The sequence below is a fragment of the Pseudophryne corroboree genome, chromosome 7 (genome assembly GCF_028390025.1).
Source record: "Pseudophryne corroboree isolate aPseCor3 chromosome 7, aPseCor3.hap2, whole genome shotgun sequence".
Classification (NCBI taxonomy): Eukaryota; Metazoa; Chordata; class Amphibia; order Anura; family Myobatrachidae; genus Pseudophryne; species Pseudophryne corroboree.
The window spans coordinates 42,240,143-42,368,859 of NC_086450.1; the positions used below are offsets into that span (position 1 = coordinate 42,240,143).

At 48.4% G+C, this 128,717-nt stretch overlaps 3 protein-coding genes across 5 annotated transcripts in view; 1 reads left to right on the top strand and 2 right to left on the bottom strand.

The window, feature by feature from the left end:
* The window catches only part of UBE2G2 (ubiquitin conjugating enzyme E2 G2), a 123,296-nt gene extending 95,702 nt beyond the window's left edge, over positions 1-27,594 (bottom strand). The window contains exon 1 of one of the 2 annotated variants that reach the window (XM_063933079.1): positions 27,449-27,594. In XM_063933079.1, coding sequence (XP_063789149.1) covers positions 27,449-27,491 — 43 coding nt within the window. In that variant the 5' untranslated portion in view covers positions 27,492-27,594. The remainder of the gene's footprint in view (positions 1-27,448) is intronic. The other variant, XM_063933078.1, reaches the window with a different exon arrangement.
* A 788-nt stretch (positions 27,595-28,382) lies between these two features.
* Positions 28,383-43,458, top strand: SUMO3 (small ubiquitin like modifier 3). 2 transcript variants are annotated; one of them, XM_063933080.1, is made up of 5 exons: positions 28,383-28,591; positions 34,459-34,531; positions 39,500-39,628; positions 40,532-40,603; positions 41,880-43,458. In XM_063933080.1, the coding sequence occupies exons 2-5, from the start codon at positions 34,484-34,486 to the stop codon at positions 41,940-41,942; spliced, it is 312 nt and encodes a 103-aa protein (XP_063789150.1). In that variant the 5' UTR covers positions 28,383-28,591; positions 34,459-34,483; the 3' UTR covers positions 41,943-43,458. The 2 variants fall into 2 exon arrangements, with proteins under 2 accessions (XP_063789150.1, XP_063789151.1); XM_063933081.1 differs by lacking the exon at positions 34,459-34,531 and having other exon boundaries at positions 28,398-28,591.
* Positions 43,459-57,927: 14,469 nt separating this feature from the next.
* PTTG1IP (PTTG1 interacting protein) lies at positions 57,928-121,340 on the bottom strand. Its single transcript, XM_063933082.1, has 7 exons — positions 121,051-121,340; positions 110,332-110,384; positions 71,771-71,879; positions 66,367-66,472; positions 64,664-64,729; positions 64,520-64,566; positions 57,928-59,699 (listed from the first exon to the last, which is right to left on the bottom strand). Exons 1-7 carry the CDS (start codon positions 121,124-121,126, stop codon positions 59,656-59,658), a joined length of 501 nt encoding a protein of 166 aa, XP_063789152.1. The 5' UTR covers positions 121,127-121,340; the 3' UTR covers positions 57,928-59,655.
* Between the last annotated feature and the right edge of the window lie 7,377 nt (positions 121,341-128,717).

Here is a 128,717-nt window from a genome sequence, read left to right on the forward strand (position 1 = left end):
GGCCCTGCTTGTGAAAGCTTACATTCTAAAGGGGAGGGGCACACAGACAAGAGAGACACAGATGGGGTTGAAAGTGAGTGTGGGACAGAGGGCTTAAGATGAGGGACAGCTGGGTTTAATGAAGAAGTGGGTTCTGAAAGCCCGTTTGAAGGGTAGGGAGGGAGTGCAGTATAATGCGAATGGGGTTGAGGTGAAGTGACAGAGAAAAGAGGGAGTGAGATGGGCTGAGTGGTGGGGTAGTAGGACCATGGTGGGGCAGGAGTGACTGAAAGTGGGGTGGCAGGAAGGGGAGAGGCGAAGGGAAGCAGAGGGGTGGACAGGATACAGATGAGGGGAGAGAGTAGGAGATGTAGGAGACTAGCGGGGAACAATAGACGTGATAGGAAGGGGATGCAGTTAATTTGCCGGCAGTCTGGATCCCAGCAGTCAGGAATCCAATGTCGGAATCCCGACCGCTGATCATTCCGACAGCCGGAATACCGGCGCACATATTATATTCCCACTCACGGGTGTCCAAGACACCCATAGAGTGAGAATAGAACCTGTGGTGAGCGCAGCCAGCCACCGAGCCCGTAGCGTGACTCTTTGCCCTCGCCACCCTAAACCTGTCTCCTTTGAGGGACTAGTTTGTAATCAAAATAACAATAGTAAAAAAGTTCAAAATGTATTTTAGGTCTCAAAATTCCATAAAAAAAATAAATAAATAAAAAATAAATGTGTTCTTCTGGGTGTTATAAACCTTAAATAGAGTATTAGGTGCTAGATTTATCATAGCTCGGAGAGAGATAAAGTGGAAAGAGATAATGCCCCGACCAATCAGCTGAGATTTAAAAATTACAGGCCCTCATTCCGACCTGATCGCTAGCAGGCTACTTTTAACACTGCTGCGATCAGGTAGTCGCCGCCTACAGGGGAGGGGAATCGCTGTGCAGGGCTGCGCTCGCTTGTCAGAGAGCTGCACAAACAAAAGTTTGTGCAGTTTCTGCACAGGTCAGGACTTACTCACCCGCTGCGATCATCCAGGACGGAACGGACGTCAGGATCCCTCCCTGGAAACGGCTGGTTATGCCTGCGTTCAGACGGACTGTTCTGTCGGTCCCTGGCGACTAAACGGCGCGCCTGCGCACTGTGACCCATGCGCAGGCGCTCTACAGACCTGATCGCACCACTGCAAAAAACGGCAGCGTGCGATCAGGTCGGAATGACCCCCACAGTTAGGTGCTCGAATGGAGCAACAATTGAATTGCTCCGTCGGGCACTTACTAGTGGCAGCCACCAGGGGAAACGGAACGCATGAAAAACATGGGCCGTACTGCGATTTGTGACATTAAATTTTAAGGGGAAAGAATTCAATTCAGTGCAGTGTTTCTGCAAATTGCATCCACTCACAAGTTTTGCCTCATGCCTCAGAGGTGGCACAGGAAAACTTGTCCGGTGTACTGCAGATGGCTTATGTGTGCGCAGCTGACAATGGTAACGCTCAGCAACACACTGGCAGCAACTGAACTCCCCCTCCCCCTAGAAATCTAGATTTTATCTTCCATGTTTCAAACGGGTGTGGTATGCGTGACCGGCGGTCAGCATACCTCCATCGGGATCCTAACAACGGAATGCCGGCGGGGGCGAGCGCAAGAAGCCCCTGGCGGATCGGTGGCGACCTGCGGTTGCCACGGGTTCTATTCCCACTCCTGACCGCCGGTCACATAACTACATCCTGTTTCAAACATGTCAAAACCTTTAATATTGATTCTTGGCTGAGAGTTTCGGTTGGGTTCCCATGACTAGCACAGCTTTACATGTACTGTTAAGATCCCAAAACTATTCATTCTAAGTGTTACAAGTCATTTTAATGCAATGAATTGGGTGACGCCGACAACGGTGATTAACCAAATAAGGTGTCAGTGACCAGCATTGGGCTTAAACCAAAGACTGTAGGGTAAATTTCCATCTTTTGTGGTTTTGGCTACTGGACTTAGGGGGTCATTCCGACCTGATCGCACACTAGGTTTTTTCGCAGTGATCAGGTCACTACTACGCATGCACCGCAATGCGCAGGCGCGTCACACGGGTACAAAGCGGATTGTTGCTGGGCGATGGATTTAACCAAAAATCCATTCGCACAGCCGATCGCAAGACGATTGACAGGAAGATGGCGTTTGAGGGTGTCAACTGACCGTTTTCAGGGAGTGGTTGGAAAAACGTAGGCGTGTCCAAGCGTTTGCAGGGTGAGTGTCTGACGTCAATTCCGGGACCGGACAGGCTGAAGTGATCGCAGCGGCTGAGCAAGTTCAGAGCTACTCAGAAACTGCACAAACTGTTTTTGTACCGCTCGGCTGCACAGGCGTTCGCACTCTTGCAAAGCTAAAATACACTCCCCAGTGGGCGGCGACTATGCGTTTGCACGGCTGCAAAAAGTAGCTAGTGAGCGATCAATTCGGAATGACCCTCTTAATGAGGCCTTAATATTAAATATAAAACACATCTGGTTTCGGATTTAATATCATTGCCCCTTTAAATCCAGCGGCCGAATACACAGAAAATGTGTTGGCCTTGGCAAGTGCCGCTTAGTAAATTTACCTCTGTGATGTCCGATTATGAAATGAGATGTGCTACAACCAACAAGCAAAGCACGTCAGGCGGGATGCGGTCAAGATCCCGCCGGACGGAATCCCGGCGGTCGAAATACCGACGCCGGAATCCCGACCGGCACAATCCCGACATATTCTCCCTCCGTGGGTGTCCACGACACCCATAGAGGGAGAATATAATAGTGTGCCCACAAGGGGCTGCGTTCCGCTCGTCACCCCTGTCGGGATTGTGTGGTCGGGATTCCGGCGTCGGTATTTCGACAGCCGGGATCCCGTCAAGCGGGATTTAGTACTGATCCCCGTCAGGCAATGCAGTAACAGAAGGGAAGAGAAAATGGATTCAGTATGATTTGCCAGCGGCCAGGATGCCGGCTGTCTATATACCGACAGTGGCATCTCGGCCGCCAATATGCCGGTAGCGGGGCGAGCGCAAAGAGTCCTCTTGCTGGCTAAGCTGCACTCGTCACGCTGCGGGCTTGGCCACCCACGAGTGTGAATAGTCCCGTATCGCCGGTATTCCGGCTGGCGTCATTGCCGGCTGTTGGGATTCCATCGTCAGCATCCTGACCGGCGAGATCGCACAGCCGTCAAGTTAAACAGATCCCGAGAAAACACCATAGTACAGTAGTAGGACTGCACTACATGCACCATTATCTAAAGCCGTATACACACAATGCGATATGAACTACCGATACGGACTATATAGTCCATATCGGTAGAAAACATAGTGCATATTGCACCGTGTATACAGCTTGCGATGCCAATGCGCGCTCCTGCGGGGTCAGTATCGCAAGAAGAAATAGACTTTTTTGACTAAAAAGTGTACAATCTAGTTTCTAGTACAGTCAAAATTGTATACAGGTTGAGTCTCCCTTATCCAAAATGCTTGGGACCAGAGGTATTTTGGATATCGGATTTTTCCGTAGTTTGGAATAATTGCATACTATAATGAGATATCATGGTGATGGGACCTAAGTCTAAGTACAGAATGCATTTATGTTTCATATACACCTTATACACACAGCCTGAGGTCATTTTAGCCAATATTTTTTATAAATTTGTGCATTAAACAAAGTGTGTCTACAGTCACACAATTCATTTATGTTTCATATACACCTTATACACACAGCCTGAAAGTCATTTAATACAATATTTTTAATAACTTTGTGCATTAAACAAAGCCTGTGTACACTGAGCCATCAAAAACAAAGGTTTCACTATCTCACTCTCACTCAAAAAAGTCCGCATTTCGGAATATTCCGTATTTCGGAATATTTGGATATGGGATACTCAACCTGTATAGTGAAAATTGCACTGTTTCTATAGTCAATATCGGTAGTTCTGGGCTCCGGGGTATTCAAGTGAAATTGCAAAGTCTAAATCGCACCGTATGTAGGCCCTTATCACAGATACATACCCAAGGCTAGACACTTAGGGGTAAATTTACTAAGATGGGAGTTCTATTTAAGATGTGATGTTGCCCATAGCAACCAATCAGATTCTACTTCTCATTTATCTAGCACCTTCTAGAAGATAATTCCTGGAATCTGATTGGTTGCTATGGGCAACATCCCACAACTCGCATCTTAGTAAATTTACCTGATACAAACGTAATGGGGTCGATTCAATTCACAGACAGTTGAATAGTGCCGGGAGTTAGCTCCCGTCGCTATTCAATTCAGCTCAAGTTAAGTCGGCGAAGGCCCGTTCTCGCGGACTTAACAGGTTGAATTGTCGGGAGAACGGGCATTCTCCGACTTAACTCCCCGCCGCGATGGTGATTCCCGACAGAATCAGCCTTGCGGCAGCACTTTTGTTAGATTTCCTCTCATCCCCCGGGGGTGAGAGAAGAATTCCCGACAATTGGTGTTACTTGTCGCTGTATTGAATAGCGCCGGGAGTTCTATTCAACTGTCGCTGAATTGAATCGACCCCAACGTATTCTTCCCTATATAATGAGAACCAGCATTCTCCGTCTAAACATCCTGTTTAGTCTGCAAGAGCCGGCCTTCTCCGACATGACAGCGCAATGAATTGAATAGCACATGGAGCTAATTCCCGGCGCTATTCAACCCGCACAGATATGAATCGAGCCCTATGATAGATAAAACTGACAAGCGTTATGAAAAAAAAATAAGAATTTACTTACCGATAATTCTATTTCTCATAGTCCGTAGTGGATGCTGGGAACTCCGTAAGGACCATGGGGAATAGCGGCTCCGCAGGAGACTGGGCACAAAAAGTAAAAGCTTTAGACTAGCTGGTGTGCACTGGCTCCTCCCCCTATGACCCTCCTCCAAGCCTCAGTTAAGATACTGTGCCCGGACGAGCGTACATAATAAGGAAGGATCTTGAATCCCGGGTAAGACTCATACCAGCCACACCAATCACACCGTACAACTCGTGATCTGAACCCAGTTAACAGTATGATAACCGTAGGAGCCTCTGAAAAGATGGCTTCCAACAATAAACAACCCGATTTGTTTGTAACAATAACTATATACAAGTATTGCAGACAATCCGCACTTGGGATGGGCGCCCAGCATCCACTACGGACTATGAGAAATAGAATTATCGGTAAGTAAATTCTTATTTTCTCTGACGTCCTAGTGGATGCTGGGAACTCCGTAAGGACCATGGGGATTATACCAAAGCTCCCAAACGGGCGGGAGAGTGCGGATGACTCTGCAGCACCGAATGAGAGAACTCCAGGTCCTCCTCAGCCAGGGTATCAAATTTGTAGAATTTAGCAAACGTGTTTGCCCCTGACCAAGTAGCTGCTCGGCAAAGTTGTAAAGCCGAGACCCCTCGGGCAGCCGCCCAAGATGAGCCCACCTTCCGTGTGGAATGGGCTTTTACAGATTTTGGCTGTGGCAGGCCTGCCACAGAATGTGCAAGTTGAATTGTACTACAAATCCAACGAGCAATCGTCTGCTTAGAAGCAGGAGCACCCAGCTTGTTGGGTGCATACAGTATAAACAGCGAGTCAGATTTTCTGACTCCAGCCGTCCTGGAAACATATTTTTAGGGCCCTGACTACGTCCAGCAACTTGGAGTCCTCCAAGTCCCTAGTAGCCACAGGTACCACAATAGGTTGATTCATGTGAAACGCTGAAACCACCTTAGGGAGAAATTGAGGACGAGTCCTCAATTCCGCCCTATCCGAATGAAATATCAGGTAAGGGCTTTTATAGGATAAAGCCGCCAATTCTGATACGCGCCTGGCTGAAGCCAGGGCCAACAGCATTACCACTTTCCATGTGAGATATTTCAAATCCACTGTGGCAAGTGGTTCAAACCAATGTGATTTTAGGAACCCTAAAACTACATTGAGATCCCAAGGTGCCACTGGAGGCACAAAAGGAGGCTGTATATGCAGTACCCCTTTGACAAACGTCTGAACTTCAGGCACTGAAGCCAGTTCTTTCTGGAAGAAGATCGACAGGGCCGAAATTTGAACCTTAATGGATCCTAATTTTAGGCCCATAGACAATCCTGCTTGCAGGAAATGTAGGAAACGACCCAGTTGAAATTCCTCCGTAGGGGCCTGCTTGGCCTCACACCACGCAACATATTTTCGCCAAATGCGATGATAATGTTTTGCAGTTACATCCTTCCTGGCCATGATCAGGGTAAGGATGACTTCATCTGGAATGCCTTTTTCCTTCAGGATCCGGCGTTCAACCGCCATGCCGTCAAACGCAGCCGCGGTAAGTCTTGGAACAGACAAGGTCCCTGCTGGAGCAGGTCCTTCCTTAGAGGTAGAGGCCACGGGTCCTCCGTGAGCATCTCTTGCAGCTCCGGGTACCAAGTTCTTCTTGGCCAATCCGGAGCCACGAGTATCGTTCTTACTCCTCTCCTTCTTATGATTCTCAGTACTTTTGGTATGAGAGGAAGAGGAGGGAACACATATACCGACTGGAACACCCACGGAGTTACCAGAGCGTCCACCGCTATTGCCTGAGGGTCCCTTGACCTGGTGCAATATCTGTCCAGTTTCTTGTTGAGACGGGACGCCATCATGTCCACCTTTGGTTTTTCCCAACGGTTTACAATCACTTGGAAGACTTCTGGATGAAGTCCCCACTCCCCCGGGTGGAGGTCGTGTCTGCTGAGGAAGTCTGCTTCCCAGTTGTCCACTCCCGGAATGAACACTGCTGACAGTGCTATCACATGATTTTCCGCCCAGCGGAGAATCCTTGCAGCTTCTGCCATTGCCCTCCTGCTTCTTGTGCCGCCCTGTCTGTTTACGTGGGCGACAGCCGTGATGTTGTCCGACTGGATCAATACCGGTTGACCCTGAAGCAGAGGCCTTGCTTGACTTAGGGCATTGTAATTCCTGAATGCCGAATCTGCGGCCCTCTAGAAGATGAGCCTTCTGTAACCACCACAGGAGAGATACCCTTGTCCTTGGAGATAGGGTTATCCGCTGAGGCATCTGAAGATGCGATCCGGACCATTTGTCCCACTGAAAAGTTCTTGCATGGAATCTTCCGAATGGAATCGCTTCGTAAGAAGCCACCATTTTTCCCAGGACTCTCGTGCACTGATGCACTGACACTTGTCCTGGTTTTAGGAGGTTCCTGACTAGCTCGGATAACTCCCTGGCCTTCTCCTCCGGGAGAAATACCTTTTTCTGGACTGTGTCCAGAATCATCCCTAGGAACAGTAGACGTGTTGTTGGAATCAGCTGTGATTTTGGGATATTTAGAATCCACCCGTGCTGACGTAGCACTACCTGAGATAGTGCTACTCCGACCTCTAACTGTTCCCTGGACCTTGCCCTTATCAGGAGATCGTCCAAGTAAGGGATAATTAATACGCCTTTTCTTCGAAGAAGAATCATCATTTCGGCCATTACCTTGGTAAAGACCCGTGGTGCCGTGGACAATCCAAACGGCAGCGTCTGAAACTGATAATGACAGTTTTGTATCACAAACCTGAGGTACCCTTGGTGAGAAGGGTAGATTGGGACATGGAGATAAGCATCCTTGATGTCTAGAGATACCATATAGTCCCCTTCTTCCAGGTTCGCTATCACTGCTCTGAGTGACTCCATCTTGAATTTGAACCTTTTTATGTAAGTGTCCAAAGATTTTAGATTTAAAATTGGTCTCACCGAGCCGTCCGGCTTCGGTACCACAAACAGCGTGGAATAATACCCCTTTCCCTGTTGTAGGAGGGGTACCTTGATTATCACCTGCTGGGAATACAGCTTGTGAATAGCTTCCAATACTGCCTCCCTGTCGGAGGGAGACGTTGGTAGAGCAGACTTCAGGAACCGGCGAGGGGGAGACGTCTCGAATTCCAATTTGTACCCCTGTGATACTACCTACAGGATCCAGGGGTCCACTTGCGAGTGAGCCCACTGTGCGCTGAAATTCTTGAGACGGCCCCCCACCGTGCCCGAGTCTGCTTGCAGAGCCCCAGCGTCATGCTGAGGACTTGGCAGAAGCGGGGGAGGGCTTCTGCTCCTGGGAAGAGGCTGTATGGTGCAGTCTTTTTCCCCTTCCTCTGCCCCGGGGCAGGAACGAGCGGCCCTTTTCCCTCTTGCCCTTATAGGGACGAAAGGACTGGGTTTGAAAAGACGGTGTCTTTTTCTGCTGAGAGGTGACCTGGGGTAAAAAGGTGGATTTTCCAGCCGTTGCTGTGGCCACCAGGTCCGATGGACCGACCCCAAATAACTCCTCCCCTTTATACGGCAATACTTCCATATGTCGTTTGGAATCCGCATCACCTGACCACTGTCGTGTCCATAACGTTCTTCTGGCAGAAATGGACATCGCACTTACTCTAGATGCCAGGGTGCAAATATCCCTCTGTGCATCTCGCATATATAGTAATGCATCCTTTAAATTAGAGATGAGCGGGTTCGGTTTCTTTGAATCCGAACCCGCACGAACTTCACTTTTTTTTTCACGGGTCCGAGCGACTCGGATCTTCCCGCCTTGCTCGGTTAACCCGAGCGCGCCCGAACGTCATCATGACGCTGTCGGATTCTCGCGAGACTCGGATTCTATATAAGGAGCCGCGCGTCGCCGCCATTTTCACACGTGCATTGAGATTGATAGGGAGAGGACGTGGCTGGCGTCCTCTCCATTAGAATAGATTAGAAGAGAGAGAGATTGTGCAGACAGAGTTTACCACAGTGACCAGTGCAGTTGTTGTTAAGTTAACTTTTATTTAATATATCCGTTCTCTGCTATATCCGTTCTCTGCCTGAAAAAAACGATACACAGCAGTCACACAGTGTGACTCAGTCTGTGTGCACTCAGCTCAGCCCAGTGTGCTGCACATCAATGTATAAAAGCTTATAATAATTGTGGGTGAGACTGGGGAGCACTGCAGGTTGTTATAGCAGGAGCCAGGAGTACATAATATTATATTAATTTAAAATTAAACAGTGCACACTTTTGCTGCAGGAGTGCCACTGCCAGTGTGACTAGTGGTGACCAGTGCCTGACCACCAGTATAGTAGTATATTGTTGTATACTATCTCTTTATCAACCAGTCTATATTAGCAGCAGACACAGTACAGTGCGGTAGTTCACGGCTGTGGCTACCTCTGTGTCGGCAGTCGGCACTCGGCAGGCAGTCCGTCCATCCATAATTGTATAATTATATACCACCTAACCGTGGTATTTTTTTTTCTTTCTTTATACCGTCGTCATAGTCATACTAGTTGTTACGAGTATACTACTATCTCTTTATCAACCAGTGTACAGTGCGGTAGTTCACGGCTGTGGCTACCTCTGTGTCGGCAGTCGGCAGGCAGTCCGTCCATCCATAATTGTATTATTATAATATATACCACCTAACCGTGGTTTTTTTTTCATTCTTTATACCGTCATAGTGTCATACTAGTTGTTACGAGTATACTACTATCTCTTTATCAACCAGTGTACAGTGCGGTAGTTCACGGCTGTGGCTACCTCTGTGTCGGCAGTCGGCAGGCAGTCCGTCCATCCATAATTGTATTATAATATATACCACCTAACCGTGGTTTTTTTTTCATTCTTTATACCGTCATAGTGTCATACTAGTTGTTACGAGTATACTACTATCTCTTTATCAACCAGTGTACAGTGCGGTAGTTCACGGCTGTGGCTACCTCTGTGTCGGCAGTCGGCAGGCAGTCCGTCCATCCATAATTGTATTATAATATATACCACCTAACCGTGGTTTTTTTTTCATTCTTTATACCGTCATAGTCAGTCATACTAGTTGTTACGAGTATACTACTATCTCTTTATCAACCAGTGTACAGTGCGGTAGTTCACGGCTGTGGCTACCTCTGTGTCGGCACTCGGCAGGCAGTCCGTCCATCCATAATTGTATTATAATATATACCACCTAACCGTGGTTTTTTTTTCATTCTTTATACCGTCATAGTGTCATACTAGTTGTTACGAGTATACTACTATCTCTTTATCAACTAGTGTACAGTGCGGTAGTTCACGGCTGTGGCTACCTCTGTGTCGGCAGTCGGCAGGCAGTCCGTCCATCCATAATTGTATTATAATATATACCACCTAACCGTGGTTTTTTTTTCATTCTTTATACCGTCATAGTGTCATACTAGTTGTTACGAGTATACTACTATCTCTTTATCAACCAGTGTACAGTGCGGTAGTTCACGGCTGTGGCTACCTCTGTGTCGGCAGTCGGCAGGCAGTCCGTCCATCCATAATTGTATTATAATATATACCACCTAACCGTGGTTTTTTTTTCATTCTTTATACCGTCATAGTCAGTCATACTAGTTGTTACGAGTATACTACTATCTCTTTATCAACCAGTGTACAGTGCGGTAGTTCACGGCTGTGGCTACCTCTGTGTCGGAACTCGGCAGGCAGTCCGTCCATCCATAATTGTATTACAATATATACCACCTAACCGTGGTTTTTTTTTCATTCTTTATACCGTCATAGTCAGTCATACTAGTTGTTACGAGTATACTACTATCTCTTTATCAACCAGTGTACAGTGCGGTAGTTCACGGCTGTGGCTACCTCTGTGTCGGAACTCGGCAGGCAGTCCGTCCATCCATAATTGTATTATTATAATATATACCACCTAACCGTGGTTTTTTTTTCATTCTTTATACCGTCATAGTGTCATACTAGTTGTTACGAGTATACTACTATCTCTTTATCAACCAGTGTACAGTGCGGTAGTTCACGGCTGTGGCTACCTCTGTGTCGGCAGTCGGCAGGCAGTCCGTCCATCCATAATTGTATTATAATATATACCACCTAACCGTGTTTTTTTTTTCATTCTTTATACCGTCATAGTCAGTCATACTAGTTGTTACGAGTATACTACTATCTCTTTATCAACCAGTGTACAGTGCGGTAGTTCACGGCTGTGGCTACCTCTGTGTCGGAACTCGGCAGGCAGTCCGTCCATCCATAATTGTATTACAATATATACCACCTAACCGTGGTTTTTTTTTCATTCTTTATACCGTCATAGTCAGTCATACTAGTTGTTACGAGTATACTACTATCTCTTTATCAACCAGTGTACAGTGCGGTAGTTCACGGCTGTGGCTACCTCTGTGTCGGCACTCGGCAGGCAGTCCGTCCATCCATAATTGTATTACAATATATACCACCTAACCGTGGTTTTTTTATACCACCTAACCGTGGCAGTCCGTCCATAATTGTATACTAGTATCCAATCCATCCATCTCCATTGTTTACCTGAGGTGCCTTTTAGTTCTGCCTATAAAATATGGAGAACAAAAAAGTTGAGGTTCCAAAATTAGGGAAAGATCAAGATCCACTTCCACCTCGTGCTGAAGCTGCTGCCACTAGTCATGGCCGAGACGATGAAATGCCAGCAACGTCGTCTGCCAAGGCCGATGCCCAATGTCATAGTACAGAGCATGTCAAATCCAAAACACCAAATATCAGAAAAAAAAGGACTCCAAAACCTAAAATAAAATTGTCGGAGGAGAAGCGTAAACTTGCCAATATGCCATTTACCACACGGAGTGGCAAGGAACGGCTGAGGCCCTGGCCTATGTTCATGGCTAGTGGTTCAGCTTCACATGAGGATGGAAGCACTCAGCCTCTCGCTAGTAAACTGAAAAGACTCAAGCTGGCAAAAGCACCGCAAAGAACTGTGCGTTCTTTGAAATCCCAAATCCACAAGGAGAGTCCAATTGTGTCGGTTGCGATGCCTGACCTTCCCAACACTGGACGTGAAGAGCATGCGCCTTCCACTATTTGCATGCCCCCTGCAAGTGCTGGAAGGAGCACCCGCAGTCCAGTTCCTGATAGTCAGATTGAAGATGTCAGTGTTGAAGTACACCAGGATGAGGAGGATATGGGTGTTGCTGGCGCTGGGGAGGAAATTGACCAGAAGGATTCTGATGGTGAGGTGGTTTGTTTAAGTCAGGCACCCGGGGAGACACCTGTTGTCCGTGGGAGGAATATGGCCGTTGACATGCCAGGTGAAAATACCAAAAAAATCAGCTCTTCGGTGTGGAGGTATTTCACCAGAAATGCGGACAACAGGTGTCAAGCCGTGTGTTCCCTTTGTCAAGCTGTAATAAGTAGGGGTAAGGACGTTAACCACCTCGGAACATCCTCCCTTATACGTCACCTGCAGCGCATTCATAATAAGTCAGTGACAAGTTCAAAAACTTTGGGTGACAGCGGAAGCAGTCCACTGACCAGTAAATCCCTTCCTCTTGTAACCAAGCTCACGCAAACCACCCCACCAACTCCCTCAGTGTCAATTTCCTCCTTCCCCAGGAATGCCAATAGTCCTGCAGGCCATGTCACTGGCAAGTCTGACGAGTCCTCTCCTGCCTGGGATTACTCCGATGCATCCTTGCGTGTAACGCCTACTGCTGCTGGCGCTGCTGTTGTTGCCGCTGGGAGTCGATGGTCATCCCAGAGGGGAAGTCGTAAGCCCACTTGTACTACTTCCAGTAAGCAATTGACTGTTCAACAGTCCTTTGCGAGGAAGATGAAATATCACAGCAGTCATCCTACTGCAAAGCGGATAACTGAGTCCTTGACAACTATGTTGGTGTTAGACGTGCGTCCGGTATCCGCCGTTAGTTCACAGGGAACTAGACAATTTATTGAGGCAGTGTGCCCCCGTTACCAAATACCATCTAGGTTCCACTTCTCTAGGCAGGCGATACCGAGAATGTACACGGACGTCAGAAAAAGACTCACCAGTGTCCTAAAAAATGCAGTTGTACCCAATGTCCACTTAACCACGGACATGTGGACAAGTGGAGCAGGGCAGGGTCAGGACTATATGACTGTGACAGCCCACTGGGTAGATGTATGGACTCCCGCCGCAAGAACAGCAGCGGCGGCACCAGTAGCAGCATCTCGCAAACGCCAACTCTTTCCTAGGCAGGCTACGCTTTGTATCACCGCTTTCCAGAATACGCACACAGCTGAAAACCTCTTACGGCAACTGAGGAAGATCATCGCGGAATGGCTTACCCCAATTGGACTCTCCTGTGGATTTGTGGCATCGGACAACGCCAGCAATATTGTGTGTGCATTAAATATGGGCAAATTCCAGCACGTCCCATGTTTTGCACATACCTTGAATTTGGTGGTGCAGAATTTTTTAAAAAACGACAGGGGCGTGCAAGAGATGCTGTCGGTGGCCAGAAAAATTGCGGGACACTTTCGGCGTACAGGCACCACGTACAGAAGACTGGAGCACCACCAAAAACTACTGAACCTGCCCTGCCATCATCTGAAGCAAGAAGTGGTAACGAGGTGGAATTCAACCCTCTATATGCTTCAGAGGTTGGAGGAGCAGCAAAAGGCCATTCAAGCCTATACAATTGAGCACGATATAGGAGATGGAATGCACCTGTCTCAAGTGCAGTGGAGAATGATTTCAACGTTGTGCAAGGTTCTGATGCCCTTTGAACTTGCCACACGTGAAGTCAGTTCAGACACTGCCAGCCTGAGTCAGGTCATTCCCCTCATCAGGCTTTTGCAGAAGAAGCTGGAGGCATTGAAGAAGGAGCTAACACGGAGCGATTCCGCTAGGCATGTGGGACTTGTGGATGCAGCCCTTAATTCGCTTAACAAGGATTCACGGGTGGTCAATCTGTTGAAATCAGAGCACTACATTTTGGCCACCGTGCTCGATCCTAGATTTAAAGCCTACCTTGGATCTCTCTTTCCGGCAGACACAGGTCTGCTGGGGTTGAAAGACCTGCTGGTGACAAAATTGTCAAGTCAAGCGGAACGCGACCTGTCAACATCTCCTCCTTCACATTCTCCCGCAACTGGGGGTGCGAGGAAAAGGCTCAGAATTCCGAGCCCACCCGCTGGCGGTGATGCAGGGCAGTCTGGAGCGACTGCTGATGCTGACATCTGGTCCGGACTGAAGGACCTGACAACGATTACGGACATGTCGTCTACTGTCACTGCATATGATTCTCTCAACATTGATAGAATGGTGGAGGATTATATGAGTGACCGCATCCAAGTAGGCACGTCACACAGTCCGTACTTATACTGGCAGGAAAAAGAGGCAATTTGGAGGCCCTTGCACAAACTGGCTTTATTCTACCTAAGTTGCCCTCCCACAAGTGTGTACTCCGAAAGAGTGTTTAGTGCCGCCGCTCACCTTGTCAGCAATCGGCGTACGAGGTTACATCCAGAAAATGTGGAGAAGATGATGTTCATTAAAATGAATTATAATCAATTCCTCCGCGGAGACATTGACCAGCAGCAATTGCCTCCACAAAGTACACAGGGAGCTGAGATGGTGGATTCCAGTGGGGACGAATTGATAATCTGTGAGGAGGGGGATGTACACGGTGATATATCGGAGGGTGAAGATGAGGTGGACATCTTGCCTCTGTAGAGCCAGTTTGTGCAAGGAGAGATTAATTGCTTCTTTTTTGGGGGGGGTCCAAACCAACCCGTCATATCAGTCACAGTCGTGTGGCAGACCCTGTCACTGAAATGATGGGTTGGTTAAAGTGTGCATGTCCTGTTTTGTTTATACAACATAAGGGTGGGTGGGAGGGCCCAAGGATAATTCCATCTTGCACCTCTTTTTTCTTTTCTTTTTCTTTGCATCATGTGCTGATTGGGGAGGGTTTTTTGGAAGGGACATCCTGCGTGACACTGCAGTGCCACTCCTAGATGGGCCCGGTGTTTGTGTCGGCCACTAGGGTCGCTAATCTTACTCACACAGCTACCTCATTGCGCCTCTTTTTTTCTTTGCGTCATGTGCTGTTTGGGGAGGGTTTTTTGGAAGGGACATCCTGCGTGACACTGCAGTGCCACTCCTAGATGGGCCCGGTGTTTGTGTCGGCCACTAGGGTCGCTAATCTTACTCACACAGTCAGCTACCTCATTGCGCCTATTTTTTTCTTTGCGTCATGTGCTGTTTGGGGAGGGTTTTTTGGAAGGGCCATCCTGCGTGACACTGCAGTGCCACTCCTAGATGGGCCCGGTGTTTGTGTCGGCCACTAGGGTCGCTAATCTTACTCACACAGCTACCTCATTGCGCCTCTTTTTTTCTTTGCGTCATGTGCTGTTTGGGGAGGGTTTTTTGGAAGGGCCATCCTGCGTGACACTGCAGTGCCACTCCTAGATGGGCCCGGTGTTTGTGTCGGCCACTAGGGTCGCTAATCTTACTCACACAGCTACCTCATTGCGCCTCTTTTTTTCTTTGCGTCATGTGCTGTTTGGGGAGGGTTTTTTGGAAGGGCCATCCTGCGTGACACTGCAGTGCCACTCCTAGATGGGCCCGGTGTTTGTGTCGGCCACTAGGGTCGCTTATCTTACTCACACAGCGACCTCGGTGCAAATTTTAGGACTAAAAATAATATTGTGAGGTGTGAGGTATTCAGAATAGACTGAAAATGAGTGTAAATTATGGTTTTTGAGGTTAATAATACTTTGGGATCAAAATGACCCCCAAATTCTATGATTTAAGCTGTTTTTTAGTGTTTTTGGAAAAAAACACCCGAATCCAAAACACACCCGAATCCGACAAAAATAATTCGGTGAGGTTTTGCCAAAACGCGTTCGAACCCAAAACACGGCCGCGGAACCGAACCCAAAACCAAAACCCGAAAAATTTCAGGCGCTCATCTCTACTTTAAATGCTCTATAGTTAACAATATACTGTCCATATCCAGGGTATCAATATTTTCAGTCAGGGAATCCGACCAAGCCACTATAGCGCTGCACATCCAGGCTGAGGCGATCGCTGGTCGCAGTATAACACCGGTATGTGTGTATATACCTTTTAAGATATTTTCCAGCCTTCTATCAGCTGGTTCCTTGAGAGCGGCCGTATCAGGAGACGGTAACGCCACTTGTTTTGATAAGCGTGTGAGCGCCTTATCTACCCTAGGGGGTGTTTCCCAACGTGCCCTAACCTCTGGCGGGAAAGGGTATAGTGCCAATAATTTATTAGAAATCAGCAGTTTTTTATCGGGGGAAACCCACGCTTTATCACACACCTCATTTAATTCATCTGACTCAGGAAAAACCACTGGTAGTTTTTTCACACCCCACATAATACCCTTTTTTGTGGTACTTGTAGTGTCAGAAATGTGCAATGCCTCCTTCATTGCCGTGATCATGTAACGTCTGGCCCTACTGGACATTACGTTCGTCTCGTCACCGTCGACACTGGATTCGGTATCCGTGTCAGGGTCTGTGTGGACCATCTGAGGTAACGGGCGTTTTAGCGCCCCTGACGGTGTCTGAGACGCCTGAACAGGCACTAATTGATTTGTCGGCTGTCTCATGTCGTCAACAGTTTTTTGCAAAGTGCTGACATTGTCACGTAATTCTTTAATTACTACCATCCAGTCAGGTGTCGACTCCCTAGGGGGTGACTTCACTAACACAGGCAATTGCTCTGCTTCCACATCATTTTCCTCCTCATACATGTCGACACAATCGTACCGACACCCAGCACACACACAGGGAATGCTCTGATAGAGGACAGGACCCCACTAGCCCTTTGGGGAGACAGAGGGAGAGTTTGCCAGCACACACCAGAGCGCTATATATATATACAGGGATAACCTTATATAAGTGTTACTCCCTGTTATAGCTGCTGTATTTTTATATTAGCTGCCAATAGTGCCCCCCTCTCTGTTTTACCCTGTTTCTGTAGTGTAGTCTGCAGGGGAGAGTCAGGGAGCCGTCCTTCCAGCGGAGCTGAGAAAGAAAATGGCGCTTGTGTGCCGAGGAGAAAGGCTCCGCCCCCTTCACGGCGGCCTTTTCTCCCGCTTTTTTCAGGAAACTGGCAGGGGATAAATGCATCCATATAGCCCAGGAGCTATATGTGATGCATTTTATTTAGCCATATAAGGTTTTTATATCATTTTTATTGCGTCTCAGGGCGCTCCCCCCCAGCGCCCTGCACCCTCAGTGACCGGAGTGTGAAGTGTGCTGAGAGCAATGGCGCACAGCTGCAGTGCTGTGCGCTACCTTATTTGAAGACAGGAACGTCTTCTGCCGCCGCTTTCTCCGGACCTCTTCGCTCTTCTGGCTCTGTAAGGGGGCCGGCGGCGCGGCTCCGGGACCCATCCAGGCTGAACCTGTGATCGTCCCTCTGGAGCTAATGTCCAGTAGCCAAGAAGCCCAATCCACTCTGCAGTCAGGTGAGTTCGCTTCTTCTCCCCTTAGTCCCACGATGCAGTGAGCCTGTTGCCAGCAGGACTCACTGAAAATAAAAATAAGATTTTACTTACCGATAAATCTATTTCTCGTAGTCCGTAGTGGATGCTGGGACTCCGTAAGGACCATGGGGATATAGCGGCTCCGCAGGAGACAGGGCACAAAATAAAAGCTTAAGGATCAGGTGGTGTGCACTGGCTCCTCCCCCTATGACCCTCCTCCAAGCCTCAGTTAGGATACTGTGCCCGGACGAGCGTACATAATAAGGAAGGATATTGAATCCCGGGTAAGACTCATACCAGCCACACCAATCACACCGTACAACTTGTGATCTGAACCCAGTTAACAGTATGATAAACGCAAAGGAGCCTCTGAAAAGATGGCTCACAACAATAATAACCCGAATTTTTGTAACAATAACTATATACAAGTATTGCAGACAATCCGCACTAGGGATGGGCGCCCAGCATCCACTACGGACTACGAGAAATAGATTTATCGGTAAGTAAAATCTTATTTTCTCTGACGTCCTAGTGGATGCTGGGACTCCGTAAGGACCATGGGGATTATACCAAAGCTCCCAAACGGGCGGGAGAGTGCGGATGACTCTGCAGCACCGAATGAGAGAACTCCAGGTCCTCCTCAGCCAGGGTATCAAATTTGTAGAATTTAGCAAACGTGTTTGCCCCTGACCAAGTAGCTGCTCGGTAAAGTTGTAAAGCCGAGACCCCTCGGGCAGCCGCCCAAGATGAGCCCACCTTCCTTGTGGAATGGGCTTTTACTGATTTTGGCTGTGGCAATCCTGCCACAGAATGTGCAAGCTGAATTGTACTACAAATCCAACGAGCAATCGTCTGCTTAGAAGCAGGAGCACCCAGCTTGTTGGGTGCATACAGGATAAACAGCGAGTCAGATTTTCTGACTCCAGCCGTCCTGGAAACATATATTTTCAAGGCCCTGACAACGTCAAGCAACTTAGAGTCCTCTAAGTCCCTGGTAGCCGCAGGTACCACAATAGGTTGGTTCATGTGAAATGCAGAAACCACCTTAGGTAGAAATTGAGGACGAGTCCTCAATTCCGCCCTGTCAGAATGAAATACCAAGTAAGGGCTTTTATATGATAAAGCCACCAATTCTGACACACGCCTGGCTGAAGCCAAGGCTAACAGCATCGACACCTTCCATGTGAGATATTTTAAGTCCACAGTGGAAAGTGGTTCAAACCAATGTGACTTTAGAAAACTCAACACCACATTGAGATCCCAAGGTGCCACTGGAGGCACAAAAGGAGGCTGTATGTGCAGCACCCCTTTTACAAATGTCTGAACTTCAGGTACTGAAGCCAGTTCTTTCTGGAAGAAAATCGACAGGGCCGAAATTTGAACCTTAATGGACCCTAATTTTAGGCCCATAGACAGTCCTGTTTGCAGGAAATGAAGGAAACGACCCAGTTGAAATTCCTCTGTAGGGGCCTTCTTGGCCTCACACCACGCAACATATTTACGCCAAATGCGGTGATAATGTTTTGCGGTTACGTCCTTCCTGGCATTGACCAGAGTAGGGATGACTTCTTCTGGAATGCCTTTTTCCCTCAGGATCCGGCGTTCAACCGCCATGCCGTCAAACGCAGCCGCGGTAAGTCTTGGAACAGACAAGGCCCCTGCAGTAGCAGGTCCTTTCTTAGAGGTAGAGGCCACGGTTCGTCCGTGAGCATCTCTTGAAGTTCCGGGTACCAAGTCCGTCTTGGCCAATCCGGAACCACGAGTATAGTTCTTACTCCTCTCCTTCTTATGATTCTCAGTACTTTTGGTATGAGAGGCAGAGGAGGGAACACATACACTGACTGGTACACCCACGGCGTTACCAGAGCGTCCACTGCTATTGCCTGAGGGTCCCTTGACCTGGCGCAATATCTGTCCAGTTTTTTGTTTAGACGTGACGCCATCATGTCCACCTTTGGTTTTTCCCAACGGTTTACAATCAGGTGGAAGACTTCTGGGTGAAGTCCCCACTCTCCCGGGTGAAGGTCGTGTCTGCTGAGGAAGTCTGCTTCCCAGTTGTCCACTCCCGGAATGAATACTGCTGACAGTGCTATCACATGATTTTCCGCCCAGCGAAGAATCCTTGCAGCTTCTGCCATTGCCCTCCTGCTTCTCGTGCCGCCCTGTCTGTTTACGTGGGCGACTGACGTGATGTTGTCCGATTGGATCAACACCGCCTGACCCTGAAGCAGAGGTTTTGCTTGACTTAGGGCATTGTAAATGGCCCTTAGTTCCAGAATGTTTATATGAAGAGACGTTTCCAAGCTTGACCACAGGCCCTGGAAATTCCTTCCCTGTGTGACTGCTCCCCAGCCTCTCAGGCTGGCATCCGTGGTTACCAGGATCCAATCCTGAATGCCAAATCTGCGGCCCTCTAGTAGATGAGCACTCTGCAGCCACCACAGGAGAGACACCCTTGTCCTTGGCGACAGGGTTATCCGCTGATGCATCTGCAGATGCGATCCGGACCATTTGTCCAGTAGATCCCACTGAAATGTTCTTGCATGGAATCTTCCGAATGGAATCGCTTCGTAAGAAGCCACCATTTTCCCCAGGACCCTCGTGCACTGATGCACTGAGACCTGTCCTGGTTTTAGGAGGTTCCTGACTAGCTCGGATAACTCCCTGGCCTTCTCCTCCGGGAGAAACACCTTCTTCTGGACTGTGTCCAGAATCATTCCTAGGAACAGTAGACGTGTCGTTGGAATCAGCTGCGATTTTGGAATATTTAGAATCCACCCGTGCTGACGTAACACTACCTGAGATAGTGCTACTCCGACTTCTAACTGTTCCCTGGGTCTTGCCCTTATCAGGAGATCGTCCAAGTAAGGGATAATTGAAATGCCTTTTCTTCGTAGAAGAATCATCATTTCGGCCATTACCTTGGTAAAGACCCGAGGTGCCGTGGACAATCCAAACGGCAGCGTCTGAAACTGATAATGACAGTTTTGTACTACAAACCTGAGGTACCCTTGGTGAGAAGGGTATATCGGGACGTGGAGATAAGCATCTTTGATGTCCAGAGACACCATATAGTCCCCTTCTTCCAGGTTCGCTATCACTGCTCTGAGTGACTCCATCTTGAATTTGAACCTTTTTATGTAAGTGTTCAAGGATTTCAGATTTAAAATTGGTCTCACCGAGCCGTCCGGCTTCGGTACGACAAACAGCGTGGAATAATACCCCTTTCCTTGTTGCAGGAGGGGTACCTTGATTATCACCTGCTGGGAATACAGCTTGTGAATGGCTTCTAGAACTGCCTCCCTGTCGGAGGGAGACTTTGGTAAAGCAGACTTCAGGAAACGATGAGGGGGAAACGCCTCGAATTCCAGTTTGTACCCCTGCGATACTACCTGTAGAATCCAGGGATCCACTTGCGAGTGAGCCCACTGCGCGTTGAAATTTTTGAGACGGGCCCCCACCATATCTGAGTCTGCTTGTAAAGCCCCAGCGTCATGCTGAAGACTTGGCAGAAGCAGGGGAGGGCTTCTGCTCTTGGGAAGCGGCTGCATGGTGCAGTCTATTTCCTCTTCCTCTGCCCCGGGGCAGAAAGGAATGGCCTTTTGCTCGCTTGTACTTATGGGAACGAAAGGACTGAGATTGAAAAGACGGTGTCTTTTTCTGCTGATGTGGAGTGACCTGGGGTAAAAAGGTGGATTTTCCAGCCGTTGCCGTGGCCACCAGGTCCGATAGACCAGCCCCAAATAACTCCTCCCCTTTATACGGCAATACTTCCATGTGCCGTTTGGAATCCGCATCCCCTGACCACTGTCGCGTCCACAACGCTCTTCTGGCAGAGATGGACATAGCACTTACTCTTGATGCCAGGGTGCAAATATCCCTCTGTGCATCACGCATATATAATAATGCATCCTTTAAATGTTCTATAGTTAACAAAATATTGTCCCTATCCAGGGTATCAATATTCTCAGTCAGGGAATCCGACCATGCGACTCCAGCACTGCACATCCAGGCTGAGGCGATTGCTGGTCGCAGTATAACACCAGTATGTGTGTATATACTTTTTAGGATATTTTCCAGCCTTCTATCAGCTGGTTCTTTGAGGGTAGCCGTATCAGGAGACGGTAACGCTACTTGTTTAGATAAACGTGTGAGCGCCTTATCTACTCTAGGGGGTGTTTCCCAACGCGCCCTAACCTCTGGCGGGAAAGGATATAATGCTAATAATTTTTTAGAAATTAGCTGTTTTTTATCGGGAGAAACCCACGCTTTTTCACACACCTCATTTATTTCCTCTGACTCAGGAAAAAATATTGGTAGTTTTTTCTCACCCCACATAATACCCTTCTTTGTGGTACTTGTAGTGTCAGAAAGGTTCAATGCCTCTTTCATTGCCGTGATCATGTAACGTGTGGCCCTACTGGACATTACGTTTGTCTCGTCACCGTCGACACTAGACTCAGTATCTGTGTCAGGGTCTGTGTCGACCCACTGAGGTAACGGGCGTTTTAGCGCCCCTGACGGTGTCTGAGACGCCTGGACAGGCACTAACTGATTTGCCGGCTGTCTCATGTCGTCAACAGTTTTTTGCAAATTGCTGACATTATCACTTAATTGTTTAAATACAATCATCCAGTCAGGTGTCGACTCCCTAGGGGGTGACATCACCAACGCAGGCAACTGCTCCGCCTCCACATAATTTTCCTCCTCATACATGTCGACACACGCGTACCGACACACAGCACACACACACCGGGAATGCTCTGATAGAGGACAGGACCCCACTTAGCCCTTTGGAGAGACAGAGGGAGAGTCTGCCAGCACACACCCAGCGCTATATATATATACAGGGATAACCTTATATAAGTGTTATTCCCTTATAGCTGCTGTTAATTATTGTTATTTGCTGCCAACAATGCCCCCCCTTCTCTTTTTTACCCTGATTCTGAAGCAGGACTGCAGGGGAGAGTCAGGGAGCCGTCCTTCCAGCGGAGCTGTGAGGGAAAATGGCGCTTGTGTGCTGAGGAGATAGGCTCCGCCCCTTCACGACGTCCTTATCTCCCGCTTTTTTGTGTAAAATGGCAGGGGATTAAAATACATCCATATAGCCCAGGAGCTATATGTGATGTATTCTGTTTTGCCACCTAAGGTATTCTGTTATATTGCGTCTCAGGGCGCTCCCCCACCAGCGCCCTGCACCCTCAGTGACCGGAGTGTGAAGTGTGCTGAGAGCAATGGCGCACAGCTGCGGTGCTGTGCGCTACCTTAGTCTGAAGACAGGATGTCTTCTGCCGCCGATTTCACCGGACCTCTTCGTCTCTTCTGGCTCTGTAAGGGGGACGGCGGCGCGGCTCCGGTGACCCATCCAGGCTGAACCTGTGATCGTCCCTCTGGAGCTAGTGTCCAGTAGCCTAGGAAACCCGATCCACTCTGCACTCAGGTGAGTCCGTTTCTTCTCCCCTTAGTCCCACGATGCAGTGAGCCTGTTGCCAGCAGGACTCACTGAAAATAAAAAAACCTAACTAAACTTTTATTCTAAGCAGCTCAGGAGATCCACCTAGATTGCACCCTTCTCGGCCGGGCACAAAAATCTAACTGAGGCTTGGAGGAGGGTCATAGGGGGAGGAGCCAGTGCAAACCACCTGATCCTTAAGCTTTTATTTTGTGCCCTGTCTCCTGCGGAGCCGCTATATCCCCATGGTCCTTACGGAGTCCCAGCATCCACTAGGACGTCAGAGAAAAACCTATTTAAACTTTTACTTCTAAGCAGCTCAGGAGAGCCACCTAGCTTGCACCCTTCTCGGCCGGGCACAAAAATCTAACTGAGGCTTGGAGGAGGGTCATAGGGGGAGGAGCCAGTGCACACCAGCTAGTCTAAAGCTTTTACTTTTTGTGCCCAGTCTCCTGCGGAGCCGCTATTCCCCATGGTCCTTACGGAGTTCCCAGCATCCACTAGGACGTCAGAGAAATTAATTTAACTGACATGCAGACGTGAAGTACAGTATGGGCTGAAAAACACTACCCGGCTTTTGCCGGCTGGGAAAAAGCCGGACGGCTTTTTTCCGTGCCGGCATTGTAGTTAACAGTGTGAGGGCTAGGGTCCCTTCACACTGCACGGCCCTAAGCCCTAAGGGCTGTAACACACTGGCCGGTTTCTCCCGGATGGCAAAAAGCCGGACAAACTTTGTCCGGCTTTTTGCCATCCGGGAGAAACCGGCAGAGTCTGTCACACAGGACGGCTTTAAGCCGTGTGTGATGCTGTGCGCATGTGCAGCATCAGACACGGCTTCAGAAAAAAACGTTGTGTGTGAAAGCTCCCCTTCACACACACGGTTCACTGGCTGCAAAGACGGCCCGGCGGCCGCCCGGCCGCCGGACCTTCCAGTGGTGAGACCCGGCTGCAACCCGGCAGCCGGGCCGGGGCCGTGCAGTGTGAAGGGACCCTAGCCCTCACACTGTTAACTACAATGCCGGCACGGGAAAAAGCCGTCCGGCTTTTTCCCGGCCGGCAAAAGCCGGGTAGTGTGTTTTAGCCCTAACAAGCTGCCTGTACACATAATATAGTAACCGTACCCAATTCACAGATAAGATACCGCCCTTTGCCCCTCTCACATAAATGCACACACATTGTGAAATGCTGCAAATAGCAAATCCATGTGTCATAATCTGTCCCGGGCAATGTAACTGCCAGCAAACGCCTACCTCAACTGCCGCAATGTATCATGGCAAGCAGGATTTGTCCATTCTGAGACTAGGGGACATGTACTAAGCAGTGAGAACAGTGGAGAAGTGAGCCAGTGGAGAAGTTGCCCATGGCAACCAATCAGCTGCTCTGTATACTTTTATAGTATGCAAATTATAAATGTTACGTTAATGTTGATTGGGCAACTTCTCCACTGGCTGAGTACACACCTAACAGATAAGTCAGTGGACCCATACTGATTGGCCCCTCGATATGTTGTACCCTGTTATGCAGCTGGGCGGGCATTTGAATTTGCCCATCCAGCTGTGACTTCGGCCCGTACAGTAAATGTACAGGAGGAAGGGGGGGGGGGTCAGCAGGTCACCCGTACACAGCACGATACACTGATCTCTGCAGATGTATCCAGTTTCGACTGTGCTGCATGGCCGATGCGATATATCTAAACGACGTTGTTTACAGACATATCACTGGTACACACCCGCCAATACGCTCACGATATATCGTCCGTTCACTTGAGTGCCCGATATATATATTGGTCAGTGTGTACCCAGCTTAACACACGTTGGGGGGAATTTGGGCACGAATAGCTGCCAGTACTGGCATTTCAGCTCACAGCCCCCCGGAGGTGGCGAGCTGAAATGTGTGTCAAGTCAGTTGTTTGGGTGCCCAAACAGCGCTTTCCACGTTGCGCCCAGAACTTTAGCTGGGTTTAGCTATTTGACGCGTTTACACCCAGCACTGTAGGTCACAATCAGCGCGATAAAAGCAAAAAAAAAAACAAAAAAACATTTTGGGCACCCATCACCCTAGCGCAGGTTCACCTGTTGTACCTACTACTTTTGGTAGGTACTAACCACTGCATACCGGGAACACCCCACAAGAATTGCCGTTTTGAAGATTCTCTGATCCGGGTGTCTGGCCATCACAATCTGGCCCTTATCAAAGACGCTCAGATCCTTAACCATTATTTCCTGCTGTCAAAGCATCAACTTCAAGAACCGACTGCTCACTTGCAGCCTGATAGATTCCACCTCTTGACAGGTGCCATTGTAACAAGATAATCAATGTTGTTTACTTCACCGGTCAGTGGGTTTAATGTTATGGCTGATCGGTTCATATTCGGAGAGTTAAAAGAAACGTCAGTAAAATTAAGCACAAGTTGTTGATATTCGAAAGTTTGTTTCACAGAAGCGCAATGTTCCATCTGCAAGATCTTTGTTTCCTTTTGCTTTGCTATTACACTTTATAAATTGGCACGTTACAGAGTAAACAGATGAAGCAATGATAATTAATTCAACTTACTGTTCAGTGTGGTTGGGGTGGGACTGGGAATAACAACACTGGCAAAACAAACAAAATCTAATAGTTAAATGGGGAAGGTTTTGATGCTATAAACTGGGGGAGCGGGGGGGGGGGGTTGTTTTGTTGTTCCCCACTCAGTGGGTGTACAGATGCATCTCAGGGAGTACTACGCATGCCCCCACAGTGCTGGAAATGGGGGCGTGTCATGGGTCCATACACCTTTTCACCATACTTGCCTACCTGACCCTCTCCATGGGGGAGAAAATGCTCTGTTCCTGGACTTTCCTGGTAATGTATGATTGCCATCACCTGTGGTGAAACACCTTCCTTATCAATTAACTAGCTCACCACAGGTGATGGCAATCATACATTACCAGGAAAGTCCAGGAACAGAGCATTTTCTCCCTCATGGAGAGGGTCAGGTAGGCAAGTATGCTTTTCACTGCATCTGTTCATGGCGCAGGGAGAGGTGAGCTTGCCCCCCATAGTGATAGAAACAAGTGTGTACCGCCTCCACGCAAGATCATGCTGCTTTTTAGGTGCAGGTAAAATAAATGTGCCCTTCACAATGAAGAAAATGCCCTCCTAGGGGGGGCAATTCAATAAAACACACTATTTAATAGCGCTGGTAATGAGTGGCCTGAGCTATTCAATTAGCTGCAGATTTCTGCCCGCAGACTCCTGAGGTGCGAGCAGAAAGACTACATAACTAGAGCTGTGATGTGAGTTGTGGCTTACTGCCTACGCTGACAGCATCGCACCTGGCACTTAGGCCAAAGAATGTCATTTACCACAATAAACGGCATTCCTGTGGTGCGGTAACCTGCATCTCCCGACATAAGTGTGGGGTACGATGCCGCTAATTCAGTAACTTCGAGCACTCAGTCCTGGCACTATTCAATAGCATGTTTCATTGCCCCCTAAATCAGTTTCCTATCATATGTACTTTATTACTCTCCCCTGTTCTGGACCATCTGAACTCATTAGAGACCATTTATCCCGTATTACCACATGTCATGTTCTATTTTCATTTAATGAACTATTGGTTATACAACCCCTGCACTCCGTTAAATTTTACCTGCTCCCCTTCATGTCAATGAATAGATGAAACTGAATGGGCTGGGGAGGGGTTATAGGCGAGGAGAGCCCAGTGCATTCTGGGACCTGAAAGCTTTAACTGTTTGGTGCCAAGTTCGTTCCAAACCACCTAAACCACATGGTAAATCCTGTGGAGCCTATGGACCCTGAAGAAGAACATTAAGAACATGGGGTGCAATAACCTTTTACCATAGATGGATATCTATCTATCTATATTAAAAGTTTATGTCTGATTATATTCCGAGTTTACATATGTTATCTTAGTGTAACCCATTTTCTGAACTTTTATCTAACAAGAGATTTCATTAGTTTCACAACCACACATACGCATGAAACAAAAAAAACGGGCAGGCAATGTAGACTTTTGCGTGCTTCGATTAGGAGTGATGTTGGCAATTTAGGGATGCCCATAGGGTAGACCGTAAGGGGGTGATTCGATTGTTTTGGTGCCCGTTGGCAGCAATTCAATTGTTCTGCCGTATAGCTGCACATTCTGCCAGTGCCAAACGTTTCTGCTCGCAGTCTACAAAGGTGGCAAGCAGAAATGAGCGAAACACCACTTCCCACGGCCCGGCCAGGACTTTAGTCGGGTTTAGCCGCTTTGCGCGGCTAAACTCAATGCTTTTGGGCACATCAACAGTAATGGACGCCCTGCTCTGATGGGTACCCAAAAAACTGTTAAATCACCCCCTTTATCTCTATATTTTAATATGTACCCATACATGGCTGTAAACATTTCGTGGGCAAACGAGGAGTAATTTAGAGGGTCACTGGCGGTGTTCCAACGCCACATCACCTGCAACCCACCCCACACTGCACTTGTGTGCCCGCGAGAGAGAGCCCAGCACCTCCCTGTGTGCAGGGTCCCCAAGCATTCCACCTGGGTTTAATGAACTATGGGGGAGATGTATCAAGCCTTGGCGAGAGATCACGTGGAGGGAAATAATGTACCAGCCAATCAACTTCTGTCATTTCCAGACACAGCATGTAAAGTTAGTTAGGAGCTGACTGGTTGGTGCTTAATATGTCTCTCCCTGAGTGACAAACACAGAACGCGGCACAACTCTCCCTGAGACCTCAGCCCGGTCCCAGGCGAGAACTCACGTTTGTACTCGGCCATCAGCCGCTTTAGCGCCGTCCCCGCCATCCCTGTTCGCTTCGGCTGTTTATTTACGGAAGTAACGCGGGCTCCGCTTTCCCGGGACACGTCACACAGACGTCAGCTCACTCCGGCCAGCGCGCATGCGCCTCGGGTTACGTCACTCCCATCGGCGCGCATGCGCAGCCTCACGGCCCGCCGTCATTAGCGCGCATGCGCTTCGGGAGACGTCACCCTCATCGCACGCATGCGCCTGGGCGTCGCTCACCGAGCGGCTTCTCAGGCATCATCAGCGCGCATGCGCCGGGGGTCCGCACGCTGAGGCGCTCTCAGACAGCGATGCATCAGCGCGCATGCGCCATAGAGGAGCTCAATGCCAGGCAGCGGCGAGAAAGCCCTAAGCCGCAGTTCTGCCGTCAGCCGCCGTCCCTGCAGGGAATGGGCGCGATGGTTATGTTATGTGATAATGTAAACAGATATGGGAGTCTGGGGGGAGGGGCTTTCTCTATATGACACATTGGACATGTTACATACGAGCCCAGGGCGTCAAAATTTACTCAGTGCTCCAAGTGTCACCCGGAGGGGGGAGGGTAGGAGGAAATAATAACAGTTCCGTACATTCCCCACCCTCCCCGTGGGACTACAGAGCTCAACATTCTGCAGCTGAAAGACAGCGTTTTTAGGAAGGATCCTGTTTGCCCTCATCAAAGATGGCTGCGCCGCCGCGTGACGTCATTCTGACGCTAAGAGGGCATTTATTGTATATCTTTTGGCGCCCGACAGGCCCCTCCGCCATTGTCCCGGCTCCCCATCCCCCATACTCCGCGTGTTACATCACACCAGCGGCTTCTCCGCCCACTCTCACCCATCCCCCCACCATTTTATGTGTCCCGTGCGCGCCCCCGCGATGTGGGCGGGCGTTTATGTGTACCTGAGAGGGGGGAGAAGGGACGCCGGCGCGCGCCCTCGTCGCGGAGGCGCGCCCGGAGACGCCACGTGACCCCGCGGGACGAATGGCGTGGCGCGGCTGTAGACGGTGCGCGCGCACGAGGTGAGTGTGAGGGAGAGGAGCCCCAGCGGCGAGAGGAAAAAGAGCGGGAGAGAGAGAGAGAGACGCAGCCGCCGCCATGTCTGAGGAGAAGCCCAAGGTAAGCGCGCCGCCCCGATCCCAGCGGAGGGAGGGTTTCTGCCTGTGAGCCGGGCCAGCGGTGGGGGTCTCCCGGCCTGTGAGCCGCGGTAGAGGCGGGATAGCTGGGGGGGCTTCCGGCCTATGAGCCGGGATAGCGGCGTGGGGCTTCGGCCTGTGAGCGGGGATAGCGGTGTGGGGCTCTGGCCTGTGAGCGGGGATAGCGGTGTGGGGCTCCGGCCTGTGAGCGGGGATAGCGGTGTGGGGCTCCGGCCTGTGAGCGGGGATAGCGGTGTGGGGCTCCGGCCTGTGAGCGGGGATAGCGGTGTGGGGCTCCGGCCTGTGAGCGGGGATAGCGGTGTGGGGCTCCGGCCTGTGAGCGGGGATAGCGGTGTGGGGCTCCGGCCTGTGAGCCGGGATAGCGGCGTGGGGCTCCGGCCTGTGAGCGGGGATAGCGGCGTGGGGCTCCGGCCTGTGAGCGGGGATAGCGGCGTGGGGCTTCCGGCCTGTGAGCGGGGATAGCGGCGTGGGGCTCCGGCCTGTGAGCGGGGATAGCGGCGTGGGGCTTCCGGCCTGTGAGCGGGGATAGCGGCGGGTGTTCCTGGCCCGCTCTGTGAGCATGGGCGCGGTGGCAGCCAGTGGCTGTGCCGCCTATAGTGATACAATAGCTGGCAGAGCCGATGCCCGGCTGACCTTGTCCTGGAGAGTATTGCAGTGTGTGGGGGTAATATGGCTCTACAGCCACATACACATGGCCTGCTGTACCATCCCTTATGTATATAATGTATGGGGTCGTTGTACCATTATATATACACACACACTGACTGAAGTCCTATCCCTTATGTATATAATTCACATGCCACGATGTATAGGGCAGCTGTAGCATCCCCAGTATATAACTTGTACGTGACCTGATGTATAGGGCAGCTGTAGCATCCCCAGTATATAACATGTACGTGACCTGATGTATAGGGCAGCTGTAGCATCCCCAGTATATAACATGTACGTGGCCTGATGTATAGGGCAGCTGTAGCATCCCCAGTATATAACATGTACGTGGCCTGACGTATAGGGCAGCTGTAGCATCCCCAGTATATAACATGTACGTGACCTGATGTATAGGGCAGCTGTAACATCCCCAGTATATAATATGTACGTGGCCTGATGTATAGGGCAGCTGTAGCATCTCTACTATATAACATGTACGTGGCCTGATGTATAGGGCAGCTGTAGCATCCCCAGTATATAATATGTACGTGGCCTGATGTATAGGGCAGCTGTAACATCCCCAGTATATAACATGTACGTGGTCTGATGTATAGGGCAGCTGTAACATCCCCAGTATATAACATGTACGTGGTCTGATGTATAGGGCAGCTGTAACATCCCCAGTATATAACATGTACGTGGTCTGATGTATAGGGCAGCTGTAACATCCCCAGTATATAATATGTACGTGACCTGATGTATAGGGCAGCTGTAGCATCCCCAGTATATAACATGTACGTGGCCTGATGTATAGGGCAGCTGTAGCATCCCCAGTATATAACATGTACGTGGCCTGACGTATAGGGCAGCTGTAGCATCCCCAGTATATAACATGTACGTGACCTGATGTATAGGGCAGCTGTAACATCCCCAGTATATAATATGTACGTGGCCTGATGTATAGGGCAGCTGTAGCATCTCTACTATATAACATGTACGTGGCCTGATGTATAGGGCAGCTGTAGCATCCCCAGTATATAATATGTACGTGGCCTGATGTATAGGGCAGCTGTAACATCCCCAGTATATAACATGTACGTGGTCTGATGTATAGGGCAGCTGTAACATCCCCAGTATATAACATGTACGTGGTCTGATGTATAGGGCAGCTGTAACATCCCCAGTATATAATATGTACGTGGCCTGATGTATAGGGCAGCTGTAGCATCCCCAGTATATAATATGTACGTGGCCTGATGTATAGGGCAGCTGTAACATCCCCAGTATATAATATGTACGTGGCCTGATGTATAGGGCAGCTGTAGCATCCCCAGTATATAACATGTATGTGGTCTGATGTATAGGGCAGCTGTAGCATCCCCAGTATATAACATGTATGTGGTCTGATGTATAGGGCAGCTGTAACATCCCCAGTATATAACATGTATGTGGTCTGATGTATAGGGCAGCTGTAGCATCCCCAGTATATAACATGTAGGTGGCCTGATGTATAGGGCAGCTGTAGCATCCCCAGTATATAACATGTATGTGGCCTGATGTATAGGGCAGCTGTAGCATCCCCAGTATATAACATGTAGGTGGCCTGATGTATAGGGCAGCTGTAGCATCCCCAGTATATAACATGTAGGTGGTCTGATGTTACAGCTGCCCTATACATCCCCAGTATATAACATGTAGGTGGCCTGATGTATAGGGCAGCTGTAACATCCCCAGTATATAATATGTACGTGGTCTGATGTATAGGGCAGCTGTAGCATCCCTACTATATAACATGTACGTGGTCTGATGTATAGGGCAGCTGTAACATACCCAGTATATAATATGTACGTGGCCTGATGTATAGGGCAGCTGTAGCATCCCCAGCATATAACATGTACGTGGCCTGATGTATAGGGCAGCTGTAGCATCCCCAGCATATAACATGTATGTGGTCTGATGTATAGGGCAGCTGTAGCATCCCCAGTATATAACATGTATGTGACCTGATGTATAGGGCAGCTGTAGCATCCCCAGTATATAACATGTACGTGGTCTGATGTATAGGGCAGCTGTAGCATCCCTACTATATAACATGTACGTGGTCTGATGTATAGGGCAGCTGTAACATACCCAGTATATAATATGTGCGTGGCCTGATGTATAGGGCAGCTGTAGCATCCCCAGCATATAACATGTATGTGGTCTGATGTATAGGGCAGCTGTAGCATCCCCAGTATATAACATGTATGTGACCTGATGTATAGGGCAGCTGTAGCATCCCCAGTATATAACATGTACGTGGCCTGATGTATAGGGCAGCTGTAGCATCCCCAGTATATAACATGTACGTGGCCTGATGTATAGGGCAGCTGTAGCATCCCCAGTATATAACATGTACGTGGTCTGATGTATAGGGCAGCTGTAGCATCCCTACTATATAACATGTACGTGGTCTGATGTATAGGGCAGCTGTAACATACCCAGTATATAATATGTGCGTGGCCTGATGTATAGGGCAGCTGTAGCATCCCCAGCATATAACATGTATGTGGTCTGATGTATAGGGCAGCTGTAGCATCCCCAGTATATAACATGTATGTGACCTGATGTATAGGGCAGCTGTAGCATCCCCAGTATATAACATGTACGTGGTCTGATGTATAGGGCAGCTGTAGCATCCCCAGTATATAACATGTACGTGGCCTGATGTATAGGGCAGCTGTAGCATCCCCAGTATATAACATGTACGTGGCCTGATGTATAGGGCAGCTGTAGCATCCCTACTATATAACATGTACGTGGCCTGATGTATAGGGCAGCTGTAGCACCCCCAGTATATAACATGTACGTGGCCTGATGTATAGGGCAGCTGTAGCATCCCTACTATATAACATGTACGTGGCCTGATGTATAGGGCAGCTGTAGCATCCCCAGTATATAATATGTACGTGGCCTGATGTATAGGGCAGCTGTAACATCCCCAGTATATAACATGTACGTGGTCTGATGTATAGGGCAGCTGTAACATCCCCAGTATATAATATGTACGTGGCCTGATGTATAGGGCAGCTGTAGCATCCCCAGTATATAATATGTACGTGGCCTGATGTATAGGGCAGCTGTAGCATCCCCAGTATATAATATGTACGTGGCCTGATGTATAGGGCAGCTGTAACATCCCCAGTATATAATATGTACGTGGCCTGATGTATAGGGCAGCTGTAGCATCCCCAGTATATAACATGTATGTGGTCTGATGTATAGGGCAGCTGTAGCATCCCCAGTATATAACATGTATGTGGTCTGATGTATAGGGCAGCTGTAACATCCCCAGTATATAACATGTATGTGGTCTGATGTATAGGGCAGCTGTAGCATCCCCAGTATATAACATGTAGGTGGCCTGATGTATAGGGCAGCTGTAGCATCCCCAGTATATAACATGTATGTGGCCTGATGTATAGGGCAGCTGTAGCATCCCCAGTATATAACATGTAGGTGGCCTGATGTATAGGGCAGCTGTAGCATCCCCAGTATATAACATGTAGGTGGTCTGATGTTACAGCTGCCCTATACATCCCCAGTATATAACATGTACGTGGCCTGATGTATAGGGCAGCTGTAGCATCCCTACTATATAACATGTACGTGGCCTGATGTATAGGGCAGCTGTAGCACCCCCAGTATATAACATGTACGTGGCCTGATGTATAGGGCAGCTGTAGCATCCCTACTATATAACATGTACGTGGCCTGATGTATAGGGCAGCTGTAGCATCCCCAGTATATAATATGTACGTGGCCTGATGTATAGGGCAGCTGTAGCATCCCTACTATATAACATGTACGTGGCCTGATGTATAGGGCAGCCTTAGCATCCCCAGTATATAACATGTATGTGGTCTGATGTATAGGGCAGCTGTAGCATCCCCAGTATATAACATGTAGGTGGTCTGATGTATAGGGCAGCTGTAACATCCCCAGTATATAACATGTAGGTGGCCTGATGTATAGGGCAGCTGTAACATCCCTACTATATAACATGTATGTGGTCTGATGTATAGGGCAGCTGTAGCATCCCCAGTATATAACATGTAGGTGGCCTGATGTATAGGGCCGCTTTGGCATCACTTATGTATATAATGCATGTGGTCTGATGTATAGGGCAGCTGTAACATCCCCAGTATATAACATGTAGGTGGCCTGATGTATAGGGCAGCTGTAGCATCCCTACTATATAACATGTACGTGGCCTGATGTATATGTTTAGCATGATGTCTTTTATATAGAACCGTATAATTACATGTATGGTTGCATAGATCCCCTATAATTACATGTATAGGGTTCCTATAATATTCCTTATAAAATGAGTTGTCCATGGCCTGATGTATAGGTATGCTATGGAAAAAGCACAAAGACCAGCACTCATGTTTAGCAGGATGTTTATTCCAAAAACATTAGTTCACATTTCAAACAGTATCCATGTAGCAGCGCCCGGCAGCCATTTCAACCAACTTCTAGTAGTTTTCCTCAGGAGCTAGGATGTACAATGACGTGCATGGCCTGATTGCACGTCAATTGAATAGCTCCGGTATCTCCTTCCTGGTGCTGTTCAATTTTGCGTTTAATTGAATCGACCCCTGTAATTTCTACCCCTTTCACACCGCCAATGCTGGATCCCACTTGGGAATTGGAAACTGGTCCTTCCTGGGTGGGATCCAGCATTGGTCGCTGCTGCTGGTTTTCCCTGACCCAGCAATATATCTGGTCAATACCGGGTTATTTGTGCGGTGTGAAAGGGGTATTAATAATGACATGTACATGGCCTGATGTGTAGGATTGTTATACTATCGCTTTAATAAGGGACACGTGAATTAAACCAGTTCTGGGGCTGATTTCAAACCAAGTGAAATGCAGACATGAGGTCACCCAGACACTAAACTTGTGCTATTCATGTGAAAAAAGCAAATACTCAAAGGCGCTCAGTATGGTTTCACATGAAATATATACTTAATGTCCATATATATGATAGAGGAATCCAAATTCAATTGGCGCCTCCTGTTGGAATGTGGAAGACTCTTCTAATCGGCACAATGTCTCACGATGATATGCAATGAAAAATGAAATAAACCATCATAGTGTAGTAAGTCTTTAAACGTCAGTAATTAATTATTCTCTCAGACAATGATGAATCAGCTAAGCCTGGATGGCGTACCCCACTCACAATGGACAAGATAGAACTCCGCACATAAAGGTATCTTTTATCCTGACTGCATGGATATATCGTGATAATGGATGGGTACTGTTACTCACTCTGAATCAGGCGCTGATCCTCACGTAGCGGTTTCTTTTTAGACTGCTCCAAAGATGAACATGGGAGTAATGATGTAGATAAAATACTAATTTATTAAAACAAAATAAAAACAATGACAGGGGGATCGGTCAAACAACTCAGGGGTGGAAAAAGTGACATTGGTTTTGGCCGCCGGCCGAAAACGGCACAGACCAGCAAGATGTGAAGCACAATTCCAACCACAAGAGAAAAAGTATGTGATCCACCCGCCTGCACCCTTCCAACGCGTTTCTCCCCGTTATAGGGCTTTGTCAAGGAACAAGAGTGCTTGTGAAATGAAACTATTTAAATGTTTCATTTCACAAGCACTCTTGCAACTACGAGATCCTGTCAGAGCCCATCTCCTTGAAGGATTTTTCAAATTGCATTACCCTGATAACACCACAATAAGAAATTATACCCAGTGGGGCTTTTTCAGAAATATGCCCCCTTGTGCTGTTCTACATTGGATCTATGGTACTTGTGAGCATGCTTATAATGCAAGAGGAAAGTACAAGGCTTACTCTGTTTTGTTTTAGCAGAGATTTAGTGACTGTGTGGAAAGCCTGAAAGCTTCACTATGTATATAAAGGAAGTAATGGTGCATGGTCCACATAGCCAGAGCCGCAGGGGTCCCTCCACGGCTTTGTTTTCCTAAGGCTCCCCTGTTCCCCTCAAGCTGCTTTTTGCCACACCTCTGACTTTTACCATGTGGAAGCACAGCTTTAAGTGGCTGAAACCTAGCGATATAAAGTGGTATTCAGTTGTTGGCATTGTCTGCAAAGTGCCGTTACTTTGTGGTAGGCCATCTTCCCTCTTTGTTTATTGCATCCTAACGTGATGTGCGCACCTGTACATTGGGGAGAATTAAATAACCCCTCCCCTATCCCATGAGTTCATTATGCAGATATCTGTAGAGGGGGGAAAATATGCACGTGGCTCTCTCTAATTGACCACGGTTCACAAGGTAAACACAATAAAATGCTAAGGATATCAATTTAGAAAGAAGTCTGTAATACCGGGATTGTGAGTAAAAAAAAAAAAAAAATTTATGTGGGTGATTCAATTGTTTTAGCACACCCTATCATGCAATATTGCCTTTTCTTTAGATGGCGCGATATGCAATTGGTTTTCCGGCGTCCAAATAGACAGGGTTTAGCTGCAATAAAGAGGTTTATTCCATGTAAATTATTATGCACGACAGAAAAAAAAAATTGCAAAATGCCAGACTTTTTGGACATTTCTGGTAGCTCTCTGAGGGAGCGGCGAGCATAAACAATGTGTGCCCACTGTATTTGTTTTCCGAATTGAGAAACAATTGCATTGCTCTGTAGAATGCCCCAAAACATTTAATTCCCCCCCATTTATTCATACCAAAAGTAATGCAGTTTTATTTTTTAGTGGCTTTTTTCCCCCAGTGCTAAATTATTTGCCGACCTGCTATTCCTATCATCTGCCTTCCTTACTACCTGTCCCCCCCCCCCCTTCACTGAAATTGATCACTGTGGGAGTGGTCAGAAGAGTCCTTCCTGATGCTTCTCTTTGGTGGGCCTCTCCCAGGCCCAGCTCTGTTACTGATGGGCTCGGAGTGTGCAACAGTTATTAGGTCAACACACAGCGGGCTCCCAGCCTATCTATACCTGAGAGCTGCTGCTTCACATGGATTGCTACAAGCAGAGGCCTAATAACACGCCTGCTGAGGAGAACCTAAATCCCTCTCCAGCTGTACCCATTGCCACTGACCCAGTCCCTAATGCCGTTTATAGTCCAGAGTATTTCAGGACCCAAAATATGTCCGTGTTTCTGTTATTAGAAAACCTATTTAACACCAATGAAAGGGAGTGAGTACTAATAGTGTATCAGGCCTCCAGTGTACTTAAGAAAAACAATTGGCATTATATTGGCTTTAGCCGTCAGTCAACCTGTACTGCTTGTATTGCGCGAGTGCTTAGCATCTCCTTAGGTTATTAGTAATGCAGCTTACTAACACCATGACTCCCTTTTATCTATAAATAGTACATAACTATGTTTCCATGACAATCCCAAATTACAATAGAGGTAACTGCTCGATTCCTGCTCTGTAAAGAGCCCAGCGTGGCCGAGGTTTTTGGCTGATATCCTGCTAATCGTGTTATTGGCGGGGTATCAAGTCCTTCAGGTTGGGTACAGCCATGTTTGCTTTGGAGAGCCCAACCAGCTCACATCTTGCTCTGTAATTGTAGATCTGATAGGTGACCTTTTGGTAGCTGAATTACCATTGAGCATTAGATTGCAGTTCAGTTGATCTTTTGCTGCATATATGAATGAAATGGATCAAACCTTTTCAATCTTTAAAAAAAAAAAAAATTTCATGTCACATAGCACAGTGTGGATGCCCACACTAAAACGCTAACGGCATTACGGTTTTCCTCCTCCCTGATGAAGTTGTATTTCAGCATAGTCACTAATTCCAGGCTTACTTATTAACATTTATAAAGCGTACTATGTATTACTGGATGTTGCAATGGTCCTCTAGAATATTCAGTACTTTGATGGCAGGATTTTTTTATTTATTTATTTTTAATTTCGTTTTTTCACTTTGAAATACAGTATAAGCTACTTTCAGGAGCAAGAGAGCTGGTAGAAAGAACTTAATGGTTATTACATGCAAAGGAGAAAAAGCCCAATCTTTGTAATATTGTATTATCCTTTTATATGGTGTCACAGGGCTCCGCAGCACCCAATCACATAGTACATTAATAAGTAAAACCGGAAAACAGTGACTTGCAGTTGAAGACAATATAGAACAAGTGCAGAGTACATAAACAAAGCTGCATTAGCAGACTGCACTGAGAGAGTTATCGGGGTGGCAGAAAACCGTGGGATTTGGTGCTGTCGAAGATGGTTTAAGTAAGAGAAGGAAACGTACATGATGGAAGAGGGCCCTGCTTGTGAGAGCTTACATTCTAAAGGGGAGGGGCAGACAGACTGGTAATGGTGCCCCCACACGGTGCGATCATCGCATGCATTTTGAACGTTTTAGTTCATATCGCATTGTGTCTAGTTCAAATCGCGGCGTGTTTACGTTCCCTTGCAATGCGCGCTCCCTCATAGTCCATATTGCAAGGTAAAATAATATGTGCAGTCAGGTATTTTTGTACTACATCACATACATTGCATATTGTAGTGTAGCCAAAATCATGTGTAGATCAAATCGCATGTAGTTAAATAGCATACCCACTTAGTCCAAATTGCATAGCACACATTGTATAGGCCCAAACTGCACTTAGCACAGATGTCATCGTGTGTGGCACCATTACACAGATCGGAGAGACAGTGACATACCTCCCAACTGTCCCGATTTTTCGCGGGACAGTCCCGTTTTTGGGGGCTGTCCCACCCGTGGGCAGCAGTGTCCCACGGTGGGGGTCGGGGCGGCAGTTGGGAGGCTCTGTCTCTCGCTGCCCTGCTTAGCAGAGCAGCGGTGAATAGATGCTGTGCGCATGCGCACAGCATCTATTCTCTGGAGTCAGAGGGAGGGGGGGCATGCCCAGCGCTCTGTGAGCGAAAATGGGGGTGTCTCGCAGTCGCTGTCTTCGCGAAGCCATGCCCCTTTTCTTAGGTCACTCCCTTTTTTGGGAACGCGCACGTGTGTCCCTCTTTAAAAAAAAAGGGGGGGGGGGGGAGTTGGGAGGTAAGCAGTGAGTGTGGGACAGAGGGTTAGGATGAGATTTGGCTGGCTTTGGTGAAGAAGTGGGTCTTGAGAGCCTGTTTGAAGTTTTGTGGAGAGTGAGGGGGAGAAGATGAGACGGGCTGCAGCATTGAGGAGAGATTTGAGTGGAGAGGCATTTGTTAGGGATGCTAGATAGGAGATTACAGTTGTAGTCCAGTCTGGATATGACTAGGTAGTGGACAAGCATCTTAGAAGCATCCTGGGTGTGAGAGGGTCTAATCCTAGAGATATTGAGATGAAAGCAGCAGGTTGCCTGAGGTACTGATTGTGTGGTTTATAGGAGAGGGAGGAGTCAAGGATTACTCCAAGACAGCGCACTTGGGGGCTAGAGGAGATTGTAGTGCCATCAATAGATAATGAAATTGTGGGAGGTGAGGTGCTTCTTGTAATATTTTCCATTTGATCATTGTTTGAAATAATTGACGTGTTTGTGTTAACTATTATTAGCTCATTGCGTAAGAGTATATTCTTTAAGAAATAACACATTATTTTATGTTGGCTAGGTTATGCACCTTTGATGGCTTTACATAGAAATTAAATTCACCGATACATATACACAAGTACTGTTCACAATTTTTTCTTTTTCCAAGAGGACTCTGTCCTTCAACACTCACTGGGGGAGATTCAAATAATTTCCCCCGCTGCTGTCACTAAAGGACACAAAACGGAGCAATTCGATTGATACTACGTTCGGGTGCCCATTAGCCACGGGCGATTAGTTACTTCTCACAGCCAGCTTAGCTGGTGAGAAGAAATGTGCAGAAAGTCTGGTTTTGGTAACCCAAACCAGGACTTTAGACGGGTTTAGCCGTGATGAACGCCTGATCAGAGCAAATTTGAATCGCCTTCTCTGACCTATAACCTAGATTCCTGCTAAATTGAGAAAATAGGCCGATACTTGGCAAAATCGCTCATAGTATATGTTTAGGCAGAGGTTCTCAAACGCAGTCCTCAAGACACCCCAACAGTCCAGGTTTTAAGTATATCCTTACTTGGCCACAGGTGACTTAATTAGTACCCCAGTCAATTTGATTTAACCATCTGTGCTGAGCCATGGATATACTTAAAACCTGGACCGTTGGAGTGCCTTGAGGACCGTGTCAAGGTGTGCCAGTTAACAGAGTTGGACACTGTGTACTATTTTACTGTTTGCATCTGAACCGGTTTTTGTCTTCCAGGAAGGTGTCAAGACAGAGAATGACCACATCAACCTTAAAGTGGCGGGACAGGATGGCTCTGTGGTCCAGTTCAAAATCAAGCGACACACTCCTCTCAGCAAGCTAATGAAAGCATACTGCGACAGACAGGTACGGCGCCATAAACTGGCTCTATATCCTCTTGTTATTGAGGTCACCTCTACACGGCAGTTGTTTGTTCTGCTTTGCCTCGGTTGCTACTGGCTGCACATTTCACCTGATTGCACTTGATTGTGTGACAAAATGGATCCATTAACTTGTGGCAGTTGCAGCTTTTTGGCGGTCATAGGCATCACAGCAAAAAAGGGTTTGTTTTTTTTGTTTTTAAAGCGTCTGATTGCACAGAAAATGTGGCTGCATCTGGAATTATTGGTGTATGTCTGACCCTACACTAATAATTCCAACACTGAAGTTTCTCAATAAATTTCAGGTGTGTTCTGCGTGGTACCGATGCCATAATTGGAGGTAATTTACTTACAGTTGCGCAGTCAAGAAAATCCTCAGACTTATGTTTTCTGCAGATAATCTTCCATGCCAACCAATCAGATGACTGTTTTATCTGAACCTTTTCCCCATTGGTGTATAAAATGCCTGGGTGCTATGTGCAAAATCGCCTCTATTCCGTTACATGTGGAGCATTTTACGTAAACTGTGCTCAGTCTGTTCACGGTACTTGAATAATGGCGTTTAAAGGGGGGTGATAAACAGTTGTAATAAAGTTTGGCTGTAGAGACATGTATCTGACTACAGGGGGCATTACAGGGCACTGAGCTGCTCCTTGTGGTGTGAATCTAGGTGGAAGATCCCAGTAGCAGTGCAGTAAATGTGCTTTAGAAATAGTCTCACCATTGTAGAATATGTGCTGTGATAAAGTTAAATAAGGGGCCAAATAGAACAAAACTTGCAATCTATGTAAACATCAACTCTGTATAAAGAAGCAGTTTATGCATCCAGCTAGTGGCTTTAGATACACATTTTGTGAATTGTAATGTATTTTTTTTTGTTTATTTTAAGGGCTTGGCAATGAGACAGATACGGTTCAGGTTTGATGGTCAGCCTATTAATGAAACAGACACCCCTGCACAGGTATGGTCATTATTCCACCCACATCCTTTATAACGCATCCCTTTTCTGTTTTAGAAATATGCAAATCTCAACAAACATGTATCGATTGGAACTTTTAGTATTTGCAGCCCTTTATGGGATAATGAACTGTTGGGAGTCCATCAGTGGTTAAAACCTCTTCTTTTTTTTCTTTTTTTTATATATTGCATTCTGCATCTTGTGCCAATGTTTCCGTGTAGTCTTGTGAGTGCTTGAACACTTTGTACTGCGGCAAGTTTGTCTGCTTCTCGAGTTCATATAAAAGTACACTTACCATACTGTGCCTTTAAACCGGGACACTATTGAATTACACAGGTTCTGTGGCTGGCTGGCTGACTTCAAGTCTGAATTTCAGCTGGTTTTAATCAGCCACAGAACCTGTGATCGATGGGCGTCCCACTTTAAAGGGATAGTATTGTAGGCCTATAGAAAAGTAATGGTGTGTAAATGAAACTTCCCCTTCAAAATATGCAGGCTTGGGGATTGAATCAAAAAGTACTATTTATGTAGGCACTACCATAATGGGCAAATATGTCTGCAGGTGTGCATCATATACAACTGCACATCGTCCCTGATTGAATTGACACTGCTTCCAAATGCTGCATTTCTTTGTAGCCAATGGGGCAGATGTAATAACCTGGAGAAGGCATAAGGAAGTGATAAACCAGTGATATGTGCAAGGTGATAAAGGCACCAGCCAATCAGATCCTAACTGTTAATTTACATATTGGAGCTGATAGGCTGGTGTCTTTATCACCTTGTACATATCACTGGTTTATCACTTCCTTATGCCTTCTCCAGGTTAATACATCTGCCCCACTGTTAGAAATGGAGACAGATAGCATCCTTTTAACATCTGGTCCATTTCCTTATGTAACACATTGCAGTTACTGTAAAGCTGAAACCGTGCTTGCTGGCTTTCACTATTCATGCCAGCGGGCTTATCAGTGTGCTCTAAGTAGTTACTTTGAGTTTAAATAGTTCCTTGCAATTTCATGGTCCTTCAGTATGATTTACACTTCAATACCTTTCATTTAATCTGGAGAAAACATTGCTCCATGAACTAGAAATCCCAACAGTCTTGGGGTTTTTTTTTCTGGAATTGTCTGTCCGTTAGTGTACAGAATTGGAGGTTAAAACCTCTGTCCAGATTCTGCTACTACAATATGGTCCTGGAAGTAGGTCTTGGAAATGTAATGGAAAGAAACGTGAATCCTTAGCTTTGTTATAATCTGTCTATCTGGATTTTATCACACAGTTGGAGATGGAAGATGAAGATACTATCGATGTGTTTCAACAACAGACAGGCGGCATGTGCTAAGCAAGTTCTCCCACTAATATGGAAGGAGCCCCAAAGCCTTCACGCACCCAACTTCCCACCTCTGCCCTCCGTTCAATGACATGCTAATTACTCATTTTTGGAAGCGTTAGTGGACTCTTCAGAATTTTTTTATTCTGATTTAATTACTTTGTGTTTTTGTTTTTTTTTGCCCTACCTACAAGCGTTGGAAGTTCTGTTGCTTAGAGGGCTAATATCAAGAATCATCTCCTACATAAAGTGGCTTTGTTTCTTGTATTTTATTATATTGTGTGGCACTGTTTCTTTGTTTTTGTTTTTTTCTGCAGTCTTTCTTACCAAGTTTTCAGATGTGTCCCATGTGTAAATAGTTGCGTGATAGAGTGACTTTCTGTACCTGTGCACTCTTCAGTCATAGAACAGATTAGTCTGCCCACAAAGACACCTTGAAAGGACGTTAGTTTGGGACGAGGGTTATGGAACCGTGGGGAGAGAAAAAATGCGCTTTTATTTACTTAAATCGATGGGTGTCAAATGAGTTATTGAAGATAACACTTCATAGGCTGTATGAGACCTTCATATTGACGCAGTTTTAGGAACAATTGATGTTTCAGTTAACGTTCTTTATCTGACCTGTTGATTGAAGCGCCCAGCCTGCTCTCTTCTTGATCAGTTAGCGGCGCAAATGTTATACTGCCAATGATTATGACGGATGTTTAAAACCATGTCTCTCCATTGTTGATGTAATTAAATTGGCCCTACCTTATCCAGATTGTTTCTGGTCTTTTAATGCAGCACTCAAGTTGTTTGTTAAAATAACCTGTCTTTTTCAAGTGGACCTGCTGCTATACAAAACCAGTATGCTATTTAAGTTCCTTTTGTCTTAAATATACAAGCCAGGGTGAAGAATGGTAGCAGCTGGAGCTTTTGTGTCCTAAGAGAGATGTAGTTAACATTGTACCCCCATCTGTATAGTAGTAGTAGTATGCAATTTTTTTATTTTTATTTTTGAATGCTCTGTTTTAAAATATCCTGATCAAACCTGTTCCTGATGCATAACCATTTGTGTGCTTGAAACTATTTCCCCTATCTAAGTGGCATTTAGTAATACAGAACTGCAAAGCTGTTGTCGTATTCCAATGTGTTAATGATCTCCAAGGGCCAAATATTAGTCGGTGAGTTTCTAGAAGTCCAGAGATTTCGGCAAGTTATGTCTGATTTTTAAAACAAACTATTGTTTTTTTTACTAAGGCCTAAACCAAGCTGCTTTTGCCTTTTTAATATACATTTCTGTGTTAAAACGGACTTCTAACTTCCCGAAAATCCCAGCACTTCCAAAAATACGCTGCCATTTCTATTTGATCCCATGTATGTTTTCAGTTGCAGTACTTCTTCCTTTCAGTACCAAGAGTGACATGCCAGCTGATTAATTATAACTGTTCCTTCCTGATAGGATTCTAGTTGGTAATGTTCATTATTTTTTTTCTTCATCTGCTGGATACATTTTATTTCGGCTACAAAATAAAGATACATAAATGTATTTTTCTTTGTAACAATTGTATTGTGCATGAGTGAATAATTTAAACGGTAATGAAACTCCCCATTAGTTTTTCTTTTAGAACGACTGTCACTCAAACCGTATTCTCTTGACCTTCCACTAAAGTACAGTAAAGTTACTTATAGTAACCTTCACAAATACAGATGTAGCCATGTTGATACGTTTGTGGGCTGGAGGATACTTGATGTGGTTGTTGGGCACCAAAGGAGCCATTCACAGGTTTTGGCTACTTGACGTGCCCCTGTGTGTGTGTTTATTTTTTTTTTGTTTATTTTTTTGCTTATTTTTATTGAATATCAACAGAAAATACAATTAACCTAGCATCACAAAAAGAGTGAATCAGAATATAACTTGTATTGCAAATCAGAAAGGGAAATAAGACATAACCTGAATCCTAGAAATGCTAGGCTGTTTGGTTGGCACGGTTTTTTGTTTGTTTTATAAACCCATAAAGAGAAAATAAAAAAAAAATTGAGTAGACCTAAGGGGAATTTTGAGAAACTGAGAATGGATAAGTGAGGAGAGGCCTCTTTTCCAGGGAGTAGGACAAAACTGGCAGATAGTAAAGTAAAATAAAAATGATAAAACTAGAACTACCTGCCACAGCAATGTAAGGAAGCGATTGAGCTGATAAGGTTTCTCTATTGCCTTCAACCCAAACCCCTACATAATGACTTGGTGTTCAGAATCTTTATAATTTAGCCATGGGTACCATATAGTTGTGAAATCCTGGCGAGTATTCGACAAAGGCTATAAAAGGTCCATAGACATTTAATGATCTAAATGAGCACACCTTTAAGTCATAGTGAGTATAGAAATTTATTAACTGTGAACTGGAATAACTCTATGACCTAGCAGGGGATGGAAAACTAAAGGGAAAAACAGAGCCAAGGCAACCCCGGACTAGGCGCAGATAGGGAAGCGGGCTTTGTCGACCCATTTGTTTCTTGTTTGATAATTGGCCCCATTCCAAAATTATAGTAATCAGAACTGCATGATAGTATGAGGAAGTTGGAGGCAACCTCGGTGCTTCCTTCTATATAATATTTTGTGCTTTAAAACGAGGCCTACAACCCATCCAAATAAAACCTCTAACTATATGATGGAGTGTCGTGAATCAGGAATGTGGGATTGCAATTGGGAGGGTTTGCAGAAGATCTAGCACCCTAGTGGGTTTTTTTATTTTTTCAGATGCTGATCAGTACAGACTAAATCTTTGGTTATACTGGTAATGTAAACTGTAATATCCACCAACATTATTAGTAAAGCATTATTAACTTTCTATGACGTCCTAGTGGATGCTGGGAACTCCGTAAGGACCATGGGGAATAGCGGCTCCGCAGGAGACTGGGCACAAAAGTAAAAGCTTTAGGACTACCTGGTGTGTACTGGCTCCTCCCCCTATGACCCTCCTCCAAGCCTCAGTTAGATTTTTGTGCCCGGCCGAGAAGGGTGCACACTAGGGGCTCTCCTGAGCTTCTTAGTGAAAAGTTTAGTTTTAGGTTTTTTTATTTTCAGTGAGACCTGCTGGCAACAGGCTCACTGCATCGAGGGACTAAGGGGAGAAGAAGCGAACTCACCTGCGTGCAGAGTGGATTGGGCTTCTTAGGCTACTGGACACCATTAGCTCCAGAGGGACCGAACACAGGCCCCGCCTCGGAGCTCGGTCCCGGGGCCGCGCCGCCGGCCCCCTTACAGAGCCAGAAGCAAGAAAAGGTCCGGAAAAATCGGCAGCAGAAGACAGCAGTCTTCAACAAGGTAGCGCACAGCACTGCAGCTGTGCGCCATTGTTACTCAGGCACACTTCACACTCCGGTCACTGAGGGTGCAGGGCGCTAGGGGGGGGGCGCCCTGAGCAGCAATGTAAAACACCTTGGCTGGCATAAATACACCACATATAACCCCCAGGGCTATATGGGTGTATTTTAACCCCTGCCAGATTCCACAGAAAAACGGGAGAAAAGGCCGCCGAGAAGGGGGCGGAGCCTATCTCCTCAGCACACTGGCGCCATTTTCTCTCTCAGCTCCGTTGGAGGGAAGCTCCCTGGCTCTCCCCTGCAGTTACTACACTACAGAAAGGGGTTAAAAAAGAGAGGGGGGCACTAATTAGGCGCAGTATAACAATACAGCAGCTATAAGGGGAAAAACACTTATATAAGGTTATCCCTGGATATATATATAGCGCTCTGGTGTGTGCTGGCATACTCTCCCTCTGTCTCCCCAAAGGGCTAGTGGGGTCCTGTCCTCTATCAGAGCATTCCCTGTGTGTGTCGGTACGTTGTGTCGACATGTATGAGGAGGAAAATGAGGTGGAGGCGGAGCAATTGCCTGTAACAGAGATGTCACCCCCTAGGGAGTCGACACCTGAGTGGATGAGCTTATGGAAGGAATTATGTGACAGTGTCGGCTCTTTACAAAAGATTGATGACATGAGACGGCCGGCGACTCAGTCTGTGCCTGTTCAGGTGTCTCAAAAGCCATCTGGGGCTCTAAAACGCCCGTTACCGCAGATGGCAGATACAGACGCCGACACGGATACTGACTCCAGTGTCGACGATTAAGAGACGAATGTGACTTCCAGTAGGGCCACACGTTACATGATTGAGGCTATGGAAAATGTTTTTACACATTTCTGATAATACCAGTACCACTAAAAAGGGTATTATGTTGGGTGAGAAAAAACTGCCTGTAGTTTCTCTGACGTCCTAAGTGGATGCTGGGGACTCCGTCAGGACCATGGGGATTAGCGGCTCCGCAGGAGACAGGGCACAAAACTAAAGCTTTAGGATCAGGTGGTGTGTACTGGCTCCTCCCCCCATGACCCTCCTCCAAGCCTCAGTTAGGTTTTTGTGCCCGTCCGAGCAGGGTGCAATCTAGGTGGCTCTCTTAAGGAGCTGCTTAGAAAAAGTTTTTGGGTTTATTATTTTCAGTGAGTCCTGCTGGCAACAGGCTCACTGCATCGAGGGACTTAGGGGAGAGAAGTTCAACTCACCTGCGTGCAGGAAGGATTGGCTTCTTAGGCTACTGGACACCATTAGCTCCAGAGGGAGTTGGAACACAGGTCTCACCCTGGGGTTCGTCCCGGAGCCGCGCCGCCGACCCCCCTTGCAGATGCTGAAGATTGAAGGTCCAGAAACCGGCGGCAGAAGGCTTTTCAGTCTTCATGAAGGTAGCGCACAGCACTGCAGCTGTGCGCCATTGTTGTCACACACTTCACACCAACGGTCACGGAGGGTGCAGGGCGTTGCTGGGGGCGCCCTGGGCAGCAATGTATAATACCTTATTCTGGCTAAAAATACATCACATATAGCCCCTGGAGGCTATATGGATGTATTTAACCCCTGCCAGGTCTCAGAAAAACGGGAGAAGAAGCCCGCCGAAAAGGGGGCGGGGCCTATTCTCCTCAGCACACAGCGCCATTTTCCCTCACAGAAATGCTGGTGGGAAGGCTCCCAGGCTCTCCCCTGCACTGCACTACAGAAACAGGGTTAAAACAGAGAGGGGGGGCACTTATTTGGCGATATGTATATATATATATATATTAAAATGCTATAAGGGAAAAACACTTATATAAAGGTTGTCCCTGTATAATATAGCGTTTTTGGTGTGTGCTGGCAAACTCTCCCTCTGTCTCCCCAAAGGGCTAGTGGGGTCCTGTCCTCTCCTCTATCAGAGCATTCCCTGTGTGTGTGCTGTGTGTCGGTACTTGTGTGTCGACATGTATGAGGACGATGTTGGTGAGGAGGCGGAGCAATTGCCGGTAATGGTGATGTCACTCTCTAGGGAGTCGACACCGGAATGGATGGCTTATTTAAGGAATTACGTGATAATGTCAACACGCTGCAAGGTCGGTTGACGACATGAGACGGCCGGCAAACCAATTAGTACCTGTCCAGGCGTCTAAAACACCGTCAGGGGCGTTAAAACGTCCTTTTTACCTCAGTCGGTCGACACGGACACTGACTCCAGTGTCGACGGTGAAGAAACAAACGTATTTTCCTTTAGGGCCACACGTTACTTGTTAAGGGCAATGAAGGAGATGTTACATATTTCTGATACTACAAGTACCACAAAAAAGGGTATTATGTGGAGTGTGAAAAAACTACATGTGGTTTTTCCTGAATCAGATAAATTAAATGAAGTGTGTGATGATGCGTGGGTTTCCCCCGATAGAAAATTATTGGCGGTATACCCTTTCCCGCCAGAAGTTATGGCACGTTGGGAAACACACCTTAGGGTGGATAAGGCGCTCACACGCTTATAAAAACAAGTGGCGTTACCGTCTCCAGATACGGACGCCCTCAAGGAGCCAACTGATAGGAGGTTGGAAAATATCCTAAAAAGTATATACACACATACTGGTGTTATACTGCGACCAGCGATCGCCTCAGCCTGCATGGGCAGCGCTGGGGTGGCTTGGTCGGATTCCCTGACTGGAAATATTGATACCCTTGACAGGGACAGTATTTTATTGACTATAGAGCATTTAAAAGATGCATTTCTATATATGCGAAACTCTGGCATCAAGAGTAAGTGCGATGTCCATATCTGCCAGACGATGTTTATGGACACGACAGTGGTCAGGTGATGCAGATTCCAAACGGCACACGGAAGTATTGCCGTATAAAGGGGAGGAGTTATTTGGGGTCGGTCCATCGGACCTGGTGGCCACGGCAACAGCTAGAAAATCCACCTTTTTTACCCCAAGTCACATCTCAGCAGAAAAAGACAGTCTTTTCAGCCTCAGTCCTTTCGTCCCCATAATATCTGCCCAGGGATAGAGGTAAGGGAAGAAGACTGCAGCAGGCAGCCCATTCCCAGGAACAGAAGCCTTCCACCGCTTCTGCCAAGTCCTCAGCATGACGCTGGGGCCGTACAAACAGGTGCGGTGGGGGGTCGTCTCAAGAGTTTCAGCACGCAGTGGGCTCACTCGCAAGTGGACCCCTGGATCCTACAAGTAGAATCCCAGGGGTACAGATTGGAAATTCGAGACGTCTCCCCCTCGCAGGTTCCTGAAGTTTGCTTTACCAACGTCTACCTCCGACAGGGAGGCAGTATTGGAAACAATTCACAAGCTGTATTCCCAGCAGGTGATAATCAAAGTACCCCTCCTACAACAAGTAAAGGGGTATTATTCCACACTATATTGTGGTACTGAAGCCAGACGGCTCGGTGAGACCTATTCTAAATGGAGTCACTCAGAGCAGTGATAGCGAACCAGGAAGAAGGGGACTATATGGTGTCCCTGGACATCAAGGATGCTTACCTCCGTGTCCAAAATTGCCCTTCTCACAAAGGGTACCTCAGGTTCGTGGTACAAAACTGTCACTATCAGTTTCAGACGCTGCCGTTTGGATTGTCCACGGCACCCCGGGTCTTTACCAAGGTAATGGCCGAAATGATGATTCTTCTTCAAAGAAAAGGCGTCTTAATTATCCCTTACTTGGACGATCTCCTGATAAGGGCAAGGTCCAGAGAACAGTTGGAGGTCTGAGTAGCACTATCTCAAGTAGTTCTACGACAGCACGGGTGGATTCTAAATATTCCAAAATCGCAGCTGTCTCCGACGACACGTCTGCTGTCCCTAGGGATGATTCTGGACACAGTCCAGAAAAAGGTGTTTCTCCCGGAGGAGAAAGCCAGGGAGTTATCCGAGCTAGTCAGGAACCTCCAAAAACCAGGAAAAGTGTCAGTGCATCATTGCACAAGGGTCCTGGGAAAAATGGTGGCTTCTTACGAAGCGATTCCATTCGGCAGATTTCACGCAAGAACTTTTCAGTGGAATCTGCTGGACAAATGGTCCGGATCGCATCTTCAGATGCATCAGCGGATAACCCTGTCTCCAAGGACAAGGGTGTCTCTTCTGTGGTGGCTGCAGAGTGCTCATCTACTAAAGGGCCACAGTTATGCATTCAGGACTGGGTCCTGGTGACCACGGATTCCAGCTTGAAAGGCTGGGGAGCAGTCCCACAGGGAAAAAATTTCCAGGGAGTGTGATCAAGTCTGGGGACTTCTCTCCGCATAAATATACTGGAGCTAAGAGCAATTTACAATGCTCTAAGCTTAGCAAGACCTCTGCTTCAAGGTCAGCCGGTATTGATCCAGTGGGACAACATCACGGCAGTCGCCCACGTAAACAGACAGGGCGGCACAAGAAGCAGGAGGACAATGGCAGAAACTGCAAGGATTCTTCGCTGGGCGGAAAATCATGTGATAGCACTGTCAGCAGTTTTCATTCCGGGAGTGGACAACTGGGAAGCAGACTTCCTCTGCACGACCTCCACCCGGGAGAGTGGGGACTTCATCGAGAAGTTTTTTCCACATGATTGTGCACCGTTGGGAAAGACCAAAGGTGGACATGATGGCGTCCCGCCTGAACAAAAAACTGGATAGGTATTGCGCCAGGTCAAGAGACCCTCCGGAAATAGCTGTGGACGTTCTGGTAACACCAGGGGTGTACCAGTCGGTGTATGTGTTCCCTCCTCTGCTTCTCATACCAAAGGTACTGAGAATTATAAGACGTAGAGGAGTAAGAACTATACTCGTGGCTCCGGATGGGCCAAGAAGGATTTGGTACCCGGAACTTCAAGAGATGCTCACAGAGGACTCAGGGCCTCTGCCGATAAGAAGGGACTTGTTTCAGCAAGTACCATGTCTGTTCCAAGACTTACCGCGGCTGCGTTTGACGGCATGGCGGTTGAACGCCGGATCCTAAGGGAAAAAGGCATTCCGGAAGAGGTCATTCCTACCCTGGTCAAAGCCAGGAAGGAGGTGACCGCACAACATTATCACCACATGTGGCGAAAATATGTTGCGTGGTGTGAGGCCAGGAAGGCCCCACGAAGAAATTTCAACTCGGTCGATTCCTGCATTTCCTGCAAACAGGAGTGTCTATGGGCCTCAAATTGGGGTCCATTAAGGTTCAAAGTTCGGCCCTGTCGATTTTCTTCCAGAAAGAATTGGCTTCAGTTCCTGAAGTCCAGAAATTTGACAAGGGAGTACTGCATATACAACCCCCTTTTGTGCCTCCAGTGGCACTGTGGGATCTCAACGTAGTCCTGGGATTCCTCAAATCACGTTGGTTTAAACCGCTCAAATCTGTGGATTTGAAATATCTCACATGGAAAGTGACCATGATGTTGGCCCTGGCCTCGGCCAGGCGAGTGTCAGAATTGGCGGCTTTGTCTCACAAAAGCCCATATCTGATTGTCCATTCGGACAGGGCAGAGCTGTGGACTCGTCCCCAGTTTCTCCCTAAGTTGGTGTCAGCGTTTCATCTGAACCAGCTTATTGTGGTACCTGCGGCTACTAGAGACTTGGAGGACTCCAAGTTGCTAGATGTTGTCAGGGCCCTGAAAATAGATTTCCAGGACGGCTGGAGTCAGGAAAACTGACTTGCTGTTATCCTGTATGCACCCAAAAAACTGGGTGCTCTTGCTTCTAAGCAGACGATTGCTAGTTGAATGTGTAGTACAATTCAACTTGCACATTCTGTGGCAGGACTGCCACAGCCAAAATATATAAATGCCCATTCCACAAGGAAGGTGGGCTCATCTTGGGCGACTGCCCGAGGGGTCTCGGCTTTACAACTTTGCCGAGCTGCTACTTGGTCAGGAGCAAATACGTTTGTAAAATTCTACAAATTTGATACCCTGGCTGAGGAGGACCTGGAGTTCTCTCACTCGGTGCTGCAGAGTCATCCGCACTCTCCCGCCCGTTTGGGAGCTTTGGTATAATCCCCATGGTCCTGACGGAGTCCCCAGCATCCACTTAGGACGTCAGAGAAAATAAGATTTTACTTACCGATAAATCTATTTCTCGTAGTCCGTAGTGGATGCTGGGCGCCCATCCCAAGTGCGGATTGTCTGCAATACTTGTACATAGTTGTTGTTACAAAAAAATCGGGTTGTTATTGTTGTGAGCCGTCTGTTCAGAGGCTCCTACGTTTGTCATACTGTTAACTGGGTTCAGATCACAAGTTATACGGTGTGATTGGTGTGGCTGGTATGAGTCTTACCCGGGATTCAATATCCTTCCTTATTGTGTACGCTCGTCCGGGCACAGTATCCTAACTGAGGCTTGGAGGAGGCTCATGGGGGGAGGAGCCAGTACACACCACCTGATCCTAAAGCTTTAGTTTTGTGCCCTGTCTCCTGCGGAGCCGCTAATCCCCATGGTCCTGACGGAGTCCCCAGCATCCACTACGGACTACGAGAAATAATTTATCGGTAAGTAAAATCTTATTTTTTCCTGCATCTGAGGAATTAAATGAAGTGTGATGATGATGCGTGGGTTTCCCCCGATAAAAAAGTTATTGGCATCATACCCCTTCCCGCCAGAGGATAGGGCACGTTGGGAAACACCCTTTAGGGTGAATAAAGCGCTCACACGCTTGTCTAAACAGGTAGCACTACCGTCCCCGGATACGGCCGCCCTTAAGGAACCTACTGACAGAAAGAAGTAAAATATCCTAAAATGTATATACACTCACACGGGTGTGATACTGCGACCAGCAATTGCCTCAGCCTGGATGTGCAGTGCTGGGGTGGCTTGGTCGGATTCCCTGACTGACAATATTGATACCCTAGATAGGGACAGTATATTACTAACTATAGAGCATATAAAAGATGCATTTCTATATATGCGTGATGCACAGAGGGATATTTGCCGACTGGCATCAAGAGTAAGTGCGCTGTCCATTTCTGCCAGAAGATTATGGACAAGACAGTGGTCAGGTGATGCTGATCCCAAAAGGCATATGGAAGTATCGCCTTATAAAAGGGAAGAGTTATTTGGGGTAGGTCTAACAGACCTGGTGGCAACGGCTGGAAAATCCACAATTTTACCCCAGGTAGCTTCTCAACCTAAGAAGACGCCGTATTATCAGGTGCAGTCCTTTCGGCCCCATACAGCGGGCAAAAGGCGCCTCATTTCTGCCCCGGGGCAGAGGGAGAGGAAAAAGGCTGCAGCAAACAGCCAATTCCCACAAAAGCCTTCTCCCGCCTCCGCAAAGTCCTCAGCATGACGCTGGGGCTTTACAAGCGGTCTCAGGCACGGTGGGGGCCCGTCTCAAGAAATTTGAGACGTCTTCCCCTCACCGTTTCATAAAGTCTGCTTTACCGACGTCTCCCTCAGACAGGGAGACAGTATTGCAAGCCATTCACAGGCTGTATTCCCAGCAGGTGATAATCAAGGTACCCCTCCTGCAACAGGGAAAGGGGTACTATTCCACACTATTGGTGGTACCGAAGCCGGACGGCTCGGTGAGACCAATTTTAAATCTAAAATCCTTGAACACTTACATACAAAGGTTCAAATTCAAGATGGAGTCACTCAGAGCAGTGATTGCAAACCTGGAAGAAGGGGACTGTATGGTCTCTCTGGACATTAAAGATGCTTACCTACATGTCCCAATTTACTCTTCTCCAAGGGTACCTCAGGTTTGTGGTACAGAACTGTCACTATCAGTTTCAGACGCTGCCGTTTGGATTGTCCACGGCACCACGGGTCTTTACCAAGGTAATGGCCGAAATGATGATACTCCTTCGAAAGAAGGGAGTTTTTAGTTATCCCTTACTTGGACGATCTCCTGATAAGGGCAAGATCCAGGGAACAGTTGGAAGTCGGGGTAGCACTATCTCAGATAGTGCTGCGGTAGCACGGCTGGATTCTCAATATTCCAAAATCGCAGCTGATCCTGACGACACGCCTGCTATTCCTAGGGATGATCCTGGACACAGTCCAGAAAAAGGTGTTTTCTCCCGGAGGAGAAAGCCAGGGAGTTATCCGAACTAGTCAGAAACCTCCTAAAACCAGGCCAAGTGTCAGTGCACAAGGGTCCTGGGAAAAATGGTGGCTTCCTACGAAGCAATTCCATTCGGCAGATTCCACGCAAGAACTTTCCAGTGGGACCTGCTGGACAAATGGTCCGGATCGCATCTTCAGATGCATCAGCGGATAACCCTGTCACCAAAGACAAGGGTGTCTCTCCTGTGGTGGTTGCAGAGTGCTCATCTTCTAGAGGGCCGCAGATTCGGCATTCAGGACTGGGTCCTGGTGACCACGGATGCCAGCCTGTGAGGCTGGGGAGCAGTCACACAGGGAAGAATTTTCCAGGGCTTGTGGTCAAGGCTGGAGACATCACTTCACATAAATATTTTGGAGCTAAGGGCCATTTACAATGCCCTAAGCCTAGCAAGACCTCTGCTTCAAGGTCAGCCGGTGCTGATCCAGTCGGACAACATCACGGCAGTCGCCCACGTAAACAGACAGGGCGGCACAAGAAGCAGGAGGGCAAGGGCAGAAGCTGCAAGGATTTTTCGCTGGGCGGAAAATCATGTGATAGCACTGTCAGCAGTGTTCATTCCGGGAGTGGACAACTGGGAAGCGAACTTCCTCAGCAGGCACGACCTCCACCCGGGAGAGTGGGGACTTCACCCAGAAGTCTTCCACATGATTGTAAACCATTGGGAAAAACCAAAGGTGGACATGATGGCGTCCCGCCTAAACAAAAAATTGGGCAGGTATTGCGCCAGGTCAAGGGACCCTCAGGCAATAGCTGTGGACGCTCTGGTAACACCGTGGGTGTACCAGTCAGTGTATGTGTTCCCTCCTCTTCCTCTCATACCAAAAAGTACTGAGAATTATAAGACGGAGAGGAGTAATAACTATACTCGTGGCTCCGGATTGGCCAAGAAGGATTTGGTACCCGGAACTTCAAGAGATGCTCACGGAAGAACCGTGGCCTCTACCTCTAAGAAGGGACCTGCTCCAGCAAGGACCCTGTCTATTCAAAGACTTACCGCGGCTGCGTTTGACGGCAGGGCGGTTGAACGCCGGATCCTGAAGGAAAAAGGCATTCCGGATGAAGTCATCCCTACCCTGATCAAAGCCAGGAAGGATGTAACCGTACAGCATTATCACCGTATTTGGCGTAAATATGTTGCGTGGTGCGAGGCCAGGAAGGCCCCTACAGAGGAATTTCAACTGGGTCGTTTCCTGCATTTCCTGCAAACAGGACTGTCTATGGGCCTAAAATGAGGGTCCATTAAGGTTCAAATTTCGGCCCTGTCGATTTTCTTCCAGAAAGAACTGGCTTCAGTTCCTGAAGTTCAGACGTTTGTCAAGGGGGTACTGCATATACAGCCTCCTTTTGTGCCTCCAGTGGCACCTTGGGATCTCAATGTAGTTTTGGGGTTCCTAAAATCACATTGGTTTGAACCACTCTCCACTGTGGACTTAAAATATCTCACATGGAAAGTGGTAATGCTGTTAGCCCTGGCTTCAGCCAGGCGTGTCTCAGAATTGGCGGCTTTATCCTATAAAAGCCCTTACCTAATTTTTCATACGGACAGGGCAGAATTGAGGACTCGTCCTCAATTTCTCCCTAAGGTGGTTTCAGCGTTTCACTTGAACCAGCCTATTGTGGTACCTGCGGCTACTAGGGACTTGGAGGACTCCAAGTTGCTGGACGTAGTCAGGGCCCTGAAAATATATGTTTCCAGGACGGCTGGAGTCAGAAAATCTGACCCGCTGTTTATCCTGTATGCACCCAACAAGCTGGGTGCTCCTGCTTCTAAGCAGACTATTGCTCGTTGGATTTGTAGTACAATTCAGCTTGCACATTCTGTAGCAGGCCTGCCACAGCCAAAATCTGTAAAAGCCCATTCCACAAGGAAGGTGGGCTCATCTTGGGCGGCTGCCCGAGGGTGCTCGGCTTTACAACTTTGCCGAGCAGCTACTTGGTCAGGGGCAAACACGTTTGCTAAATTCTACAAATTTGATACCCTGGCTGAGGAGGACCTGGAGTTCTCTTATTCGGTGCTGCAGAGTCATCCGCACTCTCCCGCCCGTTTGGGAGCTTTGGTATAATCCCCATGGTCCTTACGGAGTTCCCAGCATCCACTAGGACGTCAGAGAAAATAAGAATTTACTTACCGATAATTCTATTTCTCGTAGTCCGTAGTGGATGCTGGGCGCCCATCCCAAGTGCGGATTCCTTCCTTATTGTGTACGCTCGTCCGGGCACAGTATCCTAACTGAGGCTTGGAGGAGGGTCATAGGGGGAGGAGCCAGTGCACACCAGGTAGTCCTAAAGCTTTTACTTTTGTGCCCAGTCTCCTGCGGAGCCGCTATTCCCCATGGTCCTTATGGAGTTCCCAGCATCCACTACGGACTACGAGAAATAGAATTATCGGTAAGTAAATTCTTATTATTTCACCATAATTTACAGTTGTTTGATACATTTCTGCATAATGTGACATTGTTTCTATAACGGTGTTTTATACCGTGGATGATTGTCTATGCAAGAATAGAATTAGATGTATTGACAATCAAGTTGATTTGAAGGACATTTGTCTACATCTGATACCGTCAATCTAGATAACTGACACTATATCCCCGTGAGAATGGTCTGCTTCAAAATATTGTTTGTGAATACATGATTAATTATTTACAACCTGTATTTTACTTGCTACCTAAATATATTTAATTGTTTGTATGTTTTCTGTTTTTTTTCTATGCTATATGATGAATATTTTGATTGATAAATATATTACAAGTTAAGTTTTATGCTGATTTTCAAGAGTACCCCCCAAAAATACTAGAGTACTTTTCTTCCTTCCCATTGAAATAAAATGAAAAACAGGACTTTCTTTTTTTTTCCCTCATCATCTAGAATCCTCTCTTTCCTACGGGGTGGTCTGACGTTGGGCCTTACGTTAGGCTCCCTGAAGGTACAGGTATCTGCTCTGTCTACTTCCTGAAAATATCTTTTTTGTAGGGTTTATTACACATATAGCCACCATATAGGCATTTCATAGAGCCAAGAGTTACCACCTTTTGAGCCTCTACAGTAGGTAGAACTTAAATGGACATCTTTGAAATTAGTTTTTCTTTCATCTCCTCACCTAGAAGGGTGTCAGAATTGGGAGCTTTATCTTCAACCCTCAGTGTTTCGTGATCAATGAAGATCGGGCAGTGCTACATACACTTCGGTCTTTCCAGCCCAAGGTGGTGTCACTTCGCATTCAAATCAGCAAACACTTATAACATCCTTTGCTAAAATCGGACAAGACAATTGATCAGAAGCACCCAACAGTCCAAGTTTTAAATATATCCGTGGCTCAGCACAGATGGTTAAATCAAATTGACTGAGGTACTAATTAAGTCACCTGTGGCCAAGCAAGGAAATACTTCAAATCTGAACCATTGGGGGTGCCTTGAGGACCGCATCTGGGAACCTCTAGGTTAGAGTGCTAAGAATATACCTGGAGAGAACTGCCAGTATAAGGAAGACAGATTGTAGCATCATAAAGGATGAATAAACGAATAGAGGTTGTCCAGCATCAAAACAAACTATGGCCACAATTATGCAGGCATACGAGGGAGCTAAAAAACCTACTGCAGCTTAGGCCACTTGTTCTGTGGGGACTTCGTGGGCAGGGCGGTGTAGTGCGTCTGCATTGTCATTGGTTCATGCATTCACCAAATTTTACAGATTTCATGATTTTGCATCTAGGTGCCAATTCTGGACAAAGTATTATGCTCAGATAAACACACCCTCCCCTAGGTGTAGTATTTGTACATCCTCATGATCAAGAAGTGTCCCCCAGATAAAGGAAAGGAGAAAAGTTTTTTTTTTGTTTTTTTTTTTGGTACTTACCAATTAAATCTCTTCTTCAGAGTTCCTCTGAGGGTCACTTCAGACGCTCACTTGTTGGTTGTGCGAGAATGATGCAATCCTGTCCTTAGCTTTTCAAACTATCCTTAAGGCTCTTTAAGTTCAAACTGAGGAAGGGGTTGGAGGGGAGGTGCACTCAGATGAACCCCTAGATATTTTATTCAGGGATAGTTATTACAGACCCTTCTCATTGTTAATTTAACCATGTTTTAGAGCTTGTGTGACTTCTGCCATCATTCGGCATGTTCCTTTACTAGATCTTGCAATTAGCATAATATCTAGGTCAGTCCTCATCGAAATTTTGCAGTTACTACCCTCAAGGTCTTTGGTTTCCAACACTAGCAAGAGGATGATCAAGAACTGTGAAAACCTTTTGGGGTAATTCTTACAGGCACATGAAGGAATGCACCTGATGTCAACTTCTTATGTATTCAGGATAGACCACAGGGATGCCATATTTAATGGACTGGTTATTATAATAGACTTGGTAAGCTGCAATAGAGACAGAATTGTACAATATCTATGTCTCAGACATCTACTAACCTCAAGTGCGATTACGTTTTGGCCTGATTCCCCCTTCAACCTCAGTATAAAACTTACTGATAAACCATCTGTCACGTCTTTGATAATCTTCCTCTTCTGGCCCCTTCCCACAGACCTCCCCCTCTCTCGGACACTGGTCCCCAGGTATTGGTTGCGCTCGTCATCCCTAACTGTGTAGATTCGCTGTGTTCAAAGCGTGGAGGTTACACATAAAATAAGCACAGATATTAATTTGTCCAAACTATCAGAAAATTTTAATTTTTGGGGATACTTACAGCAAAACAAAAATGTGCAAAATACTATTAAGAAAAAACAAACAAAAAACTTTCATATTAGTACAATGATAGCACACGAGTGTTAGTGTTAGATGTGTACTAAGAAGCCCTTTTATATACTTTGATCAAGCTTACAGAACAAATCTTACTTACACGTTACAGTCAGAAAGTATATAAACTTTATAAAGTTTCCTCATTGGGTATAAACCCCATTAGCCTTATATAATAAAGGGTATTGAAGTAGCAATATTAAAGATATAAAATGCCAAAAGCGAACACTATACAGCCTTTTCCAAAATAAGATTCTGTATGACACTTCTATAAGGCACTAGAATTCATTGTGGAATGTGCACAAGAGATTGTGACGAGTTAGAGGAGACATTCATCCAACAAAAGACAAAGCTCCATTCTTATTCCACCACCCTGACACAGGCTACAGCGAACCGTATAAGAGGATGTCACTGATTGGAAGACTCTTTAAACTATAATTATACCCAATGCAGAGCTTATAATGTCAAATATAAAAAAATATATATATCCTTATACTTAGGGTCTGCTGCTCTGATGCAACTAGTATCTAACAACTGCTACACTATCCTCTACTGCCACCTGCCTGTTTCAGAGCCGTGTAGTTAGTGGCTCCCATCCGTGAGCCTGCCACTCGTGTTAATGCGCAGCTTAGAGATGGGCACACTGACCTCTAGTGGTCAGCCTGCCTTGCTGGCTCAGGAGGACCCCATGTAACTTCATGAACTCCAGCTACAACTAAATGTGCATTTGTTAAAAAATTATACCTGGCACTAAGGGTAGCAGTAAAAGTACGAGACAGAATATAGTGCACTGTAGTACAACAAAACAAACATAAAAAATTAAAGTCTGGAGTGTTACAAAGAAGAAGGAGAAAGAAAAACCCCAAACCTTAGACTGACATTTATAGTAACATCAGCCCTGGGACAGGGAATGGCCATTTACATGCACAGTAGACCGTACTTCCAGCAACTAAATACCAGTAAGGCCGATACAATAAACCATTAAAGTGAATGCTTGCTGCAACATTTTTTTGGGCAAGACCTCCCTAACACAAAATAAAATGCATAGTTTTATCATCAACGTAAGTACACAGAAGACATAAGGTTTCCTCTCCAAGTCAATGTTCTAAATACAGAACCCACACAAGATAGAGGCTCAGGTAACTATCACATAAACTATATCTGCACTAAAATGTCCTAAATTTAGATTCATCAATTTTCTTAATACTAATGGACATTTCATCTGGTATACTCCGAGACAGGAGGACTGGCAATTTATTTGCTGGACTGTCTCAGAGGAATGGGAATGGCTGGTTAGTCCGATCTTACAGGTATAAGGCACTTTACAATATGGTAAAGAAATACATTGTAGAAATGGACCATCTGGAGTAACTTCTGTTTTTGTGACGTTTACAAATATATGCAAATCACTGTACAGAGGCAGCAGCTGGAGGCCTGAGACTTGATGACCTTCCTTTTGCTTGTGATCTGGGGGTAAGGAAATGGGCTGTAGGCACTCCTGCCCTCCTCAGCCTGGTACTGCTAGATTATCGTTATGGGCTATATACACACACACATTTACTAGGGAAAATCTCTTGTTTCAGTGAGGAGTAGAATCCTAAACCTTTTGAAGACTGAAAAACATCCAAAGTTAGCCGTCAAACTTTGAATAGGGATTATCTTCTTTGAACAAACCTGGAATGAAAAAAAATACAAAATTACACACATTTCTCCTTCATCCACTAGGGGACACTGGCGTATATACATTGGGGTATAGACGGTGATGAGTGGAGCCTGCCACTTTAAATTTCTCTAGAATGTAGCCGGCTCCTCCCCCTCTATACCCCAGCAGACCTCCGTTTTAGATTAGTGCCCGAGTGAGCAGCAAAAGCACAAACACAAGTCTCCTCTAAGAATAAGTGTAGGCTGACCATACCTATACCTTTACACCGGGAAACTCAGGAATCACACAGGTTCTGGGGCAAGCCGACCTAAAGTCTGCATTTCACCTGCTTTTAATCAGCCATAGAACCTGTTTAACTCATGGGTGGCCCAGTTTAAAGGGATAGTATGGTAAGCCTAAATATGTGGTCTTGTACCCCGAAATAGATCCGTTCTATCAGAACAGGCGTACACAATTCACATGCAGTGCTGAGGTGTAGAGGTTTGTTCCCCCCCCTCCCCCTCAACTGCACATGTGCAAAAATGTATGAAAACCACCACCGCAGTGCGTGAATGAAGGTGATGTTGCGATTGATTCAGAGGACATCAGAAATGTATCAGAAAAGTGATGAGCATGACTGGGCGTGGCAACTAGTGTGCGCAAAATGGTCCAGTCAGTGGGCGTATTGTTGGAGCGTCATGGGCATCTCTCTGCAGCTGCAATCCCAGACGTCCAGCCAAAGGCAAGGCTGAATTACTACTTGTGGGGGCCCCCACCAATCCCCCCCCCATTCACCTACTTGCCGCTAAACGCCTTACAGGCAGTGTCTCCGTATAGTACATCATGTCTGATGCTGCCGACAGCAATCCCGCACCTGCACACCCGCTACCACTGCTATACCCTTTACCTGTAGCATAGTACATCATGTCTGATGCTGCCGGCAGCGCTGGGAACCAGATCCTTGCAGCAGACGTCATGTGATACATTGACACCGTCAAGAGACGTCCAGTGGGCAGTGTGGGGGCCCCTGGGTCACCACCCATCTGCCTTATGAGTTATAAAGCCGGTATGCAGACAGATGTGTTGTGTCACAAGTCACAGTTTACCCACAACATCTTGGTTCCAATGGAATAAAGTAATGTAGTTCATAATAACAAAATCACATGACTGTTGCACACTAAACCTCTATGTGATCAGACAATGGGGTAACAGACCATACCGACTTGGAACCAGAAATTGATAAGATATTGGAACTAAAAAAGTTAAACCAAAACTAGTACCCCACATTCACCACATGGTGGCAGACTGCTCAGGGGAGTGGACGCCATCCCTTTAACCACAAAACCATGCAACAGGGACAGCACAAAGCAAGACTTCCCCTGCAGCCACAAATGTAATATGTAAATGGCAGTAACTTTAGAGAGTGCAAATGTCATTGGACAAATGAGGGGGAGGAGGCAGGGGGTATTTTGGCACACCCTAAGCATTGCACAGTTTACTTATGAGCTGTATCACTACAGTATTTTTCTATAGAAACCTTCATCTAATGCTTCTGCAGGGTTTCCTCAGACAACAAAGCCGTACATAACCTGCAACACTGTAAAATTCTGTTCAAGTATAGGAAACAGGCTTGCAAATACGATTGAAATTGGTCTTAAAAAGGGTCGGTCCACACATACTAGTAATTTAACCATAAACAAATACCCTAAACATAATGACTGGGTAGAACTTCTAACAGCAGCTTAGAGAATCAATTTTCCCTGCTGCGTATACATACATAGGTGTGAGAGCAGCTGATCACTAAAAGGCGTCTGCAGAAGCCAACTTTAAAGTTCTGTTACAAGCAGTGATTTGGACACCACTGCATTCACCTCCACCAGCCTGACACCCCTACAGTAGTTCATAGCACAGCACATTATAGCAGACAGTGACATGTGTTGCATCAATCCAGTTTAATACAGATTTCTAGTAAAACAATTATAAAATGAGTTCCATCATGGGGCTCTCCCTTTGTGAGGCATATAACAGCTGAGGTGCAGTGCAAAAGCCATGCCTCAGTTTGTATGGAGGCTCTTAAGTAAGAACCTTGGCTAGCGGAGTAACAGAGCAGCGCTAGCTAAGGAGCGCAAGTTACTGCTTAAGGGAGTTGGCTGGAGTCATGGTGCCACTTGCCAGACAGCCACAAGAGTTTGCAGAGCGAGGTTATGGAATGAAATGATGGTAGAGAGTTGAAGCAGATTCCTTTATATGTTGCAAACCATTTAACATCCAGCGGTTACAGGTAAAGAATACCGTACTTGACACATTATAAAGTCAGGGACGTGTAATCCGGTCCACTGAACGCATGACTAATTTGAGACATGAACAAGACGAATGTTGGGAAGTCTCCTGAAGAACAGGAAAACGCATCCATAAAAGACACGCCTACATGCATGCAACCAGTGTTTCTCCTCAGAAAATGGAGAATCTGGGAGTTTTAAATGAAGATTCTGAACCAAAGCACAGCAGTGCATGAGAAGCTTTCATCTGGTTTATACAGGATGGATAACAGATGTAGCCAATCGGAGGCTTGCAGTCAAAGACTGAAGAACCTGGAGGAGAAAGGGGAAGTCTCCTGACCCTCCTCAGTCAGCTCAGGAAGTGACCGTGGCCTCTATTACAGGAAGTCCCTTAGTACCGTGACTGCTAGCGCTCAGCAACACAGGTTCCACTTTAGTGCAGTAGCCAATCACAGTTAAGGTGTGCCCTGCGGCTGCAGCACCACAGGACAGGAGGATAGCGTTCACTCTAGAAATAATAGGCAGGGAGCTGGACTGTGGGGGCATATGTGAGCGTGCGGCGAAGCCGCGCGTGCGTCCGAAAAGGAGGTGTGGCCATGTAAAATAGGGGGAGTGGCCATACAGCGTCATTTAAGGGGGCATGGGCGGCGTCACTGTTGGGGACGTGCCTAGCACCTACGGAGGTGCTGGCCTTCCCCCAAGCTCTCTCCCCAGCGTGAATGGATGCCGTGCGCACGTTGGGAGAGCAGGAAGCGGCCAGGCTGTTTTAGCAGGGCACCGCGCCCTTCCCTTTCTGCCACAGCGGCGCCCTGCTATAACAGCCTAGTGCAGGGGTGGCCAACCAGTCAGAAACAAAGAGCCAAAAATTTTGTTAGGCACGTCAAAGAGCCGATATCGAGTCGCAGGCGCACATGCAAAAATGGGGTGTGGCCTTGTCCCTGCTAGGCCACTCCTCTGGTATAAAATACATTTCAATAACCAGATCCACATGTAATACATTTTTAAAGCCAGATCCAACATTAAATACATTTAAAAAGCCACTTCCACATAAAACAATTGAGAAAGAAAGATCCACATAAAATATATTGAAAAAGCCAGATTCACATAATACACTTCAGCTCCCCCATGTGTCACTCCAGCCAGTACCCTACTGTGTCACTTCAGCCAACTGCTTTATGTGTCACTCCTGCTAGCACACCCATACAGTATGTCACTCCAGCCAGCTCCCCCATGAGTCACTCCTGCCAGCACTCTCCTGTGTCACTCCTGCCAGGACCCTCATATGTCACTACCCCCCTCCCCCCCCCCCCACAAAAAAAAAAAAAAACACACCTCATGCCATTTCAGCAGCTCCTTATGTGTCCTCTGTTTGACAGTGGGTGTCTCACCTCAAGTATCTGGCTCTCTCAGTTCTCAGTCCCCGTAGTGCTGCTGTTGACTGTCTGGCTGGAGTGCAGCAGTTTCCGAATCTGTTGTGGTCACGTGACTTTGAGTGTCGGGAGCCACATTTGAATAAAGAAAGAGCCGCATGAGGCTCAAGAGCCACAGGTTGGCCACCGCTGGCCTAGTGTGAACACTAGGAGGAGCATACAGCTCAGTGCCAGGGACAATGGGGAAGTTGCTGACATAAGCCTATATTCTGGAATTAGCAATATAGTATTATTGGCTTGTCCACAATGAGATTGGTGAGTCTATGGATAATATGGGCTACAAGATGGTAATATGGCACTGTATATGCTGGGCCAGATATGTACACAACGTGCCACGTTTTCTGTAATACGCATGCCAGGGAAGGGTGGAGTTATAGCCACACTCTTATAGTCCATCTTCAACACAATAACACAGGAGGTTCTCTTTATAAGTGGGAGAATTTAGTTTTAAGTGATGTGCCGTAAAGCACTGCCGCAATGCTAATCTGCCTGCGCATCAGTCATTTACAGCAAGTTTTCCTGGGCACCTCCATGGGGTTCTGGAACGTCACATCGCGACCACCGTGCAGAATTCCACCCTAAACGATCAGTGCAAGCAGCAGATACAGCCAGAGCGCTGAGACTCACAGACCTCATGAAACAGGATGGCAGAAATCTCCATAAAAAGCTATTTCAGTCAGAAAGACTATAAAAACTATATTTTGGTGTGTGATGCTCCTTCAGGGTCTCCTGGCAGGGAAAACAGACCCTTAAACCGCGTATAGTAGGAGTGGCCAGCTGCCGGGATCCCGGGGGGCCAGTATAACGGCACCGGGATCCCAACCGCCGGCATACCGACAGCTGGGCGAGCGCTAATGAGCCCCTTGCAGGCTCTCTGCGCTCACCACACTATTTATTCTCCCTCCAGGGGGGAAAGGAAGGGAGGGGGGTCGTGGACCCCCAAGAGGGAGAATATGTGTCTGCATGCCAGCGGTCGGGATCCCGGCGCCGGTATGATGGTCGCCGGCATCCCGGCCGGCGGTATACTGAAGACCACCCCTTAAACCTAGCCTTACATGCACAAAAGTTAGGGTGGTAGGAGAGGTGCAGTGTTACTCTACAACGTCTGAGCAAAAGTCTTAAAATGAGGCGTGCAGAAGTTACCGTATTTCTTCCTGATCTCATCGTGACGCGTCTTCATTTGAGCCTTCCTGGAAAGACAATTTTATTTTTAAAGTGTGATGACAAAATCTTTTGCACTGTACATTAAGGACAGGACTTTCCCAGCAGAACGCTTCCTCATATTACCTTTCTTCCTGATGCACTCTTCTCTCTTCCTTCTCTCGTATGGACCTTTCAGTCTCCAGGCTTGTGCTAAGGAATTACAATGATGACACTTTAGATTCTTATTTCATGATGTCTGTAATCCCCACATGAGGAAGGAGCAATCCCAATAGTAACGGCCAATTCTAACTCGGCAACACATGGAACTACAGGGGTCGTTTTCCAATAAAAAGTCAGCACTTTTCTGTTTTGCATTTGATCTTGACAAAGGTTACAACAACCAAAACGTTGATCGGAGGGAAGACTCCCGTGTCCTTATTACACTGATCCGTGACACACCTGCGAGTGCTGCCTGCATGATTATAACATTATATTATACTTACAAATGAACTGCACTCTGGCTTTTGGAGTGTGTTAACTCTAGTAACACATTATTAGAATATGCACAGTACTATGCACCACACCCTGGCAGTATGTGCCTCCCTGCATGATGTAACCGATCAGAAGTTATATCTTATCACATTATGAAACACCAGGAAACCATACAGTTGTTTGGAATGGGGGGCATTAAATATGGTAAGGAGAGTCAAAAAATATATGGGTAGTATAGTTTGATATAATAAGTGCAGGGGCTTACAGGGAGTGATCAAAGACATGAAGGTTGTGGGAGAGTGATCAGGCAAGGTAGTTCTATAATTGGATATCCGTGCAGGAGAAGTCTTGCCGGTAGTAACGAGAGGTAGTTACCAGACAGGCGGCATAGCGCAGGTCAGTGGTAGGTCTAAGGGCAAGCGTTTTGATATGAGATGTACTGTATGACAGCGATGCTGAGGGCGGCTCTGTAGGGGAGGGGAGCAATTTAAACTGGATTCCGGAATACAATAGGAGGGAGTGTAGGAACTTCCTAAGAGGCAAAGCAGTTTGTTAGGACATCCATGTGGAGATAGCAGGGAGAACATTGGTTACACAAGAGCGTACAAAAAGGAATGCAATAGTTACAGCTGCTTGCTGGGGACAGGTGACAGCAACTTCGTGCATAAAGCATACAGGCATGGTCAAGAGGTTCAGCTGTTGCTGATAGCAACACCTTCATGGGGTTTGAATATGATCTAAGTGACTGATTATGGAATGACTGTTGCTGCCAGACTTGATGATGTCTATCTGAAATGGCCGATCTCCTGTGGAATTCACACACAGCAGTCTCTGGAATTTACAGAGCCTGGAGCACAAAAGACATCCAGTGAGCAGCAGCTCTGTGGAAGAAAATGCTTTGCTTGTTATGGCTACAGACTGTCCATTTACTAATGTCTACTTCCAGCAGGATAATGTGCTATGTCACACAGTACACGTCTCAAGCTGGTCCACAGAACAGGACTGTGATTTAAGTGCACTCCAAACTCAGATTTGCAGCAACTGCTTGACGCTCTCTAAAGGATATTTCCTGCACTTTACAGGAGGGGGGGGGGGGGGGGGGGGCAGAGGGGAGTTCCATCCAGTACTAAATAGGTGCACATTATAAAGTAGGAGATGGCTAGCATTACACACACACACACACACAAAATGTGAAAATGGTGAATTGATGGGAACAGTTTAATTACACATGCATCTATAGATGTGCACGCAACACCTCCATGCATTACAGGGTGTTGGAAACTCCAAAATGTTGCTTTCAGAAGCAGCCTGGAATCCAGCATATATTTGTACAGGTCTGTTGCTGGATAACTTACTTTCTGCTCTTCTTTTTCCTACAACAGCAGCAACAGCAGATGACGATGGACAAGATAATCACTCCTCCAAGCACAGACATGGTGATAATCAAAGCTTCAAAATTAACTGCAATACAAAACAAAGGTACTGTAAGAAAGCAGCAGGTGTTAGTACATAGGCAGCCTGCACACAAAGTGGGGTTATGGAAGATTTACATCTTCTAATAGGCTGACAAGGGGTAGAAAGGTCTACAGCATGTACTCTACAATCTGGCAATGTCCACATCGCAATTTGATTGCAAAGATCAGATTGCACAGAAAACATAAAAAAAAACTTTTATTAGAGAGACCAGAGTAGCTGCACCCAGATCAGCAGGTAAAGCAGACTGCATACGGTACATGCTATGTGACCAGACAGTGTGGCCACATGTCTCGTGAAGGGTGACCTGATTATACCCAACAAACCGCAGCAGTAATGAATACACACAGTATAGCCTGAAGTGTTATTAGAGGCTGGAAAGCTAAACCTTGTGCTTCTCAAGACAAATCACGAGAGCACCCGCACAGTCTCCGTGCCAGCCCTTCCCAAGGAACAAATACAGAAACAGATCTGTGTGACTGGGGATTATAGAGAGCAGAAAAGAACCTGGGACTGTAACATTGCAGACGCTGAAACATGACTGTACAATTAGATTGCAGAAGTCAGTAGACAGAGCCAGAAGCAAACCTACAGGAAGCCATCTGAAATCATTAAAAGGAGCAGCTAATCCCTAAACATGAAGCACAACACAGAACGCACCGTCCAGTCTTCTATCAGCAGCATCTTAAGCGTGTGTTTATTTATCCTACATAAGACAAAGGTACAACACATCCTAAACCTTGGCGCCAACATCTAAAACATCTGCCAAGACGGCAACACAAAAGGCAAGATCAGAAACTAGAGCGCATTCCTTCAGACGTGCGCTTATAATCACCCATAATGCAACATGTTTGCCAGCAAACATGGTCATCCAGGGCACTAGACCAACAAACCTATGTACTTACAGCTTCCTCACTTTCTTCTCTACTCAGTAAGGGAGTCGCTAAAAGCTGCATTAACCATTAATAATCTGTCCCTTCACCTCCAGTCCACAAAGCCATGTAGTAGTTCTGTACATTCAATTACGCAGCTTCGGGGGTTTCTTCATTTCCGTAATAAAGAAAGAGAGAAACATTTAAGCTTGTCAGTTTCTTATAGCTGCTGGGAGGTGTAGTACTGACCCATCTCGGGCTATAGCGGTGCACAGGCGGCCAGTACTGACCCATCTCGGGCTGTAGCGGTGCACAGGAGGCCAGTACTGACCCATCTCGGGCTGTAGCGGTGCACAGGAGGCCAGTACTGACCCATCTCGGGCTGTAGCGGTGCACAGGCGGCCAAGTACTGACCCATCTCGGGCTGTAGCGGTGCACAGGCGGCCAGTACTGACCCATCTCGGGCTGTAGCGGTGCACAGGCGGCCAGTACTGACCCATCTCGGGCTGTAGCGGTGCACAGGCGGCCAGTACTGACCCATCTCGGGCTGTAGCGGTGCACAGGAGGCCAGTACTGACCCATCTCGGGCTGTAGCGGTGCACAGGCGGCCAGTACTGACCCATCTCGGGCTGTAGCGGTGCACAGGCGGCCAGTACTGACCCATCTCGGGCTGTAGCGGTGCACAGGAGGCCAGTACTGACCCATCTCGGGCTGTAGCGGTGCACAGGCGGCCAGTACTGACCCAGCTTCGGGGGTTTCTTCATTTCCGTAATAAAGAAAGAGAGAAACATTTAAGCTTGTCAGTTTCTTATAGCTGCTGGGAGGTGTAGTACTGACCCATCTCGGGCTGTAGCGGTGCACAGGCGGCCAGTACTGACCCATCTCGGGCTGTAGCGGTGCACAGGAGGCCAGTACTGACCCATCTCGGGCTGTAGCGGTGCACAGGAGGCCAGTACTGACCCATCTCGGGCTGTAGCGGTGCACAGGCGGCCAGTACTGACCCATCTCGGGCTGTAGCGGTGCACAGGCGGCCAGTACTGACCCATCTCGGGCTGTAGCGGTGCACAGGCGGCCAGTACTGACCCATCTCGGGCTGTAGCGGTGCACAGGCGGCCAGTACTGACCCATCTCGGGCTGTAGCGGTGCACAGGAGGCCAGTACTGACCCATCTCGGGCTGTAGCGGTGCACAGGCGGCCAGTACTGACCCATCTCGGGCTGTAGCGGTGCACAGGAGGCCAGTACTGACCCATCTCGGGCTGTAGCGGTGCACAGGCGGCCAGTACTGACCCATCTCGGGCTGTAGCGGTGCACAGGCGGCCAGTACTGACCCATCTCGGGCTGTAGCGGTGCACAGGAGGCCAGTACTGACCCATCTCGGGCTGTAGCGGTGCACAGGAGGCCAGTACTGACCCATCTCGGGCTGTAGCGGTGCACAGGCGGCCAGTACTGACCCATCTCGGGCTGTAGCGGTGCACAGGCGGCCAGTACTGACCCATCTCGGGCTGTAGCGGTGCACAGGAGGCCAGTACTGACCCATCTCGGGCTGTAGCGGTGCACAGGCGGCCAGTACTGACCCATCTCGGGCTGTAGCGGTGCACAGGCGGCCAGTACTGACCCATCTCGGGCTGTAGCGGTGCACAGGCGGCCAGTACTGACCCATCTCGGGCTGTAGCGGTGCACAGGCGGCCAGTACTGACCCATCTCGGGCTGTAGCGGTGCACAGGCGGCCAGTACTGACCCATCTCGGGCTGTAGCGGTGCACAGGAGGCCAGTACTGACCCATCTCGGGCTGTAGCGGTGCACAGGAGGCCAGTACTGACCCATCTCGGGCTGTAGCGGTGCACAAGCGGCCAGTACTGACCCATCTCGGGCTGTAGCGGTGCACAGGAGGCCGGTACTGACCCATCTCGGGCTGTAGCGGTGCACAGGAGGCCAGTACTGACCCATCTCGGGCTGTAGCGGTGCACAGGCGGCCAGTACTGACCCATCTCGGGCTGTAGCGGTGCACAGGAGGCCAGTACTGACCCATCTCGGGCTGTAGCGGTGCACAGGAGGCCGGTACTGACCCATCTCGGGCTGTAGTGGTACACAGGCGGCCAGTACTGACCCATCTCGGGCTGTAGTGGTGCACAAGCGGCCAGTACTGACCCATCTCGGGCTGTAGCGGTGCACAGGAGGCCAGTACTGACCCATCTCGGGCTGTAGCGGTGCACAGGCAGCCAGTACTGACCCATCTCGGGCTGTAGCGGTGCACAGGCCGGTATTGACCCATCTCGGGCTGTAGTGGTGCACAGGAGGCCAGTACTAACCCATCTCGGGCTGTAGCGGTGCACAGGCGGCCAGTACTGACCCATCTCGGGCTGTAGTGGTGCACAGGAGGCCAGTACTGACCCATCTCGGGCTGTAGCGGTGCACAGGCAGCCAGTACTGACCCATCTCGGGCTGTAGCGGTGCACAGGCCGGTACTGACCCATCTCGGGCTGTAGTGGTACACAGGACGGTACTGACCCATCTCGGGCTTTAGTGGTGCACAGGAGGCCAGTACTGACCCATCTGAGGCTGTAGTAGTGCACATGGAAGATCCAGTTTTATATCAGGGTGCAACACAAACCCTGTGAAGTCTACCAGGGCACCAGGGTCAGTAACCGTAATCTATCAGCTGGTAAAAACAGCTGTAAGTGACGAATGTACCTATATGTAGCTCAGTGATACACATTACACTGTAAAGTGGTTTATATGCGCTTTAGGAGAGAAAGCTACAAAAATAAGCTACGCTGTTAAATGTTCCCTTGCATTTCGTTGCGTGAATAAACGTATCCTTCTCATATTCATTACCATTATGGAAAAAGACCTCAAAGCCTTCTATACTGAATATAGACAAGTGGCTACAAACTGAGCACATTAATGCCATTCCGGGAGACTACTCCGCTTCCTCCCATGCAGGCAGCACATACAGGACTGCTCTCTCCAGCCTGGAGGCCCCAAAGTATACAGGAGGCTCACTCCGCCCTCAGAGTGTAATCGGACAATCCTTCCCTTTACCGGTATTGCTAGATTCACCTAACACGTGGTTATGGTTTAAGCTACAGATTCTCCTATCTGCTGACGACTGGCTCTGAGGCAGCTGGGGAACAATGGCTGCACCTTGCCCCAGTCACCAGGAGGCCATGTGATAGCAGTAAGGCAGAGAGCAGCGTCATGGTCACACATCACTTATGTGCAATGCGGGGACTGTGGCTCGATGTGGCAATAGTCGCTGTAGGGTTTTCCCCGCAGGTGTGAGATTTTTGGCATTTAACTGGGTGCAGGTGTTCTCTATTCACAGTGGCCTTTTAAGCACATCCAGAGCAAGTGCAATTTTTCCTAAAACCCACATTTTAAAAAGGAAAAATTGTCGGGACTTGCTTTGGCGCCCTTTTGACACTAACTCTAATAACTAATTAAGCAAGTAGAAGTTTCCAATTAGCTTAAGTAGTCTATAATTACCTACTACAGCGCTGTCCTTCTCTGCCGCTTCCCGAAGTCGTCTTTTCTCCAGCGTTGCAGGCAGCAAGGACCGGACACAGGTACCAAGTCTCTCGCCGCACACACTATAATATCCTTACCCCAGCGCACTCACTACACTATCCCTACTCCACTAACGTTGTACCTGCTCCCCACACTCCCCCTAACCATGCACCCTCCCATATCGGCAGTCTGACGCATGCAGAGCTTAAAAAAAAAAAAAAAAATTACAAATCCCCTCCCGCTGTATTTTGGCTGCAAAAAATAAATACATTTGCAACCAGTTTTTCTTTTAATGGAATACCGCGGGTATCGGGAGCATGCATACCCACTGTAATCAGGCACAGGGTCTGCAAATTAATTGAACATGCCCCCTTATCTTGCCCCTAGGCGTTACCTTTTCTTCTCCTCTCCGCTTGTTCCCCCATTCTATCCAAACTATTTCTGGCATTTCTATAATATGCAGACGAGAACATCAGATTCTGAACTCCACGCATACTTGATTGGCGATTTAAATTGTTTTACATTTATGCCGAAACACTTTTTTGCCCCTTTCCCAGGACAGCCTGGAAGGTGAACACACTAAATGGTAGGGTAACCCTCCTTATTTGGTATGTGTAGGGAGAAAGGTAGATTGTGTTTAATTTTGTGTTGTTTTTTTTACTAGCATTACCTCCAGGAGTCTCCATACATTTTACTGACTCTCCCTATTGCCAACACTTACAGACTCCATTTAATGAGCAATAAATAGTATCTTGCAATATACCAGGCCATCACTGTCCGCATACATGGCGCACCCTTAGTTGGTCCTTACTGCAGACTAGCTGTTCATGAAGAATCAAATATGGCTGGTCCTAGGTCACTTTCAAAAGGCTTACACACCATCTAGCAACGCAAATATCTACCCACCCCAGCATATTCCCCAGCGAGCGTCACTCAGTTTGCACAGCGATGAGGGAGGCAGGATGTTCCTTACAGGATATTCCAGGCACTTCTTGTTCGTGTTGCACCAAAGACACTGGATGAACAAAAAGAAGGGGGGGTTTAATGTTTCTTCTACACACACACAACTTACTCGAACACCAGAAATTAACATTAGTTACACACATCTATAACGTGTACACAGTGACCACACACTATACATTCCCTAAAAGAAATACAGGTTGAATATCCCATTCCCAAATATTCCGAAATATGTAGTATTCCGAAATACGGAATTTTCTCTAACGTCCTAAGTGGATGCTGGGGACTCCGTAAGGACCATGGGGAATAGCGGCTCCGCAGGAGACTGGGCACATCTAAAGAAAGCTTTAGGACTATCTGGTGTGTACTGGCTCCTCCCCCTATGACCCTCCTCCAAGCCCCAGTTAGATCTTTGTGCCCGAACGAGAAGGGTGCACACTAGGGGCTCTCCTGAGCTTCTTAGTGAAAGTTTTAGTTTAGGTTTTTTATTTTCAGTGAGACCTGCTGGCAACAGGCTCACTGCATCGAGGGACTAAGGGGAGAAGAAGCGAACTCACCTGCGTGCAGAGTGGATTGGGCTTCTTAGGCTACTGGACATTAGCTCCAGAGGGACGATCACAGGCCCAGCCATGGATGGGTCCCAGAGCCGCGCCGCCGGCCCCCTTACAGAGCCAGAAGACAGAAAAGGTCCGGAAAATCGGCGGCAGAAGACATCCTGTCTTCACCAAGGTAGCGCACAGCACTGCAGCTGTGCGCCATTGCTCCTCAGCACACTTCACACTTCGGTCACTGAGGGTGCAGGGCGCTAGGGGGGGGCGCCCTGAGCAGCAATAAAAACACCTTGGCTGGCGAAAATACATCACATATAGCCCCCAGGGCTATATGGATGAATTTTAACCCCTGCCAGAATCCATAAAAAAGCAGGAGAAAAGTCCGCGAAAAAGGGGCGGAGCCCATCTCCTCAGCACACTGGCGCCATTTTCCCTCACAGCTCAGTTGGAGGGAAGCTCCCCTGGCTCTCCCCTGCAGTCACTACACTACAGAAAGGGTTAAAGAGAGGGGGGCACTAATTAGGCGCAGTATTAACAATACAGCAGCTATAAGGGGAAAAACACTTATAATAAGAATTTACTTACCGATAATTCTATTTCTCGTAGTCCGTAGTGGATGCTGGGGACTCAGTCAGGACCATGGGGAATAGCGGCTCCGCAGGAGACAGGGCACAAAAATAAAGCTTTAGGATCAGGTGGTGTGTACTGGCTCCTCCCCCTATGACCCTCCTCCAAGCCTCAGTTAGGATACTGTGCCCGGACGAGCGTACACAATAAGGAAGGATATTGAATCCCGGGTAAGACTCATACCAGCCACACCAATCACACCGTATAACTTGTGATCTGAACCCAGTTAACAGTATGACAAACGTAGGAGCCTCTGAACAGACGGCTCACAACAATAACAACCCGAATTTGTTTGTAACAATAACTGTGTACAAGTATTGCAGACAATCCGCACTTGGGATGGGCGCCCAGCATCCACTACGGACTACGAGAAATAGAATTATCGGCAAGTAAATTCTTATTTTCTCTAACGTCCTAAGTGGATGCTGGGGACTCCGTCAGGACCATGGGGATTATACCAAAGCTCCCAAACGGGCGGGAGAGTGCGGATGACTCTGCAGCACCGAATGAGAGAACTCAAGGTCCTCCTCAGCCAGGGTATCAAATTTGTAGAATTTTGCAAACGTGTTTGCCCCTGACCAAGTAGCAGCTCGGCAGAGTTGTAATGCCGAGACCCCCCGGGCAGCCGCCCAGGATGAGCCCACTTTCCTTGTGGAATGGGCCTTGACAGATTTAGGTTGTGGCAAGCCTGCCACAGAATGTGCAAGTTGAATTGTGCTACAAATCCAACGAGCAATCGTCTGCTTAGAAGCAGGAGCACCCATCTTGTTGGGTGCATACAATATAAACAGTGAGTCAGACTTTCTGACTCCCGCCGTTCTTGAAATATATATTTTCAATGCCCGGACCACGTCCAACAACTTGGAATCCTCCAAATCGTTAGTAGCCGCAGGCACCACAATAGGCTGGTTCAGGTGAAACGCTGACACCACCTTAGGCAGAAAATGAGGACGCGTCCGCAGTTCTGCCCTGTCCGTATGGAAAATCAGATATGGGCTCTTATATGATAAAGCCGCCAATTCTGATACTCTCCTGGCTGAAGCCAGGGCCAGTAGCATGGTTACTTTCCATGTAAGATACTTCAACTCCACCGATTTGAGCGGCTCAAACCAATGGGATTTGAGAAAATCCAAGACTACATTAAGATCCCACGGTGCCACTGGGGGCACAACCAGGGGCTGTATATGTAGTACTCCTTTTACAAAAGTCTGGACTTCAGGAACTGAAGCCAATTCTTTCTGGAAGAAAATCGACAGGGCCGAAATTTGAACCTTAATGGACCCCAATTTGAGGCCCATAGACAATCCTGTTTGCAGGAAATGTAGTAATCGACCCAGTTGAAATTCCTCCGTGGGGGCCTTCCTGGCCTCACACCACGCAACATATTTTCTCCAAATGTGGTGATAATGTTTTGCAGTCACCTCCTTCCTGGCTTTTACCAGTGTAGGAATGACCTCTTCCGGAATGCCTTTTTCCCTTAGAATTCGGCGTTCAACCGCCATGCCGTCAAACGCAGCCGCGGTAAGTCTTGGAATAGACACGGTCCCTGCTGAAGCAGGTCCCGTCTTAGAAATAGAGGCCACGGATCCTCCGTGAGCATCTCTTGAAGTTCCGGGTACCAAGTTCTTCTTGGCCAATCCGGAGCCACTAGTATCGTTCTTACTCCCTTTTGCCGTATAATTCTCAGTACTTTTGGTATGAGAGGCAGAGGAGGGAACACATACACTGACTGGAACACCCACGGTGTTACCAGAGCGTCTACAGCTATTGCCTGAGGGTCTCTTGACCTGGCGCAATACCTGTCCAGTTTTTTGTTGAGGCGGGATGCCATCATATCCACCATTGGTTTTTCCCAACGGTTCACAATCATGTGGAAGACTTCTGGATGAAGTCCCCACTCTCCCGGGTGTAGATCGTGTCTGCTGAGGAAGTCTGCTTCCCAGTTGTCCACTCCCGGAATGAATACTGCTGACAGTGCTATCACATGATCTTCCGCCCAGCGAAGAATCCTTGCAGCTTCTGCCATTGCTGTCCTGCTTCTTGTGCCGCCCTGTCTGTTTACGTGGGCGACTGCCGTGATGTTGTCCGACTGGATCAACACCGGCTGACCCTGAAGCAGAGGTTTTGCCAGACTTAGAGCATTGTAAATCGCTCTTAGCTCCAGTATATTTATGTGAAGAGACATCTCCAGGCTTGACCATACTCCCTGGAAGTTTCTTCCTGTGTGACCGCTCCCCAGCCTCTCAGACTGGCATCCGTGGTCACCAGGACCCAGTCCTGTATGCCGAATCTGCGGCCCTCTACAGATGAGCACTCAGGCAACCACCACAGAAGAGACACCCTTGTCCGTGGCGATAAGGTTATCCGCTGATGCATCTGCAGATGTGATCCGGACCATTTGTCCAGCAGATCCCACTGAAAAGTTCGTGCGTGGAATCTGCCGAATGGAATCGCTTCGTAAGAAGCCACCATCTTTCCCAGGACTCTTGTGCATTGATGTACAGACACTTTCCCTGGTTTTAGGAGGTTCCTGACAAGTTCGGATAACTCCCTGGCTTTCTCCTCCGGAAGAAACACCTTTTTCTGAACCGTGTCCAGAATCATTCCCAGGAACAGCAGACGTGTCGTCGGGGTCAACTGAGATTTTGGAAAATTCAGAATCCACCCGTGTTGTTGCAGCACTAGTTGGGTTAGTGCTACTCCGTCCTCCAGCTGTTCTCTGGACCTTGCCCTTATCAGGAGATCGTCCAAGTAAGGGATAATTAATACGCCTCTTCTTCGCAGAAGAATCATCATTTCGGCCATTACCTTGGTAAAGGCCCGAGGTGCCGTGGACAATCCAAACGGCAGCGTCTGAAACTGATAATGACAGTTTTGCACCACGAACCTGAGGTACCTTGATGTGAAGGGCAAATTGGGACATGCAGGTAAGCATCCTTTATGTCCAGGGACACCATAAAGTCCCTTCTTCCAGATTCGCTATCACTGCTCTGAGTGACTCCATCTTGAACTTGAATTTTTGTATGTACAGGTTCAAAGATTTCAGATTTAGAATAGGTCTTACCGAGCCGTCCGGCTTCGGTACCACAAATAGCGTGGAGTAATACCCCTTTCCCTGTTGTAGGAGGGGTACCTTGACTATCACCTGCTGAGAAAACAGCTTGTGAATGGCTTCCAATACCGTCGCCCTGTCTGAGGGAGACGTTGGCAAAGCAGACTTTAGGAACCTGCGAGGGGGAGACTTCTCGAATTCCAACCTGTAACCCTGAGATACTACCTGCAGGATCCAGGGGTCCACCTGTGAGCAAGCCCACTGTGCGCTGAAATTCTTGAGTCGACCCCCCACCGCTCCTGAGTCCGCTTGTAAGGCCCCAGCGTCATGCTGAGGGCTTTGCAGAACCCTGGGAGGGCTTCTGTTCCTGGGCAGGGGCTGCTTGCTGCCCTCTCTTACCCCTTCCTCTGCCCCGAGGCAGATATGACTGTCCTTTTCAGCCGCAGTCCTTTCGGTCCTATAAGAACAAGCGGACAAAAGACGGCGTCTTTTTCTGTTGGGAGGGGGTCTGAGGTAAAAAGGTGGATTTTCCGGCAGTTGCCGTGGCCACCAGATCCGATAGACCGACGCCAAATAATTCCTCCCCTTTATATGGCAATACTTCCATATGTCGTTTGGAATCCGCATCACCTGACCACTGTCGCGTCCATAAACTCCTTCTGGCAGATATGGACATCGCATTTACTCTCGATGCCAGAGTGCAAATATCTCTCTGAGCATCTCGCATATAAAGGAAAGCATCCTTTAATTGCTCTATAGTCAATAAAATACTGTCCCTATCCAGGGTATCAATATTTTCAGTCAGGGAATCCAACCAGACGACCCCAGCACTGCACATCCAGGCTGAGGCGATGGCTGGTCGCAGTATAACACCAGTATGTGTGTGTATATACTTTTTAGGGTAGTTTCCAGTCTTCTATCAGCTGGATCCCTGAGGGCGGCCGTATCAGGAGACGGTAACGCCACTTGTTTTGATAAGCGTGTGAGCGCCTTATCCACCCTAGGGGGTGTTTCCCAGCGCGCCCTAACCTCTGGCGGGAAAGGGTATAATGCTAATAACTTTTTTGAAATTAGCACTTTTCTATCTGGGTTAACCCACGCTTCATCACATACATCATTTAATTCCTCTGATTCAGGAAAAACTACAGGTAGTTTTTTCACCCCCCACATAATACCCCTTTTTGTGGTACTTGCAGTATCAGAGATATGCAAAGCCTCCTTCATTGCCGTGATCATATAACGTGTGGCCCTACTTGAAAATACGTTTGTTTCATCACCGTCGACACTAGATTCAGTGTCTGGGTCTGTGTCGACCGACTGAGGTAAAGGGCGCTTTACAGCCCCTGACGGTGTCTGAGACGCCTGGGCAGGTACTAACTGGTTTGCCGGCCGTCTCATGTCGTCAACTGATTTTTGTAATGTGCTGACATTATCACGTAATTCCATAAACAAAGCCATCCATTCCGGTGTCGACTCCCTGGGGGGTGACATCACCATTATCGGCAATTGCTCTGCCTCCACACCAACATCGTCCTCATACATGTCGACACACACGTACCGACACACAGCAGACACACAGGGAATGCTCTTATCGAAGACAGGACCCCACTAGCCCTTTGGGGAGACAGAGGGAGAGTTTGCCAGCACACACCCAAGCGCTATAATATATATGGGAACAACCTTATATAAGTGTTGTTCCTTATAGCAGCTTAAATATATCAAAATATCGCCAAAAAATGCCCCCCCTCTCTGTTTTACCCTGTTTCTGTAGTGCAGTGCAGGGGAGAGTCCTGGGAGCCTTCCTCACAGCGGAGCTGAGCAGGAAAATGGCGCTGTGTGCTGAGGAGAATAAGCCCCGCCCCCTATTTCGGCAGGCTTTTCTCCCGGAGTTTTAGATATCTGGCATGGGTTAAATACATACATATAGCCTCAATGGCTATATGTGATGTATTCTTTTGCCATAAAGGTATTAAATATTGCTGCCCAGGGCGCCCCCAGCAGCGCCCTGCACCCTCCGTGACCGCTTGGTGTGAAGTGTGTGACAACAATGGCGCACAGCTGCAGTGCTGTGCGCTACCTTCATGAAGACTGAAGAGCCTTCTGCCGCCTGTTTCCGGACCTTCAATCTTCAGCATCTGTAAGGGGGGTCGGCGGCGCGGCTCCGGGACGAACCCCAGGGTGAGACCTGTGTTCCGACTCCCTCTGGAGCTAATGGTGTCCAGTAGCCTAAGAATCCAATCCATCCTGCACGCAAGTGAGTTGAAATTCTCTCCCCTAAGTCCCTCGATGCAGTGAGCCTGTTGCCAGCAGGACTCACTGAAAATAAAAAACCTAAAAACTTTTTCTAAGCAGCTCTTTAGGAGAGCCACCTAGATTGCACCCTGCTCGGACGGGCACAAAAACCTAACTGAGGCTTGGAGGAGGGTCATAGGGGGAGGAGCCAGTACACACCACCTGATCCTAAAGCTTTATTTTTGTGCCCTGTCTCCTGCGGAGCCGCTATTCCCCATGGTCCTGACGGAGTCCCCAGCATCCACTTAGGACGTTAGAGAAATAAGGTTATCCCTGTATATATATAGCGCTTTGGTGTGTGCTGGCAAACTCTCCCTCTGTCTCCCCAAAGGGCTAGTGGGGTCCTGTCCTCTATCAGAGCATTCCCTGTGTGTGTGCTGTATGTCGGTACGTTTGTGTCGACATGTATGAGGAGAAAAATGATGTGGAGACGGAGCAGATTGCCTGTAATAGTGATGTCACCCCCTAGGGGGTCGACACCTGAGTGGATGAACTGTTGGACAGTGTCAGCTCTGTATAAAAGACAGTGGTTGACATGAGACAGCCGGCTACTCGGCTTGTGCCTGTCCAGACGTCTCATAGGCCGTCAGGGGCTCTAAAGCGCCCGTTACCTCAGATGGCAGATATAGACGCCGACACGGATACTGACTCCAGTGTCGACGGTGAAGAGACAAATGTGACTTCCAGTAGGGCCACACGTTACATGATTGAGGCAATGAAAAATGTTTTACACATTTCTGATAATACGAGTACCACCAAAAAGGGGTATTATGTTCGGTGAGGAAAAACTACCTGTAGTTTTCCTGAATCTGAGAAATTAAATGAGGTGTGTGATGATGCGTGGTTTTCCCCCGATAACAACTGATAATTTCTAAAATGTTATTGGCATTATATCCTTTCCCGCCAGAGGTTAGGGTGCGTTGGGAAACACCCCCTAGGGTGGATAAAGCGCTCACACGCTTGTAAGGGCTCTACCCTCTCCTGAGATGGCCGCCCTTAAGGATCCTGCTCATAGAAAGCAGGAGGGTATCCTAAAATGTATTTACACACATACTGGTGTTATACTGCGACCAGCAATCGCCTCAGCCTGGATGTGCAGTGCTGGGTTGGCGTGGTCGGATTCCCTGACTGAAAATATTGATACCCTAGATAGGGACAGTATATTTTTGCCTATAGAGCATTTAAAAGATGCATTTCTATATATGCGTGATGCACAGCGGAATATTTGCCGACTGGCATCAAGTCTAAGTGCGTTGTCCATTTCTACCAGTAGAGGGTTATGGACACGTCAGTGGTCAGGTGATGCGTATTCCAAACGGCATTTGGAAGTATTGCCTTAATAAGGAGAGGAGTTATTTGGGGTCGGTCTTTCAGACCTGGTGGCCACGGCAACAGCTGGGAAATCCACGTTTGTACCCCAGGTCGCCTCTCAACATGAGAAGACGCCGTATTATCAGGCGCAGTCTTTTCGTGGACAAGCGGGCAAAATGTTCCTCATTTCTGCCCCGTGACAGAGGGAGAGGAAAAAGGCTGCAGAAATCAGCCAGTTCCCAGGAACAGAAACCCTCTCCCGCCTCTGCCAAGCCCTCAGTATGACGCTGGGGCTTTACAAGCAGAATCAGGCACGGTGGGGGGCCCGTCTCAATGAATTTCAGCGCGCAGTGGGCTCACTCGCAAGTAGACCCCTGGATCCTTCAGGTGATATCTCAGGGGTACAAATTAGAATTCGAGACGTCTCCCCCTCGCCGTTTTCCTAAAGTCGGCTTTACCGATGTCTCCTTCTGACAGGGAGACAGTTTTGGAAGCCATTCACAAGCTGTATTCCCAGCAGGTGATAATCAAGGTACCCCTCCTGCAACAGGGAACGGGGTATTATTCCACACTGTTGTGGTACCGAAGCCGGACGGCTCGGTGAGACCGATTCTAAATCTAAAATCTTTGAACACTTACATACAGAGGTTCAAATTCAAGATTGAGTCACTCAGAGCAGTGATTGCGAACCTGGAAGAAGGTGACTACGTGATGTCTCGGGACATCAAGGATGCTTACCTTCATGTCAAAATTTACCCTTCTCACCAAGGGTACCTCCGGTTTATGGTACAGAACTGTCACTATCAGTTCAGACGCTGCCGTATGGATGGTCCACGGCACCCCGGGTCTTTACCAAGGTAATGGCCGAAATGATGATATTCCTTCGAAGGAAGGGAATTTTAGTTATCCCTTACTTGGACGATTCCCTGATAAGGGTAAGATCCAGGGAACAGTTGGAGGTCGGTGTAGCACTATCTCAGGTAGTGTTGCGGCAGCACGATTGGATTCTCAATATTCCAAAATCGCAGCTGGTTCCGACGACTTGTCTTCTGTTCCTAGGGATGATCCTGGACACAGTCCAGAAAAAGGTGTTTCTCCCGGAGGGGAAAGACAGGGAGTTATCCGAGCTAGTCAGGAACCTCCTAAAACCAAGCCAAGTCTCAGTGCATCAATGCACAAGGGTTCTGGGTAAAATGGTGGCTTCCTACGAAGCAATCCCATTCAGCAGATTCCACGCAAGAACTTTCCAGTGGGACCTGCTGGACAAATGGTCCGGGTCGCATCTTCAGATGCATCAGCGGATAACCCTGTCACCAAGGACAAGGGTGTCCCTCCTGTGGTGGTTGCAGAGTGCTCATCTTCTAGAGGGCCGCAGATTCGGCATTCAGGACTGGGTCCTGGTGACCACGGATGCCAGCCTGCGAGGCTGGGGAGCAGTCACACAGGGAAGGAATATCCAGGGCTTATGGTCAAGCCTGGAGACATCACTTCACATAAATATCCTGAAGCTAAGGGCCATTTACAATGCTCTAAGCTTAGCAAGACCTCTGCTTCAAGGTCAGCCGGTGTTGATCCAGTCGGACAACATCACGGCAGTCACCCACGTAAACAGACAGGGTGGCACAAGAAGCAGGAGGGCAATGGCAGAAGCTGCAAGGATTCTTCGCTGGGCGGAAAATCATGTGATAGCACTGTCAGCAGTATTCATTCCGGGAGTGGACAACTGGGAAGCAGACTTCCTCAACACGACCTCCACCCGGGAGAGTGGGGACTTCACCCAGAGGTCTTCCACATGATTATAAACCGTTGGGAAAAACTCGACAGGTATTGCGCCAGGTCAAGGGACCCTCAGGCAATAGCTGTAGACGCTCTGGTAACACCGTGGGTGTACCAGTCAGTGTATGTGTTCCCTCCTCTGCCTCTCATACCCAAGGTACTGAGATTGATAAGATGGAGAGGAGTAAGCACTATATTCGTGGCTCCGGATTGGCCAAGAAGGACTTGGTAACCGGAACTTCAAGAGATGCTCACGGAGGATCCTTGGCCTCTACCTCTAAGAAGGGACCTGCTCCAACAAGGACCCTGTCTGTTCCAAGACTTACCGCGGCTGCGTTTGACGGCATGGCGGTTGAACGCCGGATCCTGAAGGAAAAAAGGCATTCCGGATGAAGTCATCCCTATCCTGATCAAAGCCAGGAAGGATGTAACCGCAAAACATTATCACCGCATTTGGCGAAAATATGTTGCGTGGTGCGAGGCCAGTAAGGCCCGACGGAGGAAATTCAACTGGGTCGATTCCTACATTTCCTGCAAACAGGAGTGTCTATGGGCCTAAAATTGGGGTCCATTAAGGTTCAAATTTCGGCCCTGTCAATTTTCTTCCAAAAAGAACTAGCTTCAGTCCCTGAAGTTCAGACGTTTGTAAAAGGGGTACTGCATATACAGCCTCCTTTTGTGCCTCCAGTGGCACTTTGGGATCTCAATGTAGTTTTTTGGGTTCCAAAAGTCACATTGGTTTGAACCACTTAAATCTGTGGAGTTAAAATATCTCACATGGAAAGTGGTCATGCTGTTGGCCCTGGCCTGGGCCAGGCGCGTGTCAGAATTGGCGGCTTTATCCTGTAAAAGCCCTTATCTGATTTTCCATTCGGACAGGGCGGAATTGAGGACTCGTCCTCAGTTTCTCCCTAAGGTGGTTTCAGCGTTTCACCTGAACCAACCTATTGTGGTGCCTGCGGCTACTAGGGACTTGGAGGCCTCCAAGTTGCTAGACGTTGTCAGTGCCCTGAAAATATATGTTTCCAGGACGGCTGGAGTCAGAAAATCTGACTCGCTGTTTATCCTGTATGCACCCAACAAGCTGGGTGCTCCTGCTTCTAAGCAGACTATTGCTCGTTGGATTTGTAGTACAATTCAGCTTGCACATTCTGTGGCAGGCCTGCCACAGCCAAAAATCTGTAAATGCCCACTCCACAAGGAAGGTGGGCTCATCTTGGGCGGCTGCCCGAGGGGTCTCGGCTTTACAACTTTGCCGAGCAGCTACTTGGTCAGGAGCAAATACGTTTGTAAAATTCTACAAAATTGATACCCTGGCTGAGGAGGACCTGGAGTTCTCTCAATTGGTGCTGCAGAGTCATCCGCACTCTCCCGCCCGTTTGGGAGCTTTGGTATAATCCCCATGGTCCTTACGGAGTCCCCAGCATCCACTTAGGACGTTAGAGAAAATAAGAATTTACTTACCGATAATTCTATTTCTCGTAGTCCGTAGTGGATGCTGGGCGCCCATCCCAAGTGCGGATTGTCTGCAATACTGGTACATAGTTATTGTTACCAAAAAATCGGGTTATTGCTGTAGTGAGCCATCTTTTCAGAGGCTCCTCTGTTATCATGCTGTTATCTGGGTTCAGATCACAGGTTGTACGGTGTGATTGGTGTGGCTGGTATGAGTCTTACCCGGGATTCAAAATCCTTCCTTATTGTGTACGCTCGTCCGGGCACAGTATCCTAACTGAGGCTTGGAGGAGGGTCATAGGGGGAGGAGCCAGTGCACACCAGATAGTCCTAAAGCTTTCTTTAGATGTGCCCAGTCTCCTGCGGAGCCGCTATTCCCCATGGTCCTTACGGAGTCCCCAGCATCCACTACGGACTACGAGAAATAGAATTATCGGTAAGTAAATTCTTATTTTTTGAGTGAGACCGAGATAGTGAAACCTTTGTTTTCTGATGGCTCGATGTAAAAAAACTTTGTTAAATACACAAAAGTTATTTAAAATAAGATTTTACTCACCGGTAAATCTATTTCTCGTAGTCCGTTGTGGATGCTGGGGACTCCGTAAGGACCATGGGGAATAGACGGGCTCCGCAGGAGACTGGGCACACTAAAAGAAAGATTTGGTACTACCTGGTGTGCACTGGCTCCTCCCTCTATGCCCCTCCTCCAGACCTCAGTTAGGATACTGTGCCCGGAAGAGCTGACACAATAAGGAAGGATTTTGAATCCCGGGTAAGACTCATACCTGCCACACCAATCACACCGTATAACTCGTGATATTAAACCCAGTTAACAGTATGAAATACAACTGAGCCTCTCAACAGATGGCTTAACAATAACCCTTTAGTTAGGCAATAACTATATACAAGTATTGCAGACAATCCGCACTTGGGATGGGCGCCCAGCATCCACTACGGACTATGAGAAATAGAATTATCGGTAAGTAAATTCTTATTTTCTCTGACGTCCTAGTGGATGCTGGGGACTCCGTAAGGACCATGGGGATTATACCAAAGCTCCCAAACGGGCGGGAGAGTGCGGATGACTCTGCAGCACCGAATGAGAGAACTCATGGTCCTCCTCAGCCAGGGTATCAAATTTGTAGAATTTAGCAAACGTGTCTGCCCCTGACCAAGTTGCAGCTCGGCAAAGTTGTAAAGCCGAGACCCCTCGGGCAGCCGCCCAAGATGAGCCCACCTTCCTCGTGGAATGGGCTTTCACTGATTTAGGATGCGGCAATCCAGCCGCAGAATGCGCCAGCTGAATTGTGCTACAAATCCAGCGAGCAATAGTCTGCTTAGAAGCAGGAGCACCTATTTTGTTGGGTGCATACAGGATAAAAAGCGAGTCAGTTTTCCTGACTCCAGCCGTCCTGGAAACAAATTTTCAAGGCCCTGACTACGTCCAGTAACTTGGAATCCTCCAAGTCCCTAGTAGCCGCAGGCACCACAATAGGTTGGCTCAAGTGAAAAGCTGATACCACCTTAGGGAGAAACTGGTGACGAGTCCTCAATTCTGCCCTATCCATATGGAAAAATCAGATAAGGGCTTTTACATGACAAAGCCGCCAATTCTGACATACGCCTGGCCGAAGCCAAGGCCAATAACATGACCACTTTCCACGTGAGATATTTCAGATCCACAGTTTTAAGTGGTTCAAACCAATGTGATTTTAGGAAACTCAACACCACATTGAGATCCCAAGGTGCCACAGGAGGCACAAAAGGGGGCTGAATATGAAGCACTCCCTTTACAAAAGTCTGAACTTCAGGCAGTGAAGCCAGTTCTTTCTGGAAGAAAATCGACAGAGCCGAAATCTGGACCTTAATGGAACCCAATTTTAGGCCCATAGTCACTCCTGACTGTAGGAAGTGCAGAAAACGACCCAGCTGAAATTCCTCTGTAGGGGCCTTCCTGGCCTCACACCACGCAACATATTTTCGCCATATGCGGTGATAATGGTTTGCGGTTACTTCTTTCCTAGCTTTTATCAGCGTAGGAATGACTTCCTCCGGAATGCCCTTTTCCTTCAGGATCCGGTGTTCAACCGCCATGCCGTCAAACGCAGCCGCGGTAAGTCTTGGAACAGACAGGGCCCCTGCTGCAGCAGGTCCTGTCTGAGCGGTAGAGGCCATGGGTCCTCTGACATCATTTCTTGAAGTTCCGGATACCACGCTCTTCTTGGCCAATCCGGAACAATGAGTATAGTTCTTACTCCTCTTCTCCTTATTATCCTCAGTACCTTTGGTATGAGAGGAAGAGGAGGGAACACACAAACCGATCGGTACACCCACGGTGTTACCAGAGCGTCCACAGCTATCGCCTGCGGGTCTCTCGACCTGGCGCAATATTTTTCTAGCTTTTTGTTTAGGCGGGACGCCATCATGTCCACCTGTGGTTTTTCCCACTGGTTTACAATCATTTGAAAGACTTCTGGATGAAGTCCCCACTCTCCCGGGTGGAGGTCGTGCCTGCTGAGGAAGTCTGCTTCCCAGTTGTCCACTCCCGGAATGAACACTGCTGACAGTGCTAGTACGTGATTTTCCGCCCATCGGAGAATCCTTGTGGCTTCTGCCATGGCCACCCTGATTCTTGTGCCGCCCTGTCGGTTTACATGGGCGACTGCCGTGATGTTGTCTGATTGGATCAGAACCGGCTGGTTTTGAAGCAGGGGCCTTGCCTGACTTAGGGCATTGTAAATGGCCCTCAGTTCCAGAATGTTTATGTGTAGGGACGACTCCAGACTTGACCAAAGTCCCTGGAAATTTCTTCCCTGTGTGACTGCGCCCCAGCCCCGAAGGCTGGCATCTGTGGTCACCAGGACCCAGTCCTGTATGCCGAATCTGCGGCCCACTAGAAGATGAGCACTCTGCAGCCACCATAGTAGAAACACCCTGGTCCTTGGAGACAGGGTCATCAGTTGATGCATCTGAAGATGCGATCCCGACCACTTGTCCAAGAGGTCCCACTGGAAGGTCCTTGCATGGAACCTGCCGAACGGAATTGCTTCGTACGAAGCCACCATTTTTCCCAGGACTCGTGTGCAGTGATGCACCGATACCCGTTTTGGTTTTAGGAGGTCTCTGACTAGAGATGACAGCTCCTTGGCTTTCTCCTGCGGGAGAAACACCTTTTTCTGTTCTGTGTCCAGAATCATCCCCAGGAACAGTAAGCGTGTGGAAGGAACCAGTTGTGACTTTGGAATGTTTAGAATCCAGCCATGCTGTTGTAGCACTTCCCGAGATAGTGCTACTCCGACCAGTAACTGCTCCCTGGACCTCGCCTTTATTAGGAGATCGTCCAAGTACGGGATAATTAAAACACCCTTTTTTCGAAGGAGTATCATCATTTCTGCCATTACCTTGGTAAACACCCTCGGTGCCGTGGACAGTCCAAACGGTAGAGTCTGGAATTGGTAATGGCAATCCTGTACCACAAATCTGAGGTACTCCTGGTGAGGAAGGTAAATTGGGACATGCAGGTAAGCATCCTTGATGTCCAGGGATACCATGTAATCCCCCTCGTCCAGGCTTGCAATAACCGCCCTGAGCGATTCCATCTTGAACTTGAATCTTTTTATGTATGTGTTCAAGGATTTCAAATTTAAAATGGGTCTCACCGAACCGTCCTGTTTCTGTACCACAAACAGTGTGGAATAGTAACCCCGTCCTTGTTGAAGTAGGGGTACTTTGACTATCACCTGCTGGGAATACAGCTTGTGAATTGCCTCTAGTACAGCCTCCCTGCCCGAGGGAGTTGTCGGTAAGGCCGATTTGAGGAAACGGCGGGGGGGAGGCGCCTCGAATTCCAGCTTGTACCCCTGAGATACTACTTGAAGGATCCAGGGATCCACCCGTGAGCGAACCCACTGCACGCTGAAATTTTTGAGGCGGCCCCCCACCGTACCTGGCTCCGGCTGTGGAGCCCCACCGTCATGCGGCGGACTTGGAAGAAGCGGGGGAGGACTTTGGTTCCTGGGAACCTGCTGCGTGGTGCAGCTTTTTTCCCCTTCCTCTGCCTCTAGACAGAAAGGACCCGCCTTTTCCCCGCCATTTTTTCTGGGGTCGAAAGGACTGTACCTGATAATACGGCGCTTTCTTAGGCTGTGAGGGGAAATGGGGTAAAAATGCTGACTTCCCAGCTGTTGCTATGGAAACAAGGTCTGAGAGACCATCCCCGAATAACTCCTCACCCTTATAAGGCAAAACTTCCATGTGCCTTTTAGAATCTGCATCCCCTGTCCACTGCCGAGTCCATAAGCCTCTCCTAGCAGAAATGGACAATGCACTTATTCTAGATGCCAGCCGGCAGATCTCCCTCTGTGCATCTCTCATGTACAAGACTGAGTCTTTTATATGCTCTACGGTTAGCAATATAGTGTCCCTGTCCAGGGTGTCAATATTTGACAGGGAATCTGACCAAGCAGCAGCAGCAGCACTGCACATCCACGCTGAAGCAATAGCTGGTCTCAGTATAACACCAGTGTGTGTATATATATGCTTTAGGATAGCCTCCTGCTTTCTATCAGCAGGTTCCTTTAGGGCGGCCGTATCCGGAGACGGTAGTGCCACCTTTTTAGACAAACGTGTGAGCGCTTTATCCACCCTAGGGGGAGTCTCCCAACGTGACCTATCCTCTGTCGAGAAAGGGAACGCCATTAGTAATTTTTTTGAAATCACCAATTTCTTATCAGGGAAAGCCCACGCTTCTTCACACACTTCATTTAATTCTTCAGAGGGGGGAAAAACTATTGGAAGTTTTTTCTCCCCAAACATAATACCCTTTTTTGAGGTACCTTGGTTTATATCAGAAAGGTGTAAAACCTCTTTCATTGCCTCAATCATGCCACGAATGGCCCTAGTGGACATTAAATTTGACTCATCGTCGTCGACACTGGCATCAGTATCCGTGTCGACATCTGTGTCTGCCATCTGAGGTAGCGGGCGTTTTAGAGCCCCTGATGGTCTTTGAATTGCCTGGGCAGGCACGAGCTGAGAAGCCGGCTGTCCCGCATTTGGCATGTCGTCAAACTTTTTATGTAAGGAGTCGACACTTGCACGTAATTCCTTCCATAAGTCCATCCACTCAGGTGTCTGCCCCGCAGGGGGTGACATCACATTTATAGGCATCTGCTCCGCCTCCACATAAGTCTCCTCATCAAACATGTCGACACAGCCGTACCGACACACCGCACACACAGGGAATGCTCTTAAAGGAGACAGGACCCCACAAAAGCCCTTTGGGGAGACAGAGAGAGAGTATGCCAGCACACACCAGAGCGCTATATAATGATTATGTCCCCTATAGCTGCTATAATATTTACTGCGCCTCAAATCTGTGCCCCCCCTCTCTTTTTTTACCCTTTTCTGTAGTGTAGACTGCAGGGGAGAGTCAGGGAGCTTCCTTCCAGCGGAACTGTGAGGGAGAAATGGCGCCAGTGTGCTGAGGGAGATGGCTCCGCCCCTTTTTCGGCTGACTTTTCTCCCGCTTTTTTCTGTATTCTGGCAGGGGTAATTACCACATATATAGCCTCTGGGGCTATATATTGTGGTTATTTTGCCAGCCAAGGTGATATTGCTGCTCAGGGCGCCCCCCCCCAGCGCCCTGCACCCTCAGTGACCGGAGTGTGAAGTGTGTATGAGGAGCAATGGCGCACAGCTGCAGTGCTGTGCGCTACCTTGGTGAAGACTGAAGTCTTCTGCCGCCGATTTTCCGGACCATCTTCATGCTTCTGGCTCTGTAAGGGGGACGGCGGCGCGGCTCCGGGAACGAACACCAAGGACGGGTCCTGCGGTCGATCCCTCTGGAGCTAATGGTGTCCAGTAGCCTAAGAAGCCCAAGCTAGCTGCAAGCAGGTAGGTTCGCTTCTTCTCCCCTTAGTCCCTCGTTGCAGTGAGCCTATTGCCAGCAGGTCTCACTGTAAAATAAAAAACCTAATATATACTTTCTTTCTAGGAGGTCAGGAGAGCCCCTAGTGTGCATCCAGCTCGGCCGGGCACAGAAATCTAACTGAGGTCTGGAGGAGGGGCATAGAGGGAGGAGCCAGTGCACACCAGGTAGTACCAAATCTTTTTTAGTGTGCCCAGTCTCCTGTGGAGCCCGTCTATTCCCCATGGTCCTTACGGAGTCCCCAGCATCCACTAGGACGTCAGAGAAAATATTGTATTAAATGACCTACAGGCTGTGTGTATAAGGGTTATATTAAACATAAATGCATCCTGTAATTAGACTTGGGTCCCATTGTCATGATATCATTATGGTGTGCAATTCCACTATACAGAAAAATCCGATATCCAAGTATTTTGGATATGGGATACTCAACCTGTAGTGGCGTTGCTGAGGCATGAGGTACTTCATGATGAATTCCCATAGAGCGATAGGATACCTCGTCGCATAGAGGCATCAGTGTGCGATTACTCAAGTGAATGTAACACACTGTTTAATTAGAGTTGGCTCAGACATTATTGCAGATGTTACCAAGCAACCGATAGCCACAATCCTGTAACCAAGCTCACAGTAAGAGCAAAGCTAGAGCGCGTGTATGTTATAGCAATCTTCATGCTAGGCTGGTTTTAGCCGATTTTTAAAGGGCTAGTGCGCCCTGCTAAAGCAGCCTGTCCACTGCCGTGCTGATGCATGAATAGGGAGAGCATGGGGGGAGTCCAGGACCTCCGCAAGTACCGGGTGCACCCCCATTAGTAGCACCGATGGCTGGGCATGCACTCAGTGGCGCTGATGGCTGGGCACACCCCCTTTCCAAGTGCGCGACCATACTGCCCCCGCATGCTAACTAAGAACCCTATTATACGGTTACACAGAGTCAGCATAAAGAGGATTCCATAAAGACTAGTACGCCAACATTTCAGGAAGTGTACACTAATCCAAAACTAAGAATATTACCATGTAATAATCATATACAGGTTAGAATACACAGCATCAAAGCATGCAAATAAAGCCTGGAACATTTTGCAGACAGCAACTTAAACTTAATAGCTAGATTCAGATTTGGGAGTAAAACAATTATTTAAAAAAAAAAAAAAAAAAAAAGGAACTTTGCACTTCAGCTAAGCAATGTTGTACAGCAGGTGGGGTGAATGCAGAATGTGCAAAGATTAAGGGGTCAATCCTATTAAGTGAAAGATTGTTTCATTAAACTGGCATACATCGCAGCAATCCTTGTGTATCAATGCCTATTTCCCTATAGATTGTAAGCTTGCGATCAGGGCCTTCCTACCTCTATGTCTGTCTTTGCCCAGTTTTGTTCTAATTGTAAAGCGCAACGGAATATGCTGCGCTATATATAAGAAACTGCTAATAATAAGAATTTACTTACCGATAATTCTATTTCTCGTAGTCCGTAGTGGATGCTGGGAACTCCGTAAGGACCATGGGGAATAGCGGCTCCGCAGGAGACTGGGCACAAAAGTAAAGCTTTAGGACTACCTGGTGTGCACTGGCTCCTCCCCCTATGACCCTCCTCCAAGCCTCAGTTAGGATACTGTGCCCGGACGAGCGTACACAATAAGGAAGGATTTATGAATCCCGGGTAAGACTCATACCAGCCACACCGATCACACCGTACAACCTGTGATCTGAACCCAGTTAACAGCATGATAACAGAGGAGCCTCTGGATAGATGGCTCACAACAACAATAACCCGATTTAGTTAACAATAACTATGTACAAGTATTGCAGACAATCCGCACTTGGGATGGGCGCCCAGCATCCACTACGGACTACGAGAAATAGAATTATCGGTAAGTAAATTCTTATTTTCTCTGACGTCCTAGTGGATGCTGGGAACTCCGTAAGGACCATGGGGATTATACCAAAGCTCCCAAACGGGCGGGAGAGTGCGGATGACTCTGCAGCACCGAATGAGAGAACTCGAGGTCCTCCTCAGCCAGGGTATCAAATTTGTAGAATTTAGCAAACGTATTTGCCCCTGACTAAATAGCTGCTCGGCAAAGTTGTAAAGCAGAGACCCCTCGGGCAGCCGCCCAAGATGAGCCCACCTTCCTTGTGGAATGGGCTTTTACAGATTTTGGCTGTGGCAGGCCTGCCACAGAATGTGCAAGCTGAATTGTATTACAAATCCAACGAGCAATAGTCTGCTTAGAAGCAGGAGCACCCAGCTTGTTGGGTGCATACAGGATAAACAGCGAGTCAGATTTTCTGACTCCAGCCGTCCTGGAAACATATTTTCAGGGCCCTGACTATGTCCAACAACTTGGAGTCCTCCAAGTCACTAGTAGCCGCAGGTACCACAATAGGTTGGTCCAGATGAAACGCTGAAACCACCTTAGGGAGAAAATGAGGACGAGTCCTCAATTCCGCCCTGTCTGAATGGAAGATCAGATAAGGGCTTTTACAGGATAAAGCCGCCAATTCTGACACGCGCCTGGCCTAGGCCAGGGCCAACAGCATGACCACTTTCCATGTGAGATATTTTAACTCCACAGATTCAAGTGGTTCAAACCATTGTGACTTTAGGAACCCCAAAACTACATTGAGATTCCAAGGTGCCACTGGAGGCACAAAAGGAGGCTGTATATGCAGTACCCCTTTTACAAACGTCTGAACTTCAGGAACTGAAGCTAGTTCTTTCTGGAAGAAAATTGACAGGGCCGAAATTTGAACCTTAATGGACCCCAATTTTAGGCCCATAGACACTCCTGTTTGCAGGAAATGCAGGAATCGACCTAGTTGAAATTCCACCATCGGGGCCTTACTGGCCTCGCACCACGCAACATATTTTCGCCTAATGCGGTGATAATGCTTTGCGGTTACATCCTTCCTGGCTTTGATCAGGGTAGGGATGACTTCATCCGGAATGCCTTTTTCCTTCAGGATCCGGCGTTCAACCGCCCTGTCGTCAAACGCAGCCGCGGTAAGTCTTGGAATAGATAGGGTCCTTGATGGAGCAGGTCCCTTCTTAGAGGTAGAGGCCACGGGTCCTCCGTGAGCATCTCTTGAAGTTCCAGGTACCAAGTCCTTCTTGGCCAATCCGGAGCCACGAGTATAGTTCTTACTCCCCTCCGTCTTATAATTCTCAATACTTTTGGTAAGAGAGGAAGAGGAGGGAACCCATACACTGACTGGTACACCCACGGTGTTACCAGAGCGTCCACAGCTATTGCCTGAGGGTCCCTTGACCTGGCACAATACCTGTCCAATTTTTTGTTTAGGCGGGACGCCATCATGTCCACCTTTGGTTTTTCCCAACGGTTTACAATCATGTGGAAGACTTCTGCTGAGGAAGTCTGCTTCCCAGTTGTCCACTCCCGGAATGAACACTGCTGACAATGCTATCACATGATTTTCCGCCCAGCGAAAAATCCTTGCAGCTTCTCTACGTGGGCGACTGCCGTGATGTTGTCCGACTGGATCAGCACCGGCTGACCTTGAAGCAGAGGTCTTGCTTGGCTTAGGGCATTGTAAATGGCCCTTAGCTCCAAGATATTTATGTGAAGTGATGTCTCCAGGCTTGAGCACAAGCCCTGGAAATTTCTTCCCTGTGTGACTGCTCCCCAGCCTCGCAGGCTGGCATCCGTGGTCACCAGGACCCAGTCCTGAATGCCGAATCTGCGCCCTCTAGAAGATGAGCACTCTGCAACCACCACAGGAGAGACACCCTTGTCTTTGGTGACAGGGTTATCCGCTGATGCATCTGAAGATGCGATCCGGACCACTTTTCCAGCAGGTCCCACTGGAAAGTTCTTGCGTGGAATCTGCCGAATGGAATTGCTTCGTAGGAAGCCACCATTTTTCCCAGGACCCTTGTGCACTGCTGCACTGACACTTGGCCTGGTTTTAGGAGGTTTCTGACTAGTTCGGATAACTCCCTGGCTTTCTCCTCCTGGAGAAACACCTTTTTCTGGACTGTGTCCAGGATCATCCTTAGGAATAGAAGACGTGTCGTCGGGATCAGCTGCGATTTTGGAATATTAAGAATCCAACCGTGCTGCCGCAACACTACTTGAGATAGTGCTATCCCGACTACCAACCGTTCCCTGGATCTTGCCCTTATCCGGAGATCGTCCAAGTAAGGGATAATTAAAACTCCCTTCCTTCGAAGGAGTATCATCATTTCGGCCATTACTTTGGTAAAGACCCGGGGTGCCGTGGACAATCCAAACGGCAGCGTCTGAAACTGATAGTGACAGTTCTGTACCACAAACCTGAGGTACCCTTGGTGAGAAGGGTAAATTGGGACATGGAGATAAGCATCCTTGATGTCCAGAGACACCATATAATCCCCTTCTTCCAGGTTTGCCATCACCGCTCTGAGTGACTCCATCTTGAATTTGAACCTTTGTATGTAAGTGTTCAAGGATTTCAGATTTAAATTAGGTCTCACCGAGCCGTCCGGCTTCGGTACCACAAACAGCGTGGAATAATACCCCTTTCCCTGTTGTAGGAGGGGTACCTTGATTATCACCTGCTGGGAATACAGCTTGTGAATGGCTTCCCATACCGCCTCCCTGTCGGAGGGAGACGTCGGTAAAGCAGACTTTAGGAAAACGGCGAAGGGGAGACGTCTCGAATTCCAATTTGTACCCCTGAGATACCACCTGAAGGATCCAGGGGTCCCCTGTGAGCGAGCCCACTGCACGCTGAAATTTTTGAGACGGGCCCCCACCGTGCCAGAGTCCGCTTGTAAAGCCCCAGCGTCATGCTGAGGACTTGGCAGAAAACGGGAGAGGGCTTCTGTTCCTGGGAACTGGCTGCTTGCTGCAGCCTTTTTCCTCTTCCTCTGCCACGGGGCAGAAATGAGGAGCCTTTTACCCGCTTGCCCTTATGGGGCCCAAAGGACTGCGCCTGATAATACGGCGTCTTCTTATGTTGAGAGGCTACCTGGGGTAAAAATGTGGATTTTCCAGCCGTTGCCGTGGCCACCAGGTCTGTTAGACCTACCCCAAATAACTCCTCCCTTTTATAAGGAGATACTTCCATATGCCTTTTGGAATCAGCATCACCTGACCACTGTCTTGTCCATAACCCTCTTCTGGCAGAAATGGACAGCGCACTTACTCTTAATGCCAGTCGGCAAATATCCCTCTGTGCATCACGCATATATAGAAATGCATCTTTTAAATGCTCTATATCTAGGGTATCAATATTGTCAGTCAGGGAATCCGACCAAGCCACCCCAGCACTGCACATCCAGGCTGAGGCGATTGCTGGTCGCAGTATCACACCCGTGTGAGTGTATATACATTTTAGGATATTTTACTGCTTTCTGTCAGCAGGTTCCTTAAGGGCGGCCGTATCCGGGGACGGTAGTGCCACCTGTTTAGACAAGCGTGTGAGCGCTTTATTCACCCTAGGGGGTGTTTCCCAACGTGCCCTATCCTCTGGCGGGAAGGGGTATGATGCTAATAACTTTTTAGGAATTAACAGTTTTTATCGGGGGAAACCCACGCATTATCACACACTTCATTTAATTCCCCAGATGCAGGAAAAACTACAGGCAGTTTTTTCTCACCCAACATAATACCCTTTTTAGTGGTACTGGTATTATCAGAAATGTGTAAAAACATTTTCCATAGCCTCAATCATGTAACGTGTGGCCCTACTGGAAGTCACATTAGTCTCTTAATCGTCGACACTGGAGTCAGTATCCGTGTCGGCGTCTGTATCTGCCATCTGCGGTAACGGGCGTTTTAGAGCCCCTGATGGCTTTTGAGACACATGGACAGGCACAGGCTGAGTCGCCGGCTGTCTCATGTCATCAATATTTTGTAAAGAGCTGACTCACATAATTCCTTCCATAAGCTCATCCACTCAGATGTCGACTCCCTAGGGGGTGACATCTCTGTTACAGGCAATTGCTCCGCCTCCACCTCATTTTCCTCCTCATACATGTCGACACAACGTACCGACACACAGCGGGAATGCTCTGATAGAGGACAGGACCCCACTAGCCCTTTGGGGAGACAGAGGGAGAGTATGCCAGCACACACCAGAGCGCTAGAGATATATATATATATATATATATATATATATATATATATATATATATATATATATATATATATATATATATATATATATATATATATATATATACATATATATACACATATACATACATACATACATATACACACACACACAGGGATAACCTTATATAAGTGTTTTTTCCCCTTATAGCTGCTGTATTGTTATACTGCGCCTAAATAGTGCCCCCCTCTCTTTTTTAACCCCTTTCTGTAGTGTAGTAACTGCAGGGGAGAGCCAGGGAGCTTCCCTCCAACGGAGCTGTGAGAGAAAATGGCGCCAGTGTGCTGAGGAGATAGGCTCCGCCCCCTTCTCGGCGGCCTTTTCTCCCGTTTTTCTGTGGAATCTGGCAGGGGTTAAAATTCATCCATATAGCCCTGGGGGCTATATGTGATGTATTTTCGCCAGCCAAGGTGTTTTTATTGCTGCTCAGGGCGCCCCCCCCCCTAGCGCCCTGCACCCTCAGTGACCGAAGTGTGAAGTGTGCTGAGGAGCAATGGCGCACAGCTGCAGTGCTGTGCGCTACCTTGGTGAAGACCGGATGTCTTCTGCCGCCGATTTTCCGGACCTCTCCTTGCTTCTGGCTCTGTAAGGGGGCCGGCGGCACGGCTCTGGGACCGAGCTCCGAGGCTGGGCCTGTGTTCGGTCCCTCTGGAGCTAATGGTGTCCAGTAGCCTAAGAAGCCCAATCCACTCTGCACGCAGGTGAGTTCGCTTCTTCTCCCCTTAGTCCCTCGATGCAGTGAGCCTGTTGCCAGCAGGTCTCACTGAAAATAAAAAACCTAAAACTAAACTTTCACTAAGAAGCTCAGGAGAGCCCCTAGTGTGCACCCATCTCGGCCGGGCACAAAAATCTAACTGAGGCTTGGAGGAGGGTCATAGGGGGAGGAGCCAGTGCACACCAGGTAGTCCTAAAGCTTTACTTTTGTGCCCAGTCTCCTGCGGAGCCGCTATTCCCCAGGGTCCTTACGGAGTTCCCAGCATCCACTAGGACGTCAGAGAAAAATAAATAAATGAAATGCAAGATCCAATTAGAAATGCTAATTTGCAGTAGCCACGGCCAGGTAGCGCGACTTCTACAAAATGTGACCTGGGAGAAGCACATAATAAAGTGGGGAAACCATCCTGGACCCCAAAGAAGTGACAGCCGAGATAGCAGGACCATACAAAAGTCTGAAAGTAACCATAGGAAAGCCACATGGGTGATTTTTTGCTCTTTTTATCAATGGTTGAAAAACGACAGCCGGCAAATGTTTCTCAGCACAAGTCTCTCCAACATTCTGAGGAAAAGAAAAACGTCTGTATAATTGTCAGTGTTCTTATACAAGTTTGTAAAAAGTTGGAAAAAATTTTACGCCTCATCTGCAAGTTCAAAAACCCTAACCCATCAATACAACACCTCCACGTATCTACAAACCGACATGACTTCATTAGCCACATTAATCCATGGTGTGTGCGCTCTAACCAGGACGTTAGATGGGCTTAGTCACTATATGCAGCTAAACCCAGTGCTTTTGGGAGCGACAAGTGTGATATTTAATGAGTGCCCGAATCAGCTATCAGATTGTGTCATCAGGTCGGGGCAGTCAAAAAATAAAAAAATTAAAAAAAAGTCTCACTGAGCAGGTAAGGGCTCTCACCTTTCCAGTTTTGTACTTTTGACATGATAAAAGGCATGATAAGCACGAAACAACGCAAAAATCAAATCAGGTTCCACAGAGCCCTTCCCACCAGTGCATGCTAAAATGGTAATGCTGCAGAACCTGTTTCTCAAGAATTATTATGCACTAGAACAATACTGTGACTTTGCCAACTTTCCCAGTGCAAGGAAGAATAAGCCCCAAGAGCCAGATCAGAGATCCGTTTTCTACGGGCGATATGCAAACCAGTTGCTCCCACTGAGAACTGAATGCCGGTAGCATCCATCTACAGAACAGCCATTTTTGATTTATGTCAACTGCCGTTACATTTGTTTGCTAACAATTAAAAATACTAGCAAGACATGTAAGTGTTTATGTCACCAGGAGCTACTGTCTCTAGTATCGCCGTACTCACTACTGCTGTTGCTAGCATTGTCCGCATTGCTGCGGCATTCTGCTAAATCAGAATACACAGCGCTTTTTTGTTGTTGCATTTAACACATTGAGGATACCTACACATCGCATGCCTAAATGCAAGCAAACAAATGTAAGCCAAGCAGTCAAGTCTGACATGCATTGCCACCAGTGTTCAAATGCCAGTGCGCATGTGGAACTGGAGTTGGTGTTTCACGCAGTGAAAAGTGTGTTGTATAAATAGTAACATAGTATCTAAGGCTGAAAAAAAAAAAAAAAAAGACAATTTGTCCATCGAGTTCAACCTATTTGTGGTCTCCTATGCAGGATTATTTAGATCTAAATTTTGTCTGATGCGGATGTCAGCCATTGTGTTTTATCCCTCTTTTTATAGTAACTATATCGCGTGACTAGGCACCATAACCCTGGATATCCTTATACATTAGGAATTTATCTAACCCATTCTTAAAGGTGTTGACTGAGTCCACCATTACAACTCCCTCAGGCAGGGAATTCCAAACACGTATTGTCCTTACTATGAAAAAACCTTTTCGCCGCTTTGTGCGGAATCTCCTCTCCACTAACCTAAATCATTAGATAAATGTTATCTTGAAGCTCATTGGCTGCTATGGTCACCTCCCCCACTGCTTGATATATCACCCCCATTGTTCTTAAAGACATGGGCTCATGCCAACTCAAAATATCCACCAATAGGACACATCAGGTTATTTGGGCGTAGAGATCCAGAGAAAAAAAAATAAGAATTTACTTACCGATAATTCTATTTCTCATAGTCCGTAGTGGATGCTGGGAACTCCGTAAGGACCATGGGGAATAGCGGCTCCGCAGGAGACTGGGCACAAAAGTAAAGCTTTAGGACTACCTGGTGTGCACTGGCCCCTCCCCCTATGACCCTCCTCCAAGCCTCAGTTAGGATACTGTGCCCGGACGAGCGTACACAATAAGGAAGGATTTATGAATCCCGGGTAAGACTCATACCAGCCACACCGATCACACCGTACAACCTGTGATCTGAATCCAGTTAACAGCATGATAACAGAGGAGCCTCTGGAAAGATGGCTCACAACCACAATAACCCGATTTTTGTAACAATAACTATGTACAAGTATTGCAGACAATCCGCACTTGGGATGGGCGCCCAGCATCCACTACGGACTATGAGAAATAGAATTATCGGTAAGTAAATTCTTATTTTCTCTGACGTCCTAGTGGATGCTGGGAACTCCGTAGGGACCATGGGGATTATACCAAAGCTCCCAAACGGGTGGGAGAGTGCGGATGACTCTGCAGCACCGAATGAGAGAACTCCAGGTCCTCCTCAGCCAGGGTATCAAATTTGTAGAATTTAGCAAACGTGTTTGCCCCTGACCAAGTAGCTGCTCGGCAAAGTTGTAAAGCCGAGACCCCTCGGGCAGCCGCCCAAGATGAGCCCCTTTCCGTGTGGAATGGGCTTTTACAGATTTTGGCTGTGGCAGGCCTGCCACAGAATGTGCAAGCTGAATTGTGCTACAAATCCGAGCAATAGTCTGCTTAGAAGCAGGAGCACCCAGCTTGTTGGGTGCATACAGGATAAACAGCGAGTCAGATTTTCTGACTCCAGTCGTCCTGGAAACATATTTTCAGGGCCCTGACTACGTCCAGCAACTTGGAGTCCTCCAAGTCCCTAGTAGCCGCAGGTACCACAATAGGCTGGTTCACGTGAAACGCTGAAAACACCTTAGGGAGAAATTGAGGATGAGTCCTCAATTCCACCCTGTCTGGAAGATCAGATAAGGGCCTTTACAGGATAAAGCCCCCAATTCTGACACGCGCCTGGCCGAGGCCAGGGCCAACAACATGACCACTTTCCATGTGAGATATTTTAACTCCACAGATTCAAGTGGTTCAAACCAATGTGACTTTAGGAACCCCAAAACTACATTGAGATCCCAAGGTGCCACTGGAGGCACAAAAGGAGGCTGTATATGCAGTACCCCTTTTACAAAACGTCTGAACTTCAGGAACTGAAGTTAGTTCTTTCTGGAAGAAAATGGACAGGGCCGAAATTTGAACCTTAATGGACCCCAATTTTAGGCACATAGACACTCCTGTTTACAGGAAATGCAGGAATCGACCTAGTTGAAAATTCCTCCATCGGGGCCTTACTGGCCTCGCACCCCGCAACATATTTTCGCCAAATGCGGTGATAATGCTTTGCGGTTACATCCTTCCTGGCTTGATCAGGGTAGGGATGACTTCATCCGGAATGCCTTTTTCCTTCAGGATCCGGCGTTCAACCGCCCTGCCGTAAAACGCAGCCACGGTAAGTCTCGGAAGAGACAGGGTCCTTGCTGGAGCAGGTCCCTTCTTAGAGGTAGAGGCCACGGGTCCTCCGTGAGCATCTCTTGAAGTTCCGGGTACCAAGTCCTTCTTGGCCAATCCGGAGCCACGAGTATAGTTCTTACTCCCCTCCGTCTTATAATTCTCAGTACTTTTGGTATGAGAGGAAGAGGAGGGAACACATACACTGACTGGTACACCCACGGTGTTACCAGAGCGTCCACAGCTATTGCCTGAGGGTCCCTTGACCTGGCGCAATACCTGTCCAATTCTTTGTTTAGGCGGGACGCCATCATGTCCACCTTTGGTTTTTCCCAATGGTTTCCAATCATGTGGAAGACTTCTGGGTGAAGTCCCCACTCACCCGGGTGGAGGCCGTGCCTGCTGAGGAAGTCTGCTTCCCAGTTGTCCACTCCCGGAATGAATACTGCTGACAGTGCTATCCCATGATTTTCCGCCCAGCGAAGAATCCTTGCAGCTTCTGCCATTGACTGCTTCTTGTGCCACCCTGTCTGTTTACATGGGTGACTGCCGTGATGTTGTCCGACTGGATCAACACCTGCTGACCTTGAAGCAGAGGTCTTGCTAAGCTGAGAGCATTGTAAATGGCCCTTAGCTCCAGGATATTTATGTGAAATTATGTCTCCAGGCTTGACCATAAGCCCTGGAAATTTTTTCCCTGTGTGACTGCTCCCCAGCCTCGCAGGCTGGCATCCGTGGTCACCAGGACCCAGTCCTGAATGCCGACTCTGCGGCCCTCTAGAAGATGAGCACTCTGCAACCACCACAGGAGGGACACCCTTGTCCTTGGTGACCGGGTTATCCGCTGATGCATCTTAAGATGCGACTAGGACCATTTGTCCAGCAGGTCCCACTGGAAAGTTCTTGCGTGGAATCTGCCGAATGGCTTTGCTTCGTAGGAAGCTACCATTTTTCCCAGAACCCTTGTGCATTGATGCACTGAGACTTGGCTCGGTTTTAGGAGGTTCCTGACTAGCTCGGATAACTCCCTGGCTCTCTCCTCCGGGAGAAACACCTTTTTCTGAACTGTGTCCAGAATCATCCCTAGGAACAGAAGACGAGTCGTCGGAACCAGCTGCGATTTTGGAATATTGAGAATCCAATCGTGCTGTCGCAACACTACCTGAGATAGTGCTACACCGACCTCCAACTGTTCCCAGGATCTTACCCTTATCAGGAGATCGTCCAAGTAAGGGATAACTAAAACTCCCTTCCTTCGAAGGAGTATCATCATTTCGGCCATTACCTTGGTAAAGACCCGGGGTGCCGTGGACCATCCAAACGGCAGCGTCTGAAACTGATAGTGACAGTTCTGTACCACAAACCTGAGGTACCCTTGGTGAGAAGGGTAAATTTGGACATGAAGGTAAGCATCCTTGATGTCCAGAGACACCATGTAGTCCCCTTCTCTTGAATTTGAACCTCTGTATGTAAGTGTTCAAAGATTTTAGATGTAAAATCGGTCTCACCGAGGTGTCCGGCTTCGGTACCACAACAGTGTGGAGTAATACCCCTTTCCCTGTTGCAGGAGGGGTACCTTAATTATCACCTGCTGGGAATACAGCTTGTGAATGGCTTCCAACACTGCCTCCCTGTCTGCTTGTAAAGCCCCAGCGTCATGCTGAGGGCTTGGCAGAGGCGGGAGAGGGCTTCTGTTCCTGGGAACTGGCTGATTTCTGCAGCCGTTTCCCTCTCCCTCTGTCACGGGGCAGAAATGAGGAACCTTTTGCCCACGTGCCCTTATGGGAACGAAAAAACTGCGCCTGATAATACGGCGTCTTCTTATGTTGAGAGGCGACCTGGGGTAAAAACGTGGATTTCCCAGCTGTTGCCGTGGCCACCAGGTCTGAAAGACCGACCCCAAATAACTCCTCCCCTTTATAAGGCAATACTTCCATATGCCATTTGGAATCCACATCACCTGACCACTGTCGTGTCCATAACCCTCTTCGGGCAGAAATGGACAGCGCACTTACTCTTGATGCCAGTCGGCAAATATCCCGCTGTGCATCACCCATATATAGAAATGCATCTTTTAAATGCTCTACAGGCAATAATATACTGTCCCTATCTAGGGTATCAATATTTTCAGTCAGGGAATCCGACCACGCCAACCCAGCACTGCACATCCAGGCTGAGGCGATTGCTGGTCGCAGTATAACACCAGTATGTGTGTAAATACCTTTTAGGATACCCTCCTGCTTTCTATCAGCAGGATCCTTAAGGGCGGCCATCTCAGGAGAGGGTAGAGCCCTTGTTTTGACAAGCGTGTGAGCGCTTTATCCCCCCTAGGGGGTGTTTCCCAACGCACCCTAACCTCTGGCGGGAAAGGATATATGCCAATAACTTTTTAGAAATTATCAGTTTTTTTTTATCGGGGGAAACCCACGCTTCATCACACACCTCATTTAATTTCTCAGATTCAGGAAAACTACAGGTAGTTTTTCCTCACCGAACATAATACCCCTTTTTTTGGTGGTACTCGTATTATCAGAAATGTGTAAAACATTTTCCATTGCCTCAATCATGTAACGTGTGGCCCTACTGGAAGTCATATTGGTCTCTTCACCGTCGACACTGGAGTCAGTATCCGTGTCGGCGTCTGTATTTGCCATCTGAGGTAACGGGCGCTTTAGAGCCCCTGACGGCCTATGAGACGTCTGGACAGGCACAAGCTGAGTAGCCGGCTGTCTCATGTCAATCACTGTCTTTTGTAAAGAGCTGACACTGTCATGTAATTCCTTCCAGCAGTTCATCCACTCAGGTGTCGACCCCCTAGGGGGTGACATCCCTATTACAGGCAATTTGCTCCGCCTCCACATCATTTTCCTCCTCATACATGTCGACACAAACGTACCGACACACAGCACACACACAGGGAATGCTCTGATAGAGGACAGGACCCCACTAGCCCTTTGGGGAGACAGAGGGAGAGTTTGCCGGCACACACCAGAGCGCTATAATATATATATATATTATATATATATATATATATATATATATATATATATACATACATACATACATATACATATACACACACACACAGGGATAACCTTATATAAGTGTTTTTCCCCTTATAGCTGCTGTATTGTTTATACTGCGCCTAATTAGTGCCCCCCTCTCTTTTTTAACCCTTTCTGTAGTGTAGTGACTGCAGGGGAGAGCCAGGGAGCTTCCCTCCAACGGAGCTGTGAGGGAAAATGGCGCCAGTGTGCTGAGGAGATAGGCTCCGCCCCCTTCTCGGCGGCCTTTTCTCCCGTTTTTCAGTGTAATCTGGCAGGGGTTAAAATTCATCCATATAGCCCTGGGGGCTATATGTGATGTATTTTCGCCAGCCAAGGTGTTTTTATTGCTGCTCAGGGCGCCCCCCCTAGCGCCCTGCACCCTCAGTGACCGAAGTGTGAAGTGTGCTGAGGAGCAATGGCGCACAGCTGCAGTGCGCTACCTTGGTGAAGACAGGATGTCTTCTGCCGCCGATTTTCCGGACCTCTTCTTGCTTCTGGCTCTGTAAGGGGGCCGGCGGCGCGGCTCTGGGACCGGACTCCATGGCTGGGCCTGTGTTCGATCCCTCTGGAGCTAATGGTGTCCAGTAGCCTAAGAAGCCCAATCCACTCTGCACGCAGGTGAGTTCGCTTCTTCTCCCCTTAGTCCCTCGATGCAGTGAGCCTGTTGCCAGCAGGTCTCACTGAAAATAAAAAACCTAAAACTAAACTTTCACTAAGAAGCTCAGGAGAGCCCCTAGTGTGCACCCTTCTCGTTCGGGCACAAAAATCTAACTGAGGCTTGGAGGAGGGTCATAGGGGGAGGGGCCAGTGCACACCAGGTAGTCCTAAAGCTTTACTTTTGTGCCCAGTCTCCTGCGGAGCCGCTATTCCCCATGGTCCTTACGGAGTTCCCAGCATCCACTAGGACGTCAGAGAAAAAAAGTTTTCCTTTAGGGCATGCTGGGATGTATAGTTCTACAGCACCTAGAGGGCTGTATGTTGAATACCCATGCTGTAAGGTGTGGAAAAATAAGAATTTACTTACCGATAATTCTATTTCTCGGAGTCCGTAGTGGATGCTGGGGTTCCTGAAAGGACCATGGGGAATAGCGGCTCCGCAGGAGACAGGGCACAAAAGTAAAGCTTTCCGATCAGGTGGTGTGCACTGGCTCCTCCCCCTATGACCCCCCTCCAAGCCAGTTAGGTACTGTGCCCGGACGAGCGTACACAATAAGGGAGGAATTTTGAATCCCGGGTAAGACTCATACCAGCCACACCAATCACACCGTACAACTTGTGATCTAAACCCAGTTAACAGTATGATAACAGCGGAGCCTCTGAAAAGATGGCTCACAACAATAATAACCCGATTTTTGTAACTATGTACAAGTATTGCAGATAATCCGCACTTGGGATGGGCGCCCAGCATCCACTACGGACTCCGAGAAATAGAATTATCGGTAAGTAAATTCTTATTTTCTCTATCGTCCTAGTGGATGCTGGGGTTCCTGAAAGGACCATGGGGATTATACCAAAGCTCCCAAACGGGCGGGAGAGTGCGGATGACTCTGCAGCACCGAATGAGAGAACTCCAGGTCCTCCTTAGCCAGGGTATCAAATTTGTAGGATTTTACAAACGTGTTTGCCCCTGACTAAATAACCGCTCGGCAAAGTTGTAAAGCCGAGACCCCTCGGGCAGCCGCCCAAGATGAGCCCACCTTCCTTGTGGAATGGGCATTTACATATTTTGGCTGTGGCAGGCCTGCCACAAAATGTGCAAGCTGAATTGTATTACACATCCAACTAGCAATAGTCTGCTTAAAAGCAAGAGCACCCAGTTTGTTGGGTGCATACAGGATAACAGCAAGTCAGTTTTCCTGACTCCAGCCGTCCTGGAACCTATATTTTCAGGGCCCTGACAACATCTAGCAACTTGGAGTCCTCCAAGTCCCTAGTAGGTGCAAGGCACCACAATAAGCTGGTTCAGGTGAAACACTGACACCACCTTAGGGAGAGAACTGGGGACGAGTCCGCAGCTCTGCCCTGTCCGAATGGACAAACAAATATGGGCTTTTTTGAGAAAAAAACCACCAATTTGACACTCGCCTGGTCCAGGCCAGGGCCAAGAACATGGTCACTTTTCATGTGAGATGCTTCAAATCCACAGATTTGACTGGTTTTAAACCAATGTGATTTGAAGAATCCCAGAACTACGTTGAGATCCCACAGTGCCACTGGAGGCACAAAAGAGGGTTGTATATGCAATACTCCCTTGACAAAGTTCTGGACTTCAGGAACTGAAGCCAATTCTTTCTGGAAGAAAATTGACAGGGCCGAAATTTGAACCTTAATGGACCCCAATTTGAGGCCCATAGACACTCCTGTTTGCAGGAAATGCAGGAATCGACCGAGTTGAAATTTCTTTGTGGGGCCTTCCTGGCCTCACCACGCAACATATTTTCGCCACATGTGGTGATAATGTTGTGCGGTCACCTCCTTTCTGGCTTTGACCAGGGTAGGAATGACCTCTTCCGGAATGCCTTTTTCCCTTAGGATCCGGCGTTCCACCGCCATGCCAACAAACGCAGCTGCGGTAAGTCTTGGAACAGACATGGTACTTGCTGAAGCAAGTCCCTTCTTAGCGGCAGAGGCCATAAGACCTCTGTAAACATCTCTTGAAGTTCCGGGTACCAAGTCCTTCTTGGCCAATCCGGAGCCATGAGTATAGTTCTTACTCCTCTACGTCTTATAATTCTCAGCACCTTAGGTATGAGAAGCAGAGGAGGGAACACATACACCGACTGGTACACCCACGGTGTTACCAGAACGTCCACAGCTATTGCCTGAGGGTCTCTTGACCTGGCGCAATACCTGTCCCGTTTTTTTGTTCAGACGGGACGCCATCATGTCCACCTTTGGTATTTCCCAACGGTTTACAATCATGTGGAAAAAACTTCCCGATGAAGTTTCCACTCTCCCGGGTGGAGGTCGTGCCTGCTGAGGAAGTCTGCTTCCCAGTTTCCATTCCCGGGATGAAACACTGCTGACAGTGTTATCACATGATTTTCCGCCCAGCGAAAAGTCCTTGCAGTTTTTGCCATTGCCCTCCTGCTTCTTGTGTCGCCCTGTCTGTTTACGTGGGCGACTGCCGTGATGTTTTTCCCACTGGATCAATACCGGCTGACCTTGAAGCAGAGGTCTTGCTAAGCTTAGAGCATTATAAATTTACCCTTAGCTCCAGTATATTTATGTGGAGAAAAGTCTCCAGACTTGATCACACTCCCTGGAAATTTTTTCCTTGTGTGACTGCTCCCCAGCCTCTCGGGCTGGGCTCCGTGGTCACCAGCATCCAATCCTGAATGCCGAATCTGCGGCCCTCTAGAAGATGAGCACTCTATAACCACCACAGGAGAGACACCCTTGTCCTTGGATATAGGGTTATCCGCTGATGCATCTGAAGATGCGATCCGGACCATTTGTCCAGCAGATCCCACTGAAAAGTTCTTGCGTGAAATCTGCCGAATGGAATTGCTTCGTAGGAAGCCACCATTTTCTACCAGGACCCTTGTGCAATGATGCACTGTTTTTAGGAGGTTCCTGACTAGCTCGGATAACTCCCTGGCTTTCTCTTTCGGGAGAAACACCTTTTTCTGGACTGTGTCCAGAATCATCCCTAGGCACAGCAGACGTGTCGTCGGGATCAGCTGCGATTTTGGAATATTTAGAATCCACCCGTGCTGTTGTAGCAGTATCCGAGATAGTGCTACTCCTACCTCCAACTGTTCCCTGGACTATGCCCTTATCAGGAGATCGTCCAAGTAAGGGATAATTAAGACGCCTTTTCTTCGAAGAAGAATCATCATTTCGGCCATTACCTTAGTAAAGACCCGGGGTGCCGTGGACAATCCAAACGGCAGCGTCTGAAACTGATAGTGACAGTTCTGCACCACGAACCTGAGGTACCCTTAGTGAGAAGGGCAAATTTGGGACAGAGGTAAGCATCCCTGATGTCCCGGGACACTATATAGTCCCCTTCTTCCTGTTCGTTATCACTGCTCTGAGTGACTCCATCTTGATTTGAACCTTTGTAAGTGTTCAAAAATTTTTTAGATTTAGAATAAGTCTCACCTAGCCTTCTGGCTTCAGTACCACAATATAGTGTGGAATAATACCCCTTTTCTTGTAGTAGGAGAGGTAATTTAATTATCACCTGCTGGGAATACAGCTTGTGAATTTTTTTATTTTTTATTTTTTTTTTCCATACTGCCTCCTTGTCGGAGGGAGACCTTGGTAAAGCAGACTTCAGGAGCCTGCGAAGGGGAAACGTCTCGACATTCCAATCTGTACCCCTGGGATACTACTTGTAGGATCCAGGGGTCCTGTACGGTCTCAGCGCCATGCTGAGAACTTGTCAGAAGCGGTGGAACGCTTCTGTTCCTGGGAATGGGCTGCCTGCTGCAGTCTTCTTCCCTTTCCTCTATCCCTGGGCAGATATGATCTTATAGGGACGAAAGGACTGAGGCTGAAAAGACGGTGTCTTTTTCTGCAGAGATGTGACTTAGGGTAAAAACGGTGGATTTTCCAGCAGTTGCCGTGGCCACCAGGTCCGATGGACCGACCCCAAATAACTCCTCTTCCTTTATACGGCAATACACCTTTGTGCAGTTTGGAATCTGCATCACCTGACCACTGTCGTGTCCATAACATCTTCTGGCAGTTATGGACATCGCATTTACTCTTGATGCCAGAGTGCAAATATCCCTCTGTGCATCTCGCATATATAGAAATGCATCCTTTAAATGCTCTATAGTCAATAAAATACTGTCCCTGTCAAGGGTATCAATATTTTTAGTCAGGGAATCCGACCAAGCCACCCCAGCTCTGCACATCCAGGCTGAGGCGATCGCTGGTCGCAGTATAACACCAGTATGTGTGTATATACTTTTTATGATATTTTCCAGCCTCCTGTCAGCTGGTCCTTGAGGACGGCCCTATCTATAGACGGCACCCGCCACTTGTTTTGATAAGCGTGTGAGCGCCTTATCCACCCTAAGGGGTGTTTCCCAACGCGCCCTAACTTCTGGCGGGAAAGGGTATACCGCCCATAAGTTTCTATCGGGGGGAACCCACGCATCATCACACACTTCATTTAATTTATCTGATTCAGGAAAAACTATGGTAGTTTTTTCACATCCCACATAATACCCTCTTTTGTGGTACTTGTAGTATCAGAAATATGTAACACCTCCTTCATTGCCTTTAACGTGTGGCCCTAATAAGGAATACGTTTGTTTATTCACCGTCGACACTGGATTCAGTGTCCCTGTCTGTGTCTGTGTCGACCGACTAAAGTAAACGGGCGTTTTAAAACCCCTGACGGTGTTTTTGAGACGTCTGGACCGGTACTAATTGTTTGTCGGCCGTCTCATGTCGTCAACCGACCTTGCAGCGTGTTGACATTATCACGTAATTCCCTAAATAAGCCATCCATTCCGGTGTCGACTCCCTAGAGAGTGACATCACCATTACAGGCAATTGCTCCGCCTCCTCACCACCATCGTTCTCCTACATGTCGACACACACGTACCGACACACAGCACACACACAGGGAATGCTCTGATAGAGGACAGGACCCACTAGCCCTTTGGAGAGACAGAGGGAGAGTTTGCCAGCACACACCAAAAACGCTATAATTATATAGGGACAACCTTATATAAGTGTTTTCCCTTATAGCATCTTTTTTATATATTTCTAACGCCAAATTAGTGCCCCCCCTCTCTGTTTTAACCCTGTTTCTGTAGTGCAGTGCAGGGGAGAGCCTGGGAGCCTTCCCTCCAGCCTTTCTGTGAGGGAAAATGGCGCTGTGTGCTGAGGAGATAGGCCCCGCCCCTTTTTCGGCGGCCTCGTCTCCCGCTCTTAACGGATTCTGGCAGGGGTTAAATATCTCCATATAGCCTCCGGAGGCTATATGTGAGGTATTTTTAGCCAAAATAGGTTTTCATTTGCCTCCCAGGGCGCCCCCCTCCCAGCGCCCTGCACCCTCAGTGACTGCCGTGTGAAGTGTGCTGAGAGGAAAATGGCGCACAGCTGCAGTGCTGTGCGCTACCTTTAGAAGACTGAGGAGTCTTCTGCCGCCGATTCTGGACCTCTTCTTATTTCAGCATCTGCAAGGGGGCCGGCGGCAAGGCTCCGGTGACCATCCAGGCTGTACCTGTGATCGTCCCTCTGGAGCTGATGTCCAGTAGCCAAGAAGCCAATCCATCCTGCACGCAGGTGAGTTCACTTCTTCTCCTCTAAGTCCCTCGTTGCAGTGATCCTGTTGCCAGCAGGACTCACTGTAAAATAAAAAACCTAAGCTAAACTTTTCTAAGCAGCTCTTTAGGAGAGCCACCTAGATTGCACCCTTCTCGGCCGGGCACAAAAATCTAACTGGCTTGGAGGGGGGTCATAGGGGGAGGAGCCAGTGCACACCACCTGATTGGAAAGCTTTACTTTTGTGCCCTGTCTCCTGCGGAGCCGCTATTCCCCATGGTCCTTTCAGGAACCCCAGCATCCACTAGGACGATAGAGAAATAACGATTGTGGAGGCGCCTGTGCCTGGTTCCCAGGGAGTACACGGCAATGCGTGTGACCATACAGCGTGTAGCTGTACACGCTGTCAGCAGGGTGACATTGTGCGCAGCCAGCCCAGAGAACAGGTTATACAGAGTGCACGGCAATGACAATGCAACTGGAAACTTTGCTGCAGTCTAAACATCCTTCGCTCTCACTCCGCAGGGTCAGATGGAGCTGCCACGTTACTTTCTGTAGCTTGTCTTTCTATACAAACTTTATGGAGTTTCTGCCGATGTTTCTATAAAGGATAATTGTGTTGACATAACAGTGTTTCATTGCCGCCATTATCCACTTGTATGGCGACACCAGGGGTCACCGGGTGAGACGCAACTGGCATCCTGCCCCCGACGAGGTGGGTGGCAGCGGATACGTTGCTAGGCACTGACCCACAGCAAAGGGGGAAAAACAACCATTGCAGCTGCCCTATCTGAGGCCATACGAGCCGGTTTTGATGTTTGTAGCTATAGAACACAGCTGCTCCATTATCTCAGACTGTCACTGTGATACAGGGGGAAATGTACCAAACCTTCAAACGCCACAAATGAAGGCGCTGCCCACAGCAACCAGCTATCATGTATCTTATACATTTTATAAAATAACTAGAAGCTGCCGACAGGTTGCTAATGGCAACTTCTCCACTTGTAGTCATTAAAACCTATGATACATATTACCCATAGAATGCCCGGCTGCAATCACACCCAGAAACTTGCCTTAAGCTGGAAAGTGCCTGTATGCAAGAGATCATGTGACTCCCGCATGAGAGCCACATGATGTCCCACAGCAGCACTCTCATCAGAACTAGCCTGTCACCTAGGGGAGCCAGAGTGGGGGGGAATTACAGCTCCCAGGGAAAGCAGGCAGAACCTAAGTGATAAGTCCTGTAAAGCACCACAGTGGAAGACAGTGGGTTAAAAAGGGGGAAGGGGGACCCATTACATGCCATGTAACGAATCTAAAAAGGCACTATACCCACACAGTATCATTACTTGCTTTCAGGAGAATTGCATTTTTCCAGAAGTTGCCTGCTCCGTTCACTGACATTTACCAAAAGTGAACGCAACTGCAAAGCCAAGTTACTGTTAACATTCTGAATGCATGTGGGAACACTAATTAAAAGCTAAGTCTACAGCGTTCGCTTCACCGTGCGTATGTGTTGATGCTTTTTTTTCCCCAATGCAACACAAGCGCCAGCAGTTCTGAGACCTAGAACAGTAGTGCCCCAAATTCATGATACATTATAACATTTACTTCAGCAAGCAATAACAATAAAAAAGTCTGGATTATAGGGATACATATTTAGTTACACATTCAGCAGTATAAACACTGACATGACAATGCTGTGTCAGGGCAGTGTCCCTGTATTCAAGCTCTGGACTACACTTACCTTAACGTTATTCAGACATGTCTCACAGCTTGTATTGTTCATCTGGGAACAATCTGCAAAACAATGTAATAACCATTTTATAGCAGCTGGAATTTAAACAAACAATTAATCAGAACCCCGCCATGTTTTATTTTCAGTTAAACGTCAGGGATAACCCTTAGCAGTAAAATAAAAATCAGAGGACACTCATCGCAGAGAGACGTTTTATCCATCACTCCTGTGCAAATAGCCACGTACAGGCCGCTGACAGCGATTGTGTCCTGGTTTGTTTCACAAGCTAAATATTTGGCTGTAAACCGTGTGCAGTCACAACAACACATCCCAAAGTCTAAAGGCCCATACACATTAGACGATGTCGCTCTGCGAGCGACATCGTCTAACGTTTCCCCCTCCCGGGCCGGCCGGTCGGCGGCCGCCTGTACGCACTGAGCGATATGACCGCTCATATCGCTCAGTGACATCACGCCCCCGCCAGCCCTGCATGAAGGTCGTGGACGACAGTCCACATCCTTCATGCATGCCCTACCGACAGCGACGATCGTTACCGACCCGCGGGGCCGCGCATCGGTCGTCGCTGGCGGCATACACACTTAACGATAAAATGAGCGACGTCGCTCAAGGAGGGGGAAAATGAGCAACGTCGCTCATTATATCGTTAAGTGTGTATGGACCTTAAGTAATATTTAGCTACAGGGGAAAAAAAATCCTAATGATTTGTTTTACTTATCAGATAATCATTTCGTTCTCACAGTCCTATCATTTGAGCCATTTCATCTTATGAGACGAACATCTTACTTTTTTAATAGAAGTCAAATCTAACAAAAGCGCACAATCCAATTCTAAGGGGGGTATTCAGTTGTTTGAAAAGTCAGTTGGGTGTCCGTTTTTCCCGGGATACGGTCGTTAGGTCGACATGAGTTTTTCACCTTTTTATTCTTCATTTTTTGGACTTTCATACTTGACGATCCACGTGGACTACGATTGGGAATAGTAACCTGTGCCGAGCGCAGCGATAGCAAATCGAGGCACCTTGCCCGAATCATGGCGAGCCATGCAAAGGGACAGGGTGCACTAATTGGCGTTCCGTCACTTTACGAAGAAAATGGCACAGGGTAAAAAAAAAAAAAAAAAAAAAAAAAAAGACACTCAACCGACTTTTCAAATAACTGAATTCCCCCTTAAGAGTTGAACAGCACCAGAAATTAGCTCCTGGGGCTATTCAATACAGTGCCCTGTGACCCCTGATGACGGAATTTGTTCTCGTACCCCTGAACAAAAATCTGACAAAAGTGCCAGCGCGATGCTGATTTCTGCCTTTAGCGCGGCGGAAACAGCATCACACCAGTTACTTAAGTCGGGGAATGCTGGTTCTCTCGACAAAAACACCCTGTCTAGTCCGGGAGAACGGCCATTGTCAGACTTACCACTGCGCTGTATTGAATAGCCCCAGGAACTAACTCCCAGCGCTATTCAACTTGCTTATAATGAAATCACACCCAAAAAAAATTCTTTTTTTTAGGGTATTCAATTTTCCAGACGTACAGATACGGAACGGCGTATCGCATCTGCCGCCATCGCAAGCTTTCCCCCGCACCCTATAGTGCAGTGTTTCCAACCTCTGTCCTCAAGGCACACCAACATGTTTTTAATGATATCCATGCCTGGGCAGAGATGGTTAAATCAAAATAAACTGAAGTGCAATTAAGGAAACACAGTGCGTACAACTGAATTCCCCCAAATGTGCTAAAAACCAGGTGACTGCTTCTATCTCAAAGACGGCAATCTGATTTCTCCACACTGCATCACACGTAAGGGAATGTGCGGGCTCCCCTAAATAGCAGAACCTTTGCCAGTGTTCAGTCTAACGCCATGAGAACACCAAGGAGAGAAAACACATCTGCAGTGATCTCTAAAAAACGACTATAGGTGGAGTCTCTCATATCCAGAAATCCGGTCATGTTTTCAGCGCGACTGATGATGGTTTAATGTACACAAATTCTGCACAACGTTACTACAAATATTGTATAAAATGACCTCCAGGCCGTGTGTACAAGGTGTATATGAGATATAAAGGCATTTTGTGTTTAGATTTGGGTCCCATCTCCAAGACCTCTCATTCTGATATGCAAATATTCCTAAATACTTCTGGTCCCAAGCATTTCTGATCTGGGATGACCTGTTCCAGAGCAATTACTACTCATCAGTCTAGTAAGGGGTTAATACAGAAACTTTTAAACAACCGGGTTTCTCATTCTACATAGGCCCAGTGGATGAGACTAGTGGCATAGCATAGGGGGTAGGCAACGTGAAGCACCCCAGCTGCTGTGGAACTACACTTCCCAGGAGGGACAGCCACAGTTTTTAGAAAACCAACAGCAAAAAATGGATTAAAACAAACTAATATTATTTTTTTAGATCCTAAAAATCTTGGGCTTATTCGTTACATTGCCCAGTGTGTACCGGCAATCTCAGATGGTCCGGAGCAAAGAGAACTCGTCCAGACCATCTGCAAGATTGGCGGCCGTTTAGATGCATTCCCAGCCTTAGCAAAGCACTTTGATAAAATGTTAAAAATATATTTTATGTAACACTGAACTAGGTAACCGATTGCGTACTGTAATAAATGACCACTACATAAAACATCAAGCTAAATAAGTTTTCATACATGTATCAGCATTCACCCGAGCGAGTGGACAATAAGACGCTTGCATGGGACATAAATACAGATTCCACACTTTGCACCTGAGGGATTTATCGCACAGCAAACAGCCAGGTTAATAAGATTAGGCATTTATTGCTAAATCAGAGTACAGAATAATAATCAGACCTGGGTTTGTTTTGTTTTGCTTTGGCACCGGTAGACACTGCGATAAATTATTCTAGTGGGAAACAACGTGACTCGGGGGAACGTACAGAATATTTGTACTGTCAGGTGTATGAGTCGCTGCAGTGCTTCACACAGTAAACTTCCCCTACAATCTTATATTTGCACAGTGGCGGAACTTGACTTTGCTAGTCATTGTAGTGCCAGTGGAGGTATAATGTAACAGAATAATAGTATGGGTAATAAAGGTGATCAGTGTCTTCAATCCACCCTCAATAACTAAAGAAGAATTGCAATAAAAGTCTTAAACTGTGAATGAAGAGCAGATAAATTAAAGAGAAAATATATAGCGCTTCTTAATGCATCTTGTAGTCTGGTGCTAATTGCAGCCTTACTGAAACAGATCTCACCTTTAATGCATAGGGCTTACATTGGCCGTCTGTTTCCCCGGACAGGCCCCTAGTGTTCAACTTTAAAAAGCTTATTTTACCATTAAGACTCTTGATGCACTCAAATTATCCGGGATTACCGCATTTCTGGAAGAAGTGCAAGACGTCACACACATGTGACTTACATTTCTTCATTACATGGAACACAGTCCACACTAATCTCTAGGTCCCCAGCTGGGTCAATTACAGTACAGTAAACTATTCAGACTTATCCTATCAATTTGCAAAAAAGGGAGGATAGCCTTGGGAGAGCAATGGTATATGGTATCCTCCCATAAGTGGCCACAAAAGCCTGTCCAGTGTATTTAAGTGCACCACTTTAGGTAGGGTGGTATTCATGTGACCGCCGGTCAGCTGACCAACAGTCACATGACCTCCTACACCAGCCCGACGGGTCACTGTCCCGATGGTCGGCATGCCGACCAACAGGGACTATTTCCACTCCTGGGTGTCCACGACACCCATAGAGTGGGAATAGAACCCGTGGCGACCGTAGGTCGCCACCGAGCCCGCAGCGTGGCGAGCGCAGCAAGCCCGCAAGGGGCTTGCTGCACTCGCCCCTCCCCGCCGGGATCCCGGCGTCGGTATGCTGCTGGGATCCCGGCGTCGGTAAGCTGACCGGCGGTCAGCCGTACTACACCCCTTTAGGTAAGATATGGGCTAATTTTACCATTTATGACCCTAATAATTTAGCATTAGCCTCTCGTATCAAGTTCCTATTTCCCTACAGTCTGCGGGCAAGGCCCTCCTACCTCTCTCTAGTCGTGCTTTATTACTATTGTGTCCCCATTTGTAAAGGGCAAAGGACTAAGCTGGTGCTATACGAGTAATTGTTAGTAGTATTATCATCATTTATTTATTTATAATGGCGCCACATGGGATCCGCAGCACCCAATTACAGAGTAAACAAATGAGCAAAATGTGAAGACAGTGACTTACAGTTTAATACAATATAGGACAAGTAGAGGGTATATAAACATAGCTGCGTCAGTAAACAGCACTTATCAGGGTGGTAGAAAACCGAGGGATTTGATGCTATCAAAGGGAGTATTGAAAAGAAGATAGGTTAAGTAAGAGACGTAAAAGCACATGAGGGAAGAGGACCCTGCTCGTGAGAGCTTACATTCTAAAGGGGAGGGGCACACAGACAGGGGTGACACAGATGGGGTAGAAAGTGAGCGTGGGCCACAGAGGGCTTAGGAGGAGAGTTGGCTAGGTTTGGTGAAGAAGTGAGTCTTAAGAGCCCCTTTGAAGGTTTGTAGAGAGGTGAAGAGTGAGGGGGAGAGGTAGAGAATACCAGAGAAAGGGAGCAGCACATGCAAAATCTTGGGAGGTAGGAGTGGGAGGAGGTAATCAGTAGGCAGGAGAGGCGGTGTGCATTAGCAGAGCGGAGAGGACGGGCGGGAGTGTAAAGGGAGATAAGATCAGAGCTGTAACTGGGAGAGGAGTGGGTGAGGGCGTAGTAAGAGAGTGCGAGAAGCTTGAAATGAATAATACCCCTTTCGCACCAAATTTATAACCCAGGTAATTGACGGGGCATACCAGGTCTTAGTGTGAAAGTGTCTGACAGGGTTGTGTTACCAGGAAATGTAACCCTGGCGGCTCTAGGGTCAAACCCGGCAGCGACCTCCAACTGGGTCATGCTAATAGCATACAGAGAGCTGTATCACTGGCTCTTGGAGAGGTCATTTCCAAGCACCGGCAAAGGGAAGGCTCTGCAATAACCCAAGCCCGGCCTGCAGAGCAAACGCAGTTCCAATCAGCTGTGACACAGTGTTCACTAACCCAAATCAGGCCAGGTTTTTAGTGATAAAGGGGAATAACAGCATTAGCCTGGTAAAGGGGGAATGAACTCTATGGGCTCCATTTATCAACAATACCCCATGGTCTATGAAGTGTCCCCAGCATCCTCTAGGACGTAGGAGAAAAGAATACTAACGGATATACCAGCGATATAGATAACTAATCCCACTGGAGAGGTCCATCTGTGCCCCTCGCTCTGTTGCTTCCGCCAATATAACGCTGCCAGCGATGGGCTGCTGTGTAAAGTGCATGTGCAACAGCCATCTGCGCATGCACATTGCACTAACACTAGGCGGGGACTTTCACGGGTCCTCACTGCCAACAATGGGGACCATACCACTAGTGCCATCTACAAACCGTGGCAAGCTGACCGCAGAGTTGGGCCAATGTGGTTGTGGTGGGGGAGTAGGGGGCAGAGTTGGGGGATGCGAGGGGGAGTAGGGGCAGAGTTGGGGCATGTGAGGGGGCAGAGTTGGGGCATGTGAGGGGGCAGAGTTGGGGCATGCGGGGGGGGTAGAGGGCAGAGTTGGGGATGTAGGGAGTTGGGGGGAGTAGAGGGCAGAGTTGGGGGATGCGGGGAGAGTAGAGGGCAGAGTTGGGGGATGCGGGGAGAGTAGAGGGCAGAGTTGGGGGATGCGGGGAGAGTAGAGGGCAGAGTTGGGGGATGCGGGGAGAGTAGAGGGCAGAGTTGGGGGATGCGGGGAGAGTAGAGGGCAGAGTTGGGGGATGCGGGGAGAGTAGAGGGCAGAGTTGGGGGATGCGGGGAGAGTAGAGGGCAGAGTTGGGGGATGCGGGGAGAGTAGGGGGCAGAGTTGGGGGATGCGGGGAGAGTAGGGGGCAGAGTTGGGGGATGCGGGGAGAGTAGGGGGCAGAGTTGGGGGATGCGGGGAGAGTAGGGGGCAGAGTTGGGGGATGCATGGGGAGTAGAGGGGCAGAGTTGGGGGATGCGGGGGGAGTAGAGGGCAGAGTTGGGGGATGCGGGGGGAGTAGAGGGCAGAGTTGGGGGATGCGGGGGGAGTAGAGGGCAGAGTTGGGGGATGCGGGGGGAGTAGAGGGCAGAGTTGGGGGATGCGGGGGGAGTAGAGGGCAGAGTTGGGGGATGCGGGGGGAGTAGGGGGCAGAGTTGGGGGATGCGGGGGGAGTAGGGGGCAGAGTTGGGGGATGCGGGGGGAGTAGGGGGCAGAGTTGGGGGATGCGGGGGGAGTAGGGGGCAGAGTTGGGGGATGCGGGGGGAGTAGGGGGCAGAGTTGGGGGATGCGGGGGGAGTAGGGGGCAGAGTTGGGGGATGCGGGGGGAGTAGGGGGCAGAGTTGGGGGATGCGGGGGGAGTAGGGGGCAGAGTTGGGGGATGCGGGGGGAGTAGGGGGCAGAGTTGGGGGATGCGGGGGGAGTAGGGGGCAGAGTTGGGGGATGCGGGGGGAGTAGGGGGCAGAGTTGGGGGATGCGGGGGGAGTAGGGGGCAGAGTTGGGGGATGCGGGGGGAGTAGGGGGCAGAGTTGGGGGATGCGGGGAGTAGAGGGCAGAGTTGGGGGATGCGGGGAGTAGAGAGCAGAGTTGGGGGATGCGGGGAGTAGAGAGCAGAGTTGGGGGATGCGGGGAGTAGAGAGCAGAGTTGGGGGATGCGGGGAGTAGAGAGCAGAGTTGGGGAATGCGGGGAGTAGAGAGCAGAGTTGGGGAATGCGGGGAGTAGAGAGCAGAGTTGGGGAATGCGGGGAGTAGAGAGCAGAGTTGGGGAATGCGGGGGGGAGTAGAGGGCAGAGTTGGGGAATGCGGGGGGGAGTAGAGGGCAGAGTTGGGGATGCGGGAAGTAGAGGGCAGAGTTGGGGATGCGGGAAGTAGAGGGCAGAGTTGGGGATGCGGGAAGTAGAGGGCAGAGTTGGGGATGCAGGAAGTAGAGGGCAGAGTAAGGGATGTGGGGAGTTGGGGGGAGTAGAGGGCAGAGTTGGGGGATGCGGGGGGAGTAGAGGGCAGAGTTGGGGGATGCGGGGGGAGTAGAGGGCAGAGTTGGGGGATGCGGGGGGAGTAGAGGGCAGAGTTGGGGGATGCGGGGGGAGTAGAGGGCAGAGTTGGGGGATGTGGGGAGTTGGGGGGAGTAGAGGGCAGAGTTGGGGGATGCGGGGGGGAGTAGAGGGTAGAGTTGGGGGATGCGGGGGGGGGAGTAGAGGGTAGAGTTGGGGGATGCGGGGGGGGGAGTAGAGGGCAGAGTTGGGGGATGCGGGGAGTTGGGGGGGAGTAGAGGGCAGAGTTGGGGGATGCGGGGGGGAGTAAAGGGCAGAGTTGGGGATGCGGGGGGGAGTAGGGGGCAGAGTTTGGGGATGCAGGGGGAGTAGAGGGCAGAGTTGGGGGATGCGGGGGGAGTAGAGGGCAGAGTTGGGGATGTAGGGAGTTGGGGGGAGTAGAGGGCAGAGTTGGGGATGTGGTGAGTTGGGGGGAGTAGAGGGCAGAGTTGGGGATGTGAGGAGTTGGGGGGAGTAGAGGGCAGAGTTGGGGGATGTGGGGGGAGTAGAGGGCAGAGCTGGGGATGTAGGGAGTTGGGGGGGAGTAGAGGGCAGAGTTGGGGATGTAGGGAGTTGGGGGGAGTAGAGGGCAGAGTTGGGGATGTAGGGAGTTGGGGGGAGTAGAGGGCAGGGTTGGGGGATGCGGGGGGAGTAGAGGGCAGAGTTGGGGGATGCGGGGGCAGTAGAGGGCAGAGTTGGGGGATGCAGGGGGAGTAGAGGGCAGAGTTGGGGGATGCAGGGGGAGTAGAGGGCAGAGTTGGGGGATGCGGGGGGAGTAGAGGGCAGAGTTGGGGGATGCGGGGGGAGTAGAGGGCAGAGTTGGGGGGAGTAGAGGGCAGAGTTGGGGGGAGTAGAGGGCAGAGTTGGGGGATGCGGGGGGAGTAGAGGGCAGAGTTGGGGGGAGTAGAGGGCAGAGTTGGGGATGTGGGGAGTTGGGGGGAGTAGAGGGCAGAGTTGGGGGATGCGGGGGGAGTAGAGGGCAGAGTTGGGGATGTAGGGAGTTGGGGGGAGTAGAGGGCAGAGTTGGGGGATGCGGGGGGAGTAGAGGGCAGAGTTGGGGGGAGTAGAGGGCAGAGTTGGGGATGTGGGGAGTTGGGGGGAGTAGAGGGCAGAGTTGGGGATGTGGCGAGTTGGGGGGAGTAGAGGGCAGAGTTGGGGATGTGGCGAGTTGGGGGGAGTAGAGGGCAGAGTTGGGGATGTGGCGAGTTGGGGGGAGTAGAGGGCAGAGTTGGGGATGTGGCGAGTTGGGGGGAGTAGAGGGCAGAGTTGGGGATGTGGCGAGTTGGGGGGAGTAGAGGGCAGAGTTGGGGATGTGGCGAGTTGGGGGGAGTAGAGGGCAGAGTTGGGGATGTGGCGAGTTGGGGGGAGTAGAGGGCAGAGTTGGGGATGTGGCGAGTTGGGGGGAGTAGAGGGCAGAGTTGGGGATGTGGCGAGTTGGGGGGAGTAGAGGGCAGAGTTGGGGATGTGGCGAGTTGGGGGGAGTAGAGGGCAGAGTTGGGGATGTAGGGAGTTGGGGGGAGTAGAGGGCAGAGTTGGGGATGTAGGGAGTTGGGGGGAGTAGAGGGCAGATGTGGGGAGTTGGGGGGAGTAGAGGGCAGAGTTGGGGATGCGGGGGGAGTAGAGGGCAGAGTTGGGGGGAGTAGAGGGCAGAGTTGGGGATGTAGGGAGTTGGGGGGAGTAGAGGGCAGAGTTGGGGGATGCGGGGGGAGTAGAGGGCAGAGTTGGGGGGAGTAGAGGGCAGAGTTGGGGATGTGGCGAGTTGGGGGGAGTAGAGGGCAGAGTTGGGGATGTGGCGAGTTGGGGGGAGTAGAGGGCAGAGTTGGGGATGTGGCGAGTTGGGGGGAGTAGAGGGCAGAGTTGGGGATGTGGCGAGTTGGGGGGAGTAGAGGGCAGAGTTGGGGATGTGGCGAGTTGGGGGGAGTAGAGGGCAGAGTTGGGGATGTGGCGAGTTGGGGGGAGTAGAGGGCAGAGTTGGGGATGTGGCGAGTTGGGGGGAGTAGAGGGCAGAGTTGGGGATGTGGCGAGTTGGGGGGAGTAGAGGGCAGAGTTGGGGATGTGGCGAGTTGGGGGGAGTAGAGGGCAGAGTTGGGGATGTGGCGAGTTGGGGGGAGTAGAGGGCAGAGTTGGGGATGTGGCGAGTTGGGGGGAGTAGAGGGCAGAGTTGGGGATGTGGCGAGTTGGGGGGAGTAGAGGGCAGAGTTGGGGATGTGGCGAGTTGGGGGGAGTAGAGGGCAGAGTTGGGGATGTGGCGAGTTGGGGGGAGTAGAGGGCAGAGTTGGGGATGTGGGGAGTTGGGGGGAGTAGAGGGCAGAGTTGGGGATGTGGGGACTTGGGGGGAGTAGAGGGCAGAGTTGGGGATGTGGGGACTTGGGGGGAGTAGAGGGCAGAGTTGGGGATGTGGGGACTTGGGGGGAGTAGAGGGCAGAGTTGGGGATGTGGGGACTTGGGGGGAGTAGAGGGCAGAGTTGGGGATGTGGGGAGTTGGGGGGAGTAGAGGGCAGAGTTGGGGATGTGGGGAGTTGGGGGGAGTAGAGGGCAGAGTTGGGGATGTGGGGAGTTGGGGGGAGTAGAGGGCAGAGTTGGGGATGTGGGGAGTTGGGGGGAGTCGAGGGCAGAGTTGGGGATGTGGCGAGTTGGGGGGAGTCGAGGGCAGAGTTGGGGATGTGGCGAGTTGGGGGGAGTCGAGGGCAGAGTTGGGGATGTGGCGAGTTGGGGGGAGTAGAGGGCAGAGTTGGGGATGTGGCGAGTTGGGGGGAGTAGAGGGCAGAGTTGGGGATGTGGCGAGTTGGGGGGAGTAGAGGGCAGAGTTGGGGATGTGGCGAGTTGGGGGGAGTAGAGGGCAGAGTTGGGGATGTGGCGAGTTGGGGGGAGTAGAGGGCAGAGTTGGGGATGTGGCGAGTTGGGGGGAGTAGAGGGCAGAGTTGGGGATGTGGCGAGTTGGGGGGAGTAGAGGGCAGAGTTGGGGATGTGGCGAGTTGGGGGGAGTAGAGGGCAGAGTTGGGGATGTGGCGAGTTGGGGGGAGTAGAGGGCAGAGTTGGGGATGTGGTGAGTTGGGGGGAGTAGAGGGCAGAGTTGGGGATGTGGTGAGTTGGGGGGAGTAGAGGGCAGAGTTGGGGATGTGGTGAGTTGGGGGGAGTAGAGGGCAGAGTTGGGGATGTGGTGAGTTGGGGGGAGTAGAGGGCAGAGTTGGGGATGTGGTGAGTTGGGGGGAGTAGAGGGCAGAGTTGGGGATGTGGTGAGTTGGGGGGAGTAGAGGGCAGAGTTGGGGATGTGGTGAGTTGGGGGGAGTAGAGGGCAGAGTTGGGGATGTGGTGAGTTGGGGGGAGTAGAGGGCAGAGTTGGGGATGTGGTGAGTTGGGGGGAGTAGAGGGCAGAGTTGGGGATGTGGTGAGTTGGGGGGAGTAGAGGGCAGAGTTGTTGGGCTGCAGATGAAATACAGGATAATACAGAGATACTAGGGTACATAGGATGAGACGAACGGTGGCACTCCAGCTGCTTGGGGACTACACCTCCCAGCAATCCCTGCCACAGGTTTAGCAAGACTGTGGCCGGGCTAGCTGAGACATTCAGTTCGCCAGTGCCGACAGCGCAGCGAGGAGCTGCGGACACACGAAACTTACATTAAGGACTCCCCCGCCACACTCACCGGTATCAGCCGCGGCGACCACAGCCAGCAGGCTGAGCAAGGCGGCCAGGTAGCGACAGAGACTGGGACCCTCCATCCTCCGGCGGGCACGGTGCAGGTCGGTCCGACACGGCGGCGCTGCTCCCGGAGATAACAACAACTCACTACAACTGACTGACTCTCTGACCCGCCCGCGACACCACTCAGCAACAAGTGACCCGGGCACAGGCCTCGCCCGGCTGCCGCTGACGTCAACTGCCCACTCTTCCCACAGTCCCCGCTCCCTAGTGAGAAATCCGCGTGCTACCCGCCCACTACAATAAAGTAAATGGACCCATTGGACCGTCCCACACACGTGATCATTCTAGCCGTGCCCATTTTCTCCTACGTGACGTCTACTAATCAAAGCAAATCTGACAAACTCCAGTGGGAGGAGTCAAACTCCAGTGGGAGGAGTCCCCTCCCCTCTCACCGCCCCTGAGAGGTGCGTCATTCTTATCTAATACATTTTCTGCAGATGACTGGCGTAGAAGTTGCCCATGGCAACCAATCCGCTTCTAGCTCTCGTTTTATAGCATGTGCAGGGTAAATGCTAGCTAAAAGCTGATTGGTTGCCGTGGGCACCGTCTCCACTGGTCCTCTCATTGATACATCTCATTATTGGTCAATATGAAGTGGTCTCTGCGCAGCATCATGTGCAGATGGCAGAGATTTATTTTACATGTGATTGTAGTGAATGAGAAACTCCATATATTAGACTGGAGGTGACCAGCAATAGGTTGCAGGGACATATTATGAACAATAGTTTTTAGTAAAAACACAGTGTAAGCCAGGGGCCGGTTGGCAAATTGTAGCCCGGGTGGCAGGGGCGTTTCTACAGAGGAGGGGGCCTGTGTGCACCTCCGGGTGGGCCCCCTCCTCTGTACGGCGCTGGAGTCTACTGCGCATGCGCATGTCTCCGGAAACATGGCGCCTGCCATGATCCGGAGACGAATTTGGCTGCCGCGCATGCGCGGCGGCCATTATGGCGGCGATTTCCGCCGCGATTGCAGGTCCCGGCGCTGGACTCCAGAAAGGTAAGTGTTAAAATGGGTGCGGTGTGGGCCCCCCTGGACCCAAGGGCCCGTGTGCACCGCACCCATTGTAGAAACGCCAATGCCGGGGTGTCAAGCACACTGCAGCACAGGCCCGGGTAGATGGGCTGCAGAACTGAGATACCTGGGGGCTGGTTCTGCAGCGGCCGTGTATGCATCTACTGCTTCTGCGACTTTATACAAAGACCTACATGTCCGTCCGTGGTGTACAGACGGGTTGGGGCCAAGTTAACAGCGGTTTGGATCCAGTGCCGGGATGCCAGCCGCAGAATTCCGGCAGTGGGGGCGAGCACAACAAAGCCCCTTGCGGGATCACCACCTTCACCACACTGCGGGCTGTATGGCGGGCGCACTCTATGGGTGTTGTGGCCACCCACGAGTGAGAATTGTCCCTGTTAGTCGGCTAGTCGACGGTTGGGATTTTCAGGGTTCAGGATGTAGTGGTCGGTATACGGACCGGCGGTCACATAACTACATCCCGTGCAGACATGCGTAAGAAGGCGCAACGACTGAGACGCCCACTTTGCCCTTCTTAGATGCTGAAATCTTGCTTGTGCGTCTTTAGACGCCACCATTGGTCGCTCTCTCACTTGCACAGGCCCACGCTAAGTGCAGATTCTGTGCCTGTGTATGGCCTCAGATGTGCGCAATTCGTGAGTTTACAACCACTACAGCGGCACGCCTGCGACACTCCCCCTAACACCCATAAAATGGACCATCTCTGTGTCCATTAGGGATGAGCGGGTTCATTCCCTGAGAACCGAACCCACCCCGAACATCACGTCCCGAACCCAGATCCGAGGCCGGCTCGGGTTTTCCCGTCAGACTCGGAAACCAGAACGAGGCAAAACGTCATCATCCCGCTGTCGGATTCTCGTGGATTTTGGATTACATATATGGAGCCGCGCGTCGCCGCCTTTTTCACTCCAGTCCTGGTGAGTGTAGCGAGAGGACGTTTCTCCTCAGTGTCTGTGCGGGAAAGTATTGTGGCGTGTGCATAGGCAAACACAGAGGGGGTTTCTGGTTGCCTGGAAACCCCCCTCCTCTTGGCAAGTGGCTCAAATGACAACAATAGCAATGATATATAATACAGTCACTAGAGCTGCCGCCACATCATGCAGTTTAATGGACATGACCAGTAGCAGCAGCTTCTTCTACCAAGTTTGCTGTGTGTGTGGATCTGAGACATCAATCAGTGCATTAGACCAGAGAGTAGCTACCAGTAAGAAGAGACAGGAGGCTTACCATGAGGTGGGAGAATGTGAGCTTAGAAAGTGCAGTACTCTGGGTATAGTGGTGGGTTGATCAGATCATAAGATTGTTTTATATGCGGATGATGTGATCTTGACACCACCTAATCCTACTATTTCCCTTCCGACCCTGTTTGATGAGGCTCGCACCTATGGCCATTATTCCAACTACAACGTTAACACAGATAAAACGGAATTTCTAGATATAAATATACCACATTCAGATCTTCTATTGTTACAGGCTGCATGTCCTTTTCGATGGCAACCCAGCAAACTTAAATACTTGGGTATCTCTCTCACGAAATCATATAACCAACTTTATGCTGCTAATTTCCCAAGGTTGTGGCCTCCATTAGATCGGATCTCTCGGCCTGGGACAAGCAGTTCATCTCATGGTTCGGCCGCACTTCGGCTATCAAAATGAATATTCTTCCCCGCTTATTATATCTCTGGCAAACACTCCCTATTCACATCTCCACACCGACCCTCAAACATCTACAGTGTGAAATTTCAAATTTTATATGGGCAGGTAAGAAACCAAGAGTTAAAATGCGCATACTGCAGAAACACCACCACTCTGGGGGTATGGACATTCCTGACCTCCTTATATACTTTCGAGCTGTCCATTTATCCTCCAGTGTACATTGGCATGCTCCACCGAATCAGAAAGTGTGGACGCATATTGAAGCTCACACACTCTCCGTTTATTCTGCTTCTACCCTCTTATGGTACCCTCCCTCTTACCGGCCAACCTCTCTCTCTCTTCTTCCTACAATCCGGTTCTCGTTATCCATATGGGATTTTTGCACGCGTTTCTACAAACTTCATCCACTTCTAGTCCCCCACTGGAACAATCCTGCCTTCACCCCCCACATGGATCACCGCCAGTTTTCGTTATGGCCATGGAACTCTGCAAGCTCCTCTGCACACACCTCTCCTGACCGGGGCCTTCAGTGGGACTGGGCCTCGACAGATGCAGATCATTGAGTATCTTCTATTTACTATGCTTGTACTGATTCTCTAATTGTTTTGTAATGTCATGTCTTTATGCCAGTTCCTTAGATGTTGTTTATTATGGCTTTATCCCTATTGCCTATTTGTGTGTTGTTAGTATTTCTTCATGTGATGTCTCGGTATCACTGGTACATTGTCTTGTTTGCCTCTGCTGGCCCAACTGCCTTCCACATTTATTAGCTTGTTATCTCGGAAATCTTCCCGAGCTATTTTAGCTCCGGCGGTTGGCAATATGGGGGAGCGGCAGTGGCGCACCCAGGGGGGGTTTCCGAGTACCCAGAAACCCCCCTCCACTAAAAAAAAAAAAAAAAAAAGATTTTTTTTTTTTTTTTTTTTTTAAGCTGCATGAGTATTATTAATGACTGTCTAGCGTCCTCTGCAGCCTGCTGTCTTCCTGGTGGCACTTGCAAGTGCAATAAAAGTTTACTTTATTTTAATTATAGTACATATATATCCATGTGCATACATATATACACATACATGCATACATACATACATACATACATACATATAAACACACACACACACATATGATATACATATATACATATATATACATGTGTATATATATGTGTACTGTATGTGTGTGTACATGTATATATATATATATGTATGCATGTTTAATATGCTATGTATATGTGTATATGGGTTCACTACGATCTCCCGGCGACCAGCATACCTGCGCCGGGAGGCCGGCCGCCGGCTTACCAACAGTGTGGTGAGCACAAATGAGCCCCTTGTGGGCTCGCTGCGCTCGCCACGCTACGGGCACGGTGGCGCCTATTCTATTCTCCCTCCAGGGGGGTCGTGGAACCCCACGAGGGAGAATAAGTGTCGGTATGCCAGCGGTCGGGCTCCCAGCGCCGGTATGCTGGTCGCCGGGAGCCCGACCGCCGGCATACTGAAGACCACCCGTGTATATGTATGTGTGTGTGTATGTATATATATATATATATATATATATATATATATGTGTGTAGATATATGTATGTATAGATATATATATATATATATATATACACATACACACACACACAGACACACTAGTTTTACGGACCCAGCATATACTGGATCACCTCAGTCCCCACCCCCGTGATTGGCTCCGCCCAGTTCTGGAAACCCCCCCTTGCAAATCCTGCGTTTGCCACTGAGCGGAGACAGAGATCCGAGGAACTGCGTTTTGTTCATTATTAATTCGGGTACGGGCAGTTTGACCACTACCCCCCCCCCCCCACAGTTTAATTCTGAGTCGCCATGGATAGGCGTCCAACCGTGCCCCCTAAAGGGGTTACTGTTATGTTTTCCTTTACTGTTATTCTTCTCTTATCCTTTTTTCTCCCTTTCCCTTCCCTCCTGTCCGGAATTTGTTGCTCGTTCTTTTTACACACAAGTTGGTTGCATATACTTCTGCAATCTTCTGTATATTTACATTATGGTTAACATTGTATCCATAAACGCAAAGGGACTTAACTCCCCACACAAGAGAAGGTTAGCACTTAATTACGTCCATAAACTTAAAGCTCAGATTATAGCTGTCCAAGAGACGCACTTTATTAAATCTGCCCCCCACGGTTTACTAATGCGAGATTACCTCAATGCTACTTGGCTAATGGACCAGTGAAGATGGCTGGGGTTGTAATTTTAGTATCTCAACATTGTGCGTTCTCTCTTGCATCGCAATACTGCGAACCTGAGGGGAGATTTTTAATTCTATCTGGTACCCTTGAAAATAAAGAGGTGACGCTGGTTTCCCGTTATGCCCCTAACACCAAGCAATTGGCATTTTGTAGGAAACTTTGTACTAAGGTGCAACAACTGACCAAAGGTGCTTTACTTTTATTGGGCGATTTTAATTTGACCCTGGACCCTTCAGTTAATAACTCTGGCAAGCGGTCTTCACTCTCCAGTCAGATCCATAGGAATGCAAAGGGCTTCAGCCAGTTATTGGCGGAATATGATCTTTTAGACTTATGGTGTATTAAACACCCAATGGACAGAGACTTCACATATTATTCCCCTGTGCATGCCTCTTATTCCAGAATAGACCTTGCTTTAGCGGATAAGTGGACTTTACAGTCCATTAGTAAAATCTCTATTCTTCCCATGTCATGGTCGGACCTTTCCCCATTATTCATTGTGTGGGATATTAGTAGTAGAAGGGTTTCCCCAGCTCCCTGGCGCGTAGGTAAACAAAGTCTCCTTCAGCCGGAGTCCACTCAGGCTATCCAAACCTCCATTAATTATTATCTTTCTGAGAACTCTCCTCGGGAGACGTCCATCTTTACATTTTGGTGTGCCCTCAAAGCACTATTGCATGGAACAGCAATTCAAACAGCAGCAAAACTTAAGAGAGACTATCGGTAAAAATTTGAGCAAGCTGAACGTGAAGTCGCTTCCTTGGAGAGTTCTCACAAAGCAAATCCACATGACAAGACCCTTCTTAAATCATTGCGTGTGGCCAGAGATGTGGTAAACGTTTTCTATTTAGTGGAAGTTCAACGCAACCTACATAGACTGAACCCAAAATTCTGTGTATATGGTAACCGGGCTGGTAGATTACTGGCGAGGAAATTAAGGGGCAAGAAGGCTAAGGAGAAAATTCATATTATTCACTTGGATAAAGGTAAGAGAGTCTATGATCCTGACGAAATTGCAAATATCTTTGCATTTTATTACTCCAAGCTTTATAACTTGAAGGGCGATTCTTCCACCTTTCAACCTACAGGCATGGATATTTAGAATTTTCTGGGCAATTTTGATCTCCCTTCGCTGTCACCGGAGTCTTGTAGATCTCTTAGTGCTCCTTGGACTTTAGCTGAAGTCGAAAAAGCCATAGACTCCCTTCCAGCGGTGATAGAGTCAAATATCTACCTTTTAACATTAGCTATATATTAATACCGTGTAGCCGTAATGGCTGCTAAACCATGTGCACATGCTACGCACTCCGTACGCTATTTGCGTATGAAGACCTCGCACGTGGTACGCAAATAAAGTACACACGCTGTGCTGGGTGTACGGAATACCCACAGTGAGCATACACACAGACAGTAACCTTTATAAACTTTAAACACAGATTATGCTTACACTGTAACCCTTGTATGCAACACACTATGATTGAGTTTGTATTGTAAAACTTTACTACTGAAATACTGCAGCGATATAACGCTGCTTAACCTTGTTAATGTAAATGCTGTTAGAGCGATTTAGAATTCAGAAACCCTTTGTACCAGCTAGAGAGACACAGACACCCTGCTGAGGTTCTAACACCTTATGTGAACGTTCTATTTGCAAAAGAATAATACAATACAAGTCATACACTACCAATATAACATAGACTACCTAACCAGATAACTACACTTAAAATACAATAACAGTACAATAACACTTAAGAGAAACGAGAGAGAAAGAGGAGAGGAGAGAGAGAGAGAGAGATATGGCTCACAATAACAATAAAGGCAATATGATTGCGGAGAAAACTTACGCACAAAGGAAACAATCGCATGCGCCTCTGGATATCCAGCTCCCGATTATCAGCAATGAGAACCGTTGAAGAGAATAGAGAGCTGGATCAGGTCGGCTTGTCCTTTTATACCCTACACATAATACAGTACAATGGTCCTATATTCTTATTGTTCATTGGACACAGGAATTCCTCTTCGCATTATAACAAAAGGTCATAGGTTGATTCATACAGGTGGGCTGTGACTATTTCCAATTGCTCAGGTGGGTGGGAAACTAGGTTTCCCGCCGCATGGATAATAAAGTGCAAATAATAGTAAAAGTCCATAAACTTCTTATGTCCATAACTATTCGCACGAGCGATTAATCCGCTTCAAACCAACACCGGAATATTGCTAATTAAATACTCTTCCGATGGATACTAAACACCACTGTATAACCCTTGTCTGACCCTTCGTATCAAACAAAGAGGGATCTCTTTGTTCATGAACATGCTACATTAACTAAACTTTCAGATTCTATCAAAGGGACCATAATCTACAAAATACATTATATGGTTAAAATATGTAACGATCGAGTCGCCCGCTAGACGCACACAAAATCTACCGTAAATGCGCATACCGTGCGCCTGTGGGTGCACGCACCAGCGGGTATGCGTACGCACGGGAGAGCGTGGGCACGCGCAGCAGGGACACGCATGAGGTGCAAATATGGTAGTGTGCATCATGATATTTTTCTGACTTTGACAGTCCACCCTTTGGCAGTCACCAATAACTGCCACTTCCTAAAACATTTCAAAAAGAGAAAAATATATGTCATGTATAAATATTTCTATGGTTGGGTAGGGGAGGAGAGGAGAAGGTGAGAAAAG

Excerpts from the sequence above, each read along its gene's own strand:
- SUMO3 (XM_063933080.1), top strand. The coding sequence starts at position 34,484 with ATGGCGTACCCCACTCACAATGGACAAGATAGAACTCCGCACATAAAG. Across the intron at positions 34,532-39,499 it reads ATAGAACTCCGCACATAAAG|GAAGGTGTCAAGACAGAGAA; the intron begins GTATCTTTTATC and ends TTTGTCTTCCAG. Across the intron at positions 40,604-41,879 it reads AAACAGACACCCCTGCACAG|TTGGAGATGGAAGATGAAGA; the intron begins GTATGGTCATTA and ends TTTATCACACAG.
- PTTG1IP (XM_063933082.1), bottom strand. The coding sequence starts at position 121,126 with ATGGAGGGTCCCAGTCTCTGTCGCTACCTGGCCGCCTTGCTCAGCCTG. Across the intron at positions 110,385-121,050 it reads GGTCGCCGCGGCTGATACCG|ATTGTTCCCAGATGAACAAT; the intron begins GTGAGTGTGGCG and ends ATTGTTTTGCAG. Across the intron at positions 64,730-66,366 it reads AGGAAAAAGAAGAGCAGAAA|CACAAGCCTGGAGACTGAAA; the intron begins GTAAGTTATCCA and ends GTAATTCCTTAG.